Consider the following 139,711-nt stretch of genomic DNA (forward strand, 5'->3'; position numbering starts at 1 on the left):
CTCAGGGCATCTGGAGGGGGATGTGGTGGGAAAATGGGGCAGGAGAGGGTGGGATGGAGGGGAAGGGGATGGAGGGGAAGGGGATGGAGGGGAAGGGGGTGGAGGGGAAGGGGGTGGAGGGGAAGGGGGTGGAGGGAAAGGGGGTGGAGGGGAAGGGGGTGGAGGGAAAGGGGATGGAGGGGAAGGGGGTGGAGGGGAAGGGGATGGAGGGGAAGGGGATGGAGGGGAAGGGGGTGGAGGGAAAGGGGATGGAGGGAAAGGGGATGGAGGGGAAGGGGATGGAGGGGAAGGGGATGGAGGGGAAGGGGATGGAGGGGAAGGGGATGGAGGGAAAGGGGGTGGAGGGAAAGGGGATGGAGGGGAAGGGGGTGGAGGGGAAGGGGATGGAGGGGAAGGGGATGGAGGGGAAGGGGGTGGAGGGGAAGGGGACGGAGGGGAAGGGGGTGGAGGGGAAGGGGATGGAGGAACCCCAACAACCTTCTCTGCCTTGGCAAAATCTCTGCTCCAAGGAGTGGGTTGAAGGCTGGGAGCGAGGTTGGAAGGTCCTTCCAGCACTGCCACACCTCACACCTTGCCTGGGAGAAAATAAACCACAGATAAATAAATCCAGGAGATTCCTGCCAGCAGCAGTTGGTCTCTGCTCCAGCTGATGGCAGGAGGGACTCACCAAAGCCCCAAGTGGCTCTGCACAGTCCCCCCCATTGCCCCCAGCCCCTTCCATCCCAGCAGGGCTCCTGCTCTGCAAAACACCCTGAACACAGCCCCAGCACCCCGGGGTGCCTGACTTCAGCCACAGATTTTATTGTTTAGTAAGGAGCTGACCACACCAGCAAGGCAGGAGAGGGGGCAGTGGGACATGAATACAGATCTGCAGGAGTTACACAGACTGAGATTTGTACAACCTTTGTACAGAGGAAGAAATAAAATGAATCAAATAACAAAATAGACATTAGCAGTCAAACCTTTTTTTTTTTTTTGTCTTTTTTTTGTTTTTTTTATATCATACTAACAAAATCTGATAGCCAAAAAATGACTAAGCTACAAAATTGTAATACATACTGTACGGGTAAAAGGTTATCAGCCATTTATACATCTAGGATCATCTTTACTCTGGTAACTTACATGAGGCCTACAGGATCTTAGTGTATTAATAATTCCCTACAAGATAGTGCTGAGCTGCTAAAGCTGCCAGAGAACGGAGCAGTGGGTTGGTTTTTTTTTTTTTTATTAAGACTTTTACAGTGTTATTTGCATCATTTTGTTTTCATGAAACCCTCATGCATCTCTACTGCAAGCCAGAGGAAGGGCTGGTGGTGGCTGGGGGAGGCAAAGAGCTGGGAAAGCCTTGGCTGGCAGCTTTGGCACCCGGGGGTCCCTGTGCTGCCTGCCCCTTCCTCCAGATCTCTGGGTGCTTAGGAGGATAAGCTGAAGTCACCAAGCAAGACAGGTTTGTTTCCCTTTGGTCTAGAGGGTTAGAGAAGAAAGCACTAAACCATGGAGCTGAATCCACTTCAAAGACTTTCATTCCCCTGCTGCCTCCTGCTCCCCCCTCCCCAGCTCCTGGGGCTCCTGGGGAGGATGCTCGGGAGGTGGCTCTGGATGCAGAACCACAGAGGGGGGGGAGAGGGGCAGGGGAGGACACAGCCCCCCCGTGGCAGCTCTCGGGCTGGAGAGAAGAGCGAGGCTGAAGCCAAAAGGGGAGTGAAGGCACGAACAGGACCCAAGCCCTGACTGAGAGCAGGAGGTGGGTGCACCAGTGCTCCAACACCCTGGAAAATCTCCCTTACAGAGCCAAGCCAGTGAGAGCAAAGATCAGGAAGGACTTTATACACCACCAAAAATAGCACTTACACTTACAAATAAATAGAGGGGCTGGGGAAAATCTCCTCCTTGTCTCTTCCAAGTTTGTCCCTACCTCCGAGGGGCAGCCATAGGGAAGCCTGAGCCAATTTGGGAGAGGGAGGACAGGGCTGGTGTCCAAACCTCTTCTGGCCCCTTAGAGAGTTGAGCTGAAACCCCAAGACATATGTGATAACCCTGTGGACACCATCAGACCTTTTGGGGAGCAGCTTCTGTGGACCTGCACCCCAAGGGTGAAGGGGACACAGGGGACCTGGTTTCAGGTCACTGCCTATTTCAGTACAGCCCTGCAACACCAAGATCACAAAGTTCTGCAGAAAGCCAAGAAGTGCCACCATATCCTGGCTGATCCTCAGGCACCAGCACAGCTATAGACAGCCAGAGAAGCCCAGCAGCACCAACTTCACCTCTGCTCAGACCCATCCCATCTGCTGCTGCTCTGCAGTCACCTGGGACCACTGGGGAGAGCAAAGGTCTGAGCTGCTCACAGGGGATGGTCCCTGGCAGGGAAAAGAAGCCAGAAGAAAGAACAGAAGCCAGGGAACAGAACTCCTCCAGCCTGAAGCATTCCCACCCTGACAACTTTGGATCTCATTAATGGAACCAAATACACAGTCACTACAACCACTCCTGGGGGGATCCTGCAGAGCTCAAGGTACATCACAGGAGACAGCAAATGCAGGAGGGTTTTCCCTCTGTAGGTGAAGGCAGATTTGGGTCACAAATCACTAGAAGACCTATCAGGGAAAATAAGGTACAAACCAGAGTGGACTCCTGAACCTGCAGGTGTCCACAAAGCCCTGGGTTCAGAGCCAGGAATGCAGGCAGCTCCGTGTCAGTCCCACTCAAGCCCAGCAGGAGCTGCAAACTCCAGAAACCACCCAGCCCACAGCAGCACCTTGGGAAACACCTGCTCTAAATTCCTGAAACCAGCAGCTCCAAGGGAGGTATTCACCACTGCAGGCTCTGACAACAAACACTCCCCCTAGGACTTTCCCAAATCCCTCAGGAGATAAAAACACCAACCAGGAAGATTTTGGAGATCAGCCTTGGAGAGCATCCCTTGGGAAAGCCCCAGGGAGAGGCAGAGATGTGGTGCCAGTAAGAGCTGATGAAACATCTCTCCAAGGCAGGATGGGATCCCACTTGGAATTCTGGATCCCAAGCTCTGCCTCCCTTTGCAACGTGTGAGATTTCAGCTGTGGTTTCTGACCTGCTTTATCCCCTGAGGTCACCTTCCTCCCTTCAAATGGGGGGAGATCACCTCTCCTGCAGCAAGTGAGGGGAGGGGAGGTAATATTTTATCATAAGCCCAGATGCAGCAACACCCTCCTCATGGCAGAACTTCAGCCAAGAAGCCCAAGTCTTTCCCAGGTTGCTTCTGGCTGCTCATCCCTCGAGGAAGTGTGGCAACCCACTAAGAAAAAAAAAACAACTTTATAGAATATCAGGGCAAAACACAGTGGAGCTGAGATGCTGGGATGCTCATCTGCCTGTGGTCTGGCTCTGGCCTCCTCTCTCAGAGGTCTTCTGTCTTCTTCTCTTCCCCAGATGCCCCAGCATAACACACAAGAGCTTCTGAAGGCTCTTCTGGAGGAGGTGGGCACTAACTAGAGGTTAAAGCCTGGAAAATATTGCTGTGATTTTTCCCTGGGGTATTGAAAGTGAATCTGGAGTCTCACACCTTCAAGAGCACATTGTCCCCTTTCTCCACCTTGATGTCCCTTGGGAGCTTTGGTGCAAAGTTAGAGAAAAAGCCTTCAGAAGAAGGAACAAGACCTTTGCCTGGGCCTGCACTGCTGGGTGGACACAAGAGCTGGGTGGGTTCTGCTCCAAATGCTTGGCTTGAGGTCATGTCCAGAGCATTGCTGAACCCATCACGGCCAGCCAGCCTCTGCTCCAGGGATGCTCACATTCCCTTAGCCTCCTCCCTTCCTGGTTATAGAGCTTGGGCAGCAGACTGAAGAGCCAAGAACAGCTCTGGAGAAACACCAGACAATCCTCAATTAGCTGTTAAATTAAACAGAACCATCTCTTCCAGGCATCTGTCCCACACTGCCTGCAGCCAGGCTGGAGCCCTCAGGATGCTGAGGATGCTGAGATTCAGCCACCTGTGGAGCCTGTGCTCCAAAAAGACCCAGGAAAACCCCTATGAGTGAGGGGACCCAGGCTGGGGCTGCTGTTTTTCCTGCAGGAAGAAAGGCCAACCCCATCTAAGCAAGGTTTGCCTGTCCCCAAACTCAGAGCCAGCACAGCTCCCTTCCCAAAGAGCAGTGGGTAAGAAAGGAAATAAATATCCCTCTGAAATCTGATCATTTCCCATGACATGATACAAGTACTCAGTGCTCAAGAACAGCAAAGTCTCCTCCAAGGCAAGGAGGGCAGCACATCCCCACACCCCATCCTTCCTCAGCCCAGCAGGTTTCACTTGCTCGTGCAGGTCCTCAGGACACCAGGGTGGGTGGATGAGAAGGGAAAGACCATGTGGACAGTGTCCAGCCTCTGGTCACAAGCTTTGGAGTTGAACACCACAAGGAAATCCCTCTGCAGCTCCTGTGGGGTTATTGGGACTCACTGACACTTCAGCCCTGCCCACACCAGCTGGTGGGACAAGGGCAGCTCAAGCAATACAAGGTCCACAGGCAAAACCAACACAAGTAAGATACCAAACCCAGAGAAGTCTTTCTGCTCCCTCCTGGAATGATGGCTGTCTTGGAAAACTGGGCTCCAGGATTGTCCTGATGACAACAGTTAATATATTATAAATATTGTCCTGCTTTAAAGTGAAAATACTGTGTCTGGTCTTTTGGAGGTGCTAAAGCCAGATGTGGTATTGTTTTTCCTGACTGTGCACAGGAGCTGATACTGGCATGAAATGATCCTCTTCACCTCTTCTCTATCAGAGTTTCTCCTGGAAGAGAAGAGATCTTGTTAGGAAAACGAGGGCAAGCACAGAGGGCATTTCACAGAAGAGGAAACTGAGGCACAGAGCAGGATGCCACCATGCCCTGACCCTACTGCTCTGCCCAGTAAGCCACACTGCCTCCTCCTCCTCAGGCCAACCACCTTATCTTTAGGGAAATAAATGTCTGGGGCTAGTCTGGAGCTAAAAATTTTGGAGACCTGAACACCATGTCCCATGAATGTCACCCATGTAAAGGGGGTAGCAGAGATCTGAGACTCAGCAGGTCCCAGCTGGGGCTGCCAGGCATGGACATGGGCACTGACCCAGGAGACTGAGGGAAACTCCTTCCCCACTGTGTCCCCCAGAGCAACCAATCATTGCACCTTCCTGAGGACTTCCAAGTGGGTTTTCATGGCAAAGGGAACTTCCCAGCATGCCTGGGAACTGGAGCTGTGCAAAACCCCTTGGCTTTCACTGTGGGAAACACAGTCAGGCTCTGCTGGCAGAGCTGCCTCCATCCCAGAGCTCTCCCTGGCACAGCAGGCAAGAAACCACATGCAGCAGGCACTGTTTTAAACAACCTTTTGCTTTGGACTTACCTCTTGCTTGTGGGATTTATCCTGCTGGTGAATCCCATTAGCTGACCCAGAATTTCCAACAGTCTGCAAGGGAAAAAGGGACAATGAAGAGGGACACAGAGCTTGGTGGGTTGGTCTCCAAGCACCAAGACCTGGCAAGCCCCACAAGAAAAGGAGAATGCAGAAACCACCCCTCACTTTTGGCAAGAAGCTTCCTGCCCTCTGCAGCCTGGCCCAGTCCCCATGGGATGGCTTCTATCCTTCCCTCCCTCCCCCAAGTTTAATGACACAGACCTGGCTCTTAAATCCTGATAAAGAAACCTGCAGAACAGAGCCCCAGGAGCATCCCAGCAGTGAAAAGGACATTTGCCATTCCCCATTTCCCTCCCTGGGGACAAGGCAGGCAGGCAGGACAGGCTGTTCTATCTTTAGAGAGCATAAAGAACTTTTAAACATTTATGATGCTTCTTGAGCAGGGGAAAACGTGGAGCCCTTCAGCTTCAAAATGACAGAAGAGGCACAAACAAGAGCAGAAAGCTGCAGCCAGAGGTCCCAATGTGCCAGATGTCAATTCCTGGGGTCGTGGCAATCAGATTCACAGTTGCTGGCGAATTGCTGATGACAGCAAAACAAGACATTAAAGGAAGACAAGACCACAAGGTTTGAACCCCATCATTAGAGGAGTCCCAGCTACTCAGCTTCCACTCTCACCATGCCCAGGGAGGTGGATAATCAACCCCAGGGGATGGAGGTTTAGCTTGGGCAGGAAAACCAGGCAGAGATGCAAACTGAGCTCTGCTTGGAGAGCCTCACTGTTTGCCAGGCAGTGAAATTCTGCTGGGATGGAGGGAGGGTGAGGATGGAGCTGCTGTAGTGACTCAGCCTTGGGGGTCTGCACCTACTCCCACGTGGCCTCACACAAGGCAACACATCCTACCCTGCCAGCAGCACACCCGAGCACTGAGCAGCCACTGGACACTGGAATTTAGGTCTGAAATTTGGTCTCAGTACAGGGTCACAATAATGAGCTGAGTGGTACAAATGTGCTTGAAATGAGACACAAAAGCTCCCAGAGCAATCACTGTAAAATCTCCAAGAAAAGGCCCGAGTGGCAAATCCTCGTCATTTCCTGCAGAGATCAAGGTCTCCCCAAGACACAGAGAAGGCAAAGATCCTCTTCCTCTATTACAGGACAAAGAATTTGCAGCTGCAGGCATGGAAACAGCAAGGCAACAATTACTCAGCAAGGAAAGGAAGACTCAGTGCCTCCTCCTGCACCTCCTTGCCTGGCAGCAAGGCCAGCCCTGCACATCAAGGGCTGCAGAGCATGGAGACTGATGGAGCCCACAGAGGGAGAGCAGCAGCTGGTGGTAATTAGAGATTTCCTTCTGGAGCAGGCTGTAAAGTGAAGGCTTTGCAGAGAAAAAGAGAGCCATGCCAAGGCAGATCCTCTCTGCCATCAGAAAGGAGAGAGGAGGTGGTCAGGAGGCAGTGCAGAATGAGTTAGAGCAGAAATGTGGCTTCTGGGGAAGAAGCATCAATTCCCTGTTGCACCAGAATCTCTTTAGGTCAGCATCATCCTCAGGTTTAGGCTGAAAGCCCTTGGTTAACAACTCCCCTTTCACAAGGGGAAGGATGAGCAGCTATCACACTGAAACCAGGGAGCTTTGATCCAGACTTCCTCCCAACCAGGCACTTCAAACCCCTGACTTCAATAGCAGTTTGAAGCCTGGCTTCCCACAATAATCCTCTGCCTGTCTCTCAGCACCACGGTTTGGAGCTGCAGACATGATGCTATCTTGTTATCTCTAAGGTTTCTAAAGCATGAAAGCATCAGTGTAATACCAGGGATAGATTAGCTGCCCTCCCAAGGCCCAGCCCCACTCCCTGTGTGTAAAATGAGTTATTTTCTACAGCTGGGAAAGAAATAATGACCACCTGGAGACAGGAAGGCAGAAAGGAAGACTTCCTTTCCTCAAGGGTCTCAGCATCCAATGAACCAGGGAATAATTCCCCCCACCCTTCCCATAGCTGCCAGCAGATGAGCTTTTGTCAGGATGCTTTTTCATTCGAGAGGCAGCACTGGCAGCAGAAGCTGAAGCCACTCTGGAGGTACCAACAAGATGAGAGCACATCTTGGACTGCCACAAACTTGTCATCACCACTCCAGCTGTCCTGTCTGCTGCTGGTACTGCAGGATATCAAGAGGCTGCTCTGCAACACACAGATGCTCATCTGAGCCAGCAGAGCTTTCAAGGGCTGCAGCTGTTTTTAGCAAGCCCTGCTGCAGCACAAGCAGCTGCTCAGTGCATCTACAGACTGTGCAGAAGGCAGTGTCATGGGAGGAGAAGGCTTGGTGCCCACAGGTTACCTACCACAACAACACCTCTGCTCTGGAGCCAGACTGAGAGGGTTGGGGCTGTTGAGCCTGGAGAAGAGAAAGCTCCAGGGAGACCTTAGAGCACCTTCAAGTGCCTGAAGGGGCTCCTGGAAAGCTGGGGAGGGACTTTTCATCCAAGAGGATAGTGATAGGACAAGGGTGATGGTTTTCAACTGGAAGAGGCAGTGAGCTCTCTCAGCTTGGCTTTGTAGGAGACGTGTCCCAGGCCCCTGATCATTTCTGTGGCCCTCCTCTGGACCTGCTCCATCAGATCCGGGTCCTTCCTGTACTGAGGGCTTGACAAGGCTCTGAGCAACCTGATCTGGTTGAGGGTGTCCCTGCTTAATGCAGGGGGGTTGGACTGGATGACCTTGAGAGGTCCCTTCCAACCCAAATTATTCTGTGATTCTATACAGCAAACACTCTTACAGAGCACAAAAGGATCCATATGTGTGACTGAGCCAGCAATGTGCCCAGGTGGCCAAGAAGGCCAGTGGCATCCTGGCCAGTGTGGCCAGCAGGTCCAGGGAAGGGATTCTGCCCCTGTGCTCAGCCCTGGTGAGGCCACAGCTTGAGTCCTGTGTCCAGTTCTGGGCCCCTCAGCTCAGGAAGGAGATTGAGGTGCTGGAGCAGGTCCAGAGAAGAGCAAGGAGGCTGTGAAGGGATCCAGCAGAATTCCTGTGAGGAAGGGCTGAGGGAGCTGGGGGTGTTGAGGCTGGAGAAGAGGAGGCTCAGGGGAGACCTCATCACTCTCTCCAACTCCCTGAAAGGAGGTTGGAGCCAGGGGGGGTTCAGGCTCTGCTCCATCAGTCAGAAAAGAGGGCATGGGCTTCAGCTCTGCCAGGGGAGGGTTAGGTTGGATATTTGGAAAAAATTCTTTCCAGAGAGGGTGATCAGGCATTGGAATGGGCTGCCCAGGGAGGGGGCGGATTCTCCATCCCTGGAGGTTTTTAAGAAGAGCCTGGATGTGGCACTGAGTGCCATGGGCTGGGAACCACAGGGAGAGTGGATCAAGGGTTGGACTTGATGATCTCAGAGCTCCTTTCCAACCCAGATGATTCTGTGATTCTATATTTACTGAGGAAGAAGGCTTTTTCTAAGTTTTAAGCTGCACCTAACAGAACAAAGTTTCCAGAGGTAGAAAGGGACCCAGGTGGCTGCATCACCCCCCCCTCACCCAGCACAGAGATTGCTCAAAGACAGAGAGACTGCTGTGGGCTGAACCACTCGGGAAACACCTGTGGGTGCCCTACCTGTGTTTTCTCCGAGGAGAGCCTCATGGCTTCCATGAGCTTCTCCATCTGGTGTCCCTGCTCCAGGGCATTCCTCAGCACGTCCTCGGTGCTGAGCAGGCGGTGCTGCAGCCGGATCAGCTCTGACTCTGAGGAGGGGTCGATCAGGGAGTAACGTCGCTGGTCTGGGATGGATTTTTCCTTGTCCTTATCCAGCAAAGGGAAAAGAGCAACGTGTTAGAATTAGAACCAGCAACCACAGAAACTCAGCAAAACAGAACTCTACAGCTAACCCACATCACCATGTTTTTTTTGTTGTTTTAACAGTAGAGGGGGTCAGAGCACAACTCTGCAGGCATTAGCATCAAGGGCAGGCAGCAGTAGTTCCAGTTCAAATAAATTATTCACATTTCAACCCCATTATTCACATTTCAACCACTGGAGGACACTGAAGTACAGGGGAATTAGAGGACATTGCTGGTTCCTAGAGCAGACAGTGTGTAAAACAATGTGGGGGAGCTGCCCAACCTTGTGGCTTTGCCACAATCTTCAGTCCTATCTAGCCTTGGACCTAAAACCCATGGGAAGAGAGAAAAAAAAACACTGGAAAAGGACAGAAGGACATTTTTTGCTGCTTATTGAGGTGCAATTGAGCTAGGCCACAGCTCACAGGCTTCTCAGGGAAGTTCCCATCAGCTGCTTCATCAGCAAACGGGAAGACTTGGAGCAAGGTTGAAGGGTAAGAAGAGCCCAGAGCCCTCCAGCCCCCAGACTGCTTTCAGTTTTCCAAGCCCAGAAGGGTTTTGGTGCTCTCACCAGCACAACCAGTTTCTCTCTGAGCCCCTTGATGTCATCTTTGAGCTTCTGTTCCTTCAGCCTCCACTCAGCTTTGTGCACTTCCCGGCTCAGGTCCCGCTCTGGCCCCGGTGAGTGCCGGTTTGCTTCCAGTAACAAAGCCCTCAGCTCATTCAGACTCCTGGAAACAGCAGTAAGAAAAGGTGAAGACATTTCCAGAACCCACACACCACTGGAATTCAGCTGTGCCCCCCACCCATCTTTGCTACAGATCCAGAAAATAGCCAAGAACAAAGCTCACCCAATTCCCACCTCTCCAGGGAACTCTGCTCTCCTGTCCCCCCCACACCAGCTCCAAGGGGGATGGGACCTGCCCAGGGCACTGTTCCAGAGCAGGGCAGCAGCCAACCAAGCTGGCTTGTACTTGGTTTCATCTACATGGGGGCTGAGCTGCCCTGACCCTCCTGGCGAGCAGTGGAAGGGCAATCCCTTTGCTAACACACAGTCCCCAGTTTGAACCAAATTCCCCCAGGAGCATCTTTAAAGAATGGGAAAGCTGGGGGCTGGATTTCAGCAACTCAACTTCTAGATTTCTTTTGGTGGCAAATTACAGCAGCCTGAATGGACACCAACACAGAGTCCCTGTCTCCAAACTCAGGCCTTCAGATCTCCAGACTGACCTTTCCTTCTTGAGCAGCTCCTGGCTAATCAGGACCAGTTGCCCTGAAGCATCATGTGTTTTCTTAGTCAAGGACTCCAGTTCACCTTCCAGCCTCTTCTTTTCTTTTAATACTGAGTCAGCCTTCTTTTCTGCTGTTTTGCATTTCGTTTCCAAAGCTACAAGAAGGATAAAGGGAAAAGAAAGGTCACTTAAGTGCTTTAACTTACACATCTATGCTTTTTGCCTTTTTTCCCTAATTTCCACTCTTAATACTGCAGCACTGGATCTAGCCCTGTGTAAGGGGAGACCTTGGGCACAACACACTCAGCTCCATTTATTTCTGCTGACAATATCAGCTTTTGACATTCCATGAGCCACCAAACCCCCTTTCCCATAGGATCCAAATGTCTGCTGCAATTTTTGTATTCACCTCCTGAAAAGAGACCACAACTCCTGAGCAATTTGTCACCAGCAACAGCCACTACCAGACAGACAGCACCATGTTTGCTACCTGGCCCTTTCACCACCTGGACTCTTGTCCAACACCAGGAGAGGGGATGAGCAGGCAAAACACCACGTTCCCACCAGCACTGGATTAGGGAAACTTACCACTTACTTGGGCCCTTAGAGTTTCAGCCTGGGACACCAGCAATGACACCTCCTTGTCTCTTTTACTCAGCTTGTCTTGAAGGTCTGGGGGAGAATGACAAGAGAAAAACGAAGATGCTTGGCAAGTGCTTTGTGCAAATCAGGAAGGCATCAAGTGTAGAGCAGGGACTGGAACAGGGGCATGGTGGTGGCACCCTGGTGCCCTCCATCAGCAGGAGACAGACAATGGGTGCTTGTCACTGCTTCTCACCACCACCCAGGCATTAGCAGGCAGGAAACACAGCTGGGAAGTCACATCAAGTTTAAGAAAGCAGCCACAAAGGGAAGAAAATCTTAATAAAAACCACAGAAAGGAACTTTTAGCATGTATCTTTGTGCTGCCTTGTAGAATGAAAGGCAGAGAGAGTTTTAAAAGACATTTTCTGGAACTGATGCATTTCCACACTCAGCCAGAGCTGTAGAATAGAATTGGCTGGGTTGGAAGGGACCTCAGAGATCATCAAGTCCAACCCTTGATCCACTCCCCCCGTGGTTCCCAGCCCATGGCACTCAGTGCCACATCCAGGCTCTTTGGAAATATCTCCAGACACGGAGAATCCACTACTTCCCTGGGCAGCCCATTCCAATGCCTGATCACCCTCTCCAGAAAGAAATTCTTTCTCATCTCCAACCTAAACCTCCCCTGGCCACAGCTTGAGACCCTGCCCTCTTGTCTGCTGAGAGTTGCCTGGGAAAAGGAGCCCAACCCCCCCCTGGCTCCAACCTCCTTTCAGGGAGTTGTAGAGAGTGATGAGGTCTCCCCTGAGCCTCCTCTTCTCCAGCCTCAACACCCCCAGCTCCCTCAGCCTCTCCTCACAGGATCTGTGCTCCAGTCCCTTCCACAGCCCAGTTGCCTCCTTTGGACCTGCTCCAGCACCTCAATCTCCTTCCTGAGCTGAGGGGCCCAGAACTGGACACAGGACTCAAGCTGTGGCCTCCCCAGAGCTGAGCACAGGGGCAGAATCCCTTCCCTGGACCTGCTGGCCACGCTGTTCCTGATCCAGCCCAGGATGCCATTGGCCTTCTTGGCCACCTGGGCACACTGCTGGCTCCTCTTCAGCTTCCTGGCAATCCAGACTCCCAGGTCCCTTTCTGCCACTCTGTGCCCAGCCTGGAGCTCCCCATGGGGTTGTTGTGGCCAAAGTGCAGGACCCGGCACTTGGCCGTGTTAAACCTCATCCCCTTGGGATCATCCCAACTCTCCAGTCTGTCCAGGTCCCTCTGCAGAGCCCTCCTGCCTTCCAGCTGATCCACATTCCCCCCCAGCTTGGTGTCATCTCTGAATTTGCTGATGATGGACTCAATCCCCTCATCTAAATTGAAGTAGATTTGAAGTATGATGCTTTGTGGCTCAAACTGGTTGGTTGGGTATATCTACAGATGGCTCAGTCAGTGGGGACAACAAGCAGGTGCTCTGAGAGGGCGTTTTGAGAGCAATGGCTCCTGGACCTACATATGCTCTGTCCTCACAGGCAACTCCCTGTCAATCAGCAAACAATTTGGTATAAAATGTATGTGACCCTGCCCCTGGAAAGACAGCACTGAGGGACAGTGGGAAGAAGGAAAACCACCTCTGCCTGGACCCACAGACACCTGGAAGGGCAGTCACACTAAGTGAAGTTACTATTAATTGAAGTTTTAGTGAGTCAGATTCCACAGTAATCCCTGTTCAGGTTGCTACACCCTCAGCAGGACAAGGGCTGTACAGAAAACAGATGCTTTAGAGGAAAATAACTGAGACAAGGCCAGGCCACCACAAACCACATGGCACTGGAGGAGTGACAAGTTAGTTCTTGTCACCTCTGTCATCTATACCAACGTTTTCTGCCCAAGAAACTCCCAGACAACACTATGGGAGAATGAAGAAACATGAATCTCCTGGGAATGAGGAAGGGAAAAAGTGATCTGGAAGCAACTTGTGTGTCTTGGAACAGCTCTGAATCCTTCAGAGCCACCCAAAGTGTGTGACACCCAGTGAGGTGGTGGGACCAACACTGACCATCTGGGCCACCAAGCTGTGATCTGGCCAGGCTGACTGGGGTTTTACCCTCTTCATGAGGGAGGCTGAGAGCAATTCCATGTCAAAGCTACTTTAGACAACTTTTCTGAGTAGCTAAATTCTACATTTTGTTAAAAGAATGGATTTGGTTTATAGCAGGGTTTAATTAAATGAGTAACTCCCATGACTTTAAGCCAGTCACATTAATATACACAATAATATACACATTAATAATGCCATTAGCAGTCCTCTCCTATGAATAAATTACATTTAATGGCCAGATTTTACCTGCTGTAACACTCAGTGAAAGGATGGAAGGAAATGAACTCATTTGCCCAGATGTCTCCAACCTGCACCATCTGTGCAGTGTGTGTGGAACACAAGAAAAAACATCCACGTCCAACCCTGCAAATGCTCAGCTGGATTAGAAAATAATAATAATAATAAAAAGGCAGACAACAACTGCCACCCAGCAAAAGCTGAGAGATGAAATGGCTTCCTAAGCCCCTTCCACACAGCCATCCCTGCAAGGGCAGAAAGTTAAGAGAAAAAGAAGGCACAAGAACAGGGGAAAAAACAAATTTTATACCTTCCATGGTCTGCTTCATCTTTATCTTTTCTTCTGAAATATCATTAGTTTCAATCATCTGAAATAAATGGAAAATAGGAGATGTAAAGCAGCCCAAAGATTCCAAGCAAAGTTCACAGCCACAAAGCCCTGCCCAAAGGAGAAGTTCATCTGGTACCCAAGGGAGAATTTTACACACCCCTGAGAGGGAAACTCAGGCTTTAGAGGAGCCACTCCTACACCTGGAGGCTCCAAGGTACCATCTGAGAGTGCCCACAGCCACCAGCAAGATTCATCCAGGAGGGAAAAGAGATCAGGCTCTGGTTCCACCTTTCTTAAACCCAAAGCTTGTGCAGAGTGATGGAGGAGCAGCTCTGCTTCAGACCAATCCCCTGGGGTTAATTATGGCAAATAATTGCAAATTCTCTCTAGCATTCAGTGTGAGACCTATCAGACAAGTTCCTCAACTTCTGAAGAATCTCACTGTGCCCACAGTTATAAAACCAGTAACAAAGCAGGGCTAAAACAATAACCAGAGGATGAACTCATGAACAAAAAATAAAGTAAAAATAGATAGAAATAAAATATATATAAATAAATAAAACAAAAATAAATAAAATAAAAATTTAAATAAATATATTAAAAATATATATATATATGAGCCAATGCTGGTTCCTATAGAGGAGTCTGCCTCTTCCCCACCCTTTTTTGTCCATCCTGCAATGAAAGGCCACAGAGTTCAGAGCTCACAGCCAAGCAGAGGCCACAATTCAGCCCTTGAAGCCTCTTCCCCTCCAGTTTGTGGGACCTCAAGAGATGCCCCAGCTCAAGCAGCTGCTGTGACCACCACTTTGGGGATGAAAGAAATTTGTTTGTTTAAAATATCTGGACAGTTAACACTGCAGTCATATTAAATCAGCCAAGACACCTAAAAATAAATTTGCCCTGTGATATTCCAGGGCTTTCACCCATGCACTTCTTCCTGTTTGCCTGATTTTTATCAGCATGTAGTTAAAACATGAACAATTTCAAGACTCCCTGGTTCCAATCCAACATCAGTGTCCCTCAGAGCCCTCTGATTTATCTAAAGGGCTCTAAAACAAGACTCCAACTTCTTTCTACATCCAGTGCTGTTGGAATATTGGCTATAACGTGTGATATGTTCATAGAATCATAGAATTTTTGGCATTAAAAAGGACCTTAAAGCTCATCCAGTCCCACCCCCCCTGCCATGCTCAGGGACACCTCCCACTGCCCAGGGTGCTCCAAGCCCCATCCAACCTTCAACACTGCCAGGGATGGGGCAGCAGCAGCTTCTCTGGGAAACCTGGGACAGGGGATCCCCATCAAATTAAAGAATTTCCTCCTAATGTCTGACCTAAATCTCCCCTCCTCAAGTCTGAAATCATTTCCCCTTGTCCTCTGACTACACACCTGTGTGAAGAGCCCTCCCCAGCTTTCTTGTAAGCCCCCTTCAGATACCAGAAGGTTGCTATGTGTAATAACAACCTGCTTTTCCCAGGCTTGTCCTCATTCTTTACAACTCTCTTCACTAGCTGAAACATCCTGAGCAACCCTTGAAGCACCATTCATGCTGTAAATCCCCCCTTGAGCTTTTCCCTCTCCTGCCCAGTTTGTGTCTTTTTGCAGGCACAAAGCTCTGACTTGGTCACCAGTGATCCATGGGCTGCACTTTGGTGCCCAGAAGTGCAACAGCTTTCAGTGGGGCTGTTCCCAATGGCAAATTAAACACAGAGACTGTGTTCCCTTCCTTGGCATCTCAGTCTGGGGAACAAGGGACTACAGCACCAGTGATAAATTTCAAGCAAGTATTCTAAAAAAGTGCATATTTCATGGTTTCTTTTCATTTCCTGCCTGCCCCCCCAAAGGGAGAAGTTGGAAATTGGGTTTGTGCTAATTTCTCCTGCAAAACTCAGACACAAAGAGGTCCAGCCTAGAGCTGTGAGCAGTGGATTTCCCCTCCTCACTCTGCTGCAAAGCCACCCATGTGTCCCTGTGCCATGCCTGAAGATGGCATCCTCTGCCAAACAAAAAGAAATCAATGAGCAGGACATAAAAAGACACAAAGGCCACAGAAAATAGACCCTGCCACATTATTACTGCTCTTATTCCAGCCTTCCCTGGTGGGGTCAGGGCTCTATTCAACCAGCAATTGTATTTCCTCAGCCTGCTGCCATCCCAGCCCCTCCTAGCAGCTCTTCCCCCACAATCCCCAAAGTCAGCATTTCCCCTGGGTTTCCTAAATATTCTACCAAGCCTCCCTGCTGCATTGCTGGCACTCACCTCCCCCCCAGTCCCCACCAGCTGGCCCCAAAATGGGGCTCTCAAACCATGCTCTGTGTGCTGAGCAAGCTACAGGCTCCACCTCAGCATGGGCAAGGATTCTCCTTCCACCCTGTCTTCCACCCACCCCAAATGGCCCTGGCTCAACAATACCCTGAGGCTGCTGCAGCTCCTTGGAGGACAAGACTTGTATTGCAGAAATGATGCTTTGGAGCCCAGAGTGCTGCTTGCCCTATTCTGCTGGAGCCCTATTTGGAACTTGCCCTATTTGGAGCCCTATTCTGCTGCCACTCCTGGGGCTTCAAGCCCAGATGTGGCCCACTTGCTTCTCTTGGCTCTGATTTCTGCTCACTGTGCAGCTGGACTGGCTTCCAAGAGTGGGAAGGCACCTTCAGCATGGAGATACCATGCAGAAAAAGCAGCACCCATGGAAGGTACATCCAGAAACTTCAAGGCATAGAAACCTCAGACAACTGGCCAAGGCAGCAGCTGAGGGCTGCTCCTAGGGAGGGCTACAAACAGTGATGATAAACAAGCAAAATGACCCAGAAGTCATACATTTGCATGCTGAGAAGGGTGCAGGGCCTCCATGGACTGCAGCTTGTTCTCTAAGACAAGCACTTTTTCCTGCAATCTCTGGATCTCCTGTTTGCTCTGGGCTTCTGTTTTCTGTAACACTTCATAGTCCAACATCTTCTTCTCAGCCAAAGAAATCTGCTCTTTCAAGAAAGCTATGGCTTGTGTCTGATCTTTATATTCACCATGAAGTTTCTCCAGTTCATGCATCCTCAGCTCAGCATCTCGACACTTGTCCTTCACATCCTGGAGCTCAAGAAGGTGCTGATTGCTTTTGGTTTCCAGCTGCATTTTCCAGTCACTGTTGCTTTTCTCCACTTCATCCACAGCCTCCTGCAGCTTCAGTTTGAGACTCTCTTTCTCCTTTATATGCACAGCTGTCTCAATGTCATGCTTTGCTTTCAGGTTCTCCAGCTCAAGCTGGTGTTCCATCTTTATACTCTCCACCACTGCCTTCAGTTCCACGATCTCCTTGTGCTGGGTGTCAGAGCCTGTGTTCAGCGTGGCTTTGAGATCCTCCAGAGACTTCTGGTGGTCAGAAGCCAACGTGTCCAACTTGGATTTCCAGTTGTCCATAAGCCCCATGTTCTCATTAGTAGCTTGCTGAACTTTATGCTTCAAGTCGACGATTTCCTGCGCGTACTTCTCGTTGAGAGCCTTCAGCTTTTCCATCTCCTGCTGATACTTCTTCAGTGTCTTCTCATACTTCTCCTTGAGCTGGCTGCTCTCCTTCTGATGCTCCTTGGTGGCAGACAGCAGCTGATCTCGCAGACGAAGAGCCTCTGACTGGAAGCCAAGGTTCTGCTCGGGGGGCTCTGCTTGGTGGGAGCTCCGGAGGCACTGCCGAAGTTCATCCACCTCGCTGCACCTCAGGCTCAGCTCCTCCTCCAGCTCCAGGATTCTGGACTTCTCAGCTACTGTGGTTAACTGCAAGATGACAGAGAAGACAAAGTCAGTACCCACCTGGCATCCTGCCTTTTAGGAAGTGTTTTCCAGTGGAAGTAAATCCAAAGGATGTTTATTCAGCAGAGTGCAGATAACCAGGGAAAAGAATAACCCAGCACCCTCCAGTCTGAGTACAGTTTTGCACCAGGGTAACTATCACTGGTAACTCTGTGCCAATTGCAATTTGGTTTTTCTGGAGAAGCAACACACACCTTTGAACCAAGCCTTGACGTTTCGTAGGAAGCAAACCAGTGGCTTAAGAAAAATAATGTCCTGAAAGGGCATTACATTCCCAGCTGAGGCACCTTGCCAGCTGATGCACAGAGGGAACGTGACTGCACATGCAGGAACACCACAAGCACCAAAACCAGCAGTAAGCACATCGTGTTTCCTTTACTTTTCAGCAATCCTCAGCCTACAGACCTCCCTCTCTCCTGCATTGTCATTTGTTTACCCTGGTGTAAAAAGGAAAGGGGATTTTTACACGTGAGTACTTGTTAGAGTTTAATAGCAAAGTAAAAACAAGGTGGGAGGCTAGAGGATGCAAGACAATAAATCTGGAGATGGTTAACATTGAGCATAAGGGCTATGGGTCAATGTCTGACAGTCTGGATGCAACCTACCAGGGCTGAACTACCTGTGAGCCACAGAGAGTTCAGGGGACTGCAGCTCTGGATGGAGAAGAGGAGATTGGACTAGAGGAAATAACAGAAAAAGGCAGAAGAAACAAGGAAACCAAGAGAATCTTCCAGTGCCAAAACACAAGGGATCAATTCCATTTCATGTCAGTCATCTCCCCACTACCCATCAGCCCAGGCCTGGGTATTTTTTTTATTTTAGATGGGAGTAGGAGCAATCCAAACCATTTAGTCCTTTTGGAGAACATCACATTTGTGCATTCTACAGCTCTAACAAATCCCACGGTGAGGAGCAAGCTCACAGGAGGCAAGTTGGCCACTTCCCACACCCCACATCAGCACAAAAAAAGCCCTTTCCACATCTTTCATGCTTTCAGCTTGGGGTGTGATGCTCAGCCTGCTGCAGGCACGGCCAAGGAGCAGAGCTGGTCCCCCTGCACTCACCAGCATCTTCTCTTTCAGGTGGAGGGAGGACAAAGGGAATGCTGAGTGCAATGTTCTTTTCCATTCCAGGCTGGGGGGAGCCTCCAGGCAGAATGGATTGTGCAGGTATTAGTTGGACATGTTAACTGAGAGATGAGTTGTGAAGAGCCCAGGGGTCAAATGGTGGCATGGGGCAGAGAAGCAAAACTCAATCTGAGAAACAAGTCCCCCATACAAGAAGCAAAGCTGGAAATTATAAGGTTCTACCATTTCCAGGAGAGCAAGGAGAAAACAAACCCAAACAACAGAACAAAACTCAGGGAAGCCTAAATTCAAGCCAAACCCCATCAACCCCACAAACAAACCAACCAAAAAAAACCCCAAAGCAAGGCATCATGAGCATCAAGGGAGGGGGCAAGCAGGCTGTTCTGCAGGCAGGGCAAGTGGGGGTCCATTACCCTGGTGTCCTCTAATTCTCTGAGGAGTTTTTCAGCCTGTGCCTTCTCAAACAGCAGGCTCTGCTCGAGCTCCCGTATTCGGGCATGCTCCAACTGCGTCTGAGTCTGGTCACACAGAGGGAAAAAAGAGAGTGGAGATGGGAAAAGGGGAAGGGAGAGAGAGAAAAAGAGAGGGAAAGAGAAGGCTGCAACATCATCTGCAGTGTACAAGACAAGGAAAGGCAGTTAACAGAAGGAGAACAAAGATCCAACCAAGTAGGAAAAAACCAAACCGAACAGAAAGTGGTCACTGGGGGATTTTACATGGTACTCCTGGTGGCTATTCCCCAAAAAGTGGAATTAGGATGGGAAAACATCCCTCTGCATTAGAAACCTGCTTCAGCCTTTTCCTGCATTGAGACTTGAAGACACTTCCTAAAAAACCCCAAAGCTCCCCACTGCTGCAGATCACCAGGACAGGACCTGTGCACTGCACCAGAGGATGCAAAGACCACGCACTGATCCTCTGCATCTTTCCACAGGAGGAATCACAAAATAGATTAAAAAAAAAAAATAAAATTGGAAGTTCCCATCCTCTTTTTTGCTCTGGAGGCAGCTTGAGCCCTGCTTGAACCCTTGAACCCTGTTGGGGGGAAAAAAGAAAAATCCAAGCAGGCCATAGTGGAGGCAGCATGTTGCTAAACATAGAACTACACTGAGAGCAAAGCAAGTTTAGATACCAAATGGCAGGATTTTTATTTATTTCATTTTAAACTGATGAGGAAGACGAGGAAACTAAGGCCAAGGAGTTTGTGCAACCTGCCAAATCCAGGAGCTTCACTGCCCTTCCCTTTTCCAGCAGGGAAGCTTTCAGCTGCACTTGGCAAACCTCAGGACTTTGCAACAACCACTGTAATATCATGTAAAATCTCCCATAAATAAAAGAGTAGAGGAGACATGGGAACATGCATGCAGACTCTGGCCTTATTTTATTTTTTTTTAGCTTACAAAAATCAACATTCTCCTTTGAATTCAACTGGGCTGACCAAAAACCCAAACCAAACTGATCAGAACCACTTTTTTTTTTTTTTTTTTTTTAAAACCTATTTTCTGCCCTTCATTTTCCATAGAATTATTTGTTCCTCCTTTTTCCACTGGAAAAAATTTTAGGGATATTCTGCCCTTTACTACAACAAAGGAACTTTTGATTAGGATGGAAACAGAAGCTTGTACAAATCCATGATCTCTCCTATGGCTCAAAAGATATCATTAAAAATATGTTCATAGATGATCAAGATCTCAATTACCAGACATCTTCAGACTGCTCCCATTTTTAACCTAGTCTCTTTGACCCCACAAAGAGGAAAAAAAGCCATGGTCTCAAAAATCCAAACATTACCAACATCCCCAAATGATATTATTGAAGTGCAAAGGTTGGCTGAACACATCCTAATAGGAAAGAAAATTTAATTTTGTACTGAGTGGTTTCTCCCACTCCCTGCAAAGCTCAAAGATCCCCATCACAAGATGAAGCTCCCCATCTTATTGATGAGGATAATTATTCCACTGCTACTACTGAGATTTCCTCACTTTACCTTAAAATGCCCAAATGAAACCTCAGCAACACAGACTTCTGAAATTCTCTTAACTGGTGACAGCACATCAGACACTGGCTGCCTGAAGATGCTGACCTATTCCAAAACTCAAGTTGTGAATCTCCTAAAAATCTCCCTTCAGACTCCTGATGCTGACACTCAAGTTCCCAGCCAAGCTTGCTCAGTATTTACCAATCCTGGTATTTTTCTGGTCTGGAAAAACACAGGAAAAAACAAGAGGAAAATTACCAGAGAAGAGAGAGAGATCAACTGGTTTACAGTCCTTAAATACAGCTTCAGGCAAGATCCACATCCTGCATTATTTTCTGCAGACTGGGTTTGCCCAGTTCTTATGACTCAAAGCCAAAAACCTGAAGTTTTCCTGCACTTTGAGAAAGCTGAGATCTGTTTTTTCAACTTGTTTCTTGCTATTACCCTTAATTTACTCCTCACAAATTACAAACTGACTTCTAGGTGCCAGGAGATATTTCCTTGAAGAGTTCAGCATTTCCTAAAATGTAGTATTTCTACCTTTTCTTAAAAGGTTTTGTTTTCCTCCAATTGCTTTTCACCTCCCAGAGCACTACAGCACCAGCACTGCCAATCAGACTCCAAAATGGGCTGAATTCACACCAACATTAAGACCAAGTCTCCAGGTTCCCCTTTTTTATATCAGAGGTCCCAAAACTGGACCTGTACGTCCAGGCACATGGGTTTCTTTGGTCCAAAACCTACAAGATATGATGAGAAACATCAGGGGATCTAGCTGAGCCTGAGACAACCTTTTCTTACCATCCTGGCTGTGAAATGCAAGATGAACCTTTTCCTGCAGGTGCTCAGAAATGGGGCTAAGGGGACTTCAAGGCCAGAGGAGGGGACACAGCTGTCACAAAGGAGCACTTATCCCCCTGATTTCCAAGGAGGGCTTTTTTTTTTTCTCCACAAAAACTCAGGAAGGTGAGAATTAACTCCAGTGAGTCAACCATTCAGTCTGAGCATCCAAATCAGACAGGACAGCAAAACCCTGGCAGTGTTTGTGCTGTCACTGGTGTTGCACCCCAGGGAAATAAAGCTGCTCCATCACTCTTCTCCAAGAAGATATTTGTTTTTCTGGATAGATAAAGTGAGGACAGGACCCTGGCAGCCTGCATGAAGCTTGGCCACATCCAATTCCTTCCCAGCCCAAATGGAAATTGCATCTATCCTCAGTTTGGGACCTGCAGTTATGCACCCATGTCCCAGCAGCTTGCTAAAGCATGGTGGTCTTTCAAAAATAAATATATTTGCAGCTAACCCTGGTCCCATTGCCACTCCTCAGAGCCAGGCTTGAAGACCTAAAGCTTACAGAGGGAGAATTCACTGCTCCCAGAGGGAGTGATGGAGCAGCTGGGGAACCCCATCCTCCTCGAAGCTCAGGGATGAACAGAAACCTGAGTTTGCACCAACACACTGGGTAGAAACTGCACTTTTTGTCCTTTAGCACAGGGCTGCTTGCAGTGCACTACTGATTTACACCCTGCCAAACACATTACTCTGCTTCAGCTTCTGGAGAAAGAGAAGAGGTTTATTCCAAGAGGGTCAAAGCCATAGTTACATACTCCATTGACTGTTTTTCCCATTTTTCTGGGCTTTAATTGACGTGATCAAAAGGGAAGCACAGAAGCAAGACCCTTGGCCCTTCTGTTATCAACCTTAACACTCAGACCAAAGATAAGGAAAACTCCCCATCTCCACACATAGAGCAGAGCCTTACTTTCAGAGAAATATCTTTTTCCTTCCCAAAGGAAGGAAATACCTTCCTTTCTAACCCCAAAGAAAAGCCTCCCACTGAAGGGCAAGCTCCCAACACCACTGTAGTGCAAACAATCCCCTGTGGCAGCATTGCTCTGAGCAACAGCCCCTCCAGACAGAAGGGTTTCCCAGGGTCAAACCCCACACAGGTGGGCAGAGGACTCTCAAGGAGGGTTCTGCAGGCCACAGGAGACACAGAATTTAGGCTGGAACAGAAGAGCATCCAGCTGGGAGAAGGGATGTGCAAAAAGCAGGACACTGCAGGGAGAGGGACTGAGCAGTCATTTCTACAGTGGAGAAATGTTCCTCCTGAAATGCATTTGGATCCAGTCAGGTTTTGAGCTGGCTTGGCAGCTCCCAGGAATGCTTAAAGCCAGGCTGGCTGCATGGGATTAATTCCAGGCAGCTCCCAGCATCACCAGTCCCTGGCCAACACACCAGAGAACAATCCTCACACTTTATACCAAGGTGTCTGCAGCAGGTCCAAAGCCACCAAGAAACAGCAAATATTGTTTATTGCTGAGCACAGTGTCAGGAATTGCTCAGGGGAGGCCCCCACATGCAGTTTGAGGTTTTAAGCCCCCATTTGGGGAAGGGGATGGGGAATTACCTCCAGATCTCCCTTTGTGATGGATTCTTCCTCCACACGGAACTGCAAGTCCTCCACTTTCCTGGGAAGGGGGAGAGACACAAATAGCAATGAGTAACCCCCAGCTCAGCATCCCATCTCTGAGCAGCCATTGCAGATGGGCCCCTTCTGCACAACCAAAGTCTGAGAGGGGTCCAAAAAAGCTTTGGAGGCAGAGTTCAGCAGGAGGCAAACACCAAGGCACGTGGAGGAAGACAGTCAAGAAACAAGCTCTCCACAGAGCTGATGTTGGCCTGCATGCAAGGAACATGCTCCCAGGATGCTGTTCCTACTGCTCTGCCTCTCAGCAAGCACAGCTGCTGGGTACCAGCACTGGGATCCTGAAAACACAAAAGTCACAACTGGTTTTTCACTGGTTTTTTGGGTGAGCAGCTGAGCACTGGACAGTTCTTGTGTCACAGGATCCACACCAAATATTTCATGGGAATCAGAGCCTCTGCCTTCTGGGGAGAGAGTGGGAAGTGTCTGCTGTTTCCATAGCATGGAAATGGGGAGCTACCCTGGCAAAAACACCTTCAGAGGTTGTATAGGCCAGTCATGCCTAAATGCAGACAGAAAACCACATGCACAAATGCCTGAGACTCCTTTGCAAAGTCTGAAGAGAAAAATCCAGTAATAATGAACAGTAATTTTTCTGCTAAACTCTGTCCTCTTCGTTCTCTTAACCAGTTTTAAAAAAAAAGCAATAATGAGGATGTTGAGCTGGTAGGCAGATGTAAGGACCCTGATTTTGTTCCAAACAAAAATAGCTGTAAGTATAGCTAGCTAACTTCAGCAACAAGCCTCTTTGTCTAAACCTCCTCTAATTAAAGGAGGCATCTGTTGATATTTAGGGAAGAACTCAGCTGCCTTGGGTTAAAGGGCCTCCTGGAGCTGGGAAAGCGAGCTGCCTACCAGAACAGGGAGACTTATGCAGAAAAGAACAATTCATCCTCAAGAGGGGCATCACTCAATGGAAATCAGCACTGGTTTCAGTTACTTAATACACAGAAACGTCTTTTTATTCCCATTGTAGAGTTTAATTATATATATATGGAGCAGTTGGACTCAGAGAATGACAAGCAGATCTTCACTCTCATCCAGAGAGGAAATGTGCATCATCAGGAAATGCATGGATGGAGCCTCTGGGATGTGTGGAGATGATGAACCACACTACAGTAAAGCTGTCCTCCAGACTGACTTCCCTTCCTCAGAAGGAACAGCCTTGTGATCATCACATCCCAAAAAAAAAAAAAAAAGGGGGGGAAAGAATAAGTGTTGAGCAAAGCCAGGTCTAGGATGGCCCAGCCTGCACTGTGCTCCTTGTTATGCAGTGCTATTTTATACTGTACCCTCAAGCCAAAACCATCTGAGGGCAAAGCTTTGTCCCCATTCACACCCATGCCATGACTTAATCCCACTTTTACTGAGTAATTCCATTTTACACAGGGCCATGGTTGAGTTTGGTGAGGGTTTGGTGAGGGTATCAGATCACAGCAACATGTATCACTGGAGCCCTTTTTTCCTTTGGGCAAATAACACTGCTTCTCCCTGCTTGTTCAGGCACTGAACAATAGGGAAAGCAGCTGAAAACCCTAAAAAAACTCACTGCCCCAGAAGACCAAGGATATTTGGGTCTTCTCCTGGCAGTGGTAGGTCAAGTGTTGGTATTGTTGGAGCAATGTTTGCCATGGCCAAATGCTCTTGGACATACAAGCAGCCTGTCAAATATTTATCAGGGTCATCACAGAAGTGCTAGAGCCCGGATTCCTCATCAGGAATGAAAGCTGGTGGGGTCTTGTTTTCTTCAAAAGTGCTGCAGGTATTTGGCAGGAAGTTTGGCACAGCATGAAACAACCCAGAGCTGTCCCTGTCCCAGTGAGGAGCTGCCCTGGGTGACTGGGTGTCTGTTTCCCAGTGGTATTGCAACAGCAGGGGAGGTTCAGCTGAGCATATTCAAACATCCTGAAGCTGCTCACATCACAGAATCAGCTCACTGCAACCCCACACAGCATCAAGTCTCCTCTAAGAGCTCTTGAGCCATATTAAGACTAATAAATATTTGACTGCTCAGCTGTGCTCAGCAGCAGTCTGTCAGCAAACAGGGGCACTCACAGCACTGAATGCCCAGACCTAGACAAGAATCACATCAGATTCTTGCAAAATCCAGGTAAGATTCCCATTGCCTGAGTGGGAATCAGAGCCCTTCTCTATGTGCAGAAGACCACAGTGGCCAGGAGAGTGAACCACAGCATAGCTGAAGTCATAGAAAACAGCCAAAAATGACTTTCCCAGGCACTTTCTTCTCCTTAGATCCAGTGAACAATGTTCTCAGGTAAAAGCTTCATCTCCTCCAAACCCATCTGTTCCTGCTTTACCTCTTCTCCTCTTCCAGCTGGTTCAGCAGCTCAATCTTCTCCTTCTGCATCCCATCCACCAGGGCTCGTGCTCGCTGGAGGTTTCCTTCTGCCTCTGTGACATACTGCATGGAAAAAAGAAAAACAAACAACTAAAAGAGAGCCTGAACCACACAAGTTAAATGTGTGAAGCACAGAGCTGTTTCAAAAAGGATCAGAACAAGGGAACAGAAGGTTTTGATGGTTTCTCTCAGAGGATGCTGTGGTAAGACAGTAGATTTTCCAAAGAGCCCAGTATGTAAGGTGTCAAAAAGGAGAAATTCTGCTCAGTCTCCAGCAGCTGTAAATTTCATCCATGCTTCAGTTCCTCTTTGACTTAAACCCTCTGAAGAATCCACCTCTCATGAAGAGTTAACAACTTGAAGGCTAAACAGTTTTAAAAATCTGGTCTGAGGTTACCAGGTAAAATTCAGGCCTGGTCATGAAGGAGACATTTCAGACTTGTGTTAATTCATTTGGTACTGGAAAATACCCTACACAAGGCAGATGTCAGCTTGCAGTTATTTGCCACCTGCATTTTGAGAGGCAGATGTGTCCCACCACACCAAGATGTCCAGTGCCATCTCTGCTCCCTAGGAGCTGCCTGGGATTTATAAACATGAACAAGAAATTCAAAATATCATTTGTACAAGTGCTTAGGAAAAGGAGAAGGAGAAGAAAAAAAGCTACAGGGATCATCCTGTTTTGCTTAGAGATCTCTTGGCTTCATTAATGTGACAAACACCCTCTCTGGCAGGAAAGCAGTGACACAGGACCTGAGCTGATGTTCTCAGCAGGGTCTGATAGTATCAAACCCCACTGCAATGCAGTCACAGCCCAGGCCAGATTGGGTGGCTAAGGCTGAGTTTGTGCTCCACTTGCATTTCAGCATTCAGATGTATTGATCCACCAGACACAAACTCTCAGCTGTCTTATTTCTGGCACTGCCCTTTTCCTGCTCCTGGCTTGGGACAGGAGTGAAAAAAGACCCTGAGCTTAACCCACTATGCAGAAAGCTGTCTCCAGATAAAAAGCAGGAATTCAGAGCCCAGGCTTCCCACCAGGAAGCTACAGAGGAGTAATGATCTCAAACTTTCAAAGGATGCCAAACATCTGAGTGCCAGTGACAAAGCCCCAGCACCTCCTACCTGCTCATGTTGTGCCTTCATGATGGCAATCTCCTTCTCCACCTCACAGATGTGGCTGGTGGCTTTGGCAACCTCAGCCCTCTCCAGATCCCTCTCTGCCAGGAGCTGCTCAATGTGCTGCTGCTTCTCCTTCAGTGCCTCCTGGAGAGCTGTGGTGCCAGAGATTTTTCGGGCATAGCGAGAAGAAGTCTCAGTCAGCTATAAAAAGAGTTAGAGAGAGGGGTAAAGTTGTGTCCCAGCCTAGAATATCTTGAAGTCTGTTAAATCTGGAACGCAGTTCGCTGACTGATCATTTATTAGGTTGTACAGAGCTGCAGTTCCAGCTCTGGACCCTACAGGTGGGGTTAATATGTCTGCAAAACATCTGGACACTGCTCACAAGCTCTCCTGCACTGCCATGGAAGGACCATTTCCCTAAGGACAGGACATGGGGTGGGAACTGGCTCAGGCAAGATTATCATGTAGTGTATCATCTGCCTTTCTTAACTAGATTTTATTGATGACCTGCACTGGTGCAGTCCCCAGCAGTGAGCTCAGCTGGAAGGACTGAGCTCAGCTGGAAGCTGGCATGGGCTGCCTGGAACCACTGCCAGGAATGGATACAGCACCCCAGGTCCCAGCCAGGATGACTGCAGGTGCTATGCAGCACACACTACAGCAGAGATTTTATCAATACTGCTGCCTGCTCCAGCATCTGCCTTCTTGAGTACCTGCCAAAGGACACAGCATGGGAGTGACCCAGGACACTGTCACCCCTCACAGCAAAGCTCAGTCACTGAAGGAGCCCTGGTGTGGCTGTTCAGCACAGCAGCAAACTGTGACACAGTCAGGCACGACAAGAGATGCTTATTTTTTTGTCATGAATCCAATATAAAACCTGCTCTTGACAGAGGAGTTGAGATTCACCCCACTGCAAAGACACCTCCCACCAGCTCAGGATGCTCAGAGCCCCATCCAGCCTGGCCTTAAAAACTTCCAGGGATGGATGGGGCTTCCACCACCTCTCTGGGCAACCTGTGCCAGGGCCTCACCATCCTCATGGGGAAGAACTTCTTCCTAACTTCCAACCTAAATCTCCCCTCCTCTAGTTTGAATCCATCCCCCCATGTCCCTAACATCCTAAAAAGTCCCTCCCCAGCTTTCTTGTAGCCCCTTCAGATCCTGTAAGGCCAAAATAAGGTCTCCTTGGAGCCTTCTCCTCTCCCCAACAACCCCAACTCTCTCAGTAAGACACAGGGGAGCTGCTCCAGCCCCCTGAGCATCCTCATGGCCCTTCTCTGGACACTCTCCAGCACCTCCATATCAAAGTTCAGGCTTTTTAATGGTCCCAAACAGCTTTTGCATCCATAGAGGATGTCAGATTTGCGAGGTGGGTAACAGTATCCCAGACCCCACTGCCCTCACCTCACTGACCCCATCCCTCCCAGCTCGGCAGAGCTGCCTCTCAGAAGTGGATGGAGGCTGCAGGGCTTGCAGAAAGAGCCACTCACCAAGCCACTGCGGCTGGGCCTGCCCCCAACAGATGATGCCACTGAGCTGACAGAGCTGATGGAGGAGCTGCTGGGGCTGTGGGTTAAGGCAGAGACCCCCATGGCCATTCTTTTGCTCTTCTTTGCCTTGGCAGGGCTGGTGGATGGGAACCCGATGCGGATCACCTTGTGGATGGGAGCAAAGAGGCCAAACTTGGGAGGGCATTGAAAGTACCTGTCAAGAAAACACCAATTAAAAAAAAAAAATAAATACAGGAGACACACCAAAGCAGAAGGGGCAGAGCACCCATCTCACCCAAGCTGAGCAATAAACAATCCCAGCCCCCAGCTCATCTCTTGCTGCTTTGCCCTGATGTTGTTTTCCTGTGTGGAAGTGGTTGGATTGCTCCCCTTCCCTACACTTCAGAGCAGTGGCAATCTCCATGTTTTCACTTGTGGTGCTTAAGCAGGGAAATCCAAGATAATTGCCACGTGCTACTTGCTGAGCACTTTGATGAGAAGCCAGGAAAGCCTCGTATGGTAGCCTGGACAACACAAAGAACCCAGTACATAAACACAGTGAGAGCACAAGCTCCTTTCCCTACAAACCAACCCCTTCCCTACAAACCAACCTGACCCAAAACTCACAATTGTTCTCTACCCTGCTTTTCAAAGGTGTTTCAGAGTGAAGTGCATCACAAGATCCCCATCAAATAGTTCCATAGAAATGTTCTAGAACATAAAAATCTTTCCTCCCAAAAGAGAAGGGGAAGCTGGTAATTCTCTGAAGCTAAAAACCCCTCTCCAGCCAACTCCAGAGTGTGCCACCTCCTCTGAGTGGCAAAGAAGGAGAAATTGGTTCCCAGGCAAACAAACTTAAAGAGAAGCAAACATTAGAAAGGGAGGATCAGATAAACTCTTCCCACAATTGCAGTGAGCCCTATGATTGTCTCTCTGGAGCCCTCTTTCAGAACACAAATGAGCCAAAATCCACCTTGGGAACCACTCCAGAGCTTGGGCTGAGCAGCTCAAGCCAAGGTTTATCTGCTGCACTGCAATCAAACCAGGTCCCCTCCAGGCATCACATCCTCTTGCTTCAAGGGAGCAGCCAGCAGAGAAAACTTTCTCCTTCTGGACCTCTCACAGGCTTCATAGCAAGGCCAGGACTAAATACTTGGGCCATATAATAGTCTGTCCTATGTTAACATTAAAACATAAGGGTCCTAATGAATAAATCCCATTCCACACAAATCCAGCTTCTCTAATACAAGTCCTCTCCCTCCAGATGTGAGCAGCTGTTTCCCTTATTCCTTTTTTAAGTGTTGGAAGTCCCAGGGCTGTGGACCTCTGTGTGCTTGGGAGGCCAGAGAAGAGCCTGATCTCCAGCCAGATGGGAAAGTCATTTTCAAACATCTGCTCAAGCCCCATTTTTTTCTTTAGCAATCTTAAAAAAACCCAACAACCCTCTACAACTCTAAATCACTCAGTCCCTGTGCTTGCTGCCAACACAAGCCTTTGGGTTTGGAAAACCAGTCATACCACAGGCTGACCTTGCTGCAGAACAGGGATGGGAGGAAGAAAAAAAAAAAAAATCTGCCTGACCTCTTGCAAAGCAGCCAAAGCCCTGCTCAGCATCATATTCTGAACCTGCAGCAGCCACGGGCAGCCTGACACAGCCCCTTCCACAGCTCTCCTCCTCTAACCACGGTCTGGCACTTGTGGCTGTACAGCAATGCCAAAGCCTAAGTGCCTCAAAAGCCCCCTGACAGCTCTTAGCAAGTCCAAACTTGCATCACTGTGTCTGTACACTTTCTTCTAGTCTGGACTGGAAGTAGTTGCAATTAACTTTTATAGTTCAGAAGCAGGAATTGGGTCCAGAGCACTTGGCAGGAAAAAAACCAAATAAAAATCCTTGAAATACAAGAGCTGCTCTCACCAAGTGCTAAGGAGCTCTGTGCTTAGGGAAGAGGGAAGAAAAGTGGTGTTGGGATGGCAATGCAGCTGCAGGTGGGAAACAGCACAGGAAATTCTGAAAGAGATAAAAAATTTTCCAGTGTCCAAGGCTGACATGTTTCAGGCTATGTAAAAGAAAGAGATGAGTTTAGAGGGCAAAGATTCCCATAGGAGCAGATACAGAAAAGGAAAAGCAGTAAAATAAGCAAGTAAAGGTTAATACATTAGAGGTGAGTCAGTGGAACGTGGCTTTGTGAATAAGGAAAAAACCAACCCAGCACTTCTCTCTCCTGTGCAGACAGGAAAGCAGCTGCAGCAAACCTCAGAGTCCCAGCAGCACCCATCTGATGTGCAGAGAGGAGATTCCTGCTCTCTCAGCCACTGCTACTGAACCACAGCCCAGAGGCAGCTTTCACCAGGTAGGAAAAGCTGCCTGGGGAACCTTCAGCCTTCCCTTGATGCATAGCCAGACCTGAAAGCTTTTCTAAACCTGCAGGAAAATCAGAATGACCACAAACTTCAGCCAATTCCCCACCAACTCCTCAGGAGTTGCCCATGGCAGCAAAGATGGGAGCAGTGTCCTTTGCTTGCTCATTTGCCCACAAATTGACTCTCCCACTTCCACCAGACCCCACTGTCTCAGGCTCAGCTCCTGGGACAAGCAGCCAAGCCAAGGATTCTCACTACGTGGCATCAACCCCCGAAACAGAGACTCCAGAGAGTCCTGGACAGTCTCTGCCCAGGCTGATTTTGGCAGGAGGAGCTCAGGAAGCATCAGAAATCCCATGTGGAAGATTGTCTGAGGGGTGTCTGCATGGACCAAAGGAGTCAGGAAAACTATGCTGGCTTCTTCTGGAACAAATTGCTTCTGTTGGAAGTGCCACGTGCTATACAGAACAAGTCAAAAGGCTGGATGAAGGCTAGAACAAGGGCAATGCTGCAACCCTTCAGCTGGAGAGTCAGGTAGTGTCAATTATTGCTAGAAAATCTGTAAAGTCAGCCTGGATGCAAGGGGGATGTCTTACAGACTTCCCTCAATCTCCCCTGTTTAACCCAAACCTCCTGATTCACTCCTGTTCCCCAAACCCTGCTGTAGGAGCTCTGTTTTTCCTGCTCTTGACAAAGTGTGAAAGAAAGGAGAAACCTTGAAGAAAAGGCACATAGCAAAACAAGAGCAAAGATGGAGCAGTTGCAGAAAACAGATGACTTCCAAAAGTTGTTTTTTCAAACCAAGAGAGGTGTGAGGAGGAGAGGCAGAGAGCACCCCCTTCCCCTCACATCTGCCTCCCACATGCAGAGACAATAAATCATTTCTGAGCACCCTGAAGATCAAGCTCAGAGCTAATTTGTAGTGGGTGAAAAAGAAAGACGGGACTTGGATTCACTCCATGACTTATTCCTTGCCATGCTGGTTCTTGGCTTTGGAGAATAGGCTGGAACTCAGCCATCTCCTGCCAGTCACTGACTGATTCCTTGTCCTGACATTGAACAAGGCAACATTTTTTTTTTTACCTTAAATGAAAGCACGTGGCTGCTGGACAGGACAAGGCTGACCCAACACAAGAAACCTTTCTTACAGAATTGAGATCTAACAAGGGAGGAACTCTCAGCTCCTCAGTTTGAAAGTTAAATCTCACCTTTAATGGAAGATTCCCTTAAAAAGCTCCAAGAAATCAAGTAGTTCCCACTAAAAGAACCTGTGAAGGACAAGGACTCAGTTCCAACTGGATTTGAAACAGGGTCAAAGTGCTGCTGTATAATTCAGACTTTAATATCACCAAGGTCAAGATCTGAAGCTTGGGGTCTTTTTTTTTTTTAAAGAGTGGAGGTGCCAGTGAAGTCAGAGGTGGTAAGATCAATCAGCAGACAGCTGTCACACTGTAGAAGGACAGACAACCAGAAGATGTTTTTCAGATCTCTGGAAATGTGGCTCCAGAAAGAAGAGAACAAACAGCATGAAGCTGAAGGAAAAAGAGTAAAATCTTCTATAGTTCTGGCAGTTTGACTTATAGAGTGCAAGCAGAAAGTTTGAGAAGGGACTGAGTGGTAGAAAGCAGAGCTAATACAGCCACAGAATCAATTTCTAGCAAAAACTAAATCCCACTATAAATTATCTTCCCTCCCTGCTCTCTCCTATTTCCTGAAGCCACTTGGGTTACTTCTTCACAGATATTATCCTGCATTTAAATGCTCCAGTGATGAGGTTTCTATTGATCTCCCTGCAAAGCTATCCCAAAGCCTAAAAGCCTCAAACCCCACAACATCAGACATACACATCTCTAACTCTCCCTCCCGAGGCCAAACAGAACTTGGTCCCAAGCTACCCAGAGGGGTGTGCAGAGCCCACCACGGCCCAGAGGCTGGGTTTGAGAGCACACAGTACCTTGTCCCAGCTACTGCCCCATCGTTCTTGCCCAGGGGTTCATCCAGCTCCACACCACACCACTCTCCTTTGGCAAAATCTGTCTCTCCCACGTAGCGCACGACTCCCGTCTTGGTCCCACCAACCTGTGTGAGAGAGGATCCTGAGGGTTAGAAACAGCACAGCCACCAGGGACTGAAGCTGGGACAGTTCTGGAGAGAGGAAAGGGGAGGAAAAAAAAACCCAAAGACATCAGTATTTTCGAGTTCAGATCTAAGGAAGCCAGAGCAGCTTTCGTACCGACTTCTCCCCTAGCTCTAAAGATGTCTCTCCAAAACCTGTTATCAAACTGACAAACTCCCACTTCTGGACTTGCCTGCCTGGAAAATGTCAGAACCAACATAATGATAACATATTTTAAGGTGTCGATTAATTGCATGGAGCTGCTTGTGAGGCCATGAAGGATTTTAAGCCCTCCAAGCACAGCTTATACCCACCATCCATAAAGAACCAAGATCTGGGGTTCCAGCCCTGTTCAAAGGGACAAGCTGAGTCAGGAGAACAGTCATCACTCTTCAGCTTGTCCCCACCCAGGGCCTGTTAGGATGTATTATAGAATCACAGAATTGGCTGGGTTGGAAGGGACCTCAGAGCTCATCAAGTCCAACCCTTGATCCACTCCCCCCGTGGTTCCCAGCCCATGGCACTCAGTGCCACATCCAGGCTCTTTGGAAATATCTCCAGACACGGAGAATCCACTACTTCCCTGGGCAGCCCATTCCAATGCCTGATCACCCTCTCCAGAAAGAAATTCTTTCTCATCTCCAACCTAAACCTCCCCTGGCACAACTTGAGACCCTGCCCTCTTGTCTTGCTGAGAGTTGCCTGGGAAAAGAGCCCAACCCCCCCTGGCTCCAACCTCCTTTCAGGGAGTTGCAGAGAGTGATGAGGTCTCCCCTGAGCCTCCTCTTCTCCAGCCTCAACACCCCCAGCTCCCTCAGCCTCTCCTCATAGGATCTGTGCTCGAGTCCCTTCACCAGCCTGGTTGCCCTGCTTTGGACCTGCTCCAGCACCTCAATCTCCTTTCTGAGCTGAGGGGCCCAGAACTGGACACAGGACTCAAGCTGTGGCCTCACCAGTGCTGAGTACAGGGGCAGAATCCCTTCCCTGGACCTGCTGGCCACGCTGTTCCTGAGCCAGCCCAGGATGCCATTGGCCTTCTTGGCCACCTGGGCACACTGCTGCCTCCTGTTCAGCTTCCTGGCAATCCAGACTCCCAGGTCCCTTTCTGCCACTCTGTGCCCAGCCTGGAGCTCCCCATGGGGTTGTTGTGGCCAAAGTGAGGACCCGGCACTTGGCCGTGTTGAACCTCATCCCATTGGGATCATCCCAACTCTCCAGTCTCTCCAGGTCCCTCTGCAGAGCCCTCCTGCCTTCCAGCTGATCCACACTCCCCCCAGCTTAGTGTCATCTGGGAATTTGCTGATGACGGACTCAATCCCCTCATCTAAATCATCAATGAAGATATTGAACAGAACTGGGCCCAACACTGATCCCTGGGGGACACCTCAGGTGACCGGCTGCCAACTGGATGCAGCCCCGTTCAGCACCACTCTCTGGGCCCGGTCCTCCAGCCAGTTCTTAACCCAGCACAGGGTGCAGAGGACAACAGTCCCAGAAAACCTGTTAAAATAGGTGTCTTGTACAGAAAAAATCCTCTGCTTTTACCTACACCAATTCACAGCACAAGTGGCTGCATGGGAGAGGGGCTCATCTCACTGCTCAGCTTCCAGCAGGCTTTTTTTTTCCCTTCCATGGAGAAAGAAGGATAAATGACACTTTTTGCTCCTCTATGAACACTTAAAAGCTTTCAGCATGCTGGGTAGACTCTAGGAGAACAAAAGTCAGGGATGTGTGGAGCTGTGTTCTGATCACTGCACATCTCACTGAGCAGCAGCTGCCTCTGGACTAGAAGCTCCTACACTTAAGATACCTGTGCTGAGAAAAGAAAGATGGAAAGTTAGGAGGGTGGTTTTCAAGGTTTGTACTTCAAGTAAATAAATTATTTCAACCCTTTTTTAGCCTTATCCTGCTAAAGCAGTTCAAGGAAGTAAGATTACAAAACATTAAGTTTAAAAGAACTTTATCTTGGCACCAGCTGCTGTTATGATTTCTTTTAATATTAAGTTTTACATAAATGGGTCCCAACAGTTACATTCTCCTACAAAAAACCAGTGATAGCTGAATCTGGAAATCTCCAAGTTGTTGTATTCTGGGATAGGGATGTTACAGATTTACCTATTTGAAATCCTGAAAAAAAAATCCTGAAAATTGCTTGTGCAAAGGAAAAAAAGAATTTTGCCAGCCTCAAAATAACTGCACCTGACTAGAGAACACAGCTCTGAAGTGTGGGTCCTTGATTTCATGTAATTTCTCTCACTAAGGATTCAAAGTGCTCCTTATGAAAAAACTTTTGGTGCTGTTCTCTCTGCTGTGGGAAGGAGGGAAATACTTGACAGCAGGAAAAGTATCACAAAAAAAAACCAAAACAACTTTCTGGGCCTTCACTGCACCCAGGAGTAAAAAGATGAATCCATTTCAGGACTTGGTGAGTTACAGATCTGAGGAGTTGCAGTGAAGTTCTTTGCCAATCAATCACAGGCAAATGACAAATCCCCTCTGTGATGTATTTGAGTTTACACAGATTTAGCCTCCTAATATTAATGAAATTATGCAATGCCATTCTTTAGCTGCAAGTTGAACTCAATATAGGTGTAGTTCACCTTAATGGCTGTCCTGGTTTGGGCCAGGATAAAGGTGATTTTCTGTTTTGTACTTTTACTTTTAGCTAAGTCTCTTGTAAGTAGTTGCACTTCCTGAAATTAACAGCAAGTTTCTCAGTCAGTGTGTGCATCTAGGACTGATAACACTTGATGTTTATAGTTACTGCTAGAGACTGGTGTGCAGAGCCAAGGACACTGCTCAGCTCTGAGGAACATTTTACTGTCCAGGAAGATAAAGAGGTCCCACCTGAGCCCTCCTTTGGGGAGGAACAGACAAGAGAGATGCCAGAATTGACCAAACAGAGGATTCCATCCCATATACGTCACACTCAGTATAAATTTGAGGTATCACGAGGGCCGAGCCAGATCTTAGCCGGATTTCCAGATTTCCAGACTTCTGGATTTCCTGATTTCCCTTCCTCCCTTCCTTCACCCAGCATCCTGGAAGGATCCTGTCCATTCGTCTGCCTGTGGTCCTGATCCATGCCAGCCCATATCTGTGTGTTCCTGCCTCTGGTTCCCGACTGCTGCCGACTCCAGGAGTCCAGTCTGGACTTTCCCAGGGCTGCCCTGCAGCCTCGGTGGTGACGTGAGAGTTACTGGGGGAAAGGAGGGAGGAATGTGGTTTCCATTTTCCTGTATATTTGTATAGATTTAGTAACTTTTCCTATTTATCATTACTGTTTCATTAAAGTTGTGTAGTTTAGTTTCCAACCCATCAGTCTCTCTCCCTTATTCTCTCTCCTTTCTTTATCAAGGAGAGAGAGATTAATAGAGAGTGTCTGTTATTGGGTTTAATTGCCGGGCCAGTGTTAAACCGTGACAATGGCATTTATAACTGCTGTTAAGCACTGTTTTATGTATATTAAGTTATAATTACAGATCTTAAACCATACTTCCTTTATCAAGCCACAAGATCCCACGTAAACACCTTAAAAACCTCCTGTAAACACCTTCAAAACCTGATGAGCTCCCTCCATCACTGTGACTCTTGTTATTCTGGCCACACTCCTCCATCCACACAAACACCAGAACCCCTCAGTTATGCCTCCAGAGGTATTAACTATTCTGAGAAAGCTGTTTCCCAGCCAGCTTGCTGCCTGAATACCCAATCTCACTATGCCAACAGCAAAACTGGGCAAGAAGAGAGCAGATTCCTACCCAAAACCCACCCAGCAGTGCAGATGCTGAGTGCAGACCATCTCTAACACTCCCCAAACAGCAATGGGATTCTCTGATTCTTTTCTTTTCTCTTCCAGGCATTAATTATTCTGCCATCTTTTCCATAAATACACCTTCCCTATACAGCAGTACCTACTCCCCCAAGCCAGAATGGACACATCTGCTCCCCAGCAGCCTGGGCAGAAGCCAAAATCAGGGCTGTCCCATTCACATGCCAGCACCCGACCTCCTTGCTGAGTTTCCCATCTTTTGGCAGGCCCACAGGGACTCTCATGGATGGAGAGCCTAGAAAATTAATCCAACTCAGACATGCAGATTTATTCAGCTCTGATAATCTGTTAATGCTGCTGAAATAAATGATGCTTTTTGGGAAAAGCCAGCTGGCAGGGCATCTCAGGGTACAAACAGAGCCATGTTTCTACAAGACCCTTCAATAAATCACAAGCATCACCTTGGAAGGAGGAGAAAAGGCAGTTTGGGAGAGCCAGGGAGGTTGGCAATGCACAGCACAGCTCCTGCTACCTTCCAGCTGCCCTTCTGCCCAGGTTCTGGTTCCATGCTCCAAACTCTTGGGGTGAGAGACTGCTACAGCCCAGCAGTTCAGACCTGCCACAGCTTTTAGAGCTGACAAGTTGCATTCAAAAATAAAAAACCCATGATTCCCAAAGCTTTTCTGGGAAGCCTTGACTAGTTACCTCACTAAAACTATTACTGAGATATCCCCTTCTCTTGGACATGAATAAAAAGTGTTATTGGTTTTAGTTAGAGCTGTTGCTGAAAAAAAAACAACCAAACAAAGCAAACAGAAAGCTTCTGTTTTGAAGCTCAAAAAACCAGACCAAATATTCACAGGTGTCCTGGTTTGGGCCAGGATAAAGGTGATTTTCTGTTTTGTACTTTTATTTTTAGCTCAGTCTCTTTAAGTAGTTGCACTTGCTGAAATTAACAGCAAGTTTCTCAGTGTCTGCTTCTAGGACTGATAACACTTGATGTTTATAGTTCCAGCCAGAGCCTGGTGTGCAGAGCCAAGGACACTGCTCAGCTCTGAGGAACATTTTACCCTCCAGAAGGAATAAAGAGGTCCCACCTGCAGCCTCCTTTGGGGAGGAAGGGACAAGAGAGATGCCAGAACTGACCAAACAGAGGATTCCATCCCATACACCTCATACTCAGGATAAATTTGAGGGATCATGAGGGCCAAGCCAGATTTCCTGATTTCCTGCTTCCCTTCCTTCACCCGGAATCCTGGAAGGATCCCATCCCTTCCTCTGCCTGTGCTCCTGATCCATCCCAGCCCATATCTGTGTGTTCCTGCCTCCAGTTCCCAACTGCTGCTGACCCCAGGATTCCAGCCTGGACTTTCCCAGGGCTGCCCTGCAGCATTGGTGGTGACATGAGAGTTATTGGGGGAAAAGAGGGGGGAGGAACCTGGTACCAATTTTCCTGTATATTTGTATATATTTAGTATTTTTTCCTATTTATCATTACTGTTTCATTAAAGTTGTGTAGTTTAGTTTCCAACCCATCAGTCTCTCTCCCTTATTCTCTCTCCTTTCTTTATCAAGGAGGAGAGAGACATTAATAGAGAGCGTTTGGTATTCGGTTTAATCGCCGGGCCAGTGTTAAACCCTGACAGGATTATTTGGTTTGTAGGGGATTTTGACCAGCAACAACATTCTGAGTTTCTCTTCTCCAGGTAAAACAACTTTTGATGAACAAACTCCTGGTGGTTCCCCCTCTCCAGCTGGATTTAGGCAGCCTCAGAGCCACGTTCTGATCCCTTGGGAAGTTCATCTCCAGGCTGAAGTTCTCCTCTTCTCTGATGAGCTCTTTTTTCACCCCTTTGACTCAAGGCTGTCTTCTCGACTTGGCCTTTCCTCAACAAAATATCTTCAGTAGTCTCAAGAGACATCCTTGGGCTCAACCTTCACAAGATGAAGATGTTTAACAGGGCTGTGTCCTAACTGGGGATCTGAAAAGCCCCGAGCACTCCTGCATGGACACCCACACACCTAACTGCAGCACCACTGGCACCATGGTTTATACTACAGCTGTCCCATCACAATGACAAATTGGATCCAGACCAGTATCCCAGGGCTGAGAAGGCAATGCTGCTAATCCCTCCAGCCACTGTCTTCATCAGAGTTTACCAAATGAGCACCAGGCCATAGCTCAATCTGGCTGCTCCAAGCCCAGCTCCCTTCATCCTGGACTTGCTCTTTTCCCCTTCCATCCTCCCTGCTCACCCCACAGCAGTTTCTTGCTCTCAGCAACCACTTCTTACCAGCTGAACTCAACCCCAGGGCCTGTGGGCTATGCAAAGCCTGCAACACCCTCCAATGCTGCCCAGAGAGAAAAGAAAAACTGAATTTGAAGTGTTGGTCAGGACCATGCATGGTACAGGGGTTAGTGATGGCTATGGACACCTGCCTTGAAAACCATGGGGTGATCAGGTTTGTCTGAAATACAACTTAATTCAGGTGGCATCTGTCCATCAGCAGTCCTCCCTCTGGGAAGGTACAGGAATTTTTATAGTTTCTTTTCATCTGGCCATTTTGTGCCTTCCCATCCCCACAGCACACTCAGCCTTGCACAGGGATGAGTCTGAGAGCATTGCTGATGCAAGACATTTATCTTCCAGGCACCAGTGAGAAAGTAGTGTCCTAAGGATGTGGTATAGGGGAAAAGCCTCGAATTACAGCATCCCCTCCTGAGAATGTCTCTGGCAGAAAGTCCAAAAGAGTTTTCTCTGCCCCAGCCCACTTCCAACTCCTATTTAATGACTGATACTGCACACAGCAGATGAGGACTGGCCAACGCATCAGCCCAAATGAAGGGTTAGGAGGGTGTGTGAGTGCACAGAAACCCTCAAGGGTTCACGTGGCAGGAGGGCAGAGTGGTTGCTTTGGGCTGTTTCCTCTTGGTTTCACTGCAGTGCCAGGGAGCCCTTTGCTCCTGTGACAGCAGCAGTCCTGCTCCACTTCACACCATCCTTACACAGTGAGGAAAGAACTGGGACTGGGAGATGTAGATGTTTTCCTGCCTCTTGAATCCTAGGAGACTGCACTTCCCATCACAAACCAACCCAGGGACAGGGATCCACCATGCCCAGGCTGGGGGTGAGGTGCTGCCATGCCACAGCAATTCCTGGCTCTTTATGGACCCAGCTGAGAGCAGGCAATGAAAGGTTAAAAATACCTTCCCTGAGAATACTGCCTTGGTAGAACTACAGAACAAGATCCTTCCTCCTTTACTGCCTGGTTTGCAATAAGGAAATAAAGCCTTAAAGCCCATCCAGGAGCACTGCTGCGTGTCTAAGTCCCCAGCAAGCTGAGAGAGCTCCAAGGGTTAGCCAGGAAAAGAAAAAAACCAAAATCTTTCCTTTGTAACACCTGGTGTGCTTTTGCAGAAGCAAAGCTCCAGTCTCAGGCACTGAAATAGCTCCAGGGGCAGCAGCAGAGCAAGGAGTTGTCTCTGCTCAAAGGAGAAGGGCTCAGGCTGCAACGCTCCTCACCAGGGAGATTCTAATGGAAATGATTTCTCACTCAGGTGGCTAAAGGCTTTCTGCAGCTCCAGGCTGGCAAGGGGGATGCTAAGGAAAAGGATGCCATTAGTTTATTCATAAAAATTCTCTGTCCTTTGCCAGTAGCCCAGAGGCTGCAACACACTGCAGGGAAAAACTCTGCAGTGTGGGGAGGAGACAACGATTAAAATCCCATCCTCAGGGGAAGCCCTGAGCTATTTCCACCAAACAGTTCCCTCTGCCTGTCTGTCAGCCAAGCTCCAATCTCCCTGCTAGTGCTGCTTCTGCTATGCCAGCAGCTCTTCTGCTTTGGGCCACCTTACAAGTTCCAGCAAACTCACAAACCTGGAAGCTGCCCATGGGTACCTGGGGCTACACCTGGAGGCCACCAGGTACTGGAACAGAACCCAGCCCTCAGCCTTCTTTATTGCTGCATTTCAGTACAATCCCAGTTAGTAGACAGAAGAGTGGCTAAAGGACAGAACAACATCTCTCTGAAGAGGATTTTGTTCTTTTTTAAAGCTACGTTTTAATTTAGACTGACACAGAGAGAAAACAGCCACCTCCTTCCCACTCCTAAAAAAGCAGCTACTTCTGGGGTGGAATGAGTTCAGCTGCTGAGAAAGCCTCCTCCCCAACACATGTAAAATCCATTTTCTTAGGAAAAAACCACAGCAGAGATTCCTCCTGGGCAGAAATCACTCCATTGCTCTGCTTCCATCCCTTCTTTCCCAAGAGAAGGGCAACGAGCCAGCAGCACTCCAGCAGTTACTGTCCCTTGGGAAGCTCCATTCTTACAAAAGCACAGGTTAATTGTTCCACATTCACTTGCCAGGCTTCAAGAGATGAGTTCTACAATATGAGGGTGGGTTTTTCATCTCTTTAATGTAATTTTTGAGAGAACATATCTGAGTTAGAAAGTGCCAAAGGCAAATATTATCTAATTCTTCTAATGGAAAGCTCCAAGTCACTTTTCACAACTGCTACAGAGTCAGAAAGGGAAGAAGTCATTGGAAAGCAAAAATGCCTTCAAGCTATAAAGGACTTTAATGAAGTTAAAGAAAACCACTAGCAGGAAAGGAGCAGAATGCATCACACACCTGTAAGGAACCTTCAACCTTGTGCTCCATGCACTGAACAATTACAGACAACACATATCCTTGAAAAGCCTCTGGTGGGTCCCATCTGCCTCCAGGCCATTCTCAAATAATCTTTTAGGAAAGCACAGACTAAAAGTAAAGCCAGCTAAAACTGCACCAACACAAGCAAAGATTTCCTCAGGGAATCTGAGGCAACTTGGGTCCACCCAGAATTATTGCTGATGTATTAAAACACCAAACATTATTACTGACATCTCCATTACTAGAAAAAAAAACCACATCTGCCAAGCCAGGCACATGCTACCCAACCATAAAAGCAAATTGTTTCTTCTTTGTTATCACTATTCTCTTCCTGGACCTCTGCTACTTCAAGCAAACAACCCCTGATGTTTCTGTGAGCTGACCTAGAGCCAGGGAGATGCTGTGCTCATTCCAAACCTGCTCTTATGGAGCTACTTATTTCACTGCAAAAAAGTGAAAGCAAAGCAAAGCAAAAAAAAAAAATTTATAATATCTGGGGTGGATAAATTAGCAGGAGGGCCTTTAAGGAGTCATCTTCAATAAAATAAAGAAAAAGGCACTCAAATAACTCAACAGAGAGATGCCACCAGTTTGTACAGCATGGGTATCCTGACATTTCCACCTGTGTGGGCATCACTGAGATGGGCAGAGTCTTAGGAGGACAAACCCTGCCTTGGTGAGCTTACAGTCAGGAGAAGAGAAGGCTTCAAGAACTATGTCTGGAGAAAGCTATTTCCCTGCTTGGCTGGTTCAGAAAGAGCCAGATTTGGTGCAGATTTTATATTTTAGGGTTTACCTTCCAGAGCTGCAGCTCCTAACATGGGAAGTTCTCACTTGAGCACTCTCCTCATTCCCTGCAACAGGTAAGGGAGAAAATGGGAGCAAACAAATCAACTGATAAAAGAGGACAGATTCCCCAGGTTCATTTTGCCCCATATGTGACAACTTTAACACACTAACACAAAGCCTGAGCCCATCAGAATGTCTCTGTCCCCTCTCCCTGTCCCTGGGACCAGGAGGGACAGCAGCTTTGCTGACAGTGGGGATGGAGAGGGAGGGGAGACAGACTCTAGTCAGGAAAGTCAGGAGAATGACATTCAAGTGACAAATGCTTGATCAGCTGTCAGTCCCTGCTAGGATCCAGAATGCAACAAGCATTTGGGGGGGAAATCTGAGAATCCAAAAAGTTTTCTCACCTCTAGAGCTAGGTCTAAAAGCCCATGTGTTCACACAAGATTTATAAAGTGTAATATCCAATGGGTGCAAGCAGAAGTCATCTTCACCTGTCCTCTGAAAATGAACCAACTTTATACTTCATACTATACTCCATGTTTATACTTTAAGTAAAATTGGACAGTTCAAGTGTTTTGGGGCATTTTTGAAGGTGGATTTGTAATGCCAGAGATGCCTGCCAGTTGGGTCCTGAAATCCTCATTGCAGACTGTGTATTTTTGACTCAGAAGACACACAGGGGCCTTTCACAGCCACCCAGAGCTGCTGTAACATGGTCCAGCTGCCCAGGGTCCCTGTGGGGCTGCAGAGAGCAAAGGAATCAACTCCATCAGCCCAGGGCTGCTGCTGTCACCAGCAGAAAAAACAAACCCTGCTCCTTGTGATCTCGAGGGACATCTGATTCTGATTCTGCCTCTGACACCCTCCTGATTTACATCAGCTGTGGAGCCAACTTCTACCAGACCCCTGTAATTATCCAGATGGAAAGTACCACTTCTCTGCTACCACTATTGGTATGGGAACCAGGTGCCTCCAAAAGGCAACATTCCATAGCTAACTTGAAATGGGAGCCAGATTGTTCAGGATGCCCCAAGACTGACCCTCTGCAACCTGTCCTTGCTGTCAGGCACTCACCTTCAGCTTTTAGATCCAGGGACATTACTGGGGATACAATCCCTAAAAGATTTGCCCTCAAAAGCTTGGCTCTTCCAGTACTTGATATCAGGATGTAGCATAGAAACAAACCAAAATTAAACTCTCTTTTACAGAACTGAAGAAAAAAAATCAGTCTTTCTGTGCTTTGATACCTTTCTGTTCCTTCCTCACATAAAGCACTGCTCCTTTGCTAGGACACCAATGGTGAGAAGCTTGATGGCAAACTTCCAGTGAGCCATTCTTAGTGGCATCTGGGCTTCAAGTCAGTAGGTGTTCTGTTCTGGATAGTGAAAACAGCAACAGAAGTCAGGTGTGGAGAGCCACCCATCAGTCTAGTGGTCTCTCCCAAAGTCCTGCCCTTCTCTAAAAATGACTGCAAGTTCCTTTCTGTACAGAAAAGGAGTTAGTGTCATATCCAGCACTGAGGCACCAAAAGGGGAGTGAGCAGTGATTCCTTCAAATACCTGCAGAGTATGTACAACCTCATGCAACAACTCCTGCAAGCTCCTTGAAGATTGCAACACACAACTCTAAGTAGAGAATTGGTAGATCAGAAGATAATGACCAGTGAGCCAGGAGGACAGAGTCAAGCTTTTCTCAGGGGTAACCAACAACAGGACAAGGGGCAATGGTTATAAACTGGAGCATAAATATCAGGAATATTTATATATTCCCAGGGGGGTCATGAAATCTCCTTCCCTAGAGACATTCAAAGCCCACCTGGACATGTTCCTGTGTTACCTGCTGTATGTGACCTTGCTCTGGCAGGGGGGTTGGACTAGAAGATCTTTTGAGGTCCTTTCCAACCCTTAACTTTGTGATTCTCTTTCATGTTTGAGTTGCTCTCTCTGACCTCATTGTACTGCTCAGGACTTGTCCAGTACAAGAAACACCCTGGAATACCTTGTCTCACATCAATATGAAAAAGAGAAGAGACATCTCCAGAGGACACAGCACCCCAGAGAACAGGGAAGGCACAAATCTGATGCCTGTTTGGTCCAGACATCCTCTCCCAAGTCCCACAGCTCACTGCCAACTTTGTCCTCACCAGGACCACTTAGGGAGGGGAGAAATTCTTGGTCCTTTGCCTTTTCTCGGGGGACCCCCACAACCAACTCACCAGCACTCGGTCTCCAAGCCGCAAATCCTTCTCCCCTTTTTTGACGGAGCCGCTGTCCGAGAGGTTGGATCCCGACTCGTTGCCTGTCTTCATGGCACTGTTGAGGACGCTCTCCCTGAGGGGGATGATGCGGGTGGAGAGAGGTGGGGTGGCTGTCCCCGAGTGCAGTGACAAGTTCTGAGCTGTCAGGGAGTCCACAGAGGGAGCGTCGCTCCCCGAGCCCTCGGCCACCGGCTGCCGCGTCAGCTTGGACGGTCGGGTAAAAATCCCCTGCAGGGGTTGGCACTCAAAGTAACGAACTCCTCCGACAGAGCCATCGTTCTTGCCCACAGGGTCATCCAGAACGACCCCTGCCCACTGGCCAGGAGCAAACTGGGTCTCCCCGAGGTACTGGATCACACCTGGTTTCACTCCGTTTACCCAGACGCGTTCGCCCACCACGAAGTCTCCCAGGAAATCATCGCCCACCTCGGCAACCTTCGAACACGACTTCTCGGTGCTGGAGGTGGAGGTGGGACCCTGCTTGTGTAAAGGTGAGCCTGTGAATCAAGGGGAGAGAGGTTTGGGTATGTGGAGAAATCCTAAAAGGCAAGTGAAACACGAGGCAAGGGCATTTGCAGAAAGGAAACATCTGGGACCACAGCTTAGGTTGCAGGTTTAGAGCAGGGAAAGGTTAAACCACCAGTGACCCCATTACTGCAACCAGCACAGAACTCCCTGCAAGCTGCTCAGTTTCCACAGGTCTCACACACACACCAAAGAGCCAATCCTACATCTCCATCCCCCTTTGGAACACCCACTTACCCTCATCCCATCATAGCACCAAGGGGTATTTTGTATGGCAGCACTAGTGTGAATAAGCTTCAGAAAGACAGAAATAGGGGTAAGTGCTTATGGACCACAAAAGACCAAAGGGCTGGTGCTCTGAAGTAAGATGCCAAAGTCATCATTTCACCCAAAAATAAAACAAGATACAATAAAGAAAGAAATGAGTACTGATGTCTTAGTACCTGGTGCTATGAGAACACCCCATGTCTGCATCCAGGCAAACAGACCAAGCACCAAGAGTCCCACCAAGGCTCCCATGGGACCATGCAGCTGCCTCTGCAAATTCCTCAGTTTCCCCAGCTGCTGCTGTGCCCTTTTGATGGGGCAGAACCCAGCAGCCACCTGGAATATGTTCCATCTAAACAGCAGACCTATAAACAGGAAGCATTCCCAAAGTCCTGCACGCACAGGGCTGCCCCGCTGTGTGCTGAACTCAATAAAATCTGCAATAAAAAAATGCTCTGATTCTGGGCTCAGCCCATCAAGCCAAAGCCAGACCTCCAGCAAAGCTTCACTGGGAGAAGGAACACTGCAGGTGATGTTGGAAATTCAGTGTCCTGCTGGCTCTCTCCAGCATTCCCTGCTGGAATTCTCCAGGACTGGCCCGATGTGTCTGAAGGGGAAACCAAGGCAACCTGAGCAAATGAGTTTGCAGTGATCCTCTTCCTGCTGACCTCAGTGGCAAAATCCATCCCAAACTCTGGGCTTTCAGCCTAGGCCCCATGGGAATGAAGGAAAAAGGCATATGGACTCGATTAAAACACTCTGAGGGTTAGAGGGGGAGGGTGAGTAAAGCCCTAAAAGAAAGCACACGAGACTTTAAGGAAATAAGTTTGCAAAATAAGACCCAGCAAGTCATATGCCATGGACCATCAGTCCCCCTCAGCTCTTGGTATCGCTGAGGCCCCGGCACTGGAGGAGGAGGGGGTGTGAGACCTGGTCCCAGAACAACCTGCATCCAGTGGATGCTCTTCAGTGAAGCTTTAAGCTGAAATTCCTGGGTGCCACTAAGCAGAAAAGCCTAAAGCACACCCAGAAAGACATTTTTATTTGCTACCAGACAAGGCTGACAGAGCAAGTCTCAGCAGAATTGAACCTGAGTGCTTCCCTGAAATGAACTGTGAAACTTGTTCAGCCTCAGCCATCACTATGGCTCAGCCTGCACCATTTCCACAGCTCTTTCAGGAGTAATGGGCCTGACAGATCAGGCTCAGCTCTCAGAAAGCCTGAAGAACACAAAAGCTCTCAAACCAATCTAATGCAGAGCTTTGCTGAAGGTCTAATGCCAGGAGAAAGAAAAGAGCATCAGTGCTTCAGTGCTAGTAGCAAGACCCCCCAGTTTCTGCTAAACCAGCTGTGGATTAATATTGACTCTTTGGTCCTCATTAAAGCCCAGAGTCAACTCTTGCCAAATGTCCAAGGCACAGCTGCAGCAGTTTGGTTGGGGCTGGTGGAAGAGAGGAGAACCTGAGCCAGGACAGAGGAGTCCAGGCATGATGACAGGAGCTCCTCTCATGATCAGAATGGCCCCCAACCTGCTCTCTAAGCTTGCTGGGATGGAGCTGCATCCAGTCTTGAGGGATTTAGCTCAACATGGCACGGTCAGGGGGTTCATCCTGTGATGGGCACAGAAAGAAAGGGAAGCAACATAAATGCTGCTCCCAGGTGAAAAAATCAGCAGCCACCAAGCCTGCAATGCTCCCAGCCAGCTCCCTGGGAGAAAGGGATGTGCCAGGGACCCTGAGCTGCCTTGGGTCCTGTCCTGAAGCCTTCCTCAACCTCACATGTTCTTTCTCAATAGATGTTTTAATTATTTTGGCAAATATTTTCAAGCTTGTGTTACTCACAATCTTGTAAAAGAGAGTAGCTCAAAAGGAGCTCCATTAGGGGTATGACATTACATCCAAGAACCAGTTTCACCTTAATAGCTAAAAAAAAAAAAAAAAAAAGACCATTATTCCCATTATTCTATACTTTGAGCTTTTGATCTTTACAGAGGACTTCAAATAAAAAAGGAGAGGAGGAAACAGGGCTCCATCCATGTGACTCAAAGACAACCATAAGCAGAAAATCAAGCCAGTGTTTTCATTTTAGTGCTTTATAGCTTATTATTAGAACAGTTCCCAATCTAAAACTCAGAAACCAACAAGTTACATTTTAAAAAGAAACCTTCAGTTTAATAACCAGAGCTGGCTCCAGGGCTCTATCACAAACAAGGGCTGTGATTTGGATCTCCCTCCTTTCGTGGGCATGAGAAGAAATCCAATTAGCAACACACCTTACATCCTGCTCCAACACACAGATCCTGTGCTGCTGACATGGTTGTGACAGATCCGTGCAAAGTGCCAAGCACAAGAGCCAAATTCAACTCGACTGTACAGGGCTGGAAGGACAAAAACTGAAGTGGGCTCTGCATCTGAAAGATCAAAGTTGTTTTTCTAGTCCTACTGGAGCCTGAGTTTCAGCACACTGTATTAGGGCTGTTTGATCAAGATACAGGTTCCATCAGCTCTCACAAACACCCCTGCAGCATGGCTGGGGTAAGCAAACCCTTTAGTAGTGAGGCTCAAGCAAAAGAAAGGCAGGAAAGCTGCCCAAGGCTGAACAAACAATGCAGGAGTATTTCAAACCCTGTCCAGACTCACCCCATTTCACTGCAAGAGCAAAGACCCAAAGCTGACTTGGATTGGAAAAAAACAAACAATATAAAACCAAAAAACAACCCCCCCAAAGCATCAAAAAACCCAGAAAACAAAACCAACAACAACCCACAGAAACCAAAACCAGTTCACTGAACTCTCAGTTTAACTCTGGGTACCCCATGAAGCCAAAATTTTGGTGGGATTTTATACATTCTGTTCATTTTTGGTGCCCAACTCCAGTAATTACACTCTCAGGGAACAGTCTAATTACAGGCTCCTGAGCAGAGCAGTGCAGTCAGAAGCATTATTAGCCTTTAGCATGAAGAGAATGACTCAAAATAACAGGATTTAAGTGAGGAGCTGCCAGAAGGTTCACCTTCTTCATTATGGCCACGTGGTAGAAACCTGGTATTTTACATAACCTTCATTATCTGCATGTGAAATAACTCAGCCACCCAGTTTCCCCACCATGCAGCTAACAAGGCTTTTGTCCACCAGGTGTTCAGAAAAGCCAAGAAGCACTATCAGCAAACTAAACCCATTCTGCTTGACTTCAGGTCTGATGGATCCATTACTGAAATGGCCAGACACATTGCAGACTAGACAGACTGAGCCTCCCTGAGCCTCCCCAGCAGGTATCTACTCACCAGAAGGCAAAAAGCAGCAATGAGCAACTTGTCTTCAATCTCATGGATATTTGGGAAGTCCAAACCAGATATCAGCTGACAGCACAGCTCTCCAAGACCTGACATATGGGGTTCCCCACTCTCCAGCATCTCTCACAGCTTATGGAAAAGCCACCTAAGAGCTCAGAATTCCTGAGATTTCTTCAGGCACGTAAAGAGCTGCTCTATCCCTGTGTCACTTGGCTTTGCTGTTTCTGGAGAAGAAAAGTCATCTTCTTGGAGTCACACTCCCCAATTAAAACATCAGAAGTTCCAAGCAGCTCACCAGCAGCAAAGCAAAGGTACAGATCTCAGGTACAAAGGTGAAAACAGAATTACCCAGGAGAAACAAACCCAATGAAACACAGGCTGAGTATTCCCTGTTCCACTCCTGCCAGTATCTGATGATAAAAAGCCAAAAGAACTCTTTCAGTGTCACTATGAGGCATCTAAGCCAGCAGCTCACCTGGAAGGCAGAGATGGGGGATGCTCTTTCCTCCTTGGTCCAGGAGGATCTCTGCCCAACACAAACCTCACTTCTGCTCAGCACTGGGGCAGCAGCTCCTCCCTCCCTCCCTCTGGCTGGGACCAGGCTCCAAGACACAACCAGCTCTGTACCACTCAAACTTTTCCAACTTTACAAGCCCATTGTGTTCATTAGCCAGCTCATTCTTTTCAGTTTAAATGGTCTTCCTGTTGGTCACAGCTTTCAGGGCTGAACAACAACTTATAAATCAAAGTTGGACATGGCATCCGCTAAACTCACATCTTATCCAACTCCCCATCCCTATTTTCCCCTCCTCCATCCCTATTTTCCCCTCCTCCATCCCTATTTTCCCCTCCTCCATCCCTATTTCCCCTCCTCCATCCCTATTTTCCCCTCCTCCATCCCTATTTCCCCTCCTCCATCCCTATTTCCCCTCCTCCATCCCTATTTTCCCCTCCTCCATCCCTCATTTTCCCTTCAGCTTTCAGAAAGCCCACACAGGATGCATTTAATAACCCCCAGGGCAGAGTTGGTGCTTAGGGTCCTTTTGGCAAACTTTATGGGGCCCAGAGTGACAGGGGGGACCCCACAATGCCAGGGCACCAGGACTACAGGAGCCAAACAAAAATTCCTACCAGGCAGGAGCTGGAGAGGGTAAAGTTTTTAAGTGGTATTTCAGCCTCTTCACATGGCTCTTGTTACTGTGTCAATGAAAGCCATGTGTCCCAAATCCCTGGGGACAGACTCTGCTGGGGAAAGGGGTGAAGAGACAACTTTGTACAGTACAGGAGCAAAAAATCCCACTTCAAGTGGGCTCTGAAAGTTGGAGCAGGAGGAGCAGAGCACTGCTCTGCAGCAGCAGCAATAGGAAGAACTTTCTTTGCAGGATTCCTGATGTGATGCTCAGCTTTTTGCTGTGCCATCCACCTCCAGCAAATCCATGCAGCCCCTCACTCCCTCCACAGCTTTTGGCCTCCCACAGCACTTCAGTTGCTCATTTCTTATCACCAGGCAATTGAAACAAAGGGGAAAGGAAACTCATTTCTAAAAGGGAGGAGGAGAGAATGAGAAAAATAGTTTAGCATGAGAAGTGGGGCATAATGAGCATTGCCCATGTATTTCCTACTCCCTGCAGAACCCTTTTGTAATCTTACTGCTCCCAAGACACTTGCCAGGCACCTCAACTGCCAAAGGAATCAGAAATGCAACAGCCTGTTGTGTTGCCATGGGAATCAGGAGACAGGCAGCTAATTGATAAAATGGAAGCACATTCGAGTTAAAAGAAAAAAACAAAAAGAAAATAAAAAGATCCCTATCAGAGTAGCATCTCAAGACAGGAAGGGAGGAAGAAATAAGGAAACACATGGTAGTTACAAAAGATCTTTACATTATCCCTAGGAGAGGTGTTTTTCCTTCTCCATTTTAATTTTCAGAGGTTTTTACCTTGCATCTCATCCACTCGCCAGCAAGAAAAGCTGTACCAGCCTGGCAGAAGTGCCACTGTCACAGACCCAAACACTAAACCATGCTACAGATGTCACTAACCCATGAGAGGGCAGCACTCCTCGCAGCCTGTGAGCATCTCTCAATGTGCAGCTCTGTGACCAAACAAATGAGCCAGAAAACCTCTGGTAACAGTTCTGCCCCTTCCCAGCCTGGGCTGGGCTTCAGGACAGTCCTGTCACCCAGACTGCAATGGCCATAAAAGCCAAGACAGATTCTGCCAGCTGGAAAACCCCACTGATGGGGTATCAGCTAAAAGGAATAATGTGTTTTTACTGCCATAAGGATCAGGCAAGAGCCTCAGGGGCATTAGAGCAGCCCAGCTCAGCCGAGGACCTAGGGATGTGGTCTCAGCTGGGATGTCAGACACAGCCCCTGTTCAAGCTGCAGCCTGTACAGCAAACATTTGGGATGGACGGTGCCTTCCCATTCACCAAACCACCCTGCACTACAAGCTGGAGCAGATGAGCAGCATGGTGTCTTTCCTGCCAAGTACCTATCAGCTCCTGGTCTTCTTTACCCACTGCTTTAGCTTGCAGTCACTGTGGGGCTGTAAGGCCATTTAATCTCCAAGCATAACCCTACAGAAACTAACTGCTGGAGAGCAGAGCTGATCAGAGCTTCCCCTGTAGAGAAGGGGATGAAGAAGAATAGTCCAGAGCATCAGTTGTCAAAGACAGCTCCTCAGTCCCTGTCAACTACAGCAGCAGATCTACCAGGCAAGAGACAAGGGATGAGGTTCAACAATCCAAGTGCTGGGTCCTGCACTTTGGCCACAACAACCCCATGGGGAGCTCCAGGCTGGGCACAAAATGGCAGAAAGGGACCTGGGAGTCTGGATTGCCAGGAAGCTGAACAGGAGCCAGCAGTGTGCCCAGGTGGCCAAGAAGGCCAATGGCATCCCGGGCTGGCTCAGGAACAGCGTGGCCAGCAGGTCCAGGGAAGGGATTCTGCCCCTGTGCTCAGCTCTGGTGAGGCCACAGCTTGAGTCCTGTGTCCAGTTCTGGGCCCCTCAGCTCAGGAAGGAGATTGAGGTGCTGGAGCAGGTCCAAAGGAGGCAACCAGGCTGGTGAAGGGACTTCAGCACAGACCCTATGAGGAGAGGCTGAGGGAGCTGGGGGTGTTGAGGCTGGAGAAGAGGAGGCTCAGGGGAGACCTCATCACTCTCTCCAACTCCCTGAAAGGAGGTTGGAGCCAGGGGGGGGTCAGGCTCTGCTCCATCAGACAAGAGGCCATGGGCTTCAGCTCTGCCAGGGGAGGGTTAGGTTGGATGTTAGGAAAAAATTCTTTCCAGAGAGGGTGCTCAGGCATTGGAGTGGGCTGCCCAGGGAGGGGGTGATGCCCTGGAGGTTAAGAAGAGACTGATGTGGCACTGAGTGCCATGGGCTGGGAACCATGGTGGTAGTGGATCAAGGGTTGGACTTGATGATCTCAGAGGTCCTTTCCAACCCGGATTATTCCGTATTTCTGGGAACCTCCTGCACCTCCAGGAGCTGCCACCAGCACAGGCCAGCAGACAGAGCTTTGCTCAGCAGCAATGGCCAAGCAGGATGCTGGGGTCTCCTGTGGGAGAAGGGATGGCTGCCTGCTGCCTCCACAGCACTTGGGGATGGTGAGGCCCCACCAAATGCTATCTGGAGGTTCCCAGACAGGGACCGGAGCTGCTCAAAGAAGCTTGGATTACATAAAGATGACGTTGTTGGCAACTGAGTGAAAGCCAGCCCACTCTGCTGTACCCAAATTCAGATTATCTAGCACAGCAACGAAGCAGCTGTTTTCTGTAAGATTTACTGTGGCCCTTTCAAGCTGCAGGATAAGGCAGAAATAGAGAGGGAAGAGGTGGCTGTGAGAAAAAGCAATGCTTTGCAGGCAAGGGCTGAGTGCCTGGCAGCACATTGTGGGAGGAAGCAGCCCGAGAGATTTATGGCTGACTTGGAAACAAGGACTGAAAGCTCTGCAAGTTCAAAGCTGAAAAGTTGGGGCTGTAATCTGGCACGGAGGCGAGGTCTGCATCTGGCACTCTGGAAATCAATTGCCCCTGCTGTTCCCCATGGCATGGGTGTTAAGATCTGATACAACTTCAGCTTCGCTGGATTTAGCTTCTTTGGAGAGAGGGGACATAACCAGAAGGAAACCTGTGATGAGGAGGAAGGAAAAGAGGGCAATAAGAAACTGGATGAGAATTATGAATGAGCAAAATGTAATGAGACCCACTTGCACTGAATGCAAGGAGGTGCCCATTGAGGCTGATATTTGTCTTCACCAGGGCAGCTGGGAAGGGCACTGAACCTCAAACAGCCGTGCTGAACAAAGGCTTTCTTATAAAGGTCTCATTCAAGAGGCTGACTGGTAGGAAATCTGCTCTGCCACGGGCGAGCCGAGAATTCTTGGAGCCTGCTGGAGACAGGAGGAGATGGAAGGCTCTGGGGTTTACCAGATATGCTACAGCAGATCCATTATAATCCTTAGAAGAAACAAGCAGCAAAGAGATATCGTTGCTAAGTGTGAGGATGTTGTTTTTCTCAAATAAACAATGGTATTGAACACAATATGCAAAGCAGACAGGTTTTGGCAACACGGGGCATTAGGGAGGTGACTTGTAGAAAAAAAAATCACAACATTTCTTTCACTGAGGGATAATTAACTGCAGCATATGGATGGGTCTATTCATCTTGAGACTACAGTCTCAATTTTTACATAATTACCATTTTTAAATCTGTAAGCATATTCTTTTAAACATCCATGTTGCAATATACTATTCAACATTTTCCAGTCTGAAAGCAGGGCCCATCTATTGCACCTCTGAAGCAGCACCTTGTTCTCTTAAACAATGAAAGCAAAAATCCCCTCATTTTAAGGGCATTTCAAGGTGTGACAAAAAGAATAGAGTGCCCATGCCTTCCTCCCCAGCTTTTGCCATCCCCCACATCTAGAAATAAGCCACAGACACATTTGAGAAAACAGACCTATGCTAAAATAACCCCTGGTGTAGTACAGAGTAATCTTCATTCTTCTGTAAATAAATGCTAAAATCACTTCAACTTGAGAATATTCTACTTGGAAGCATTATTCACTTTATTCCCCAGAGCTGCTTCTAACCAGAGGACAGCTTTCCATTTAAACAACCCCTTAGCTGTAAAGGTCCATAAAATCCTGTTCCCCCAGATCCAAACTGAGTTACCTTGCTCGGATCCCTTGCAACCACCACGAGCCTGAACGAAAGCAGCCCAGGGTAGCTCAGCATGGTGATATCTCCTGAGACAACCCTGAAAGCCAGAACATGAAGTGGGGGAGAAACAAAACACTCACAGGGATGGCTCCTGCCTGCACACTCAGCTCCTTCCAGCAGCCCAAGCGATGCCCGGTGCAGCACAACCTCCCCTTGACTCTCCCGTCTGTGCTCAGGCTGTTCCCCAGCTCTCCTGTTGCATGGCTCAAGTCACAGCCCACGTTCAGCTGCTTTATAACTCCAGCACAAAGCTAACTCCTGGAGGGTCCTTTCTTCCCAAAGAAGCGGGGGCAAAGCTCAAAGCTCGGGGATGAGCTCAGTCCCTGCCCGCAACGCGCGCAGTTGTCGGCGGTTTTCTCCGGAGGCACAAGGGTGGTTTGGGGGCTGCTGTTGCAGAAGTGAAGACAGCTGCTCCCAGGGAGCTGATCCGATGACAAAAAAAGAAAGAAAGAAAAGGAGGCAGCCACAGGTCTTTAATGAGAGATTTATAAACCGTTTCCCAGGCAAAGCCCTGGCACCAGCACAGAGAGAGGAGCGATCTCGGGACGCTCGAGTACCAAACCCTGTAAAGAGTGGCCAAGCAAAGCATGGGTGCTTTCTCTCCACCAGCAAAGCAATTGGGCAGCAGGGTTTTGACACTTCACAGCCTTTTTGAGTGTAGGACTTTTGATTCCCACATAAAAGGCACTGGGATGGAGGCTGGTGCTATTCCTACCCAGGGCCAGCAGTACTGAAGGGGATGAGCAGCCAAGCACTACCCTGCTCGAGCAGGTACCTGTGGAAAGGCCATGGACTTATTGACTCAGAAATGATGGAATTCACTCGTTACCAACAAAATGTAGAAGATTCCAAACCACAGCCTGGCTTGGTCCATCAAGAGATGATCATTACTTTATGATCAGACTGGAGGCAGACCAGGGCTATCAGCAGCTCCAAGAGGAACAGAAGCTGCAGTGTGTGCATAACTCAGGAAAGGGACTCACGGGACAAAATCTGAGCAGCCATGTACAAGCAGGGTGGCTGTACCTCTGACAATCCAGGGGAAAAGAAAGCTAAATGACCAAGAGAGAGCCCTAGTTCTACTCTGGCATAGATTGCCTCCAGGCATATTACTCTAGGTATATATCAAGCATTCCAGCCCTCTCTTACACCATTCAGATGATGTGTTGCCCCATTCAAGTCAGATCAGCTCCCCTGAGACTCAGCATTTTGCCTGCCATGAGAGCTGCTTGGCCATGCTGCTCACACCTCTGCTCCTGCTGCACTCTCAGCTGGGAATCAGCAGCATTTTGGAGGCCCAGGTGCCCCCAGCTCAAGCTTTAAGCATCCTGTAACTCAAACTGGAGCTGCATTGGCACAGCTGGAAGTTGCAGGCTCAGGCAGTCAGTGCTCTCCTGGCACCTGGGAGCCCTGCCCCAAGTGAGGACCAAATGTGCAGCCACAGACCCTATCAGCAAGATCCTTCCTCTTCTTATCTATTGACTGATAACTTCTCATTTCTACCTACTGAACCTCAGAAACACTTCCTAGGTACAAACTCAAGATTTTTTCCCTGAGTTTCTGATATTACTTTGCTCTGTTTCCCTCTGGCAGGAGTTGGGCTGATCTTCACAGTGCTCGCCCTTTGCAAGAGCTGCAGCCATTAAAGGTGTTTTTTCATGCCCTGTCTGCAGGTAGTCTGGAGGCAAAAAGTACAAAAATTTAACACCTGACATGCAATAACAAAGGAGGATGCATGGTTAGCTCCTCACTAGCATAATGAGAGGGTTGTTTTCTCTCTAACCACCTCTCCTGGAAGGCAGCAGAGAGTGAAGCCACTGGTGACTGAAGCACTAGGATGGCACCATGCTTTCTGTCTTGTATGCAGGGGTTTTTTTTCACCTTCTCAGCAGAATTCTACAGTCACACCATCCATCTGAATTCCCCATCCAACTGGTCTGAAAGAGACATGGCTATAGGAGCCACCTGCAGCATCCCCAGGAACCCAGAGGAAAGGTAAAGACCAACACCTCTTCATCACCACACAAACTGATTCCAACGGGATGAGGTTCAACAAGGCCAAGTGCCGGGTCCTGCACTTTGGCCACAACAACCCCATGGGGAGCTCCAGGCTGGGCACAGAGTGGCAGAAAGGGACCTGGGAGTCTGGATTGCCAGGAAGCTGAACAGGAGCCAGCAGTGTGCCCAGGTGGCCAAGAAGGCCAATGGCATCCTGGCCTGTATCCGGAACAGCGTGGCCAGCAGGTCCAGGGAAGGGATTCTGCCCCTGTGCTCAGCTCTGGTGAGGCCACAGCTTGAGTCCTGTGTCCAGTTCTGGGCCCCTCAGCTCAGGAAGGAGATTGAGGTGCTGGAGCAGGTCCAAAGGAGGGCAACCAGGCTGGTGAAGGGATCCAGCACAGACCCTATGAGGAGTATGAGGGAGCTGGGGGTGTTGAGGCTGGAGAAGAGGAGGCTCAGGGGAGACCTCATCACTCTCTACAACTCCCTGAAAGGAGGTTGGAGCCAGGGGGGGGTTGGGCTCTTTTCCCAGGCAACTCTCAGCAAGACAAGAGGGCAGGGTCTCAAGTTGTGCCAGGGGAGGTTTAGGTTGGAGATGAGAAAGAATTTCTTTCTGGAGAGGGTGATCAGGCATTGGAATGGGCTGCCCAGGGAAGTAGTGGATTCTCCGTGTCTGGAGATCTTTCCAAAGAGCCTGGATGTGGCACTGAGTGCCATGGGCTGGGAACCACGGGGGGAGTGGATCAAGGGTTGGACTTGATGAGCTCTGAGGTCCCTTCCAACCCAGCCAATTCTATGATTCTATGATTCTAAACCTGTGCCCAGAGCTGTGCTGAAACACAGCTTTGCTTCATTACTCCATCAGGCATTTATTTTTCCAGCCATACATCCCTGCACAGGTCCTGCAGACCACACATCTCCCACAAAGGTCACACAATAGACTCATTGTACACAAATCAACTTCATGCAGAATGCAGAGTGTGTTGAGCTCATTTGGTTTTTGCCTAATCTAATAAAAAGGTATTTGAGAGCAGATTAACACTGAGCCATCTACTTTATCCCAAAAAATCTGGCTTAAACAGCTAAGTATCCAATTCAAAAGACAATGAGCTGTACATGAACAGGCACTACTTGCAGAAAAGCCAAATCACCTTTTTGCATGCCTGATCTTTTCCTTTGAGATGAAACATGACCATGATCCAGATTTGACCCTAAAAAATATCTGATCTATGACTTGAACATAGAAACCCACAGCAGGTATCTCAAACCCAACAGCTCAAAGTCTCAGTGATCACCAGAGTTAATGCTTTATACCCTTCCAGAGGTGCTGGTGGGCAAAGTAAGAAGCAGTAGGGGAAAAAAAAATAATAATTCCATGATATGAAGTGAGAGACTGTGGACCAAGCTATGGGAGCTGAGCTGTACAAACATAGCACAGTCCCACCAAGCACCCTGAGCACACTGCATGCTCCCAGTCCCAGTTTAGCATCCTGGTTTGAAAGACTCAGGTGTGAACTGTCCCTGTCTCTTAAGCTGCTTCTTCAGGACTTCATCAGATGATCAGTTTTATGCTTTTGTCCTCAGAACAGACCTGGCCAGGGCAGCAGCCAGTCAGTGAGGATGAAGTCTTCAAACTCATCTTTGGAATCAGAATTTTCTCAGCATCATAGAATCATAGAATGGGCTGGGTTGGAAGGGACCTCAGAGCTCATCAAGTCCAACCCTTGATCCACTCCCCCCGTGGTTCCCAGCCCATGGCACTCAGTGCCACATCCAGGCTCTTTGGAAATCTCTCCAGACACGGAGAATCCACTACTTCCCTGGGCAGCCCATTCCAATGCCTGATCACCCTCTCCAGAAAGAAATTCTTTCTCATCTCCAACCTAAACCTCCCCTGGCACAACTTGAGACCCTGCCCTCTTGTCTTGCTGAGAGTTGCCTGGGAAAAGAGCCCAACACCCCCCTGGCTCCAACCTCCTTTCAGGGAGTTGGAGAGAGTGATGAGGTCTCCCCTGAGCCTCCTCTTCTCCAGCCTCAACACCCCCAGCTCCCTCATACTCCTCATAGGGTCTGTGCTGGATCCCTTCACCAGCCTGGTTGCCCTCCTTTGGACCTGCTCCAGCACCTCAATCTCCTTCCTGAGCTGAGGGGCCCAGAACTGGACACAGGACTCAAGCTGTGGCCTCCCCAGAGCTGAGCACAGGGGCAGAATCCCTTCCCTGGACCTGCTGGCCACGCTGTTCCTGAGCCAGCCCATCATCCCACTGTTATCTGAAATTTTGTGTTCAAGATCTGCATTCTAACTTCTAGCAGTTTGTTTTGGTTTGTGGGGTTTTTTTTTGGTTTATTTCATTTGTTTTTTGTTGTTTTTTTTACAAAATACTTTCAAATCTAATATTCTCCAACATGCAACTGTGTGAAATGAACTCCACAGCAATGCAGAAGGCTGCTGTCATCTTCAGAGAATGCAAATTCAAAACAACTGTACATGTTTATATGTGAAATACTACAAACCCAGCCTAAGAACAGAACTGAGACAACGTAGTACCCATGGCCAAGTTACAAATGCACTGAAGTTTATAGAGTTTTAGTCAATGAAAAGGACTCTGGGAAGCAGCATCAGAGGGAAGCTGCTGCTCCTGGTGCCAGGATAACTGTTCTGCTTCCACCTCTGACTCACAGGATGACATAGGGCAAGTCTTGAGTTCTCTAAGTCATCTTCTATGTGCAATATGGAAAATCCTGTCCTATCTCAGAGTCCTAGGCTTCACAGGGTGAGCTGAAGCCTAAAGTGAGAGGTTTTGTGTGTGCAAAGCAGGCTTATAATTACAGAAAGTGAGAACAACTTACAGCCTGTGCTTGGTTGGAATTCATGCATAAACCAGCTTGGGAATACTCCTGGAACAGCATTTAGCTTCTGCCCTGAAAATGACAGCACTGGCAGTGCCCTAGCTCACACAATTCCTGAATTCTTGGTCTGCTTTCCCTTTTTTTTTTTTTTGGGAGGGGAGTTGTTTATTTGTTTGTTAAGAGATACTCACAGCCAAGTTCATCACTGCCTTCTTCTGCACCCATTTAAAATCCCCAGGCACAAATATTACCCTTCTCACAAAGAATTCTGCAAAGAAGCTTGTATGAGCAAAGCACTCTGTGCCATCCAGCCCCCCAACACAGCACACAGGGGACACATCAACTGTGCTGGAAAACAGCATTGCCAGAACAGCCACATCTGGTAGTAGAGAGACCATCAACTGTACTCTGAATGGAGGCACTTAAGTCCCAAACAGCCCAGTTTTGACAGATCTTACTGGTTTTTAGTGAGTATTTTGATATGTGGAGTCTTCTTAGACCTCACTACTGCATAGCTTTATTTCTGTTAAGGGGAAATTGTTTTCTAGCATGCTTATTAAAAATGTAAGTAAATACCCTACTGAACCCAAACCAGAAAACTGTCTGTACAATGAATTCATTTTTTCCAAGGCTTTTGTGAAAACCAATTCACCCATTTAACTGCTTGCCAGGAGGATGCTCACATGTAGGGTCAGCGTGTGATGGTTAAATCCAATCCATAGCCAGTAAGACGTAGCAGCAGTCCCGTGCCACCGTAATCCTATGGCTCCTCATCCCAAATCCACCTATGCTGGAGTGAATCTTTCCTTGGATTTCAATAAACACTGGCTCAGGCCTCTAAAGATTAATCTGCTCTTGCAGGATTAGTTTAGTTGTTTGAGGCAGCCTGTGCAGGAGCAGATTCTGACCTGAAGCTGCACCCTTACTCCCATGGGTACCAATGCTCCTGCAGACCTGCACCAGCCCTGAGGACCAGGATTTGGTTGATTATATTCAAACCACCACAAGCTGAACATCTGTGGGAAGCAGATTTTGTTTCCCTGCTTCTGACAGAGAGCAGGAGGGGGTCTGACCTCCATCCATCCACCTTCAGTGGCTGCTCCTGTCTCCTGCTACAAGGAGTGTGCTGAATGCTAAGGATTAACTGTATCAAATCCTTCTAAGAGCATCTAATTATTAAGACAATTAAAACCAGGCTCCTGGTTTTCTCTGGATGGCACCTGGAAAGCTGATTAAATCAAGATTAATTCAATGCCCTTTTATATTGCTTGCAATGCAGCAAACCTCTTCTCCTTGGGGAAGGGATGCTGCCAAAGGTCCACGAGGGGAACCATCACCTCCAAAAACCTCCTAGAAAACACAAAACCTATTTCAGCCAGCAGGATGGCAGACAGAGGGGCTCATGAAAGGGATGTGTGAGCTGAATACAAGCCCTACACACACGCAGTCAAAGTGTTGGGCCCCAACTGTGCCAGAAAACATTTGGCTTCTGGATCTGCAGTGGGGATTAGAAGCAAACATGCAGGGTCTCAGGATTGAGTGGATTTGGAGGGTTACGTGGGCACTTCAGCCACCCCAGAGGAATGATGAAAGAGGATCTCAGGCTCTAGTGATCACTCAAAGCTACTCAGGTGGTTGGTTGCCCTCCCAACCCCACCTCTCCCCATGAGCTTTCTCCATCAGTCCCAGACCAGCAGCTCTCACTTGCAGTTTTTCCTGTGCCAAGCCCTTGAAAACACCTCCCTGTTTTCTTTCAGGTATCTGATAACTTCTTGAACAGGTAACTCCCTGTGTGCAAGTGGATACTTTGCCTCTAGCTACTAATGGACAGATAATCCACTGATCCTGTGGGATTCCCAGGCATCTGATCTTAAAACTTTGCACCTCAGCCTCCCAGTTCCCCAGGGAGCTGTGGATGCTGTGTACATGGATCTGTTAAAGGGAGATATAACCAAACTTCATGGACACCACTGCTGCATTTCCAGCCCCAATCACAGATCTGACCCTGCTCAGGCTTCCAGCATGGATTTCATTGAGGACACTGCTCAGAGGGGAGCTGACAATACCTCCAGCAGGCCTGGAGCAAACCAGCAGAAACCCAAATGTTTACTAGAAATAATAACAGCCTCTGGCCCCAAGATGTGGGGGCTTTTCACTCAATTCACCACTGCACAACACCCCAAGTTAATATTAATCAAGAGCCACAAAGCCTTTGAATAGCCAAGAATTAGCTCCCTATGTCTGTGACAGTCAATCAGCTGCTGCAGACACTGCAATCCCATTCCTTTTGTTTCAGACAAAACAGTAGTTCAGTGCCTTTCATATTTATTTGGGAACAAGAATTAATAGATGGATACAAAGCCAGACAGCTTCAGCACTTTCTTGCATTTTTACAAAAGAAAACCTGTGTTGAGACACTGCCAAACCATCAATGATCACCTGAAAATAACCTGCCCAAGCTCTCCTTCCCAAGGCATGAATTTCTCCCCAAGGACACCTTTCCTCCCTCTGTTTTACTGCAAAATAACCCTAGAGGCAACAGAAATGACTTCTTGTTACTACACATCTAGCCAATTAATGCCAACAAAATAATGAGAAACTTGAGGGGCAAACACCTGATTTTCAAGGTAATTTATCAAGACTTTGCTGTTAACCCTGTTGCAGATAACTAAAAAGGAATAAAGATCTCCCACTGAGGAAGGGAAGAGCAAGGAATAACCCTACAGAGTTTAAGGTGGAGATGAGATTTAGACTCCTCCAGCAGAATTCAGCCAGGTACAGCTCCTTAATGATGGAGACTGGATGTGTGCAAGGTTAACTTGGTATCCATACAGAACCCTTTCTGAGAGCAGAAGCAGCCCTCAGAAGAAAGCAGCATTTCTAGAAAACAAAGTTAACTCCTTCCTTGCCCCAAAAACCAGATTCAAGCCTGATAAAAAGATTATGCCACACAATTTCCAAAGGAAACCTCCTTCAGTTGTGAAGAGAGACTTGGGATGTAAGTCCAGTCCCTCTGTTGGCCTCTTCTCATTCCCTGATGTGATGGATCAGACTCAGGAGCTCTGATCCCAAATCCCACCTAAGGCAAACTCAATGCCTGCACCCAGCAAACTCATCCAGGAGTTTCCAAGGTTGGAGCTCATTCCCCTTGGCCCAGCAGGAACCATTCCCTGGGATGTCACCAGCAACCAAAACCCAAGCTACTAACTACCCCAACAACTAGCACAGCTCAGGCTCCTCAAACCCTCCTTACAGTACACTTAGTTTAATTACCTCCTGATCTTAAAGGTCTTTTCCAACCAAAAAAATTCTGTCATTCTATATTCTGTATTCTTCTAGGGCTCTTTCCTGGCCCTGTGAGCATTCCAGTCTGCTTTGCTTTTAGTTTTAGAGAACAAAAGCATCACAGAGCATTTGCAAAGGCAGCCAATATCCCAGCAAATATTAATAGTCCTGGGCATTTATTTTTATGAAAATGTACCTTCCAGGTTACCTTACACCTAGAGGTAAATAAGACATTCACAGGCTCCTGACAATGCAGTGTAGTTTAGTTATCACAGTACAGTTTTTGGCAATAAAGCCAGGCACCTGCTGGAAAAGTTTTGACTCTCACCGTGCCTAAATATGACTTTCAGGGCACAGAAACGTGCAAAAAGACAGGATCCATCTGTAAAATTCCACATCTAGGCTGGATGTGTTTATATCTCATAGGAAATAACAGGTTTGGGCTTTTTTGCTCCAGGACTGAAGTCCCAGCTCCATCAGCAAACATTAACAGCCCTTTATTTCCTTGCATTTTTGCCAGAATTCCCTAATTGAAGAATAGTTTTAAGACCCATAAAAAGTCCCATAGATGAAGGCCAGAGCCAGCTGACAGCAAAATGCAGTATGAAAGGCAAGAATTTCTTCTCTAACCAATTTACTCTAAGGCTGCTCTGGGCAGACAAAGAACTCTGCAATGTGACCACTTCCCAGTGTTCACCTGTTCCACCAGCTGGGAGGGCTGTGGGGACCCATTCATCACAGCTCCCATTCTCCTCCCATCTTGTAAAGCCATGAAAAAGCAGACTTTTTCAGGAGGAGGGGGGAAAAAGAAACCAAGACACATGAGCTCTGTAAGGAACAAGAAATCCAAACATGATATTGAGCCCTCGACCAACACTTTCTGTGCAGAAACCTCTCTTGCACGTGGGACTGAGAGCAGCAACTTCTTTGCTTCAAGCATGGGAAATAAGCCAAGGCATTTGGGGAAAATCCTCTCCTGAGACAGCTAGAGATGGATTTTCAGTCTGGTTTTAAGGATAATATTTAGCACAAAGCAGCAGAACTGATTTTTTTCCATTGTTCCAGCTTCATGGCAGAGAAGGGAGGGGGACAGTCAGCAGGGACATCACTCACCAAAGCTCATGTTTTCCAAGAATCCACCAGGTGCCAGTTCCCCACTGACTTCCAGGGGAAATGGACATTTAATCTCTCCTTCACAGAAAACAAAAGCCCTCACCTAACCCAGAATACCACCACAAAGAGCACTAATAACTCATGGAACTTTTCAGAGTGCCAGCTCAGGTTGGAGATGCCCTGAGTCTCCACCCCAGGGAAGTTTAAAGAGGAAACTCCACAATCTGATAAGAAACAGAGACTGAATAATTTTTCATGACAAATAACTTGAATATACTGAACATTGTGACAACAGCACATTTGATCTCTACAGAACCTAAAGCCATTAACTGTGAACTTATATTTCCATCCATGTGCAGCACCTTTATGTCTCCATCAACCCTTTATTCTGTTATCCAAGATGTGAATTGCCAAGAGTAGATAGAAATGTTGAACAGGGTACAGCTCCTCTGCCCAGGAAAGCAAGAGATGAGAGATGGATGAGACTCTTACCTTTCTACAAATGAATATGAACAGAGTGCTAGGGAAGAGAGAGAGAAAAAAATAATCAAAGCATCTTGTGGTGCTGAATGGGGCTGCTTCCAGTTGGCAGTCGGTCACTAGTGGTGTCCCCCAGGGATCAGTGTTGGGCCCAGTCATGTTCAATATCTTTATTGATGATCTAGATGAGGGGATTGAGTCCATCATCAGCAAATTTGCAGATGACACTAAGCTGGGGGGAGTGTGGATCAGCTGGAAGGCAGGAGGGCTCTGCAGAGGGACCTGGACAGACTGGAGAGTTGGGATGATTCCAACGGGATGAGGTTCAACACGGCCAAGTGCCGGGTCCTGCACTTTGGCCACAACAACCCCATGGGGAGCTCCAGGCTGGGCACAGAGTGGCAGAAAGGGACCTGGGAGTCTAGATTGCCAGGAAGCTGAAGAGGAGCCAGCAGTGTGCCCAGGTGGCCAAGAAGGCCAATGGCATCCTGGGCTGGCTCAGGAACAGCGTGGCCAGCAGGTCCAGGGAAGGGATTCTGCCCCTGTGCTCAGCTCTGGGGAGGCCACAGCTTGAGTCCTGTGTCCAGTTCTGGGCCCCTCAGCTCAGAAAGGAGATTGAGGTGCTGGAGCAGGTCCAAAGAAGGGCAACCAGGCTGGTGAAGGGACTGGAGCACAGACCCTATGAGGAGAGGCTGAGGGAGCTGGGGGTGTTGAGGCTGGAGAAGAGGAGGCTCAGGGGAGACCTCATCACTCTCTCCAACTCCCTGAAAGGAGGTTGGAGCCAGGGGGGGGTTGGGCTCTTTTCCCAGGCAACTCTCAGCAAGACAAGAGGGCAGGGTCTCAAGTTGTGCCAGGGGAGGTTTAGGTTGGAGATGAGAAAGAATTTCTTTCTGGAGAGGGTGATCAGGCATTGGAATGGGCTGCCCAGGGAAGTAGTGGATTCTCCGTGTCTGGAGATCTTTCCAAAGAGCCTGGATGTGGCACTGAGTGCCATGGGCTGGGAACCACGGGGGGAGTGGATCAAGGGTTGGACTTGATGATCTCTGAGCTCCCTTCCAACCCAGCCAGTTCTATGATTCTATGATTCTATGATTCTATGAGCTTTGTGTATTCCAGACCAAGGATAAAGGAAAATAGATCTACTTGCACTTTTGCAGACAAGACTGATCAGTTTCTAGGAAGAGGAAGGAAGTGTGGAGCTTTCCAAAATTCATTTGCATCTCCTACCTCTCTGACAACTCTCAGGCACAACTAGACAACAAACATCTTCTTTCAACACCCAGTCTGGCCAATATAACCCAGATGCAGGGTCTTTTGGAGCCAGGCCCAGGCTACCAGAGCCAAAAGACAGCTCAAAGCCAAGAGATGTCCACTGATACAGTTGAAATCTGAGCTTTACTATATCTATAGTTTTCTTTTGCAACTGTATTTCAAGTTCTTGAGAATTCTGCCTTCCCCCAAGGCAGCAAAGTCAAAGAGAGCAAATGTTTCAGCTCTGTATTCTGTAATCCAAACCACTCTGGTTTGATTTCATCAGGCTGGAGTCAGGTGTTCCACCAAATGCCTCAGAAAATGGAGAAGTCCCTTTGGCCTTTCTGGCAAGTGGCAGATAAGTAGGAAGGCAACACATAAACTGAGAGAAATCCAGTTCCCTCTAGAGTCAGTAAAACCCTGAGAGTCCCCCAGAACTCTCTCAGAGCACAGAGCTCAGGCAAAAATTCAAACCCAGCCCAGAGCAGAGCTCATGGTTTCTGCAGGGCTTCTCAGATGCCTCCCATACAGCCTCCTCCACACATCTTTTTTAGGGCTTGGTACCTTCAAAGGAGCCTTGCACCCCAGCAGGCACCTGAGGACACTTGGCTGGACAGTGACAGAAGAGAGAAGAAAAGCAGAAAAAGCCCTTTGCAAGATTCACATTAAACACACACACAAAATCATTTTCAGCCTCTCAGTCTCTGCCATTGTCCCTCCATCCATTAGAAAGGCCCCAACACTCACCTGGGGCAACCACTGGGTGAACACCACCAGCTCTGACCAGGCTGGACACACAGACACCTCCTGAGAGCTGGGTTATTATTAACCCTGCCACTCACATCCTCAGTGGCAAGAGGATGAGGGATGCAGGGCAGCAAGACAAAAAGGGAGAATGAGGCAAAGCTCCATCATCAAAGCTCCATGCAGCGCTACAGGCTGGGCACAGAGTGGCTGGAGAGCAGCCAGGCAGAAAGGGACCTGGGAGTCTGGATTGCCAGGAAGCTGAACAGGAGCCAGCAGTGTGCCCAGGTGGCCAAGAAGGCCAATGGCATCCTGGGCTGGCTCAGGAACAGCGTGGCCAGCAGGTCCAGGGAAGGGATTCTGCCCCTGTGCTCAGCTCTGGGGAGGCCACAGCTTGAGTCCTGTGTCCAGTTCTGGGCCCCTCAGTTTAAGAAGGATGTAGAGGTCCTGGAACAGGTCCAAAGGAGGGCAACCAGGCTGGTGAAGGGATTCGAGCACAGGCCCTATGAGGAGAGGCTGAGAGAGCTGGGGCTGTTCAGCCTGAAGAAGAGGAGGCTCAGGGGAGACCTCATTGCTGTCTACAACTACCTGAAAGGAGGCTGTAGCGAGGTGGGAACTGGACTCTTTTCACAGACGACTTTCAACAAGACAAGAGGACACAGTCTTAAGTTGTGCCAGGGGAGGTTTAGGTTAGATATTAGAAAGAATTTCTTCACGGAGAGGGTGATTAGGCTATGGAATGGACTGCCCGGTGAGGTGGTAGATTCTCCGTCCCTGGAGACATTTAAAAAAAGACTGGATGTGGCACTCAGTGCCATGGTCTAGCAACTGCTCCGGTGGGTCAAGGGTTGGACTAGATGATCTCTGAGGTCCCTTCCAACCCGGCTAATTCTATGATTCTATGATTCTATGATTCATCCCCTAACGTCCCAGACTTGATTAATCCCCAGAAAGGTAAGGAAATCCATCTTCTGGGGGCATCTGCCACCAGGTCCTTTGGCTGCAGGTATCCCCAGAGCTTACACCAGTGCCTGGTGTGGTGAGGATGTGCCTGGTGTGGACACGTGGCTCTCAAAGAGAAACTGCTTTGGTAGAGAAAAAGAAGACTTTCTCTTGGAATTTTTCCCCACCAAGGCTGAATCCCATGACTACCCGTGGGGGGTTAGGCCCCCCAGCCAGCACATGTGCTGCTGCTCTCCAAGAGAGGCATCCAGGCAAGTTGACAGGATTTTGGGATGCACACTTTGCTCACCACTTGGGATTATCATGGGAAAGGAATGGAGCAGAAAGCCAGCTCAAGGCTGGCGAGGCATCTGAAGAGATCTGCAGGAGGCAGAACAGGCACAGACACAGCACAAGCTCTTGCACAGGGGACAGTGAGATGATGATGCTAGGGATGACATCAAAGATGATGCTACAAGCCCTGTGACAGCCATGCACTGAGAATATGCTGGATAAACAGCCCCAGTAAGCTCTGTTCTCACCTTCATAGAATCACAGAATTGGCTGGGTTGGAAGGGACCTCAGAGATCATCAAGTCCAACCCTTGATCCACTCCCCCCGCGGTTCCCAGCCCATGGCACTCAGTGCCACATCCAGGCTCTTTGGAAAGATCTCCAGACACGGAGAATCCACTACTTCCCTGGGCAGCCCATTCCAATGCCTGATCACCCTCTCCAGAAAGAAATTCTTTCTCATCTCCAACCTAAACCTCCCCTGGCACAACTTGAGACCCTGCCCTCTTGTCTTGCTGAGAGTTGCCTGGGAAAAGAGCCCAACCCCCCCCTGGCTCCAACCTCCTTTCAGGGAGTTGGAGAGAGTGATGAGGTCTCCCCTGAGCCTCCTCTTCTCCAGCCTCAACACCCCCAGCTCCCTCAGTTCCCTCATACATCTCCTCAACCAGCCCAGTTGCCTCCTTTGGACCTGCTCCAGCAATCTCCTTCTCAATCTCCTTCCAGCTAGGAACAGCTCTGGCAGCCCCACAACTCCTGGAAAGCCTCCTGCATCATCCTGAGGGGCAGAGAAGCTGCAGCACCATGGCTGCACAGGACCAACCATCCCCAGACTGCTCCCCTTCTCCACCCTCCACCCACCCCCCTTTTTTTTTGCAGGATCAAAAATAATTTCAGAACTTCTCAGGCAAAGATCAAACCCTGCTGGGTGCAGGTTCTGCCTGTGCTCAGCTTGGCTTTGCTGCACATGTGTCACAGGGCAGGATGGCTGCAGCTGAACAAGGCACAAAGAAGCTCCAGCAAACAAGCCCTGCATTCAGGAAGGCTGCATCAGCCCTGGCCAGGGCTGCTGACAAATCCTTTCATGCTGCAGAACACTGGGGTTGCTGAGATGTCTCTGTGCAAAGCCTCTGAGGGCAAGACAGAACCAGGCTCTTTGCCTCATTTTGTTGTTTTTGGGGTTTTTTAAGTGATAGAAATCAACTGAAAATGATTCTGTGCCACACTGCAATTAGAAATCCAGCATGAAGAACCTTGAGAGATTCTCAGCTGGGAGCTAAATAGTCACTTCAGTGGAGTCCTGCAAGTTAATTTCTCAACCACAGCCAGATACCAGGAGAAACAAGGGGGAAATATAGAAAATGGGTCTGGGAAATAACTTCCAAACTCTCAGCTTCATCCTAAAAAATTTCCTTTGTCAATCTGTGCTTCCCTCCAGCCACCAGCTATAAGGAGCCTTTCAGTATCTTTGATTTGGACAGTGAATTAAGAAATTAATATTAAACACCCACTCAAATGCAGAAAGAAGGGTTCAATCCAAAGTTTCTTCTCTATACTTAGGGCTGAGTGCTCAGCTGGGGAGAAGCAGTGCCACTCCACTCCCTACAAAGCTGCATTGCACTGAAAGATCTGGAACTTGGCCCATGATCTCATCCAGTGACTGGTCCCTCAAACAAGAGTTTGCAGATGTGCAAAAGAAAGCAAATTAAATCTGTGGCTTTTACCACAGTGCTCAAGGAAAGAATTTAGATGGCAAGAGAGACGACACATACATTAGCAGTAACTGAAAAAAACCTCAGCTTATTAAATCTGTGAGAAAAGCAGAGCCCTGATATGGAACAACAGAGCAGAGCAGCAGCAAGGGGAGGGCTTTGTGTGGCATCCCTGTGCCTGGGATGGAACCACCTTCCTCCAGGAGGATATTCCTGGGAAAAGGGCACTTCACAGAGAGGGGTTTTTCTGTTTGTTTAACTAAGCAACACTTCTGCATTACTCTCACAAGAGACAGCAGTCTGGTGACCCTCGTTTTTCCAGTATCATCATCACAGATTCATTTGTCACAGCATGCTAAAGCAAATTTTGTCCAGTTTTATCCCCTGCATTTCTCACAGCTACAAGACTTTTTTGCTTCTGCCAGAAGGTTCTGTATTTTGGGGACTGAAACGTACAGCAAAGTAACCAGGCACATGGGCATCAGCTTGAATAATTATGAATTATTACATGCAAAAGTTTACACCCCGAGTATTTACTAAGATTTATAAATAAAAAATGTATAAATAAAAAACCAGCAGTCAGAAAAAAATTCCTAAGCAAAACACACCACAAACTCGTTTGAAGTGTTAATTATACTGCATAATAGAAGCCTGTATAGCTTATGCATACACTGGATAGAGATCAAGGGAGAGTAAATCCTGGGTATGTGTGTGTAGGTAAATCAGTATTCACATCTCAGGGCTTCAAATTAATCTGTTCAAACAAAGGCACTAATTTGAGGCAATCAGCACAGGACAAATCATCCTAAGTGCCAGGTTCTTACTCTTGCATTATCAGAGATGAGAAGCAATAGCTACAGGACACTGTTTAAGAAGGTCATGGGTGAGGTTCCCATCTGCCTAATTATTAGCAGCTCTTCAAATGTTAAATCTCTGTAGAGTTATCCACACACAAACAAACAAGGCAGGAGGTGGCACCTCTCACTGTCAGCCTTAAATGCCAGGGGATCTTTGTGCCTGGTTTCATCATTACCTGGGAGAAAGAGACCATTTACTCACCAGCTTACACTTGTTTTGATCCCTGCTCACAACCAATCTACAGAGAGCTGGGGAATTCCCCATCCTACTGAACATTGGCACCACAAGGCATTTGTCTTTAAGGCAAGTGACAACCTGAATCCAGCCCTTACCTTCTTTTGAGCTGGTGGTGACAGCAGCTGCAGTGGTCCCTGATGTTCTTCCCACGGGGCTGGAATGCTTCCCAGCCCTGCCTGGGATTTTAAGTCCACTTGGCTTCAACATGTTTGCTGTCTCCTGTATCTCAGTATTGCCTCCAAGAGCTGTCCTGGTATCACCATTCAGGCTTCTCCATGGTGGATCTCTTCTTCCATCCTTACAGAGCTGGGGGAGAAGAGCACAAAGAGATCAGACAGAGAATGGGTGGCAGGGAACCAAACAGGCTTCAAGAAAGCAATGCCCAGAGCTCCTTCCCCTCACATCCAGACCAGGGTCAGGATCTTTCATTTCTTTTCCTGTAAAACAAGGGTGATCATTGCCTCCATCTCACATCTTAATGCTACATCCTTAACACTGGAGCCCTGGGCCAAAGCTGAAGCATCACAGAATCACCAGACAAGGATTTCAATTCAGTTTGAAATTCCGTTTCAATTCAGTGACTAAAATTCTTGACAGCTCTTAAATTCTGAAGTCTCAGCTCCCATGCCAGCCAAACCCCAATTCTGCTGCTCTGAGCACTGACAAAGCCCTTACCAAATGCACACATGCTCAGCACCAGAGCTTTGGTGTGTGGTCCCCATTCTCACCAGATTTCAGGGCAGCCTCTCCAAACTCACAAGAGGAGTCCAAGCTGCAGCTTTTTCAGCTCCTGCACTAAGAACAAATCCAAAACCTTGTCCAGAAAAAGGATCTGACCCCATGGATTTGCAGATACTCCTTAGTGAAGGCACCTAAGTCTTCCCTATGCCATTCCCTTTCCCAAGTGGAATAAAACCTCCCAGCTCCTTGCAAGCACGTTGCATGAGCAAAGACACAACTCCTCTAAGTTTTATGGGAAGAAAAACTAAGGAAATGACTAAGTTGCTTTAAAAAAAAATGCAAAAACATCCCTCATGGATCAAGAAAAACAAATCAAAACGTTGGGACCATCAGGCAAAGGAAGCCAAGGCTGACTGAGCAGGGGGAAGAAGGTGGCAGCAGAGAGAGCCAGGGCCAAGACCAAGAGAACAGCAAAGGAATTGCAAGGAGAGGCAAAGCAAGGCCCAGCCAGGGGACACCCAGACCTGCTTCAGGGGCTAAGGAAGGAGAATGAACCCAGCAAAGATTTACAGATGCTGCAAGGAGGTAATTGCAATAGCAGGGCCAGGAAGTGATTAAGGCATGAGTAAGGGTTTCAAGACATGCTGGGTCAGGGAGAGGGAAAGGCTGGCAGGGCTCCAGGGAAAGCTGCAGGCAGACACAGAGGAGAAAAAACAAAACAAAACACAAGGAGAATTCCAAAACTGTATTCCTGAGGACTTGGAAATATCCAAGACACAAGAGTGGTTCAGCAACTGGAGTCAGACATCCCCCCCCAGCTCAAGACAAAGAAAGAAGGGATGAGGAGGGAGCTGTGAATGGAGCCTGGGTGAAAAGCCAAGGGTTCGAGTCCAACTCTTCCTCATCCTTTCCACAAAGGATGCTCAAAGCTTGGGGTGGTTTCAGGCACATGCAGACAGCACCAGCTGGGGAATATTTCAGTTACATGGAAGTCAGAGCTGCTGATGGAAATCAGGGTGCTTGGATCACAGCACCAGCAGCAGAAACAACAGCAAAGTGCAAGAAGTTCTTTCTTCCTTAACAAGAAAAGAACCTTCTTGAGACAGAGCCAGCAAGGAGCAGGTGCTGGACAGGAGGCTGCACTTTCCAGCTCTGTTTAGCATAAAATAAGACACGAGTACCAGAGCCAGGAGGCAAACAGCACCCACCAGCTTGTTCCTTCTATCTACCAAGCCCTCAGCCAGGGCTCTCCCACCCACTCCATCTCATGCAACACATTTTGCCCAGGGCTAGCTTTGATTTTACAGAGCAACTCAACTTCCTAGCACTTCTGCTGGCAGGTGATGTGCTCCTCACCCCACCTCCATCACCTCCAACCTGAAGGTTTGCCCTCTCCACAAGATGCATTTGACTCTTTTACCTCTCATTGTCTGGTCCTGCCTCCTGGTTACAAGGTTTGATGCTGTACTTGCAGGTTAAGCAAGCTGGGGGTGCTTGATAAAACAGGATGGTTTGTATGTACCAACCAGGAATGTGGATGGGGGAAGGCTAAAAAGACACAAGGGAAGGATAAAACAGCAGTGGAAAAGAGATTCAGCAGGAGAGAGCTCAAGAAAAATAAAAATATTTTGCAGTTTTTCAGGCCTCTGCTCGAGGGGCTCTCTGGATCCCCAACTTTGCAGCCAGATCCATATAAACTTTAGAAAGTGAGTTTAGTCTGTTCCTCTTTTTTGCTGCTCATCTATGAAGAGACAGGAAGCTTTGGTTCATTCTACCTCCACTCCTCATCCCTGAAGAGCACAGTATCTGGTGACTTGTGTACCCAGCTCATCTTCTGCTTCTTCTTAGAATGGATTTTATTTTTATGCAGGAGGAGATAAATAAAGAGGAAGCACATTCCCACTCTGGAAAGAGCCCTGCCAGAAGCCTTTATGCAAACACATTTGCTTTCAACTAACCCCCAAAAAACCAATGAACTCCATGGGCTGCTAATGAAGCTGTCCTCTGAACAGATAGCTTCTCTTATCCAGAAATCCAATCACCACCTCCAGCTCATGGCCTCAATCCATGGGAGGCACAGGAGATTCAAAAGACTCTGAAGTGCCACCCTGCACCCCAGGGACCTCCTGGACCTGAACTTCATTCTCATCTCCAAGAGCTGCAGGATGACCAAAGCCAGGAATCAGGGATGATTGCTTTATTGGAGACCTGAAAACCTTGTCAGACAGAGGAATGAGGATGAGCTTGAAAGAATTTTTCTCTAAATACAGTTTGTTAGAAGTACATAGATAAAAATAAATGTCCAAGGTATTTTTAAACACATTTACACCTGCTGCTAGGGACAGATACTTCTCTGTTACTAGTTTATCCCCCACTTCAACAGTAAAACATACAAGTAGAATTTCAGGAAGCTCTGAAGGCCAAGCATGGACCTCTTCTGCAGTCATCTTCATCACCCAGAGCAGTCTGTCCCAAGCCAGGTCCCACGTTATTGTCCAGCCAAGTGATGGACTTTTAGCACTGCAGAAATATCCTCAGCCTGGGACAGAGCCCAACACCTCCACAGGGCACTGCCCTGCTCCATTAGAGATAACAACTTGCCCTCAGCTCCTCTATCATACCCTCAGCACCCCAGCAGAACCTTTCTGAAAAATCTGTTCCCAGCAGCAGGCACTGAACAGGCAAATATGATGCCATGGGACACCAGAAAGAGGAACCATTTCTCTTTCCTACTCACTATTTTACTTGCACAAGCTGTGAGCTTTGCCTTCTTCTCCAGCTTCAGGGAAATGAGGCTTTCCTCAGATATACTGTTGAAGCCTCTGTGGATACTGCTGGGCCATCAGTTGTGTTTATTTTGTTTTCATTCCTTTTCCAAAAGGAGACATTTTACAAGGATTTTCTAGATCTCAGCTAGATTCTTCCTGCAATCTCTTCACACTGGGATGAATGGTTCTGTCTGTTCCCACAACCAAGGAAAGCATCCCAGGAATGCACAAAATGAAAGCCTGCTTCAAATGACCAAAACATTTTGTTCTCCAGCTTTCCACTGGAAAAAGAGGACAGCTGGATCTGAGTCACCTGGGCTCTGATTCAAAAAGAGGAGCAGTTCTCAACTAAGTACAGATGTACCTCCAAAAAAAAATCTCTGAGACCTGGAGCAATAAATCTGGATATTCAAGTATCCTCAGTGCTGGCCAGGGAGCAGAACAGCACACATGGCAAGGAGAAAAACAACTGGAGGTGCTGAGACTTCAGGTATTCCCCAAATGTGGGAGAGGAACAACACAAAACAAGGTTTGGGAAGCAAAAGCCTTTTTGTCAGCCTCAACCACGTTACTTATCCCCAAGTTTTTTTGCTCCATCCATGACTCCTGCCCTCAGCAAGGCCCATCAGTACTTGCTTGCCATGGGGAACATCATTCCATTCCATCCCATCCCATTCCAGATGGACATAAGGAACAAGGCAAAGTCAGGTTCAGAACTACCCAGGAGAAAGCCCTTGTGGGGCTGTGGCCAACCTAAGGATTTGCTCATCCTGACACCAGCAGTGAAACCACTACAAGACACAGGAACACACTCCAGACACCAGATGGAGTTGGCCCAAATCCCACTCTGTGCCAGGAGCTTCCTTCTGGATGGATCTCCCTGCAGGAAGGGTTCACCCAAGACCAAACCCCAGGGGAACTTCATTTGGAATGCAGACCCAATGGGAGTTTAGGTCAGATGTATCTGAACACTGCTGGAACAGTAGAGGATAAAGTGTTTTGTGGGGAAAGTGTTTTGGCTGGAAGGCTGGGCCCAGAGAGTGGTACTGAATGGGGCTGCTTCCAGTTGGCAGCCAGTCACTAGTGGTGTCCCCCAGGGATCAGTGCTGGGCCCAGTCCTGTTCAATATCTTCATTGATGACTTGGATGAGGGGATTGAGTCCATCATCAGCAAGTTTGCCGATGACACCAAGCTGGGGAGAAGTGTTGATCAGCTGGAAGGCAGGAGGGCTCTGCAGAGGGACCTGGACAGACTGGAGAGATGGGCTGACTCCAATGGGATAAGCTTTAACACGGCCAAGTGCCGGGTCCTCCACTTTGGCCACAACAACCCCATGGGGAGCTCCAGGCTGGGGACAGAGTGGCTGGAGAGCAGCCAGACAGAAAGGGACCTGGGAGTCTGGATTGCCAGGAGGCTGAACATGAGCCAGCAGTGTGCCCAGGTGGCCAAGAAGGCCAATGGCATCCTGGCCTGTATCAGAAACAGCATCACCAGCAGGTCCAAGGAGGTGATTCTGCCCCTGTACTCAGCCCTGGTGAGGCCACACCTTGAGTACTGTGTCCAGTTCTGGGCCCCTCAGTTCAAGAAGGAGATTGAGGTGCTGGAGCAGGTCCAAAGGAGGGCAACCAAGCTGGTGAAGGGACTCGAGCACAGATCCTGTGAGGAGAGGCTGAGGGAGCTGGGGCTGTTCAGCCTAAAGAAGAGGAGGCTCAGGGGAGACCTCATCACTCTCTCCAACTCCCTGAAAGGAGGTTGGAGCCAGGGGGGGGTTGGGCTCTTTTCCCAGGCAACTCTCAGCAAGACAAGAGGGCAGGGTCTCAAGTTGTGCCAGGGGAGGTTTAGGTTGGACATTAGAAAGAATTTCTTTCTGGAGAGGGTGATCAGGCATTGGAACGGGCTGCCTGGGGAGGTGGTGGACCCTTCATCTCTGGAGACATTTAAAAAGTGACTCGATGTGGCACTCAGTGCCATGGTCTAGTGACTGTGGCGGTAGTTGATCAAGGGTTGGACTCGATGATCTCTGAGGTCCCTTCCAACCCAGCCTATTCTGTGATTCTATGAAATAACTCCTTATTTCTTAAGATTAAATATCTAGCAAAAAAAATAGCTACTACCAAAACATTAGGGTTTTCAATTTGGAACTCCACACCTAAGGAATGAAATTTGAAGTTTGCAGTCAGTCATGTGCATTGCTTTTCAGGACAAAGGTCCAGAAAAAAAAAAAGAAAAAAAAAGCAAAGATAAAAAGATAAAAAAAAGATAAAAAAGCTGTCAGCCTGAAGGAAATCAAGGTTGTCAAGTTGTATGGAAGGTTAATAAGAAAGAAAACAGAGAAGCAACAAAACAGTGGGTTTAAAAAAAAAAATCTGGACTCGTGCAAATAATCAGTGACTTCACAGATAATTATTTAAATGAGGAAATGTTTGCATAATTAAATGTACCAGTTTTTACCTACTTGCATCTGAGACAATCTTTTGAGAAGCAGTTTTCTGGGCCACTATTTAGAACACTACACCAGCTCTTCCTGTGGTCATACTGAGGATGGGGGATGCAAGGAAAGCTTCAGGTGTTTTCAGAGCTCCCACAAAATGTGGTGGGGGGCTGAATCTGCAGCATCAGAGCTGGAGCTTGGAAAACAAGCTCCAAGACCCAGTTTGGAAAGAGGAGGAATTGGCAGCAACTTCTCTGACCATGCAACAACAGCCACCCCAACACTGAGCAGGGGAAGTTTTACTCTTGGAAGGTAAATCCTCATCCTCTACAGGAAAGAAAACCAACCCCACACTGCCTGGAAAGGTCCACCAGCACTTTGGTTTCAACACAGCTTTTACATGTGTGTTTTAGGACATTAACATTAAACATAAAATTAAACATAATTAATTAAACATAAAAGCAGGAACTTAATTTTCTACCCATCTTCTGGCTTTGTATTTCAAAAGGAGCACAGAGCCTCCAGCAGGTTTCTGGGTTTGGATACCCCAGGAACCACTGGAGAAGAATAAATCAACATTTGCACAGCCTGAAACAACCCCTGCTCCCCACAAGAGCCAGGATTGCCTTTCCCAGTAATTCCTTCTACTGTAAATGCTGGAAACAACCCCTGAAGATCAGGATCTCCTGCAAAACAAAATGCTAGGGAATAATTTGGCCCAGTGTTTGCTGAAGGAGTTCTGCACTTGCTTCAACAATAAGCACACAGAATAATGGCAAAAAGCTTTTTAGAGCAATTACATTTATCAGTCCTCACATAAAATCCTTGCTGGCCCAAAGTTACTGTGGTGGTATTTTTTTTTAATTTTATTTTTGTTCTTGTTTCTGAGCATTTGGCTGCACGCATTTCATATTTTCAACCTTTTCTGCACCTTTCCTTGAAAATGGAATTTTCAAGCCGTAAAACTCCATCTCCTAGAGGTCCAGAGACCAGGATGGGCAAAGATTTGGTGTCCCAGGCTCCTGTGTCTGCATTGTGGGTCAGGCTGCAGAGACAGGGTAGGGAACTGGAGTTGGAATTTCTTTATTTGAATGTTGAATTGCCTTGAAATTAAAATCCAAAGGTCAGTCTGCAAAAGGGACAGGAAATTAATCTGATCAGCACAGAGAGGGGATCTGCTAACACCAAACTCTCTTTGCTAACAGACAAGGATTATGGAGAGAAGAACAGGCAATTTTATCTTTTAATTCCTTAAGATGATCCATCCAATCCAAGGGAATGATACCATTGCCTGCTCACTTCTCCCATTAGTTATCCCTTCCCACAAGCAATCAGAAACTCATTGCTGAAGCACGTGGGTGGCAGATCTGGATTAAATCCTTCCACTTAATTGAAGTACAGAGGAAATAAGAGAAGTTCATTCTTAATTAAGGGCAGACTCCTCTCCCAAGAAAACCTTCCCTTCTCCCATAGAGGGAATGGAGGGGGAATATTTCAGGGATGAAAGAAAAGAGGGCACTGGCTTCAGCTCTACCCAGGGAAAAAAACAGGGGATGCCAAGATCCTCCATCAGCCCTCAGGTGTTGGGTTTTTGCAGCATTCACCTGGGTTCTCCAGCCATAAAGCTCTTCCTGCTCCTCCATATTCCCCCCTCACCTCTGAAAGATTAACAGCTTCAAAAGTTTTCTTTTTCACTCAAGATTTGTAATAATTAACACAGAATGCAAAGGGAAAGCCTAGAGGCCTTTTATTTAAAAACTTAGGTGTTTTTGGAATCACTTCTAATGACTCTGCCAGACTAATCACCCTGTGATGCAGTGATAAAACAACAGCTATTAAAGGGAGAATGGGCACAACCAGCCCAGTGCACTCTAACTAAAAACCACAATGCAAAACCTGAGGCAAAGGGAGGGTAAAAACCCACAAAGGACATTCAAGGAAGTCATCATAACACAAACCAGGGAATTATTATGGGCTGGCTGATGAGCTCAGCTCCTGAGGACTGACACCTTTGTTGCTATCTAGCAACAACTCTGCACTAATTGCAGACCAAAACTCTTTAATTAGTGGAGAAAATCCCAAGGATGGTCTTGGATTTCCAAGAGTTGCTGCTCCCTGGAGTTGAGCCCTGGGAGAGGGGACAGTGTCCCTACAGGAATGTCCAGGGGAATGACACCAAAACTGCATGGCTGACCTGGGAAGGACACAAAACCCAGAGATTTCAGAACTGCTGTCCTCCAGGTCAGCTCTGACTTGACCCAAGGGCTGCTCCATTCCAGGAAAGGTTTCTTTTCAATTCTCTGACAAAATCCAAGCTTCCTACCCACAGAAATTGTTACTTGTCATGAGCAGCATCTGGACAAAAACCATGAGCAGAGCAGGCAGAGACAATGGCAGAGGATAAAAGTATTACCAGGGCTTGGGATTTTGCTACTGGAGGAACATTTTCTTTATTTAAATGTGAGCTACACAATAACTCAGCCATGCCACACACCCTGTGCACAACTGCACAAGGATCTGAACGCTTGGAACTTCCTGGCTTTGGACTGCTTGATTTAATGTGACATTAAAGCTCACCCTGGTACTTCATCTATTCCTCACTGGAGCTCAGGTTATTGTATAGATTTTGATTTGTGTGCTTCTGTAACCTAAAGTCTGCCCTGAACTTGGATTATGAAACCAAAACAGAACCCAAGTCCCTCCCCTCCCTGATTTTTCCCCAACCAGCACCTGCAATGAAGGTGCAGGCCAGCCTTGGTTTGCAGACTGGAACTGAAAGGCTGGAGATAAAAAGAGCTGAAAATAGGAAATAACTCATCTTGCAAGCTTCTTCCCTTTCTCCTCGCACATTTCAGTTTGTTTGAAAGGAGGAATTTTGTTTTGATGTTGAGTGCAGTGTTATGACAGCCTGTCTGATGGCAGTGCAGTCCTCCCAGTTTAAACTTGCAGATGATACCAATAAAAGCAATGCAAATAAGAGTGAAAACCAACATGTTTCTGGGGCATCAGAAAATACTTTGGGACACACTGGGCTTGCCACTGAAACCCCCACTCTGCTCCAGCAGTTTACTCAGATTTATTCAAAGCAATCTTCTGTCCACATAGGGACACATAAGGACAACCTTGGGGGTATCATTTGAAACCCTCTCCTTTGAGAGGTCTTGAGTATTGGTCTCACCATTTCCTGGTTTATCTCAGGATATCTCTAAACCTCAATCCCTTGAATTCAGTCTGTTTCAGATACATGCAACCCAAGGTGGTTTTTTTTCCTCTTTTTCTCTCCTTGGAAGCAGTAATCTCTAACTTCCCCTGGTATGATGTACTAGGTAGTCATCCCCTAGTGCTGGTGTGGCACAACCCAGAGCTGGGTTCTGCTTCTCTACATCTGGTACAACCCAAAGGAACAGGTCTGGCTGGCTGGATTGGGGCCAAAATGAGATTTCACATTCTGGATCTCTTGAGAGATCAGAGCCATGCAGATGGGGTGAGGATGGCAAGGACACAGGTAGGCAGGAGAGATAGAATCAGAATTGGCTGGGTTGGAAGGGACCTCAGAGCTCATCAAGTCCAACCCTTGATCCACTCCCCCCGTGGTTCCCAGCCCATGGCACTCAGTGCCACATCCAGGCTCTTTGGAAAGATCTCCAGACACGGAGAATCCACTACTTCCCTGGGCAGCCCATTCCAATGCCTGATCACCCTCTCCAGAAAGAAATTCTTTCTCATCTCCAACCTAAACCTCCCCTGGCACAACTTGAGACCCTGCCCTCTTGTCTTGCTGAGAGTTGCCTGGGAAAAGAGCCCAACCCCCCCTGGCTCCAACCTCCTTTCAGGGAGTTGCAGAGAGTGATGAGGTCTCCCCTGAGCCTCCTCTTCTCCAGCCTCAACACCCCCAGCTCCCTCAGCCCTTCCTCACAGCAATTCTGCTGGATCACTTCACAGCCTCCTTGCTCTTCTCTGGACCTGCTCCAGCACCTCAATCTCCTTCCTGAGCTGAGGGGCCCAGAACTGGACACAGGACTCAAGCTGTGGCCTCACCAGGGCTGAGCACAGGGGCAGAATCCCTTCCCTGGACCTGCTGGCCACGCTGTTCCTGATCCAGCCCAGGATGCCACTGGCCTTCTTGGCCACCTGGGCACACTGCTGGCTCCTGTTCAGCTTCCTGGCAATCCATGGATGAACCCACCATCCCTGGAGTCCCACAGCATTCCATGTCCTAGCCAGAGCTTTACACCACTTTACAGCCATGTCCCTGGCTCTGCTCCTTCACTGCTTAAAGGGGTTGTTTTGATATCCCAAGTGTCATCAATCTCTCCTCTAATGCAGGCAACACCATGAACAAAATTTTGTACAGAGATGAAGACAGAATCTCCTCCAGCCAAGCAGTTCCAGCAGCAGCCTGAACACAGCATGACACAGAAACTCTCTTAACACAGCCTGGTCCTGTTTCAACTATAAAAGAGCAAAAATCAAGTTATCAATTTTCCTAACAATATCAATCAATGTTTCCAGCAGCCTAAGGCAGAGTATATCATACCACGCCATAAACCTGAACCATCTCACCACCCAAAAGCCCCATTTGACCTTGACATTCTCATGGCACTGGGCTGGAGTGCTCCCACACCTTCCTACCCTTTAGCTTCAGAGACAAAAAGTGAAAAAGTGCTTGCAGATGCTTCAGAGACATCAAGATGAAGCTTGCAGGAGGCACTGCTTATTGACAGTATCATTTACTAGAAATATTTATCCATATATTTTAGAATATATATATATTCTACATATATATAATAATATATATACACATAGATATATTTACTATAAATGTTTTATACATATAAACTTTTATTTTGCCTATGGAAGAGATTTATCAAGCTCAAAAAGCTACTTTACAGTAGATTCTGATTGAACACGAGAGGAAAATATTTCACTCTGAGGACAGGCAGAGATTGGAATGGTCTCCCAGGGGAAAGTGGTGGATTCCCCCACTATGAAAATGGTTTATCTCAGGTTGATGGGGTGCTGAGACATCTCATATGAACAATAGTATTAGAAGGGTTGGACCAGATGATCCTTTAGGGCCCTTCCAATCTGACGTTCTGTGATTCTCTGACCCCAATCAAAGCCTAGAGAAATGGATGTGCAAAATACAAACTGGGTAAATAAACCAAAACTGCTTTATTTGAGCTTCCCCTGCTCAGCAGCACATTTCACACAATTCTGTCTTTCTGTGCCACGTTGTCCACCACCAAAGCTCCATCAGGAGTGGTGATTGGTCACCACCCACATCATCCCAAACTTCCCAGCTGGGAAACAGAAGTCCAGAGGGGAAAAAAAAAACAAAACCCAAACCCAACACTTATTCAAGGTTGCAGAGTGACCTACTCCAGTTTGCACAGCAAGGATTCTCAGTTATAAAACACTAAATATAGCTAAGGAGCAGCCTGCCATCACCACCAGCACAGGCTTCACGTGGAAGGCTGGTGAGAGCCCCTGAGGTGCTATAAAACCCAATATATGACAGCCTAACAAGAGGCTAAAAAGCCCATTAAAATCACAGAAGTGCCTCTCCATGTCTTCCAGCCTCTTTTTTTCTAGGGAGGTTTGTTCCCCAGGCAGGGACACCCAGGGGATGTGCTCACAGGTCACAAATGGGAATGTTTGCAAAGGATATGGGAAAAGGATGGGAAAGTGCTGCTTGTTTCAAGAGGCAGCTGCTCTGGGGGCCTGTCAGGCTTGCTGAAAAGTTCCCAGCACTAATTGGCAGACACAGAAGTTTTCAGAGCATGATGAAAGATAAAGGGGAGGGGGGAAGAAAATGTCAAAGAAAAAAAAAAAAAAGAACAGAGCAGCCAGAGAAAGCCTTTGTGAGTGACTATGCCAGAAGTTGGTGCTTTGGTTTGGAAGGCTTCCTCTGCTCCTCCACAAGCTGTGCAGCAGAAGTTTAGGCTGTGAAAGAAATTGTGCTGGTTTTGCCAGTGAAATACCTTTGTAGAATAAGAGGAAGACACCTAAAATAACAAAGACAACCACTAGAACAGAGGAGAAGACACAGACTGATGAAATTCAACAAGGGGAAGTGTAGAGTTTTGCATTTGGGGAAGAACAACACAATGTCCCAGTATAGGTTGGGGGCTGACCTGCTGGAGAGCAGTGTAGGTGAAAGAGACCTGGGGGTCCTGGTTGACAAGAGGATGACCATGAGCCAGCAATGTGCCCTTGTGGCCAAGAAGGCCAATGGCATCCTGGGGTGCATTAGAAAGGGTGTGGTTAGTAGGTCAAGAGAGGTTCTCCTCCCCCTCTATTCTGCATTGGTGAGGCCGCACCTGGAGTATTGTGTCCAGTTCTGGGCCCCTCAGTTCAAGGACAGGGAAGTGCTTGAAAGAGTCCAGCGCAGAGCTACTAAGATGATTAAGGGAGTGGAACATCTCCCTTATGAGGAAAGGCTGAGGGAGCTGGGTCTCTTTAGTTTGGAGAAAAGGAGACTGAGGGGTGACCTCATCAATGTTTTCAAATATGTAAGGGGTGAGTGTCAGGGAGATGGAGTTAGGCTCTTCTCAGTGATGACCAGTGATAGGACAAGGGGTAATGGGTGTAAATTGGAGCACAGGAGGTTCAAGTTGAATATCCAGAAAACTCTTTTTCCTGTAAGGGTGACAGAGCCCTGGAACAGGCTGCCCAGGGGGGTCGTGGAGTCTCCTTCACTGGAGACATTCAAAACCCGCCTGGACACGTTCCTATGCGAGGTACTCTAGGTGGCCCTGCTCTGGCAGGGGGGGTTGGACTAGATGATCTTTCGAGGTCCCTTCTAACCCCTAGGATTCTATGATTCTATGACTCCCCAGTTCTAACTACATTATCTCACACTGGGCTTGACTGTCTGGAGAGGCTGTAGAAACTTTAAAAAATAAAACAAAATATTCAACACTTTGCCTTAAATGACTGAGGGCAGTCAGATGGATGAGATGACCTCCTGACATCCCTGATATTTGTGAGGTCCTGTCAGGGTAACCAATATCCACATAGCCTAAACTACACCCTGCCTACTACACCTTGAGCAAGATACAACAGGATCAGTTCTGACCAAGAGCTCTCACACAAACAATACCATTTTATTTGCATGATCTTTTTAAAGGAACTCTGGTGGGGAGCACAGGGTTAAAAAAAAAAACAAAACACCAAAAAGTGATTAGAGTTCCAAAATCCAAATATCCAACATCCACAGAGCATTTCATTCACAGATCCCAAAGGAGGTCAGAACCCCCTCACCCTTTCTGCACCTGAGAAAAAATGACAGAGGTGGAAAAGATTGCTCAAGATTACTCAAAAACCAGCAATACAGATGCAAAGTTGCCTGAATCCATTAGACATCAGTCTCTCTTTGAATACCAACACATCAAAGGGTTTGAAAAGTCCTTCTGTAGTGCTTACTTTATAGGCACAGAGTATAAATATTTTTCAAAACGAATCATTTGGCTTTCTGCAGAGTTATCAAGAGAGTCAGAGTTCAGAACATTAACCCTCAAAATAAACCAAACAAACTTCAGATTCCCTCTGTGCTTCAGGACAGACAGGGATAAGGAAATGGGATACCAGAGTTCACAGCAGGGCATTTGACCAGCTTGTGCCACCCTTCTTCACAACTATCCAGGTAGATAATCATCAGAATAATAAAAATAGTACCACCTAATTCAGTATCATATTTTTTTCCATAATACTGAGGTAAAAAAACCCAAAACAAAACCAAAGCTAAACTGTGACAACAAAATATAATAATGTTTTTACCTCTTCACACACCTTTCTTTGTTCATGCTGCATCTGAAACAACCCTTGTTATTTTATAGACACAATTTCACTTATTTGGGAGATCATTCCTGGGCAGTGGCATAGTTTTGAATTCCAAAAAGTCTGATGCAAAAATACTGTGGATTTGGTTTTGGGGGGGTTTGGTTTTTTTTGCTGTTTTTGGTTTGTTTGTTTGTTTTGCTTTATTTTATTTGTTTGTTTGGCTTTGTTTGTTTTCTGTTTGGTTGGTTTTAATTGGGTTTCTTTGACTTTTTTTTGAGGAATAGCAGTAACTCTTCAGTTTAAGGTGCCAGCCTCAGAGTCTGAGGCAATGAAGTCATTTTTCCCCTAGCAGCTACGAGCCAGAGCTAATGCACAAGAAGAAAAGAGCAAGACATTAAACCCAGCTAGGAGGAAAGGGAATTTGTTTTGTCCTGCACTGCAGTTCCACAAAGTCCAAGAGAGACAAACAGAGCACACAGGGTTCTCTCAGCAAACAGGGAAATGCTCCAAGGGGACAGAAAGAGACTTTGTACGAGGATGCACTGAGCAGCTTCCCTGTCAGGATCTGGCACAGAGATGGGAGCTTTCCTGTGGGATGGGAAGGGCAAACACAGAGAATGCAGGGTTAGAGGAAGACTTGGGGAGATCAAGCCCAATTCTTTTCTCAAACCTGAGCTTCTAGAGAGACCTTGGACAGTCTGTCCTCTTCATTAAGCATCTAATTTAGTTGTTACCAAAAAAAAATGACTAGGAAAACAAGGTCCCAGTCTTGCTGGGGTTTGACATCCCCAGTACTATCAGGCAATGTGCTCTCCCAGCTGAACAGGACCTGAAACTCTGCTGTAAATATCACAGAACAGCAATGAAAGAACAACAGCAAGAGATTGCTGGCTGGCTTGAACTCAGCAACAGAGCAGCTTTCTCACCCCATATCAGCAACTTCCTTGGTCATTCTTGTACAAGAACCCTCGGGAGGTGGAAGGGAGGGAAATGAGTCCCAAGGTATTTATAAATATTTACCAAAAAACAGAACTACCTCCAGATACTTCTAAAAATAAGTGAACAAGTGTCCAGTGTATGTTTGCAACAAGTCATTTTCAGCTCCTGCTACATATACTTGGACTTCCCTAGAGCTTTAAAAACACCTAAACCTTGCCATGTGCTGTATACACCCTGCAAAGTGGTACTGATACCATCTACCTGAGGGATAGAAATTGCTTTCTAGATTGCCTTGTCCTCACCACTTATGTCTCTCCCACCACTTTAGTAATTTCTCTGAGTTTCATGCTGATAAACAAACCCCACAACTTCGGTCAGAAGGAAGAACTGTGCCCTTACCCATTTTAACTACCTAGAAACGTAAAGGGAAGAAGAACTGGCACAGAAACCTTACACTAAGCAACTTAGCAACTGCTCCGGTGGGTCAAGGGTTGGACTAGATGATCTCTGAGGTCCCTTCCAACCCGGCTAATTCTATGATTCTATGATTCTAAGACACTGGAAAATTCCCCTTCGGGTTCTTCCTTGTTTCTTCTGCCAAAGCAAAAGCACCAGTGGGTACCTGCCAGGCTAATCATGGCAATGTCCAAAGCCAGAGGTGGCACATACCAAGCCTTGGCCTCAGCAGATGACACACTCCATGTTTCTGACAAGAGCCTCTCCTGAAACACACAGGTTTTTCTCTTAGCTCAAGGCACCCCCCCCCAGCAATGCTCCTGAGATGCCAGACTGGTTCCAGCACAGCTTCTCTCTGATGTGCCTGTGATGGCTGGTGCTAAGGTTTTAATCTGTGGCTTGTCTCAGAGCTGAGCCTTTGAAGTTCTGTACTCTCCCTGATTTCTGGCAGGCACAGTGACACTTTTTTTTTTTTTTTTTTTGGTGAGAACACAGCTGTTTGATGCAGGTTCTCTCCTCCTTCCTAACCCTGGCAGGCTGTAACAGCAGGCAGGTATTTCATTCACCTGCCAAAATCCAGACCCAAGTTTAAGAACAAGCAGTAGCACCACATCTAAACCATCACCTGCCCAGCTATGGAGGGACAGGACCTGTGCTGATGAAAGGGGCTCTGTGGGAGCACTGCTGGGTCAAGGACACTGCAGGGCAGAGGCCAAGCCCAGCAAGCCTGGCCAGGCACCCCAAATATCTCTCTGTTCAAACACCTCCTCATTTTTCTCAAACTGCAAGTCACCCTCAAGGAAACACATCCAGCAAGGAACGGGCTGGTGAAACCTGACATCCATTGCAGCAGGATGAGTTCCTGAGACAAGGCTCGCAGGCCTCGGAGACTGATGCTCAACAGAGCAGCAAATAAAGAGTCGGTGCTGACACAGGGCTTTGTCTCCCACCACCTCCCAAACGCGGCTGCAGCCTGCCCGGGTACCCTGGAGATAACAACGCCTGCATCCCTGGGGGCCCCAATCCCTGCATCCCCGAACAGACCCTTTGCTGCTTTTTCTCGGGAGATACAAGGGGCAGGGATGTGCTCGGTCCATCCCACATCCCCAGAGCCATCGGTACCCGAACCACTCGGGCTTTCTTCAAGCAGCTCCTTGCTACAGACAACCCCCCCCCCCCACCCCATCATCAAACGTGTGCTTAACGTCGACATCCGGATCATTAAAGAACAAAAAATGCAGAGAGCAGACCCAGCTCAAGCTTCCGAGAGACAAAAGAGAATTTCCCTCCCGTTCCCAACCCGAAACCTCGCTCGGCACCGCGGAACCGCAGCTGCCACCCGCACCCATCCCCGGGCCCTGCTTCCCCAGCCCCCTCGCTCTCTGTCACCCGTGGGTGCCCCCTCCAGAGCCCCGCTGTGTCCCGCAGGTGGGTGTCAGCCCCGCACAACCCCCGGCCCGGGGCTGCCCCGGCTCCCGCCCACCCCCCGCAAGCAGCGGGGCTCAGCCCGCCCCGGGCAGGGACAAAGCTGCTGCCCCGACCCCCGCACTGACAGCGCCTGACACCCGCATCACCACCGGGCTTCTCCCGCACGACCTCCACTCCCCCATCCCCCTTCTCCTTTGTTGCCGGGATGGGGTGGGCTCCCCCCAGGGCTGTCCCGCTCCCCTCCCCGCTATTCCCCCCCCTTACCCTCTCATAGCCCCGCGGGGGTGCGGAGCGGGATCCTCCGCAGGCTGCAGCCCCTGGCAGGCGGCCGCACGGCCACTCCCTGCGCGGCCGCGGCAGGGCCGAGTCGGGAAGGAGGCGGGAGGGAAGGAGGGAGGGATGAGGGAGGGATGGAGCGAGGGAAGGAGGCGGGAGCTCGGCGGCTCTGCCGGTACCGGGGCCGTGGGTTCGGTCCCGGTTTCACGACCGCCGCCCGCACGGGCACGGGGGGGCCCGCACGAACAAAGGGGCAGCCCCGCGCTGAAATCCTCCTGGTTGCCGGACCCCGGCGCCGCCGGAAGCCGGGTGGGAGGGTGGAAAGACAGCGAGCTCTTGGCAACCCTTAAAAAAAAAAGAAAAAGGAAAAAAAAGCGTAATTGCTCGGCAGAGCTGATTTCCTCCTCGCAGTCCGGTCTCGGGAAAGGAGGAGCTCTAAGCACACCTGGATTTACGTGGTAGCGAATTTGATTGATTGGAGAAAGGTAGGAAGGATTGGAGGTGCCTACTGGAAAAAAAAAAAGGAAAGAGCCCTGATCAGCAGGGCTTGGGTGCAACAAAGAGAAAGCACCTGCAGCCTTGGAAAGTCGTCCATTCAAAGCCAGGAAGGGTGCACTCTCAGTGCATCATTGATCATCATTACTGGTGCCTAAAACCTCAGCTGGTGACTCCCAGAGCCTCTGGGCTGACATGAGGTGGAGACATAACCTTGCAGGGTCACCTCTAGTGCCTGTCCCCTGGGACTTATACATCTTTAATTCAGGTGGAAGTGCTGCTTGCAAGGGTTACAACTCCATCTGATGCAGTCTCCCAGCTCTAAGGACACCCCAGACCAACCTCAAGGGTTTTCATTTTGCACATCAGCCACTATGGTGGAAGACCCCAGGCCATATGGAAGAGAAGAGGGTCCCACCTGGCAAGAGACCCAAAATTTGGTGCTGTGATTCTGTGTGGGGCCAGGAAAGCCCAGCAGAGATTCAAACAGCAAAGCAGAGAAGAACAGAGCTGAGGTTGACTGGGCACCACCCAGAATATGAGATCTGACAGCCCTGGCCTCAGTAAGACACTCCAGCCCCAAGAGGCTGCCACAAGCATCCTCATTTCCAGCTCACAGGAAGGAAGCCCAAGTGAAGCAAAATGGCTGAAATGAGTCCAAAATAGAACCTGAAGCACCTGACTCTGATCAGCTGTTAGTTCACTGTCTTTCCTTGATACCTTCCCTACATCCAGGCTCAAGCCATTGCTCTGTGGTTCTGGATACAGGAATTTTTGTCTCCTCCCTCCTCTGTAGTTGCCCAGGAGACAGTGTGGCACCAGAGGAAAAGCTGCCTACTGACTCAGGCTCTGGACTCCAGGGGAGGTGTTGCTTCTCCACCCAGTTTCACCCCCCAGTTGCCAGCTCTGCCAGTTTGCATCCTTAGGGCTGAGCTTTGTTGCTTATCAGACTGGTGCTGGGGTGATGCTGGTGGGTGACCTCCCTTGGTGACCTCCAGAGAGCCTAACAAGAAGCATCTGTGTACTTAGTGAGAAGGAGGAGTGTAAATTTAAAGCAGTTTAGGGGAAAAAAAATCCTCTTTAATGTTTCCATGATCTTCAGGGTAGGATTTGAAGTGTGTTGTTTGAAACATATTGTTAAACCTTCTCATTTTTGATCAATTCTCATTACAAAACCTTCCATATAATGTTTACAACTCTGTGTATACATTACAAAAAACGTCAGCAGGTCTGGAATGATCTTTTGCTTCCCAGTAGCCTGGGGTATGCTGGGTCTCATCTCCAGTCTCAAACTGGTGCAGGCCAGGGGGCCCAGGACTGATGCTACATCAGGAGCTGGCACCTTCCCCACTGCTTCTCCATTCCAAGAAGTCTTGAATTTTGCAATTTTTGAATTTTACAGTTTATTTTCTTCTTTAGAACTCAGCCATCCTGAGGGCTCCATGTGCAAATAGTCATAAACTGGAATGACTTTTATTTGATACAGCAGAGGCAGATCTACACGTGGGGGCATCGAGCCTCCTGCTTTCAAGAAGATGAAGCTGGGAAAATCTCACAGCTCTTAAGTCATTTCCTTGAATCATTTTAACAAACCCACCACACTCTGACTAAACTTTCTCCAGGGAATTTTCCAGGAAGGGAAGGAAAGATCATCCATGGCCAGAGCACTCCTGGGGATGTGGCTTAAGCACCCATAGACCTGAAGTTGGGTTTTTGCCATCAGGGGCTGTCCCACAAAGCCACCCCTCAGCTTGTGTTGTACCAGTTCTCACAAACCAAGCTTCTGAATGAAAATAAAGTCAAAATCCCATCCTTCTGCAGAAGGGCTCTGCTCCTAACCAGTAACCACTGGGCAAACAACCCTGCACTGATCACCCCAGAAGTGAAGACACTTCAGTTTCAGCCTCATATAAGAGGATGTGATAATTTTACAGAGTCCCAGCTTTTAATTAAACTGAGAAAAGCTGATATGCAGTCTCTGGCATTTCTGAGCACCCACATTTGCCTGATAAACATCTTGCTCCACACTCCCCTCTGCTTTCACAGGTGGGAAATACAGTTTATTTTGAAAAGGGGCTTTTCCCAGACAGTGAAAACTGTCTGCACTTGACTGATTCATTATTCTGATTTGGGGAGCATTTGTTTTAGCTGTTGGGAACACTGAAAAGCTTCACAGCTGTTTTAAATGATCCTGACAAACTGAAGCATTACACAAAGTAATGGAAAAAACCAAAGCAATACTTGCAGACGAACCAATGAAACCAAAAGAGCAAATGCTTTGTGTTTTGCTGTCATCTCTATTGTTTTAATAAGGGCAGCAGATAAGGAATGGCCAGAATATTCAGGTATCTTGCCTTTATTAGCCAGCAGCAGGAGATGAAGCACCTCTCAGCAAAGAGCTGCTACATCTGAAGGCTTCAGAGAGCCACATAAAGTGGAGGCAGCAGGACCCCAAAGTTAACAAAAGCTTCAGAGTTTCATCTTTCAGCCTTTTTCCAACCACATGCCTAGAAACCCCTGTGTCCTGGTTTGGGCCAGGATAAAGGTGATTTTCTGTCTTGTACTTTTTGCTTTCAGCTCAGTCTCTTGTAAGTAGTTGCACTTGCTGAAATTAACAGCAAGTTTCTCAGTCAGTGTCTGCTTCTAGGACTGATAACACTTGATGTTTATAGTTACTGCTAGAGCCTGGTGTGCAGAGCCAAGGACACTGCTCAGCTCTGAGGAAAACATTTTACTGTCCAGGAGGATAAAGAGGTCCCACCTGCAGCCTCCTTTGGGGAGGAACAGACAAGAGAGATGCCAGAACTGACCAAACAGAGGATTCCATCCCATATACATCACACTCAGTATAAATTTGAGGCATCAGGAGGGCTGAGCCAGATCTTTCCGGATTTCCAGATTTCCAGACTTCTGGATTTCCTGATTTCCTGCTTCCCTTCCTTCACCCGGCATCCTGGAAGGATCCCATCTGTTCATCTGCCTGTGCTCCTGATCCATCCCAGCCCATATCTGTGTGTTCCTGCCTCCAGCTCCCAACTGCTGCTGACCCCAGGATTCCAGCCTGGACTTTCCCAGGGCTGCCCTGCAGCCTCGGTGGTGAGGTGAGAGTTATTGGGGGAGAGGGGGGAGGAATGTGGTATCCATTTTCCTGTATATTTGTATAGATTTAGTATTTTTTCCTATTTATCATTACTGTTTCATTAAGGCTGTGCAGTTTAGTTTCCAACCCATCAGTCTCTCTCCCTTATTCTCTCTCCTTTCTTTATCAAGGAGGAGAGAGACATTAATAGAGAGCTTCTGGTATTCAGTTTAATTGCCAGGCCAGTGTTAAACCCTGACACCCTGCCAGATATATCCCTTCATCCTCCCAGCATACTGCAGGAACTGAGGGGGGCAGAAACAAGAGCTGAAAACCATTGTGCAACTCCCTCAGTGATGGGATTTCCATCAGCTCAGAGATACAACCACAACAAGAGCCAATTCCTTACTATTAATACTATAAACACCTCCCTTACCCTCACATGGAACCCTACCCACAGCACCACCACCAACTGGGCTATGGGTTTGCTTTAGTACCAAAACCCAAAGGTTGAGCCCCTCAGCAGCTCTCTCATTCTTTCATATTCCAGCTTTTAAAGTCAAATTTTTTACACTTGATTTTCCAACACAATTAAAGAAAGGTCTGGATTCATATAACCTTGTCATAACATCATTAGCAGCTCTTCAAGAACACTTAACCACTGGGAATATTCATAAAGTAATCCACTCACCTGCTCTTTGCAATATTTTATTTTGCTGCCATCATCAGTTTTAGAACCTGGAAGATGAAGAATTTGGACACAACTCATACAGAAGCCACTGATTCACTCCCAGAGCAGACTCAGCCCTTAAATCCAAGTGGAGCCTTATATGCAATTTTCCTGCCTCTTTCCCCCAGTCCCCTGGAAAAACCCCTCCTCTCCCTGACTGTCCCCACCTGGGATGAAGGAGCCTCACCTGAGGCTCATCTGAGAACATCACACCCCAACCCTAAACCCTCCCCCTGTCCTTCACCACTCCCCGTGCCCCCAGCTGCAGTTTTACCCCTGGGGCTGCAAAAAGACTCAGCACACAGAGATAAAAAGCACATTAAAAAAAGCTAAAAAAGCTAAAAAAAAGCTCCCTAAAACACATAAAAAATTTCCAGCAGATTTCCAGAAAAATTTCCAGAACCTTGTCCAGATGGGGACAAGGTGCAGAGCAGAATAATAGGGATTTATTAAGGCTGAATCTAAGATCACCTGCACCAAAATCAGAATGGTGCAAATCTGATGGGGTGTCACACCTCCCCTGGGATGCCTGTTCCAGTCCCAAAGTCCCTGGAAATGTAAGATTTATAAGGTAGGAGCATCCTCACCCACTGCTGTGCCTTCCTTTGGTGATCATGGCTTCAGGTACCTTATTTCTGAAAAATAACTGGAACCAGGGGTGGGGAAAGGCTGGGGAGCAAGGTTGGGAATTGCAGGGAGGGGTTTGAAAGGCAGTGTGGGACTTGGTTGGATCCCAACATGATGGGGCAGGGAAGCTCCAGCATTTCTGTGGGGTCTGAAGTAGTTTCTGTTGTCTTAGAGCTTTCTCAGGCCTTGATGTCTTCTTTGAACAAGTTGAGGAGCCATCCCCAGGCTCTGAAACCCCTTTACTCATCACCTCAGGGTCATGCAGTGGTAACTTCTCTTGAGGAACAAATTGCCAACGTGGATCATTCCCATTCCTGGAGGTTTCCTGAAGGCTTCCTGCTGCCATGTGCTTCCTGACTGCATCAGCATCTCTGATCAGTGATTTAATTAGCCTGGGACTTCTTTCCTTTATCATAGAATCACAGAACTGGCTGGGTTGGAAGGGACCTCAGAGATCATCAAGTCCAACCCTTGATCCACTCCCCCCGTGGTTCCCAGCCCATGGCACTCAGTGCCACATCCAGGCTCTTTGGAAAGATCTCCAGACACGGAGAATCCACTCCTTCCCTGGGCAGCCCATTCCAATGCCTGATCACCCTCTCCAGAAAGAAATTCTTTCGAATCTCCAACCTAAACCTCCCCTGGCACAACTTGAGACCCTGCCCTCTTGTCTTGCTGAGAGTTGCCTGGGAAAGGAGCCCAACCCCCCCTGGCACCTTCAGCATAAGGTTTCAAAATTAACCCAAAACCCAGGGGACATGACTCCAGCAGCACAGCTCAGTGGCACTGGTCACCAAGAAAAGCTGATTCACAGCCTCAGGGCCTCCTGTCTCATCAGCTCCTATCAAAAGGGACAAGAAACTTCCATGCACAGAGCAGACTTCAGTCCTCACCCTTGTTCCACAGCAGACTGGCACTCGGGATTTAACAGCTGGAACAAGCAGGAACATTTAACAGGCAGAACAAGTGTTCACCTGGAGAAGAGGAGGCTCAGGGGAGACCTCATCACTCTCTACAACTCATACCTGGGTTTTGGCATGGGGCTTGGTAGGTGGGGATGCAGCAGACACCAGCCATGTCCTTTGAACCTCCTTCCCAGGTCCTGCCTGGGCTTCAGGTGTGCCATCTTTTCCTGGCACTACAAGGGGAGGCCAGTATGTGTCACCCAAGGGTTAATGGCTTTGAACTGTGCTGCTAAAGCCATCTTCTGGTTTCAATTTAACTTTGCATTTGCGTGTGGACTAGACTCAAGGATGTTCATATGTAGAGAAACAAGATAAACCAGGTGCCTCGAGTTGCCAAAGAGTGTGTGTGAGTCCACCTGTGCCTGGTTAGGGCAGGCCCCCTATTACCAGAGGGCCAATAAAGGTGGGACACACACCCACAGAGAGAAACTCAGCTCATTCTGATGTGAGGCAATGGAGAAGCCAGCAGCTCGTTGAGCCTCAGGAGCAAGAAAGGCTCTTCCTGCTACATTCATATTCATTTAATAATCTCCCCACTTAGGCACTGAAGACTCAGTTGCCAGAGCCAGGAGAGGAAAGGGAACATTTAACACATGTCTCCCTGAAAGGTGACCCCGCTGTCCCAGGCCCCAGCAAGCAAGAAGAGCCTGGCTGGGAGGCTGAAATGATCGAGGTCCTGGAGCAGGTCCAAAGGAGGCAACTGGGCTGGGGAAGGGACTCGAGCACAGATCCTATGAGGAGAGGCTGAGGGAGCTGGGGGTGTTGAGGCTGGAGAAGAGGAGGCTCAGGGGAGACCTCATCACTCTCTCCAACTCCCTGAAAGGAGGTTGGAGCCAGGGGGGGGTTGGGCTCTTTTCCCAGGCAACTCTCAGCAAGACAAGAGGGCAGGGTCTCAAGTTGTGCCAGGGGAGGTTTAGGTTGGAGATGAGAAAGAATTTCTTTCTGGAGAGGGTGATCAGGCATTGGAATGGGCTGCCCAGGGAAGTAGTGGATTCTCCGTGTCTGGAGATCTTTCCAAAGAGCCTGGATGTGGCACTGAGTGCCATGGGCTGGGAACCACGGGGGGAGTGGATCAAGGGTTGGACTTGATGATCTCTGAGGTCCCTTCCAACCCAGCCCATTCTGTGATGATTCAGCATCCCCTCCAAAGCAAAGGCAGCAGATGAGAAAATTCAGAAGAGCATCTGTGCTCAGACAGAAACTGTCCCTCAGGTCAGAGAGGACACTTCAGAGCCACAGGAACCTGACTGACAGAGATATTTGTACTGTTGCAGCAAGTAACTTGTGCATTTGACATCCAGGCCTCTCACCACTCCAGCAGAGCACTGAGGAAGCAGGGAATTGTTCCAAACATGCATCAGGAAATAGGGCAGGCAGCAAAAACCCTGTCACTGCCTGGGTAAGAAACCAAACCCCACTGACTTCAGCCATGCTCACCCCAGCACAATGTGCCTGAGAGGCTGAAAGCAGGAAGCATTTTCTTGTTGGGCCTTTTTCTCATAAACCAGACTATGATACCTGGCTTTCCTGGTTTATACTGCACTTGGATCATGGCCTTATACTGTTAAGTGAAAACTTAATGCCTTATTTCTCATAAAACTGCTGGATGACCCCACCTCCCTTCCCTGGCCCCAAAGCAGCTCCCAGGGCTTGCTGCTCCAGCACAAGCAGGTCCCTTTTTGTCCTTTTGTCCCTTTTTTTGGTCTTTTTATCCCTTTTTTTTTTTGTCCTTTTGTCCTCCAGTGGTGAGCAGAGAGAAGGAGGAGGCGTCCCAGCACAGGGACACAAGGAGAAAGGAGAATCCTTCCTCCTTCCAAAGAGAAGCCAAAAGTTTCATCCACCCTCCTCCTGCAAACTGCAGAGCACAAGTCCCTGCAGGCTCAGGGACAAGAGCTCTCCCCCAGAAGCCTGCCTGTCCCCCCAGGGCAGTTTGTGACAACTATTTTACCCTTTTCCCTCTCCCTGAGGTGAGGACCAGAGGTCCCCATCTCTCCTGGGAACCTCCTCAGCACAAAGCCTTCTGCCCAGCAATGTCACCTCGGCTCAAACTGCTGAGGAGATGCTCAAGAGTTGGGGAAAAGCCGTGGGAAGTCCACACCTCAGAGTGTAATTACAGAAAAGGGGGTGGAGAGCAGCTCAAGGCTTCATGAGGAAATCACCAGCGTGGAATGAAGCCCAGCAGGGAAGCACCCAGCAGATGGCACCACAGAACATCCTAAATGCATCCCAGAGCCAGCAACAAGCAGGGGCAGCTCACTGAGGCTTCCCCCAGAATCCATTTAGGTTTAGATCCTTTGTTGTGTGCTAATCAAACCAGTTTCCCCACCCCAGCCAACAGCTTCTTGCAGCAATAAACTCTCCCAGGACTCCAAAAAGCCAAGATCAGTATTCACAGAAAAAGAATCCTTCAAGGATCACCCAATGTGAAAATACCTCCCAAGAAGTTTCTAACTTCTGCCCCTACAAAGGCTGCAGAAATGTCTGAACCCTTCCCATGCTGTGACAGTGACAGGACAGGGGGACAGAGCAGCCACCCCTCTGTCACTGACACCTGAGCCACAGAACAGCTCCTATAAAATCACCCTCAGCACCCAAAGATGCTTCAGGGTTTTCGGGAGAAGTAGAAGAAGAACAGAGCCATCACATTCCCAGGAAATGCTTTTATCTCCTGTTTCTAAGGTACCAACCTCCTCTACTAAATAATCACCTGGATTTCAGCCTCATAGAATCACAGAATCATAGAATAGGCTGGGTTGGAAGGGAGCTCAGAGCTCATCAAGTCCAACCCTTGATCCACTCCCCCCGTGGTTCCCAGCCCATGGCACTCAGTGCCACATCCAGGCTCTTTGGAAAGATCTCCAGACACGGAGAATCCACTACTTCCCTGGGCAGCCCCATTCCAATGCCTGATCACCCTCTCCAGAAAGAATTCTTTCCAGTCTCCAACCTAAACCTCCCCTGGCACAACTTGAGACCCTGCCCTCTTGTCTTGCTGAGAGTTGCCTGGGAAAAGAGCCCAACCCCCCCCTGGCTCCAACCTCCTTTCAGGGAGTTGCAGAGAGTGATGAGGTCTCCCCTGAGCCTCCTCTTCTCCAGCCTCAACACCCCCAGCTCCCTCAGCCCTTCCTCACAGGACTTGTGCTGGATCCCTTCACAGCCTCCTTGCTCTTCTCTGGACCTGCTCCAGCACCTCAATCTCCTTCCTGAGCTGAGGGGCCCAGACTGGACACAGGACTCAAGCTGTGGCCTCCCCAGAGCTGAGCACAGGGGCAGAATCCCTTCCCTGGACCTGCTGGCCACGCTGTTCCTGAGCCAGCCCAGGATGCCATTGGCCTTCTTGGCCACCTGGGCACACTGCTGGCTCCTGTTCAGCTTCCTGGCAATCCAGACTCCCAGGTCCCTTTCTGCCTGGCTGCTCTCAGCCACTCTGTCCCCAGCCTGTAGTGCTGCATGGGGTTGTTGTGGCCAAAAGATCTTCTCCAAAGCTCTCCCAGTCTTTTCTTGCTCCTGTGTACACCAGAGCAGGGCAAAAGCAGCAGTGCAGCACCACTGTGCTCTTCATTTCCCCAAACACAAAACATTATTTGCTCCTTGTCTTCTCCTCCACCTTCAGGCCATGAGAATACCTGCAGCTGGGACATTCTCAGTTGTTGACTGATGCTGGATCTTAGATTTGATGATGTTGCTGCTGAAGGGTGGGATTCTTGGCTACCTGAGACTTTGTCAGCTCCCTACTCAAGCCAGCATTCCTGCTAAGAGGAGGGATGAACACTTTTCCTTCCCCTTGCAGCACCTTTGGAGTTTGTGCTGGTTTCTTGGCACCCAGGGAGGAAGGGAAGCCCTTCAGCTGATCCTGGGGGCACCACAGGAGGAAATCATCCCCCACATGGGGATGAAGACAGAATCCCTGTTGGTCTTATCAGCTGGTTGAGCATGGATAGTTTCAGTGGATACAGGGATGGGGTTGGACTGAAGCCCCCTGCATGTGGTGCTACCCTGGGAAGGGGTCCTGGCTACCTCCAGCTGCATCTAGAGCCACTTGTCATCCCTGGCAGCCCCCTGCAGCTGCTGCAGCCACCAACACGGCTTCTGCTGCTTGACTGGTGACAGATCACGGCCTGGAGCTTCTGCTGGGCCACCTGGATGGGTGCTGAGAGGTGGCTGGGTGGGAGGCACCCTCCAGAGAAAGGATTCCTGCCAGGAAAACTGCCCCCAAGGTAAAACCAGGGAGGCTGGGATGATGTACTCAGCACTGGGGAGGCCACAGCTTGAGTCCTGTGTCCAGTTCTGGGCCCCTCAGCTCAGGAAGGAGATTGAGGTGCTGGAGCAGGTCCAGAGAAGAGCAAGGAGGCTGTGAAGGGATCCAGCAGAATTCCTGTGAGGAAGGGCTGAGGGAGCTGGGGGTGTTGAGGCTGGAGAAGAGGAGGCTCAGGGGAGACCTCATCACTCTCTGCAACTCCCTGAAAGGAGGTTGGAGCCGGGGGGGGTTGGGCTCTTTTCCCAGGCAACTCTCAGCAAGACAAGAGGGCAGGGTCTCAAGTTGTGCCAGGGGAGGTTTAGGTTGGAGATGAGAAAGAATTTCTTTCTGGAGAGGGTGATCAGGCATTGGAATGGGCTGCCCAGGGAAGTAGTGGATTCTCCGTGTCTGGAGATATTTCCAAAGAGCCTGGATGTGGCACTGAGTGCCATGGGCTGGGAACCACGGGGGGAGTGGATCAAGGGTTGGACTTGATGATCTCTGACGTCCCTTCCAACCCAGCCCATTCTGTGATTCTGTGATGCTCTGGGATGCCATCCCTGCCTGACAGGGAGATCTTTGTGCTGGGGGCTGGTTGGGGTGAGGCAGGGGTGGGAATCAGTTGATGAGATGTACTGCAGCCCTGGGGCTTGGTGTCAATAAAATCAATGCCTGCCCCAGACACAGATTCTGGTGGTGGCACCACCCTGGCCCTGCAGGAGGCCCAGGCAAAGGCAGGGCCAGCAGGTCCATCTTCATGGGCTCAGAACCAGGTCAGAACTTTGGGACATGCAGTGGGGGACAGAGACAGCAGGAGGGAGAGGCAGGGTGGGACATCCAGGAGCTCTGCTGGGGCAAAGGATCTGCTTGGGGAGCTGAGGGGGACCTGCAGGGATGCTGCAAAGGGACCTGTGGGACCACAGGTGAGCACCCTGTGACTCACCCCACCAGCCGTATGGGGCTGCTCTGCTGCTGGGACCAGGTCCCTGTGCTGGGCACTCTTATTCTGTGTGATCAGAACCCTGGTACTGAGCAAGCAGCCCATGCCCACTGCACCATGAAATCATCTCCAACTTCTATGCCAAAGCAACACCCAAGCCCTTCTGCACTCCACAAGCCTTGGAGCTGGTGAGCTTGATGCTCTGAGGGCAGAAGAGGGGCAGAGAGGACATTATTGCCCCTAGCCTGGGGATACCCACATCCTACTGCTGTCCTGGAAAGGAGCAGTGGAGGAGCTGGTTCTGCAGGGCCAGTGTCAGGCAGAGGGACAGCAGCTGGGACCTGACAGCACCTTCTGGACAGTGCCCAGGGCATGGATGTCATCCTGCAATGCCCGAGGCAGGCTGGGGAGCAGCTCTCCATTCCTGCAGGAATTTCCTCACAGGACTGCAGGAGAAGCTTCCTCCCTCATCACAGAATTGGCTGGGTTGGAAGGGACCTCAGAGATCATCAAGTCCAACCCTTGATCCACTCCCGCTGCAGTTCCCAGCCCATGGCACTCAGTGTCACATCCAGGCTCTTTGGAAAGATCTCCAGACACGGAGAATCCACTACTTCCCTGGGCAGCCCATTCCAATGCCTGATCACCCTCTCCAGAAAGAAATTCTTTCTCATCTCCAACCTAAACCTCCCCTGGCACAACTTGAGACCCTGCCCTCTTGTCTTGCTGAGAGGATCCAAAGGCTCTGTTGGCACTGTACAGCTCTATGAGAGCCCAACACCCACCCCAGGCTGTCCCTGTGGGGCACAAGGGGCAGAATCTGGCAGGGTGATGACAGAGTGCAGCTCCTGGCTCTGCAGGCTGCAGCCTTCTGGCTCCATTCAGTGCTGGTGCTCCTGACAAGGCCATCCAGCTCCACTGCATGCACTGTAGCCACGAGCTGGCCACCAGGCTGCAGCCACCACCAGGAGTGAGCTCTCAGAGTCTGGGTAGCTGTTACCTCCACATCTCCTGCTCAGCCCCTGCCTCCCACTCAGCCATCACCACCCACAGCTCTTTCCTTTCCACTTCTGCATAACTCAGGAGCAATCCTTGATCTCTCTGAGGCAGCAGAAGGCAGAGCATCAGCTGGGATCCCACTTTCATCTCCCATCACCACAGCTCTGGACTTGGAAACCACCCCCAGGCCCCACCAGAAGCAGAGCAAAGGCAGTTTCAGGGTACACCTACACCCCAACACACCATGGCTTGCCTGGAAGCTGCCATTCCATAATGCAGAGGAATCCATTGCCACCTGGACAGGTCCTTCAGAAACTGGAGTTCATTTGTCAGGGAACAGCTATGCAGGGAGTCAGGGTCCTGTTGAAACCAGCAAGAACAAACCAGCTCCCAGTACTGATCTTCCCTTTGATGCTTACCAAACCTTCTCACTGATCTGCAGCTATGACAAGAAATGCAAACACTTATTGGTTGATAAATAAAATCAAGGTCCCTCTACCAGAAAAAAATCCTTAATGTTTGCAGAAAGAGACTTTATAAGGAAATTGCCTTCCTAGAGCACAAGGTTGTAAATCAGCTAAGATTAAGTTTCTGTAAATCAGGGTCTTTAACCTGCAGCCCTCCTGCTGTGCTGTAGGTGTTGAAGTTGGAAAAAAAAAAGAAATGATCAGACTGTGACATCAAGTATTACCAACACAATGCATCTGGGACTCTTACCCAGCATCTGATTTGCAGTGCACATCAGTGCTGGTTGCCAGTCACAAGCTAAAGATCAACACAACCTCTTGAGTCCTTCACAAAGTATGGAGGGAGAGATGGGTGCTCAAAAAACAGCAATTATGGGTTCACACACACAGGGAGTTTTGCCACCCTGCCCATGCATACAGAGATCTCCCAAGCCAGGCTGCATCCACATGGCAATCACAGTCATTATTATGGCACTGAATGTACCTAGGCAGCATTTAAACATTACAGATGAGCTTTGGGGGAGAAAGCATCTCAAAATGGGTACAATGGTTCAAGAATCTGTTTCACTGCCCCTCAGCAAAACTCAGACTCAAGAGTGGCAAATCCTTACAAAATATTACCAAAGAAACATGAATCCAGCCTTGGACAAGCTCATGTCCCTGGAGCACAGCAGAAACTGGATCTGCCCAAGGATCCTCTGTACATCCTCTGTACCCAACATGTTGATGCTCTCTTCCTCCAGCTGACTTCCAATCTCCCTTCTTAAATTCCAGAGAACTCACAACATACAAATGGTGCAAAGCAAAGGCTCATGTCAGCCCAGAGCTCTGTTTAATTGCCCTACAGAAGGAATTAACACATTCTAAAAGCAAAGAGCAAGCAGTGACCAAATCTCACAGTTCAACAGGGAGAGAGCTCAAGGCCTGGTCTGCCATGCAGCTCCTGATGTGCTGCATCCCATCAGCATGGGGACAGGGACTCCTTAAATTCCTGCTTTTGGACACCCAAGGATGCCCCTGCCTGGTGGTTTGTATTATTACTATCTCCTTCTCCAGTCCTCATCCTCTCTTCCCCTCAGTGTTTATTCTCAAAAGCATTTCACACAGCTGAAACAAGATTTAACAGAATTACCAACACTGTGTCCCAGCAGCTGGCTGGAAACTCAGGGCAGGAATCAGAGAGCAGCACAAACAGACAGGAGAGCAGCTGCCAGAATTATTCCCTGCCACACCAGAAAGGAAAGAGCCACATGCCCAGAGTCCCTGCTGGGCAAATCCAGCCTAACAGAAGCCTCTCCAGCTCCAAAGCCAGAGGCCACCACTGCCTGCTCAACATTTATTTTACCAGGTGAGAACAGCTCAGAGAGAGAGGCTGTTCCCTCAGCCTACAAACAGCACTGTCACAGACAGAGCCACCTCCTACACCAGTAACAAAAATAATTATTTTCATTTCTTTCTATGTCTAGAATATATAAATGATAGATTCTTTTTATTAATGTAGTGAAATACATTTTACAAATAAGTTATCTGGAGAGCATTTTCTCTAAATCAACAAGTGCTGTAGTATGCAGTGAAGCAAATCTTCAAGAAGGGGCTTTTATAGTAGTCTAATTATCAAGCAGCTAATTATGGAAGTCTCACTCAGTTTGCTTGCTGCCAAGAGATTAGGTTAGACATAATCTGCACCTGTTTAAAAGTGAAAATGCAGCTCCCTTTGCTTCACATTCCTCTCCTCCCCTACAAACCCCACCTCTCAGTGACCTGCACAACATTCCACTCAGTACTGAAAACTTCAAGCAAAGCTGATGGGCACCACTCCAATCAAACACCAACCCTTTAGGGGCACCACTGACTGCCAGGCAAAGTCTCAACTCAACCCTCATTAGTGCAACTCTGACACTAAATGTTCCTACAGGTAAACCAAGCAATTGTAAAATGATTAAAAATAAAACACCACATGGAAAAATCCCAAAGGATTCAGTGTCAGAAAATATTTGGCAGCAAGAGACTGAAAAAACCCATGAAGGTCTAACAGCAGAGAGCAGCTAACACCAAGTATCTTGTAGGATGCTGTCAAAGCAGAACTGCTCCAGGATGGTTTCTGTTATTCCAGCTTTTCATCTCCTTCCTCCACATCTTTCAGGCTGAGCACTTCCAGTGTTCCCTTCCCTTTGGTCTGACTCCGGATCAGCTCATCAATCTCCCTGAAGCACCCTGGGTCAATGAGGCACACCTGAAATAATTCACATTTCATCAGTCAAGCATCAATGTTCAATTTTTTTTTAGCCCCTTCTCATGACTGCAGTGTTAACTCAATGATCTTAAAGGTCTTCTCCAACCTAAATGGATCTGTGACTCAAAACAATAATTTTCATTTTAACAAATGACAGACCCTATGAGGAGAGGCTGAGGGAGCTGGGGGTGTTGAGGCTGGGGAAGAGGAGGCTCAGGGGAGACCTCATCACTCTCTACAACTCCCTGAAAGGAGGCTGGAGCCAGGGGGGGGTTGGGCTCTTTTCCCAGGCAACTCTCAGCAAGACAAGAGGGCAGGGTCTCAAGTTGTGCCAGGGGAGGTTTAGGTTGGAGATGAGAAAGAATTTCTTTCTGGAGAGGGTGATCAGGCATTGGAATGGGCTGCCCAGGGAAGTAGTGGATTCTCCGTGTCTGGAGATCTTTCCAAAGAGCCTGGATGTGGCACTGAGTGCCATGGGCTGGGAACCACGGGGGGAGTGGATCAAGGGTTGGACTTGATGAGCTCTGAGGTCCCTTCCAGCCCAGCCAATTCTGTGATTCTATGAAATTCCTGCTGAGTTCCTGAGGACTTTGCAGAGCTGGTAAGTGATTTCTGTCACAGAATCTTCTCACAGAAGCTCTGCAGTTCCCCTTGCCCACAATGGATGTGGCTTTTGAGAGCTGCATTGCTGAATTCTTACCAGTTCTCAGAAAGAGCTCTACCTACACCAACTTCTGCTCTACCACAGACTTTTAAAAACCAAAACAAACCAAAAAAAACCCTGCTCACTGTCGAAATACAGACCTGACTCCCAACTAACAGTAACATCTCATATATGCAGAGAAACTGCTCAGTGTTGCAGGAGTGTCACTGCTCAGAGAAGTGATGCTGTGCTCTCCTCAGCCTGAAGCAGCCATCTCCATGGGATAAACACAGCTTTCAAGCTTCCATCACTAGGGCTGTGAAATTAAAATCTACAAACTACACCTGATTTAGAATCTCTGGTAAACTTGCAGCTTATCAGAACAAGTTAATTCAGCTTCTAGTAAGCTGCACAGCTGCTGCCAAACCAATTAGGAAACCCAAAGACTGCTTTGTTGCTTACAATTTCCAACTGCTCATGGAATTCTTCATTCTCAATAACTTTAATCAAAGGCTTGAGCTTCTCTTTCAGCTTCTTTCCCTCCTTTGCTGGGAGAATAAATCGTAGCCTCATGTGAGCACGTTCAATTTGCATGGTCTCCTTTAACTGCCTGATGACTTCCAGTGCCTGCACAGACATGAAGCAGAGAGCACCTCTGTAAGAGCTGTTTAAAAACCACTGCACAGAAACAAAACCCCAAATCCTCCCCGTTTGCTTCAGACACATTTCTCAGCACTGATCCCTGCCACTCTGCTGCAGGAAGTTTGCTGTTACACAATGGAGAAGGAAAGGCAAAGTTCTTGCTGTTCCTCATCATTTCAAATGCTTAAAAACCTCTCTGGGATTCTGTCAAGCAGCAGCTGGGCTGCAGAACACCAGGAACCCCTGCAAAGCCCAATTTCCCACCTCAATTTAAATAAATGATCAAAGCTTTTCCCCTGTTCCAGGCATATCACTCTTGGTGCTTTAATCATTTTCTTCCTATATCCTTTCCCTGAATGTTCACAGAACAAACTGGCCCAAGCAGTTGGCAGCCAGTCACTAGTGGTGTCCCCCAGGGATCAGTGTTGGGCCCAGTGCTGTTCAATATCTTCATTGATGATTTAGATGAGGGGATTGAGTCCATCATCAGCAAATTTGCAGATGACACTAAGCTGGGGGGAGTGTGGATCAGCTGGAAGGCAGGAGGGCTCTGCAGAGGGACCTGGAGAGACTGGAGAGTTGGGATGATTCCAATGGGATGAGGTTCAACATTCCAAGTGCCGGGTCCTGCACTTTGGCCACAACAACCCCATGGGGAGCTCCAGGCTGGGCACAGAGTGGCAGAAAGGGACCTGGGAGTCTGGATTGCCAGGAAGCTGAACAGGAGCCAGCAGTGTGCCCAGGTGGCCAAGAAGGCCAATGGCATCCTGGGCTGGCTCAGGAACAGCGTGGCCAGCAGGTCCAGGGAAGGGATTCTGCCCCTGTGCTCAGCTCTGGGGAGGCCACAGCTTGAGTCCTGTGTCCAGTTCTGGGCCCCTCAGCTCAGGAAGGAGATTGAGGTCCTGGAGCAGGTCCAAAGGAGGCAACCAGGCTGGTGAAGGGACTTCAGCACAGACCCTATGAGGAGAGGCTGAGGGAGCTGGGGGTGTTGAGGCTGGAGAAGAGGAGGCTCAGGGGAGACCTCATCACTCTCTCCAACTCCCTGAAAGGAGGTTGGAGCCAGGGGGGGGTTGGGCTCTTTTCCCAGGCAACTCTCAGCCAGACAAGAGGGCAGGGTCTCAAGTTGTGCCAGGGGAGGTTTAGGTTGGAGATGAGAAAGAATTTCTTTCTGGAGAGGGTGATCAGGCATTGGAATGGGCTGCCCAGGGAAGTAGTGGATTCTCCGTGTCTGGAGATCTTTCCAAAGAGCCTGGATGTGGCACTGAGTGCCATGGGCTGGGAACCACGGGGGGAGTGGATCAAGGGTTGGACTTGATGAGCTCTGAGGTCCCTTCCAACTCAGCCCATTCTAGGATTCTATGATTCTAAGCTTCAGGAGCTGCTTGTACCCAGCTCCCAGCAGCTGAGTGCCCACTCTGGGGGCTTTGGAGCTTTGGGGTTTTGCTGACCCCCCCTGGTGGCTGCTGACAGAGAAATCCCTCTTGAAGGGAACACCTCTGAGCAGAGGGTGATTTTGTGAGGAAACCAACCTGCTGCTTGGTGCTCTTGTGGGGTTTGACAGAGTAGTGAATGTCCCTCATGGCTCTTTCTATGAGGATGACAGTGTAGGGACGTTTTGTCTCAGGGTTGACACATTTGTCAGCCACAACAGTTGCAATATCTCTGAACATCTGCTCCAGCTGTGTGTGCCTCTCCTTGTCTGACACCTGCAGCTCCCCTTTGGATAAAATCTGAGCAGGAAATAATAAAAAAAAATAAATCCCAGTTAGAGAACATCACAAACTAAAGAGTAAAACCCCCAGCAACTGTGTGAAAGTGGCTTGGATGGTTTGGCTGGGCTGCAGTGCAGAGGAAGATAAATGCAGCACAATGTGCAGCCTGAGCAGAGACACGGGGAGGAGTGCAGAGAGAAAACCTGCCCTGGAAACACCAAACTACAAAAAAAGAGACACAGCTGGGCTGGAACTCTCATCACCCACTGCAAGACCACAGCTCATACCCTGGGGTGGGAGGGTGGGGATGAGGGGGAGTGGGGTGGGAAGGGAGTGGGGAAGGGGAGTGGGAAGGGGAGTGGGAAGGGGAGTGGGAAGGGGAGTGGGAAGGGGAGTGGGAAGGGGAGTGGGAAGGGGAGTGGGAGTGGGGACTGGGAGTGGGGACTGGGAGTGGGGAGGGGAGCGGAGTGGGAGTGGGGGGAGGGAGTGGGAGTGGGGGGAGGGAGTGGGAGTGGGGGGGATGTGGGGATGGGGAGGATGGGGTTAAGAAGGACAAAGGAATGAGATCTGCTCTTGAACATTTCACTGGAGCAGCCCAAGTCACCATCCCCTTCCCTTCCCTGCAGCCTCAGGAATGAATCTGAGGTGAGAAACTCCTGAGGACTGGTAACACTGCCTTCTGCACTGTCTGCAAAAGCCACGTGTTCCACACAACACTCCAAAGTGCCCTTTTTACATAAACCTTCAGGTTACTCCCCAGAGCTGCCACTCTTCCTTTCCACCCACTTCTTAACAACCAAACAACCCTTCTGCCTCCACCAGCACTGCATCCCCCAAACCCACACACCACAGCTGCCTGACCCCCACAGAAAACACCCTCAGTGTCTCCTTTAGGTGGCTGCAATCTGGTTGAAACCCACCATCTTACAGATTTCTGTTTGGTCATCTGTCCCAAAGGCTTGCACCAGATCTTCTTTCTTTGCCACCTGCCCTTTGGACACACTGACAAACACCGTGTGTGTCTGCAGGACCTCGTCCAGATCCTTCTCCCTGGAGATGAGGGCAGGGACAGGAAACTCATCACGCTGCTGCCCTGAGCCCACACGAGTTTTTAGCAAGAAAAAACCCGATTCTTGTTGCCAGAAAGAACCAGCAGAGCCTGGAAACCTCTGCTACCGAACCACCGCTCCCCAGGGAGCAGCCAGGGCACCGCACACGCCCCGAACCCACCCACACACGGACCCCTCCGCCCCCCTGGGCTCCACAGCTCCACCCCACGCCTCACAGACACGTTCCGTGCCATTTCCCCGCCTCACAACCGGGCCCTCCCCACGGGTCTCCTTCCCACTCACCTCACACCTGAGTCCCCCACGGGCCTCATCCCCGCCTCACGACCGGGCCCCCCACGGGACTCCCCCCACGAGCCTCCTCCCCCCACACTCCACGGCCGGGTCCCCCACGGGCCCCATCCCCCACACCTCACATTTGGGTCCCCCACGGGCCTCCCCCCTACCCTCCACCCAGGCCCCCCACGGGCCTCATCCCAGCCTCACAGCCGGGTCCCTCCCACGGGCCTCCCCCCACCCACCTCACAGCCACGCCCTCCCCACGGGCCTCCCCCCTGCTCCACAGCCGGCCCCTCCCCGGGCTTTCCCCCCTTCCCGCCTCACAGCTGAGCCCCCCACGGGCCTCCCCCCCACCCCACAGCGGGGCCCTCCCCACAGGCCTACCCCCTGCCCCACAGCCGGGTCCCTCCCACGAGCCTCATCCCTGCCTCACAACCGGGTCCCCCACGGGGCTCCCCCCGCTCCACAGCCGGGTCCCCCACGGGCCTTCCCCGCCTCACAGCCGGGACCCCACGGGCCTCTCCCTCCCGCCTCCCAGCCGGGCACTCACGCTCCACTCCGCCACCCCATGACCTTGTTGCGGTAACAGGCGATCTCGAAGCGCTTCCCGCAGCGCCGCGCCCGCACCACGGCCACGTTGGTGAGGCGGATCTGGTTGGTGGGGGTGAAGATGGACATGGCGGCGGCCGAACAACACCCGACCGGCCGGAAGGGAATCAGAGCAGCACAGCCCCACGGCGCCTCCCCATTGGTCACCGAGGCGCATGCCCCGCCCCCGGTGGCTTCGGCAAAAGCATTCCGGAGGGAAACGGGGGGAGAGGGCGGAACGGGAGAGCGGCGGAGGCGGAGGGGGCGGAGAGGGGGAGGGCGGGGATGGGATGGGATGGGATGGGATGGGGTGGGATGGGATGGGATGGGATGGGATGGGGTGGGATGGGATGGGGTGGGATGGGTTGGGATGGGATGGGATGGGATGGGATGGGGTGGGATGGGATGGGATGGGATGGGATGGGGTGGGATGGGATGGGATGGGATGGGATGGGGTGGGATGGGATGGGATGGGATGGGATGGGTGGGATGGGATGGGATGGGATGGATGGGATGGGATGGGTTGGATGGGGTGGGATGGGATGGGATGGATGGGATGGGGTGGGATGGGTTGGATGGGGTGAGATGGGATGGGGTGGGATGGATGGGATGGGGTGGGATGGGATGGGATGGGATGGGATGGGATGGATGGGGTGGGTTGGAGGGGGTGGGATGGGATGATGGGATGGGGTGGGATGGGATGGGATGGGGTGGGATGGGATGGATGGGATGGGGTGGGATGGGATGGGTGGGATGGATGGGGTGGGGTGGGATGGGGTGGAGTGGGATAAGGTGGGATGCGATGGGGTGGGGCGGGGCGGGTTGGGATGGGGTGGGATGGGGTGGGTTGGGGTGGGATGGGGTGGGGTGGATGAGATGGGGTGGGTGGGGATGGAGTGGGGTGGGGATGGGATGTAGTGAGGTTAATAACCACCTGCTGAGGCTCAGCGCCTGCCTTAGCAGCACTGCAGTGGGTAAACATCTGCAGGTTAATCAGAAACTTCACTAGAAGTCATTGTGCAAAGTGGAAAACCAGTGAATGATTTTTAACATAATTTTTTAAAAATTGTTTCCCCTGTTTAACTGGGGAGTGCAGCAGAATCCTGTATCAGGAATTTATTAGGAAGTTTCCTCTTGCAGTATATTCTTCTTTCACTAGCAGGTCTTCTTAGGGTAGTGCTGTTGGGTGTGCTGTCTGAAAATCAGTTTAGTGACTGTCTGTAAACATAAAATCATTACTCACTAAAGTTCAGGTAGCTCTCTTCTTGCTGTCAGTGCACTTTTTGGCTTTTTGGGCTTTGGTTTGTCCATCTGGGGGATTTCAGGTCTAGTGCCCAGTTCTGTGTCTGCTGGGGGAGATTTTGGGAGTGGGCATAGCAGGGCCATGCTTGGCCTGTGCTGTGTTGGGTTGAAGGAACCTGACAATCCTTGAGTCTGCAATAACCTTCCAGATTTCCTTTTTCAGAGATTTGGGAGCAGTCACTTCCCAGGATTTGCCTGGGGAAGTTGTTAGCCTTGGAGAGCAGCCAGGCAGAAAGGGACCTGGGAGTCTGGATTGCCAGGAAGCTGAACAGGAGCCAGCAGTGTGCCCAGGTGGCCAAGAAGGCCAATGGCATCCTGGGCTGGCTCAGGAACAGCGTGGCCAGCAGGTCCAGGGAAGGGATTCTGCCCCTGTGCTCAGCCCTGGGGAGGCCACAGCCTGAGTCCTGTGTCCAGTTCTGGGCCCCTCAGCTCAGGAAGGAGATTGAGGTGCTGGAGCAGGTCCAGAGAAGAGCAAGGAGGCTGTGAAGGGATCCAGCAGAATTCCTGTGAGGAAGGGCTGAGGGAGCTGGGGGTGTTGAGGCTGGAGAAGAGGAGGCTCAGGGGAGACCTCATCACTCTCTCCAACTCCCTGAAAGGAGGTTGGAGCCAGGGGGGGGTTGGGCTCTTTTCCCAGGCAACTCTCAGCAAGACAAGAGGGCAGGGTCTCAAGTTGTGCCAGGGGAGGTTTAGGTTGGAGATGAGAAAGAATTTCTTTCTGGAGAGGGTGATCAGGCATTGGAATGGGCTGCCCAGGGAAGTAGTGGATTCTCCGTGTCTGGAGATCTTTCCAAAGAGCCTGGATGTGGCACTGAGTGCCATGGGCTGGGAACCACGGGGGGAGTGGATCAAGGGTTGGACTTGATGAGCTCTGAGGTCCCTTCCAGCCCAACCAGTTCTATGATTCTATGATCTTCGTGTCCTGAGGCATTTCAGCTTTTGCCAGGGGAGCAGGAGCCAGCAGCAAGAGGCCCCCAGGTCAGCCCCCAGGTGTGGGTGCACTGCTGCTGCTAGGGAACGTGGGTGCCCACCACCCACACAGAAGTGCCTTGGGGTTGCAGACAAGCCAGTTAAGCCATATTTATTAGAGAACAGTTGTGGAGGGATAAAAATATTTCCACTAGCTCTATAAATTTATAAACCTAAGCCCTGCTCAGCCTTTAATAAATGCCTCTGTGACCATCATGCAAAGCTTGGTACTTCTGTAAGAAAATAGCAAGATTAAAAAAAAGGAAAGCACTAATACAGCTTGCAGGGCCCTGCCCACGGGGGCTGAGGGACCCTCCATGGCCCAGGGGCAGGTGGATATCTCAGGTACCCAGCACACCCCAGCACTCACAGTCTTGGACGGACACGGCCCCATTGGCCCCAGCTGGATGCAGCCCCTGGCTTGAGTGGCCTTGTTGGGGAGGGGACACATCCCTTTGCCAGCAAGCTCCCAGCAAGCCCACTGCTCCCAGTTCTACCTCTGCCCTGCAGCCTCACCATCCCTCCTCAGCTTTTCCCATGCCCAGGAGGGAGCAGGGAGCTGGGGGCAGGTCTGGGGCCATCTCCCCAGGGATGCTCTGCAGCCACTGGCCAGGACACAGGCTCGCTCCAGGAACATGCAGTTGGGAAGGAACACAGATGGGGATATCTCAGGGAGAAGAGCCACAGGGGCATGACACAGGGGTCCACAGGGCAGCGACAGGGATGGGGACATCCCAGGGGGAAACAGGGACACTACACAGTACTCTGCAGGAAAGCAGTATGGGGACAGGCTGCAGCATTCTGCAGGGCAGCAGCACCCGTGAGGACATCAGTGAGAGACACTGGGACACACAGCAGAGCTTTGCTTGGAAGCCACATGGATGGGAACATCCTTGAGGGTCACACAGTGCTGCTCTGCAGGAAGCAGTAGGAACAGGGACATTCTGGGGACACACAGGGATAAGGGACACCAGGGGCCCAATACAGGACAACGCTATTGCTGTGGGCTGGGAAGCACCAGGGGTGCTTCATTATTGCTCTACAGGGCCAAGAGCAAGGAGGACCCAGCCTGGGGACCCAGCCTCTGATTTGGGGTTCAAGAGACTTTCTCTAGGGCCTGGGGTTCCCCAGGGCTCTCCATGTCCTGGCTCTCTCCACTGCCTGGGGCCATGGGGTGGACACAAGGGGCAACGCTGGCTGGGGACAAGGTCTCAGCTGAGAACAGGACTGGACAGTACAGGGACCATCTCCTTCCTTCCCCTCCTTTCCTCACGCGAGGGCCAAGCTGAGTGTAAAGGCTGTAAGTACACAGCCTGGGGTGACACGGGGACAGGGGACACAATGCTGGGAGCAGGCTGTCTGGGGACCCTCCATAGAGCTGCGGGGGAAAAGCCAAAGCTCAGGGTGGGCAAAGCTGTCTACATGCTGGTGTGGGAGCAGGGCAGCAGTCTGGCTGGCACAGGGACCCCCAGGCTCAGTGCCCTGTGTGTCCCCTCACTGTCCCCGTGGGCTGGGCACTGGCCAGTGGGATAAGGCAATCCTGCAGCAGGTTAAGGTGTCAGGTGTGGTGTGGGTACCAAGTCTTGCAGTGGGGCCAGGATGGAGCGTGATGTAAACATTACTGATCTGAGGGAGGGAGGGAGGGAGAGGAGGAGAAAGGGATGGAGAGGAAGGGGGTTAGTGTGAGTCCTTCATCTGCTTCTGAATCTTCTGGAGCATCTCCTGCATCCGGCGCAGCTGGAAGGGAGCAGAGCAGATGTCATGGGAGGGTGCTGCCCCCCCACCCCAGCCATGCCAAGCCCTTTGCAAACATATTTGGGATAAGCATCCCAAGCAGGACGAGGGAACCCTACAGCTATAGAGGGAACCCTCTGCTGCCCCTCCAGGACCTCCTCACTCTGGCCTGAGCAGCAGTAGGGTGGGTGACCCCTCACACCCACGTCACCGATGGGTCTGGGGACATGCAAGGAGGGATGAGGGAGAGCTCAGGCCTCTCCCCACTCACCTCCTCATCCTTCTCCCGAATGAGCTTCTCTGTCTCCGCATCTGGCACCGGGGGGATGACAGGGATGGGGAAATCTGTCCCACTCTCTCGGGTAAGCTTGCTGTGGGCAGAGACAGGAGGTGAGGATGCTGCCTCAGCCCCACCCTAGCCCTCAGGCAACATCTCCCCCCCAAGAGGGCTGCAGATAAACCCTGCAGATACCCAGCACAGCCCCTCAGCCCCCCCTGGCCAGCATCACCCTAGGCCTTTTTTCATGCAGGGAGGATACAAGCAGCTCCAGGCATTCCCCCAAACTCCAGCAACCCCCTGACCTGCCATACCAGACTGAGAAGGACCCAGGGATCAAGGTGTGCCAGGGCCTCCCCAGGACACAGAAACCTTCCTGCCTTTCTCCCCAACCTGGGAACCTTCCTGCTCAGTGCTTTCAGCTGGGGCCGTGCTTTCCTCACCAATATTTTCTCTGCTGCATTTGACAACTCCTTCCCCTCCCAGAGCCACAACCCCACTTCAGGACGGGCTCCCCAGCTCTTCCACTGCCCAGCCAGCCCCAGAGATGCTCTGCACCCCTTTTCCCATCCACCAGCTACTGCTTGAGCCCACCCCTGTGGTAAGGAGCCCACCCTGGAGCCACCCCATCATGCAGTACCCTGCCAGCACAATCGATGGCTTCTCCCAGCCCTACAGCAACAGGGAGGGACCAGCTGTGTCCCTGTGGGTGCCATGTGCCACTCCAGCTGTCACGGGTCACACATACAGCCACGTGCCACTGCCACGTGCCACTGCCACGTGCCACTGCAGCCCCTCCATACAACAAGGGGTGAGGTGGATGTTGTGTGGTGGGATGCACCCTCCCCTCACCCTGCAGGGTCCCATCGTGCTCGGGGGACTGTGCCAGCATGTCCTGGCAGGGATGGGTTTTGGCCAGGTTTGGAGCTGCTTTGGAAGACACTGCCCGTTGTCATGGCTCCTTGCCATGGAGGGACCCTGGGGAAGTGCACACTGAACCCCTTCCATCTCTGGCAGCAAGACAGGGCTTGAGGGAGGCGATGGGGCAAGCAGCATCACCAGTCTGGGGGGGACTGTCTGCTGCTGCCTCCTGCACCCCAAAACCCCATCCCCAGGGGAGGGCAGTGTGATAGGGTTGCCAAACCTGTGGCCCTGCTCTTGGGCAGCCTGTGTCTGGGATAAGGTGGGTGCTACCAAACAGTTACACATCCCCCCCAACCCCACCTCACCAGGGTGAGCAGGAAGATGCTGCTGGCACCCAGTGTCCTCCTGGCACCCTGAAGGCAATTCGTGAGGGCAATAGGTGAATGGCCACAGTGCTGGCTCCCCAGAGAGCCTCTGCCTGGCCCTTGCATGGGCACAGAAGGACTGAGACAGGGTTGGATAGCAGCAAGTATTTTATATAGGCAGGGGGGTGGGCATGGGGGGGAGGATGGTGGGAGCCAAGTATGGCCCCAGCCAGGCCCTGGCTCAGTCAGCGCAGCAGTCGGAGCAGCAGAGCCTCAGAGTGGAGGAGGGATCCCTCCTGCTCCAGCAGGATGGAGAGACCAGCTTAGAGCCACCTAGAGCCACCAACAGCCCCACCTGACAGTCCCCCGGAGCCACTCCTGCACCAGTCCAGACCCCACCAGGGATTTGATGGGGGTGAAGGGCTCCCCCCAAGCACCTTGGGCAGCTAAATGGGGTACTAGTGGAGTGAATCCAGCTGATACTGGCAGGAAAGTCCTAGCCCCAGCTGTTTGCTTGGCTCTGCTCTGTCCCCAGAGCCTGCAGGGACGCGGGGTCCCCCTCACTCACCTGGGACACATCCAGGCCTGGGAGGACACGGGGTCCTCTCTGCTGCTGAAGCATCCCCCCCCAGCTAGTCCCAGCCCGGTGGCACAGGAAGGACCCCCCCATCACACTGGGGCTCCCTGGCACCTTGCAGAGCCTGCTTTGCCCAGCCCCCCCATGGTGCCCAGCACACCCCTGCACACAGTTACCACCCCCCCGCCCCGAGATCATTGCACCAGCAGACACCCCTACCCCTACCCCCCTCCCCGGCCCAGCAGTCCCCTCCCAGCTCCGTACTTGCGGTTCCTCTCTTTCACCACCATGCGTGTCATGCTCTGGATGCACTGGGTGCGGTAGTTCTCGTAGTGGGTTTCCCGTGTCACGTCCTTGAGGTCCTGCATGTGGGTCCTGACCAGCATCGTCCGCAGCTTCACGAAGTCGCAGTGGGACGGGTTCTCCACTGCGGGGAAGCCTGAGGTCAGGGGGTCGTAGCCAGCCTCCCACGTCCCCCAAAACCACCTGGGGCTGAGCACCACGGAGATGGGGCACAGCAAAGGCCAGGAGGAGCCCAGTGTTACCTTCCACGATGCCCCAGGGGTAGAGGCGCCCGCGGATGCGTCTGCCTTTGGCCTCCACGATGGTGTTGCTGCCGATCACAGCGAAGGGGATGCTCTCCTGAAGAGGATGGGGGGGTTAGCATGGCTTGGGCCTGTCCATCGTGGCCCTTATCCATCATCTTGGCTGTATACAGCTCCCCTTTGCCAAGGTTATCCCTGTGCCTGAGCTACGGAGAGCCCCAGGTGGTATGGCAAGAGCCATGGTTTGGGTTCCTCCACCCCAGCCCCATCCCACCAAGCTGCAGGTGGCATCTGTGGGGCTTTGGTGGCGTGGTACCCCGGCATTCTGGAGTTGCCATAGCCTTGAATAACCCCAAGAGTCATAAGGATGACTTGTCCTCCTGGCTATGGGGCTCTGCCCCCAAAGGATGGAGCTGGAGGAGCCAGACCCACCTTCATTGCCTGGTCCTGCAGCTTGAACTCTTCATCCTCATCTGAGTCACACTCAGGGAACTGGTAGATGCGGATACTGTACTGGTTGATCTCCTCCCGGATCTGGAGACAAACAGCTGCACTGAGGGCAGGACTCTGCTCCTCAATAAGGGGGTGGGAAGCACCATACAGTGTCAGTGTTCCTCAAGGACTTACAAAAGCCTGTCCCTCCCAGACTAAGGTAGTGGACTGGACACCACCTTCCTTTCTCCCTCCCTAGACCTTTCCAGCCCCTAGCTGAGGCTCAGGGAGATGTGTATTTGGTGGCCATGTGGGCAACATGATCCTTTACAGTCCTCTGAACACGGAAGATGCTCCATAGCAAAGTCCAGGCAGGGGATGGAGAGACGCCCCCCCAGCCAAGAATCAACCCAATTCCCCCAAGGCAACCCCAGCCCCAGGGACCTGCTGGGACTGCTCCAGGCTTGGCTGATCTCCCTGTACCTTGTTCTTCATCCTCTCCACCTCAGCAGGGGTCAGGGTGTCAGCCTTGGCCAGCACAGGCACAATGTTCACCCGCTGGTGCAGGGCTCTCATAAACTCCACATCCAGGGGCCGGAGCCTGTGGGGAGAGCCCAGGGAGCACCATCCCACTGAGCCTCTTCCCCAGCATCCCCTATCCCAGCAGCACAGGCAGGAGCTGCTCATACCCGTGGCCGAAGGGTGAGATGAAGTAGATGCAGCAGTGGACACGGTTGTCCTGGATATTTTTCCGGTTGAGGCCGCTTTCATCACGGAAATACTGCTCAAACTGTTGGTCAATGTAGTCAGCCACTGGCTTCCAGCTGTGGGGACAGGGAGGTGACATAAGTGTTCCCTGCAGGACCCCCAGTCTTTCCCTGGATACCCTCCTCAGCACCTCCCAGGGCTCAGCATCCCACTACGAGGAGCCACTGGCATCCCCACCCTTGGAGCCCCACCCGTGGTGGCATTGCCAGGCCCTGGGAGGCCTCACTGCCACCCTTCCATGTGACACACCACTCGGTGTTGTTGACAGCATCACCAAAGCCTGGGGTGTCCACGATGGTCAGGCGCAGCTTGACACCCTTCTCCTCGATGTCCACCACATGCTTGGTGATCTCCACGGTCTGTGTGATGCGTTCTGCAGAGACACAGAGACAGCCCCGGGCAAGGGACAGTGGGACTGACGTGTGGCTGGAGCCCCTAGCTGTCACCCTCCACCTTAGGGGACTGGGGTGACTTTGCAGAAAGCACCAGCACCAAGACAGGATGCTCCATCCCACAGCCTCCCACATCCCACCATGGATGTGTTCCCTTCCCTTGGTGGCTCGCTGACACCCTGTGACAGCCCAGCTCCTGCTGGGGCCAGGCAGGAGCATCTGTGGCTCCCTGTACCCCCCCTCTGACCTCACAGCTCTGGGATTGCACATTCCCCTCCACCCCCAGGATCCTTCCCTGTGTCCCTGAGGATGCTGTCACTGCACCACGTGCTTTGGCTTTTGCTCTGTGCTACAGAAACAAACCAAGGAACTGCCACAAAACAAATCAATCAACTGCCTCTAACTCCTGGAGATTTGGGCAGGTTTGGGCAACTTTAATTCCAAAACTCTCTGCAGCTGACCCAGAGCTGTGCCTTGGACCCCCACTGTCAACATCCTCCCGGATTTGCTGCGGCTTCAGCCAGTCCCCAGCAAGCTGGGGCAGGAACAAAGCCCCTGTGGGATGTCCCCTTGCCAGGCAGGGGGTTCCCTGCTGCCTTGAAGCAGTCCCCAGCACAGGCAGGCAGCTGGCATGGCAACGTGGAGCTTTGGATACCCACAGGAGCCTGGCTGGGCAGGGAGAGGGGGCTGCAAGTCTCTGGGAGGGGGGCACAGGGCTCTGCCACCCCTCACTTCCCCGGGGACACCCAGGGACTCAGCGTGGGTGACATCTGGGACTGTCCTCCCTCACCTTCAGCATTCAGCAGCTTGCGGTCTCGGTACATGTCTGTCAGGAAGAGGCTGTTGACCAGGGTGGATTTGCCCAGCCCAGATTCCCCTAGGACAGGGAGGACAAGGGTGAGGGGAGGCACTGAGTACCCCACCCCGCTCCGTGGCTTTGGGGATCCCGGGCAGGGTCAGCAGCCCCCCAGTACCTGCCACCATGAGGGTGAAGTCAAAGCCTTTCTTCACTGACTTCCGATGGACCTGGTTGGGCAGCGTTGCAAAGCCAACATACTCCTTGTCATCCTACAGGAAGAAGGGAGGTGGTACAGGGGACATCACAATCCCACACCCACCCCCCATCCTGCCAGGCTACTTCCTTCCCTCTTCCCCCCCCCCCTCCAGTGCAGGAGTGATGTGGAACATGGCCCAGGCTGCCCAAGATCCTTCTGTCGGGAGGGTTGGGACAACCCCCACCCCAACTCCTGCAGCCCCGTGCCCCACATCCCCTCCCAACAAACCCCAATGGCACCTCGGAGGAGTCATAGGGGTCCAGCTGCCCCCAGGGGCTCCGTGGGCGGTTGGGGCTGGGGGGTGGGGGGGCAGCGATGTGCTGCTGGAAATCCGAGGGCCGAGACTGGGAGAAGATCCTGGTGTCCCTCTCGTTTGCGGGTTCATCGAGGGGGACCCTGCCCAAGCCACAGGAGGGGTGGCTGGGATCCCTCCTGCTCTCCGGAGGTTCCGCCTTCCTGGAGCTGTCAGCCGATGGGCAGTCCCGCAGGAATTGTGTCAGCTCAGCCTCCTCTGAGTCCTCCTTCAGGAAACGCTTTATCTGGGGATCAAAGGAAGAGGTGACACCAATGGCAGCGATTCCAGCCTCAGGTGACATCACCCGACTTGGCCTCCTGAGTCCCCAGGACACAGCAACCAGACACATGCAGCCCAAGGATGGCAGAGATGGGAGGAGAACGGGGACGTGGCCATCCCAGGGTAAGACCCCCTGCCCTGGGGACAGCAATGGGGACAGGCAAGGACATGGCAATGGGGTTAGCCATGGCCCCATGCACCCAGGATGCTTACAGCTTGTGGCACAGGGATGACAGCTGGCTCCTGGCACACTGGGGGACAGGAACCTTCCCCCTGGGCACCCCTCTGCTCCTCGGGGTCTTCTGGGGTAGCCAGGACCCCTACACACCCCATGGCCTTCCAGGAGGATGCGGAGGAGACACCAAAGGGGGAGGAAAGACAGCAAGAAGAGATGAACTGCAGTGGCAGGGGAGCTGGCAGGGGAGACAGAGCTGGGGAGTGGCAGGCACTGGCCTGTGACCTCCTGCTTGCCCACTCACAGGGTCTCAGCACGGGTGACAAGAATTTACCATCCCTGCAGTCCCAGTGGACAGCCCAGGCAGGGGACCTGACACCACACCATCAACAATCTATGTGCAAAGGGTCTGGGGGGACAGGGACACCCATCATCCAAAGGGGCTACAGACCCCCCCCCCCCCAGCTATGCTCAGGCTGTGTCCATTCCTGCACCGGGTCCCTGACACCCCCTTGCCCTGGCTCTGCCCATCCCGGGGCTGCTGCAGGCAGCACCTTTGGATGGCACCCAGGAAGGGGCTGGGGGTTGTGTGGAGAAGCTCCCATGCTGCTGACCCCATGGGGACGCCAGGACTGGGACAGCTCCACATCCTGTTTACAAGCACCAGCAGGAGATGTATTCCCAAGGACATATCCAGCAGTGGCTTGGTGGGACCCAGCCTGGCGTCCCCAATACGCTGACAGAACAACTGCCAGTCCCACGGACATTGAGACCCCCAAATGGGGGCACACAGGGCCTTAGGAGAACCCCCAACCCTGCAGGCTCGCACCTGGGGGTCAGTCACCCCACAGGGCTTCAAGACAAGAGATGTCCCTGGGAAAGTGTGTGTCCCCAGCCCGTGTCCCTGCTCTCTCTGTGCAGGGCACTCACGCCGGCGGCAAGGAGAGATGTGCTGAGTTAGTGGGCTGGAAACAAGGTCACTCCTCTGTGGGGCTGTCATCTCGCATGTCTGCTCCCTGGCACCCCCATGGCCAGGCTGAGGGGCAGCAGGTGCCCCCATGGCAGGGGTTGCAGGTGTCCCCCCCTTTCCCCCTCCCCTAGTGCATCCGTAGTGCTCAGCAGGTCAATGAGACCACAGCATCCTTCTCCTCACCAACCCTGACCTGAGGGAAGCTCAGCACCAGCCCCCACCACAGCCCAGCCAGGGGTCACACTAGGCTGGGACATGATGCTGCCACCACCAAGCACGCCCAGCCCCCACCCCACAGTGCTCCAGGCTCCCGAGGCTCCCCCTCATCCCCTCGCCCCCCACCCCAGAGAAGCAGACAGCCCTGGAGATGCTATGGGATGGGGAGGGTTGCACTGCATCTTTGGTGGGTGCAGTGAGTGCATCCCCCAGCAAGGCTGTCCCAGGGACACAGCATCAGCTGTGGCACATCCCCCAAGTCCCCAACCCCCAGCTGTCCCCTCCCTGGCCCTGCCAAGGGAGACGCTGCCCCTGTACCTCCATTCCAGGTGGTAGCTCAGGGCAGGTGGCCATGGCAGAGCTGGTGTCACCGTGGCTGGGAGTGGATGCTGAGTGACACCGGGTGTGCTGAGGGGTGAGGAGCTAGAGAGCAGCATTAGCATAACCCCACCCTGGGCAGCCAGCCCACAGCACCCAGCAGCCAGGCACAGCCCCCACAGGTGCTGGGAGACAGGACCAGAGGTGGGGGGGATGGGCTGAGGAGAGAGAGCTCTGAGGTTGTTGAGATCCCAGTGACCAGCAAAGCATTCTTGCCCCAGGAGGTGTCAAGGAAGGTCCTGAGGGGCTGCGTGATGACTTCCCTTAACCACCAGCTCCTCTGAGTTGAGCACATAGCTTGGCTACAGCCCGGGAGGATATTCAGCCTTTTGAAACACCTTCATCCCAGGGCAAAAACTTCCATCCCATGACAAAACAAACAAACAAACAACAAAAAAAACCACCTCCACCCTGGTGCACACCCAGTTCTCACTCACTTCTCCCTTTGGAGTACCTGTAGGTGCCCCAGCAGGTCCCTGCTGCCTCTTTGAGGGGAGAACACAAACTTTCCAAGAAAGACTGTCAGAAAGCTCAACCCTTTTGCACCTGGAAGTTAAAATTTCCCCACACAGCTCCAAGTCATGGCTCTGACTGGCTAAGACCCAACCCAGGGCTAGGAGAAGCAGAGATGATGCCCAGCAGGAGGATCCCTGGCAGAAGCTCCAATGACTTTGACTTCCCCAGCTCATTGTTGGGGAGGCAAAGGGTTAATGGCACCATGGCTGGCATTGAGGTACCCAAGCTGTCACAGCTGCAGATCACCAGGAACAGCAATTCACCTTGATGCATGTCGAGATGCATCAGAGAAGCTTGGGTGCAGAGCCAGGGCTGCACAGCTGAGGAAGGGCTCTTCTCACCAGGAAAGCACTAAAGAGCCCTGAAGCATCAGCTGATGCAGGGACAGGTGCAGTGAACTGTGATCCTGCAGGTACAGACAGGTCTGGATGCCTCTGTGCCAGTCCCAAACATCCCTGGATCCCAATCACACTCTTCACCCCAGTGCCACATTTCCCCACACCCAGCTTCGAGGCCACCCAGTGCCAGTGGCAAAGACCTCCCTGTCCCCAGCCAGCCTCAGCTGTCCCTGCTTTAGCCCTGTCTTAGGGGAACAGTGCCACCACCCCTGGCTCACACTGCACCTCCTCAGGAGCTTCACAGCCCCTTCCCCACCTGTGGGTGGCTGCAGAACCCCCCCCCCACCCTGGGCCAGCCCCTCACCCTTCAGATCCCTCCTGCCTGATGCCAGCACAGTTCTCCCGTAACATGCATCACTTCCCAACCATCCCACCCCACACTCCAGCAGGAGCAGGGATTTACTCCAGGGAGAGCCTGGGGCAGTGCCAGTGCCCCTGTAAGCAGATTACACGCCTGAGCCAGCACTCAGCACTGGGACTGTCACTGGCCTGGCAGCTCCAGTGAGGTGGGACATGCTAGGACACATCCCCCCCTGTCACACAGTATCACACCTTCCTCACACGGTGACAACCACAGGACCATGGCAGAGCAGGGCACGAGGGCAGCAGGCAAAGCCTGAGCTGGGGAAAACTCTGCCTACTGGCATCTTTCTGCAGGGTGCCACGTTCCCATGGGATGTTTTGCAAGCCCATTTCTATAGGGAAAGGAAGGGAAGCTGACATGACAGGAAGCTGAAGAGGAGCCAGCAGTGTGCCCAGGTGGCCAAGAAGGCCAATGGCATCCTGGGCTGGCTCAGGAACAGCGTGGCCAGCAAGTCCAGGGAAGGGATTCTGTCCCTGTGCTCAGCCCCGGTGAGGCCACAGCTTGAGTCCTGTGTCCAGTTCTGGGCCCCTCAGCTCAGGAAGGAGGTTGAGGTGCTGGAGCAGGTCCAGAGAAGAGCAAGGAGGCTGTGAAGGGATCCAGCACAGATCCTATGAGGAGAGGCTGAGGGAGCTGGGGATGTTGAGGCTGGAGAAGAGGAGGCTCAGGGGAGACCTCATCACTCTCTACAACACCCTGAAAGGAGGTTGGAGCCAGGGGGGGGTTGGTCTCTTTTCCCAGACAACTCTCAGCAACACAAGAGGGCAGGGTCTCAAGTTGTGCCAGGGGAGGTTTAGGTTGGAGATGAGAAAGAATTTCTTTCTGGAGAGGGTGATCAGGCATTGGAATGGGCTGCCCAGGGAAGGAGTGGATTCTCCGTGTCTGGAGATCTTTCCAAAGAGCCTGGATGTGGCACTGAGTGCCATGGGCTGGGAACCACGGGGGGAGTGGATCAAGGGTTGGACTTGATGATCTCAGAGGTCCCTTCCAACCCAGCCAATTCTATGATTCTATGATTCTAGGAGTGTACCAGTGAGGTGCTGTCCCCACAGCCAGACTGGCTGAGGCATCCCCAGCCCACCCAAAGGTGACATCCAGGTGTGCCACCCATGGCCCAGCACACACCACTACACTACAGCATGACAGCTGAGCACCTCGAGCACAACCAACCTGTCCCAAAGGCACAAACTTCACACAGGACATTGGCACTGTGGTCCCCACCAAAGCTCAGCTCTGCCAGGACCAGGAAGGCTCTTCCCTGGGGCAGCTGGAGCCTGGGCTGCACCTGCTCCAACCTGTCTCCAGATTCAGAGGATGCTCTGTAAACAGAGTTTCTTACCCCTATCTTCCCCTTCCCACCCCATTGGCAGCATCCAGTTGGGAAACTGAGCCCACCATCAGCTTTAACAGGAGCAGGATGCTGAGCACCCCACGGGTGCAGGGGCAGGTGGCAGCATGGGTGGGCTCTGGGCAGGGTGTCAGCATCAGGTGGGCAGGTACACAAGAGCCTTTCTGAAACATCTCTGGGTTCCCCAGCTCCAGCTGCAAGGAATCCTGCAGTTTGAAGGAGCTGAGTGTTCCCACAGAGACCCCAGGATGGAACCACATGTGGGGGTTCTCAAGTGGGGCTTGTCTAGGCTGGAAATAAGGTGGTGACAGCACATGGCAACAGGCAAGATCCAGCCCACTACGAACTGGTAGCAGATGTCAAAGGAGAGCATCACCCATCCCACTTCTCCAGGTCAGCTGGGGAGCACTCTGGGGACAGAGGGATGTGGGACCAATGTCAGCAGAACTGGCTCCACCTCCGTGTGTTCTTCTGGATGTGTCCACACCCCTTCCAGCTCAACCAAAGTCCACGGCCAAGGGAACCCAGCTCCTCTCTGTACCCAGCTGAGACTGTCACCCTTCCCCTGGGATGTTCCCAAGCCTGGATCTGTCCATCTCCAAAGCCATGGTTTGGAGCCTTGCAGGAAGATACTGGCCAGAGCCAGTTGTGACACCCTCCACCACTCCCCCTCCTATCTGATTTCCTTGTGTCCTGCTCCGGAGGAATACGATGGTCCCGTTCCCACGGCAGCTGCCAGGGGAGGATGGCCACGACGGTCCCCACCAAGGGCAGCTGTCCCTGGTGCCACGTGAGCCGTGGCTACGACTCTCCATCTCCACCCCCACGCCGGGTACACGGTGTGTCTCTCGGTCCCCACGGGGCCGTGGCCCCCGTGAGCGGCTCCTGGGGACCTGCCACTAGGAAATAGGGACAGGACAGGAGAGGCTGAGCCGGGAGGGCCGCTGACAGCTCCGAACCCTGTTGGTAACTGCGGCGGTGGCTCCGGAGCAGCGATGGGTTCCGCCAGGGCGCCACGGCACCCGAGGGAGGCCCGGCCAGGCTGGCAGCCACCCGCACCCTGCTCGGGGGGACCAGCCAAAGTGACCGATGTTCGGCTGGGAGCCTCACCGAGAACAAGGCCCGCAGGGACACCGCAGGGGTGCCTCGGGGACATGCAGGTGCCGCTCGGAGGCAGCGTTGCCGTTCCGGATGCGCCCGCCCCGATGCCGCGGTGAGGGGAGGCAGACGGGCGGTCCCCCCGTCCCCATCTCCCCCAGGGCCAGAACCAGGCAGGTGCTACCTGGCTGTACCCGTACCTCCCTCACTACCACCGTATCCCCCCCGACCCCTGCCCCGCTGCGGCACCGCTGACCCGGCCCGCTCCGCCTCCGCCGCACCGTCACCTTCACAGAGGGCACCGGGATGCGGGAGCGGGCCCGCACCCTGCGGGGCGATGCAGCCCGGCCCGGCCCGGCCCGGCCTCCCCCGCCTCCGGCCTTACCATGGCTGCGGCGCCCAGCGCCGTCTGGGAGCGGCGGCTGCCGATCAGCACGGCCGGGCCCGCCGCCGGGAATTAGCAGAAATAGCAGCGGCGGGGGCGGGGGGGGCCCAGGGCGGGGCGGCAGGCGGGGCGGGGACTGCCCATCGGAACCGCCGGCACCGGGACCGGGCACTGAACACCGAGCATCACACGAGCCGGTCCCTGGGAGCAGGCGCTGTACACCGGGCAGCGGCACAAGGCAGCAGGAGCAGGGTTGGTGTCCCAGGACCTGGGGACAGGGTGCTGGGGACAGAACCGGGGACGGGGCATTGGTCCTGGCGACCAGGGAGAGGGCAGCAGCTCGGTGCCCGGACAGCAGGGGCAGGGTCCCCGCGCAGTGTGTAAAACCCCCAGCATCAGACTCTGTACGGGTGAGAGGGAACAGCCCCAGCCGCAGGCACCAGCACCGGTGCTGTCTGGTACCAGTCCCTGGGTACTGGGAGCACCGGGTATCTGTTAGTGGGTGTTTGGTAATGGGAACCATGCTCCGGGTACTGAGCACCAGGTAAATATCCTGACAAAACACATCCAGCACCAGGCACTAGGCACTGGGGACTGCATTGGGCATGGAGCACTTAATCCTACTCTTTCCCAGTGCTCCCCCTGCAAAATCCCAGCCTGCTTTCCCCTTCCTGGGGACTTTCCCAGGGCTGACACTGGGCAGTCCTGTTCACAACCCTACCTCGGTTCAGATGGTACTGGTAGGTGGGCTGGGACCAGTGACCCTGTGGTTCACAGCCATGCTCCCATTCCCAGCCGATCCAGGGATTGACCCTTCCCAGGATGCCAATAGCCCCAGGCTGTGCTCCCAGTGGCACGTGAGTCTGTCCCCCATCCCCACCGAGGGCAGGGGAGGACACTGGCACGGCCAGGGTGACCTGGAGTGCTTGTGTCCCAGTGGTGAAAGGGGTTGGGGAGCCTTGGCTGGTGGTGGCTGCTCCCCACAGTGAGCAGCTGGCAGAGGCTCAGTGTCCCAGTCCAGCAACCACCCCTGCTGTGCTCATCTCCCACAAACGCATCCCGTGCTGGGGGTGGCAAGGTTACACGTGTCCCCAGAGCATGCCTCTTCCCTTCCTCAGTTTCCCTACCCATAAAATGAATCTGGTGGTAATTTCTCAGCAGGAAAAGCCAGACCAAATCCCACCCAGAGACTCCCACTGAGACTCGGGACTACAGGGACCAATGTCTGCAACATTGACACTGTCCAGGATCCTGTTTCCCCCACTCCTGTGTTACAGGGACAGGCTGCTTCCAGGTGGCTCTGTGTTCCCTTTATTCCTTTAAATAAGGAATATTTAAATATTTAGGCTCAACACAGTGTGGTGGAGCCCCAGCAGCCACCTGGACCCCATACATCTGGGGAGGCTGGGCAGCTCTTTCTTGCTCAGTTTCAGCCAGGGGGCTGCAGGCAGCACCCACCACAAGCAGGGGCAGGGGCAGGTAGGCCAGGGCCATCTCTAATCCCCTCATGGAGTGCTTTCCTCTAAGATTACTATGGATTATCGGCTTGAGGGCTCCAGAAGCTCAGCCTTGTCTCTCCCTGTCCTTCAAGAAGCAGTGTTGAGAGCTGCAAGAGCGTGGGAGGGCAAGGCAGGCACTGCTGTGATGAGCTGGGGGTTCTCAGCTGTGCTGGTGGGCATAGCCTGGAGCAGATGCTGGCTTGCCAGGGCCTGACTCTGGGAGCCTGGTGACCATTGAGATTTGCAAGCTGCAGCTGGGATTTAAATAGGGCATTAAAAGCTGAAGGGATCAGCCACAAGCAGGAGGGGGGATGCAAGGGATGGCATTTTTCTTGCCCAGGGGATGATGCAAGGGGACCTGTGGTGATGCTGAGGGAGACTGGTGCCGCTGAGAGGTCCCCGAGGAACCCCAGTCCCCCTCACCCCAGCTGGCAGCAGCATTACCAGGTCCTGGTACAGCACAGCAGGGCCAAGAAGCCACCACAAGCTGCTACCGGGGACCAGAGCTCTGTAATTACCAGGGAAGGTCATTTGAGTTATTTTGGGAAGTGGCTCTGCTGCTGCCAAAGCTTTTATTCCTCCAAACCAAAACAAGATGGAAAGGGCCCAGCCCAGGATGCTGCATCCGGAGGCTGTGGGGAGGTTAACCCTTTGCCTGCTTGCTGCCTGCACTCCAGGGGGCTGCGTGCTCCCCCCACTGCACTGCCCCAACATCACACTGGGTCCTGGTGGCTTTGATTGCATCAGGAGGGATCAGTGGGAGGGGGGAGATTTGGGCCACACAGTGTCTGCTGGGCACGGAGGGGGGGCTAGGGGTCAGCTGCTGGCAGGTTCAGAGGCCACATGCTCGGATGCTTTTCTGCAACCACCATGAGAATCTCTATTTTCAGTTCTTTCTGTCACAACCCCCGGTTTCGGGGCCTTCCCAGCACAGAAGCTGTGCTGAGGAATGTCATCCAGAACACAGCACTTCCAAATAAAATGTCCCAGGGGACAAAGCCCTGAAGGATTCATACCGAAAGCCCTCCTGACAGGCAACAGACAAGCAGGGAGGCTGCACCTTCCCCTCTCTGAAGCAGCTGAACAACCTCCAAGCTGGGTTTACTCATTTTCCCACAATGAAGAGGATGAGCACCATGGTGAACCCCATGATAAACTCTCCCCACTCCCCCCCACTCCCTAAGAGCTGATCCATCCATCCTAAGCATAAAGCAAGACAAGAGGGCAGGGTCTCAAGTTGTGCCAGGGGAGGTTTAGGTTGGAGATGAGAAAGAATTTCTTTCTGGAGAGGGTGATCAGGCATTGGAATGGGCTGCCCAGGGAAGTAGTGGATTCTCCGTGTCTGGAGATCTTTCCAAAGAGCCTGGATGTGGCACTGAGTGCCATGGGCTGGGAACCACGGGGGGAGTGGATCAAGGGTTGGACTTGATGAGCTCTGAGGTCCCTTCCAACCCAGCCCATTCTATGATTCTATGATAGGGTGCAGATGGGCTGAGGGTCTATGCTCAGGTTGGAACCCCAAAATCCCAGGATACAATTCCTGCCTTTTGCCTTCTTTCTCTTGACCTGAGCCTGTAAGGGCTGCCTGCACCTGAGGCCCTGCTCCTGTCTGGGTCTCTCCCTCATAAAGGGCCCCCAGGTGCATGTCCTGTTACCCCCCCCACGCTATTCTAAACCTACATGCCAGGGTCCCCCATCCTTGCCCCAAGCTCCCCAGGCTCTCTCTCTCTAGGAAGCTCCAGCCTCTGGCCAGGATAGAAGGAGCTGGGGGCTGCTGGGGGCCACACTCCCCTGTCTGGCCAGTGCCAAGCACCCTGGAGAGGAACAGACTGAGCCCCATAGGGTGGTGGCACAGCAATAGGGACAGAGAGTCACAGCCATACAAGCCCAGAGTTTCCCAGCCCAAGTCCTGGACATATCTGCCTCCTGCCTGTACCCCCTCAAGCTGAGCTCTCCCACAACTCATCACACATCACCAGCCTCAGCAAAGCTCCTGCAAAGGATTCTCCAGCCAGCACTGCCCAGCTCTGGTGCCAGGCCTGTGGTCCTGGTGGCACTGAGGAATTAGGAGCACTCCTGAGGAATTAGGAGCATCCCAGTGACACCCCAGGGTCCCACCCTACACCCTATGCTTATCCTCTGAGGCAGCAGCTGGGAAGGAGTCTGCACTGGAGCTGCTGGAGGTGGCAGGGGGATCAAGGAGAAAGGAATTTCCCTGTCAGGACTGAATGAGGTTTTCCAGGGCTCCCCCTGAGCCCTGTCTCTGCTCCTACAGCTCCCTGTGTCCCCTCTGGGACCACCAGCCCCACGTGCCCCCATTGGCAGGGATGGGTGGGCAATCAGGGAAGGTAGAGATGCTGCAGAGGTGGATGGGAGAGCTGTGTTTAAAAAATCTCATGTTTCTGTAGACCCTACAAAGACAACTGGCAAGAGAAGCAGCAATGTTTGTCCCACGGGATTTTCCTGCCCAGCATTGTCACCTTTCAGGAACCAGATTGTGCTGGCATGCTCCTCATCAGCCCCATCTGGAGCAATGTCCCCTTCTTTGCATCCCCACACCCAGCACCTCAGTCCTGAGGGGAAACTCAGGCTCGGGGCCACACAGGCTGCTGGTGGGACAGTGGCACAGGGTGCTGCACACCCCTGAGGGTTGCTAGGGGGGGTGATGGCCACGGCATGGGGCCACTGGGGCTGTGCTGAGGCCACCTCCCTGCCTGGTGAGGGGGCTCCCAGCCAGTAGCTGGGAGAACTCTTTGGGAAAAGTTCCTGGTCACAGGGAGACTGAGCTGTTACTGCTTGGGCACTGTGCTGGCTGGGGACCAGCTCCTGCCTAGCACTGACCCTGCCCGGCACCAAGGGGCCTTGTGAGGTCTTCATGGTGTAGCTTGATGGCACCAGCTGGACCAGACACACCTCACCCTGCAGCTGCATCCAGCTGGGATCCTGTGGTGATGGGGGACACACACACCTGCTGCTGGGCTGGGAGTCCCCCAGGGTCCTGCTCTCTCATGGCAGCAATGAGCTGAGGACAACTGTCTGTCCCAGGGGTGGTGGCCACAATGACTGGGGGGCATGATGGTGATGGGGGCATCATCTTTATGTTCCTGGGGAGTAATGGTGTCCTGCTCCCAGAGCAAAGAACCACTGGGGGGCAATGTCACCAAGGGCATAATGATGGCAGTACGGTGCTGGCAAGGTGTTTGCCCATTCTTTCACCAGGGTGATGTGGGACAAGCAGTCAGATGAAGGAGCCACTCCCGAGGGGCACTGAGCTGCTGTCACCTCCCCAACCCTGCCAGCCCCCCCTGCACTGAAGCCAAGAGTCCCTGGAGCACTAAACCACAAGGTTTTCCAAACTGGGGGATTCCAGCCCAGATCCTGGGACCCCAGCCCAGATCCTGGGACCCCATCAGGGCTGTGGCCTTCCCATCTCAGCAAGCTGCAGCATCTCTGGGACATTGTTGGGGGACATTGCCTGCTCCCCTCCCTGTCAACCCACTAGTCCCTTGGGGCCCAGCCTTTCTCTACCCAAAGCTCCAACCCCTCTGATAATAGAGATCCCCCCACCTTGGGGACCTTAGTTTGGTTTAAGAAGCTGAGGACAACACAGCATGAGCCACCTCACTGTCCCCTGCGGCCTGTTTAACACTGAAGGCAAAGCTGCTCCATGGTGCCCATGGCCACGCAGCTCCATGACCTGCCTGTCACCATGCTGGGCAATGCCACCGTGTGGGGCACAGTGGGGCCATCCAGGCAGGGAGGGAACATGGGCTTGCTGGTCCTGGGGACACGGACGGGTGGTGCAGGTAGGGCTGGTACCAGTGCCAAGGCTGGGGGGGCACTCACAATGGGGAGGGAACAAGAAAGAGGGCAGTAGTCCTGCCACCCCAGAGATGACCAAGTCTGGGAGATGACACCAAATACGGTACCACCACACACTGCCTTGAGGGGAGAGTCCAGCCCCCTCCTGCCTCAGTTTCCCCATGAGCTCCCAGCCCCCCCGGGGGAGGCGAGCAATTCCCAAGCAGGCTGGGCAGCGAGCAGGGAAGGATTTATTGACTCACGGCTCAGGGTACATCACAGTTTTGAGCTCCCTTCCCGCCTCCCAAGAGGATGTCACCTTGGACTTCCTGGGCAAAAGTGCGTGGAGAGGCTTCACAGTTTCATCCCTTTGGGAAAGCAGAACCGAGGCAGTGACAAATGGCAAACGCTACGTTGTATGAAAAAATAATACAAACTCTTCTTTAAATATCTTACAGAAAAATGAACCTGAATAAAGAGCATGAAAAGCACCATGTGGCGCAAGCCCCCTGCAAACACCCCGGCTCAAGGGGACTGAGATGAGCTGCATCCCTCCGGATCACCTGCCACCATCTCCAGGGATGCCAAATCACAGATTAGCACAGGCAGCGGGGATGTGGGGGCAGCAGGGACTGCTCTGTGCCTGTCCCCATGCCACAGGGGTGTGCCCCCCACCAGTGTGCCCTCACTTGGCCAGGGATACCAGCAGCCCCCCGGCCCAGGGTGCCAGCAGGAGCAGTGTGAGGGGCTGGCCAAGGATGAGGGCATTGCTACAGGGCTGTCCCAGGATCTGGGCTCTCCTGGGGGCCAGGGACTGTGTAGCCCCCTCTTGAGGAACTGGGGGGTCCCTCCTGTGTTGCAGTGCAAGTTCATGGGAAGCCAAGGCACTGCCGTGAGGCTGCAGCTGTGTACCAGGGAGCTGCCAGGGCTTGGGGGTTGCAGTGGCCACGCAGCTCCCAGGTGTGCAGAGGGGAAGTGAGCTGGGGGGGAAGGAAAGGGGACACGGGGACGGTCCCTGCAGTGTGGCCAGACAGGCTTGTCCAGGGGTAACAGCTACGGCGTGTTGGGGATGCACAGGGGCCATGCAGCCCTGGGGAGAGCCAGCTCCTGGGATGGTGTGGGCAGAGATGTGGGCAGCCCGTGCAGAGGGGACAGGGTAGGGGGCTCATCCAGGGAGCCCCAGGGATCCAGCCCTGGGAGTGGTGGCAGCTGGAAGAGATGCTGGTAGCAGAGGCAGCTCCTTCTCCTGTGACTTCGGAGCTGGTGTGGGTGGGGGGACTCTACCGGGGGGGTGCGGGCAGCCCCCCCTCACCCCGCCGGTGCGTCTCCCCAAAGGCCCGGTCCAGCTGCTCCAGTTGGGAGCTCAGAGGCAGGTGGATCTCCAGGTGCATGCGGAGGCTCTCCAGCCACTGCTCCAGCTTGCTGAAGGATGGCCTAAGCAAGAAGAGGGACACATGGCAGCCCTGCTGGCCCCACGTCCCCCTGCCACTCATCCCGGCGGTCCCCCAGGGGAGGGGGTCCCCAACCACTCACCGCTTCTCAGGGTCCAGGTCACAGCAGCAGACGGCGATGGGGAAGAAGCTGGGGGGACAAGCTGGGGGGCAGTAACGGTCCAGGAAGCCCCTGATGTTGAGGCCAAAGTCAGTGGTGCGGGGCAGGTAGTCAGGGTCAGCGCTCACCCGGCCAATGATCTGGGAGAGACCAAGGGGGAGGACTGGACTCAGCACCACAGGGGGACCCCAGCCCCATGGGGAGACCCCAAATACAATGAGAAAAGAGCCCAACCACAAGGTGGGACCCCAGATGGAGACCCCCAGCCCCAAGAGTCCTTGCCTCACACAGGACAATCCCGAAGGAGAAGATGTCCACCTTCTCATCGTAGCTCCTCCCTGTAAGGAGAAATGGGTCAGGACATGCAGCATATCCCAGCAAGTGTCCCCTGCTTGGGGACAGAGGACTGGCTGACCTTGTCCCCCCCTTCTGGGACCACTGCCAGGCTCACCATTGATCATCTCGGGAGCCATCCAGTACGGGTTCCCCACCACCGTGTATCTTTTCTTGCGGTCTGGTTTCTTCAGGTTCTTGAGATGTTCAGGCTGGTTCTTCTCGTCCACCATCAGCCGTGCCAGTCCAAAATCAGCTACCACCACGCTCTTGTTCTGGGTGAATGGAGAGGGGTGAGGCATGGGAGCAGCCATGCAGAGAGCTGACACCTCTAACCAGGGCCATGGAAGGAAGGATCCCACTGGGGTGGGACTCACCTCCCGCACGAGGCAGTTGTGAGAGTTGAGGTCACGGTGGATGATGTTCATGGAGTGGAGGTAGGCCTGGGGCAAGGATGGGATGAGAGTGGGGGGTTGGCACCCCCACCTCATAGTCCCCCACCCATCAGCATCCCATCCCACCCATCCATTCCCTGGTGATACCCACCATGCCAGCAGCAATGTCCTTGGCGAAGCTGACCCGCTGGCTCCAGGGATAGTGGCTGTCCTGGGGGCAGGAGGGAGGATTTGCCAGAGCAAGGATGGGAGAGAGAAGGAAGAGAAGGGAGAGAAGGGAGAGAAGGGAGAGAAGAGAGAGAGGAGAGAGAAAAAAGAGAGAAGGGAGGAGAGAAAGGAGAGAAAAGAGTGAAAGGAGAGGGACAAGAGAGAAGAGAGAGAAGGGAGGAGAGAAAGGAGAGAAAGGAGAGAGAGAAGAGAGAGAAGAGAGAGGAGAGAAGGGAGAAGAGAAAGGAGAGAAAAGAGAGAAAGGAGAGAGAGAAGAGAGAGGAGTCCCCCAGTCCCACCAGGGCTGTGTGGTGGTGGTGGGGCTGATCTGCCTCCCCGAGTGCTCACCATGGTCTTGATGAGGCCTCTCAAGGTGCCCCCCTTGATGTACTCTGTGATGAAGTTGAGCCTCTTCTCCTTGTACAGCACCCCAATGAACTTCAGCACGTTGGGGTGCTCCAGGCAGCGCATCACTTTCACCTGCAGGACCCCCCATACCTGTAACACCTTGAGGAACTGGACACCCACTGCACAGACCCTGCAGCTCCTGTGCTCTCCATTAGATGGGCAGAGAGCTACCTGTACACCCCATAGTGCCCAGCCATGCCCATTCCAGGTGCCATGCCTCACATCCCATGTCAGGGTTGGTGGACAGGACCAAGACAGCTCTATGCCTCTTGTGTATCCCCACAAACCACGGGGGACTAAAGGGAACACCCACCTCTTTCAGGAAGGTCCTCTGCGTCTCCTCATCAAAGCGGATCAGCTCCTTCATAACCATCACCTCACCTGTCTCCCGATGTGTCACCTGGCAGGAAGCACAGGGGTGGAGACATCCTGAGAGAGACCCCAGCCCAGGGAGCTGAAACCTTCCCGCTCACGACACTCATAGAATCATAGAATTGGCTGGGTTGGAAGGGACCTCAGAGATCATCAAGTCCAACCCTTGATCCACTCCCCCCATGGTTCCCAGCCCATGGCACTCAGTGCCACATCCAGGCTCTTTGGAAATATCTCCAGACACGGAGAATCCACTACTTCCCTGGGCAGCCCATTCCAATGCCTGATCACCCTCTCCAGAAAGAAATTCTTTCTAATCTCCAACCTAAACCTCCCCTGGCACAACTTGAGACCGTGCCCAGACTTGTGGCTGCCCAGCCCCACCTTGATGGCCTGGCCAAAGCAGCCCTTGCCGAGCACCTCGCCGTGAATCAGGTCCGAGGGACGGAAGATGCGATGGGTGCGGGATACGACGCGCAGCGACTCGGAGCGCCCGATGTCCTTGCGCAGGGACACGGGTGAGCCCACCGAGCCCGGGCCCGGGGACTTGTCTGTGCTGCAGCTCCTCCTGGGGGATGGACAACATGGACAGGGTCAACCCCCTCCCCCCCAGAGGGACACCTATGGAAGAGGTGGTGGAGCTGGTGGCCTTACATAACAGTCCGCTGGCGCATGGTGCTGGGGTCCCCGCAGGGTTGGGCGGTCGGAGAGCACAAAGGGCTGTGTGGGGTGGGCAGGGGGCTGCAGGCAGGACCTGGCTCGTGGGCGAGGGGCTCATGGGGGTCGTGCTCAATAGTCAGCTGGAGCAGGCGGCTGGTCTCCTGGATCAGGAGATCGATCTGGAGACAGGAAAGGAGGGTAAGAGTGGTTAGGATAGAGTGGTGCCAGCTGGGGGACACCCCAGGGGGAGTGTACCTCATCTAGGGGGACGTGGCTGATGGGGGTGCCATTGATCTCCAGGATGCGGTCGCCCACGTGGATGGAGTTCTTCATGTCAGGGCTGATGCAGTCTGGATCCACCCTGCAGGACCGAAAGACAGCAAGATGCAGCCCCTTGAACACCTCCCCGGGTGAGGACACTACCCCCAGCCACCCTGGCCTGTCACATCTCCAGAGAGTCACCTCCATGAGATGGGGACATACTGTCATGGTACCCATGAATCACCCAAGATGAGGATGTGGAGCAGAGCTGCCCACGAACCACCTCTGCTAGACAAGAACACGCAGGCCCAGTGCCCAGAAGTCACCCTTGCTTGATGAGGACATGTCATCATGGTACCCATGAGTCATCCCTCTGGGATGGAGACATGCAGTTAAAGTACCCACACGTTAACCTTGCTGGTGGGGACATGCTGGCACAGTGCCCACGAGCGATCCCAAGTGTACAGGAACACTCCAGCCCAGTGCCAGTCTACCCTGGCAGATAGGACAGTACCAACCTGTCAAACCCCAAACCACCCTGATGGCCATCGTGGATCCCTCTGGCAACCCCCAGCTGATGCCAGACCCATCCCTCCCCCTCCCACCCTAAGGGCCTCTGTGGGGAGGATCCCAGCAGCAGAGGGGTGGGGGGCACCCCCAGCCTCAGGGAGGGGAGGGGACACAGACGCACTCTCGGACACGAACGGTGCAGGGGTGCTCGGTGCCACAGCCCTGGTCGATGGAGACAGAGAAGCCACGTTTGCCATCAGAGCAGGCAGGGATGGAGACGAGGGTGACGGTGTGAGGGATGCGGGCAGCTGGCGAGTCTGGCAGGATCTGCTCGATGACCGGTGTCACCACCATCTGGTAATAGCAGTGCCCACTGTGGGGCCGGAAGGAGGCAGGTGGGTGCTGGGGGGTGCACATGTCCCGTGCCAGCCCCCACCCATGCAAGCTGGGACATACCAGTAGAGCTTGGAGCGTTCCACCAGCGCGTAGGTGTCTCCATCCCCGATGAATGTGTGGCAGTTGAGACAGATGAAGCACTCGGGGTGGTACTTCTGCTCTCCAGCCACCTATGGCAGATGCCATCAGCCCTGGGGACCCAGGTGTCTGGGGGACCCAGTGCAGGGTGTGCCAGGCTTGGATAGTGCTAGAACCAACCATACGTGCACCAGGGCCAAAGAAAGGGCGTTCTGAGCCATGGTGTTGGGGGGACAGCCATGCCACGGGGGTGGGGACAGCCACAGGGACATCTCCCCACCACCCTGAACCTCCCCAAACTACAGAGAACACCCCTGCCAGCCACAGAGCCCAACAAGTGCTGGAGGTCTGCACTCCCTCCCCACCTCATCCCCTTTCCAGTAATCTCAGTGGTGCAACAAGTCCCCCCCTGGACCTCCCAGCACTCACCATGACCAGCCCCTTGGTGATGTGCTCAGAGCAGCCGTGACAGAGCTCTCCAAAATGTGCCCAGTAATCCTTCTTGCAGTACAGGCGCCCATCCTTCTCATAGTATTGGTGGGATAGGGAGGCCCCGCACTCACAGCACCTGAGGGATGGGGACCCTCTTGTCACCGTGTCCCCAGTGTCACTCTGCCCTCAACACCACCTCAGGGGGCAGGCACTGCCTGTCCACCCCCCCAGCTCTCTGGATAAACTTCTTCCCGTTTGCTGCCCTGCTGCAGGACCACTGCATCCCTGTCAGTGTCCCTGTCTCCAGGGTGGCAGCAGGTGACTCTGGGGGTGGCAGTGCAGGGTGGTGGTGTGGGAACACCAGGGTGGTGTTCCCTGGCACACGGGCCAGGGACAGGCACATGGAGGGATCTACATGGATAGGGCAGCCTGGTCATGGATGCGCAGAGGGATGTGCCACCCTGGTCACAGATGTGCCAGCTTGGCAGAGACACAAAGGGACACGTCAGCCTGGTTGGGGACACAGGGACAAACCACCCAGGCCGCAAATGTGCCAGTCTTGGGGGGGGTAAAAAGCCCTGAGTGCTGAAAACGTGGTGGAGGGGGCAGGGATGCTCTGGGGGTGCTGCAGGGGTTTGCTGCAGCGGGTGGAGGCTGCTGTAGGAGGGTGCTGCAGAGGTGCGGGGGTTGCCCGGGGGGTGCAGTGGTACTGCCGCAGTCCCCCCCCCGCTTCCCCCCCTCTTCTCTTCGCAGCCGGGGGCGGGCGCCGCGCAGGTGGACTATCAAGCAGGCGTGACGTCACGGCGCGGAGTTTCCCCACCCCATGACGTCACCGCGAGAAGACTTTTCCGCCCGATCGCGCATCCCGAATCCTCCCGTGGCCGGCGGAGGGGGTGCGGGCGGTGGCCAATGAGGGGCGGCCGAAGGGACCCGCCCCTTCCATTCCCCCCGCCCCATGGCGCCAACGGGGAGGAAGTGGCGGGTGGGGGGGGTGATGGGGGGGGGAAAGGAGGGTAAGGAGCTGGGGGGATGGCTTTAGAAGCAGCAAGTCCAGGGATGCCGGGGTCAGATCCAGCTGCAGTCCCCACAGCGGGTTCGCTGGGGATGATGGCGTTCTGGGTATGGGGGTATTGGGTGACAGGCACAGCACCCCGGAGGTCTGGGGGGTGTGGTGTGGCCCGACCCCCCCTCCACTCACTTGGCTCCGGCGCTCAGGACGCGGCTCTTCCTCAGCACTGCCGCCAGCATCCTCCGGGTGATTGCAGAGGCAGCGCCCTGGCACCCCCAGCCCCACAGGGACCCCCGCCAGGCTCCAGTCACCCCTTGTGCCCCCCAACCCAACACCTTCCTTCTCCCGCTCCCCGAGGCTCCCAGCCCGAGCTGCCGGGAGGGCAGGAGTGAAAGAGGAAATGGAAGGAGGGGGCCGGGTGACATCAGAGCTGCACACCCTGTCACCGAGCAGGAAGGGCAGGGGGGGACAGGATCAGGGGGCAAGCAGCGGGGCCCTCTGGTAGACTCGGGACCCCCACGGTGCACCCTGTCTGCCCCCCGCTGCCCGCACAGCCAGGAGCGATGGCCTGGCCCGAGCAGGGGCCGCACAGCCCCCCGGAGCACCCTGCTGCCTCCGAGGCTTCTCCCGGGCTCCCACCTGAAGCAGTCGGCGTGCCAGTCCGCGCTCAGAGCCTGCAGGTACTGCCCGTCGAAGATGCCCTGCCTGCAGCTCGCACACACCGGCAGGTCGGTCCCTGGATGGAGGGAGTGACAAGGAGGAGGACAGGGCCATCCCCCTGCTGCTTATCCCCATCCTCCCCGCAGATGCAGCAGGCACACACACCCCAGGATGAAGTCCCTCTGCCCAGGGTGACAAATGCCTCTCTGGCCCACACCCATCCATCCCTTATCGGGGACAAGGTCTTGGAGCTGATGTTCCCAGGGCTGGGGACAGGGCAGGGGGCTCAGTGTGCTAGTGCCAGCCCTGTGTCAGGCCACCCCCAGACACTGCTGTGACTGTGGGTGCTCATGTCTCTGGGGGGGGCTGGGTGGGTAGATGGTTCAGATGTGGAGAGGGCAGGGGGCAGCGCAGGGGGCGCAGCGAGTCCCATAGGGGTGCTGGAGGGGATGCAGGGGTGATGGGGAGGCTGGGGGCACAGCAGGGTACTGAGGGGCAGGACAGATCCTTGGGGGCACTGAGACAGTGGGATGGAGGGGTGCCAGGGTACACACGAGGACTGGGATGGGGCTCACCAACTGGTGGGGGAGGATGAAGGGGTACAGGATAGGGGCAGAGCATGCAGGGGGCTGAAGGGATATGCGTAGGGGATACAGAAGGAATAGAAGGATTTGGGATGGGGCAGAGGGTGCCAGGAGGGGATGAAGGGGTACAGGATGGGTGTCGGGGGAGATGAAGGGGTGCAGGTTGAAAGGAGTGTAAAAGAGGGATACAGTGGGACATAAAGTGCATGGAGGGACACAGAGGGGTAAAGAAGGGGTGCAAAGGGACCCAGGAGCAAGATGGGTGATGGGGGATGCTGAGGGATGCAGCATGGATGATGGGGGATGCAGTGTGCACAGAGGGGCACAGAAGAGTGTAGGATGAGAGAACTGCAGGATGGAAAGGGGTACAGAGGCACATGGGGTGCAGCAGGAGGCTACAGGAGTGCAAAGAGGGATAGGAGACACAGTAGGGATACAGGGGTGCATGGAAGAAGGCAGGAGGGATGTGTGTGTGGGGACTATGGGTGTGCAGAGGAGCTGTTTGTGGGGTGCAGGCTGGAGAGGGATGTGGGAGTGCAGCAGAGCTGCAGGGGCTGAAGGGGATGCAGTACAGATACGAGGGTGCACAGGTGATGTATGATGGGGGTGCAGGGGGGGATGTGGGGGTACAGGACAGAGAGGGCATATAGGCAGAAATTTAGGGGTGCAGGAGGAATGCAGGCTGGACGGTAGTGCAGGCGGATGCAGGGGGGATGTAGACTGAACAGGGGGTGTAGGGGGAGATTTGGGGGTGCAAAGGCGCTGCAGGCTAGCTGGGGGTGCAAGGGAGGCTGCTGAGTGTGATGTGGGGTGCAGGGTCGGATTTAGAGGGATGTAAGTTGGATGAGGGATGAAGGGAAGGATATAGAATTGCAGGGGGATGTAAGGGTTGAGGAGGGGATGTGGGGGTGCAGGAGAAATGTAAGGGTGAAGGGGGGGATGTGACGGTGCAGGGAGGAATGCGAAAGGGATGCTAACTGGCGGGGTAGGTGCGGGCGAGCCGCGGGGGGTTTCGCGGGGCCCCAGTGGCGGCGGAAGCGCTGAGTCAGGCCGGGGGGAGGCTGTGGGGGGGCGGGGGGTCACGCACCTTCGTCCTCTCCCATAGGCTCGTCCCTCCAGGTGCAGCACAGCAGCATCAACCTCATGCAGCCTTGCTGCCTGGCGCCGCGCCAGGCCCTGCCCTCGCTCCGGCCCCGGCCCGGCCCGGCCCCGGCCCGGTCCCGGTTCCGGCCCCGGCCCTGGCCCTGCCGCTGCGGCTCCGGCGGGCGGGGATGGCCGGGCCCGGCACGGCGCCGGCGCGGCCGCGGGGTGGTGGGGGAGGAGGAGGGGGGTCCGGGGGGGCGGGGAACAGGGGCGGGTCCAGGGGAATGGGGGGAGGCGGGGGCTCGGGGTATCACCGCGGGCAGGGTGCGAGTGTCACCGACGACCCCCGGTGCTCCGAGCACCATGAGCTGTCGCCACGGGCGGGATGTGGGTGTCGCCGTCCATCCCAGACTGTCACCGTGGGACAGCACAAAGATGTAGCCCGCGTGCTGTCACTAAAGGCAGGGCACGGACACTCCCCGTGGCTCTCAGGCTATCACCGTGAGTCAGGCATAGACACTTCCCTGCACCCCCTTGAGCCCCCTAGGAGACAGGGCACAGACCCCCCCCCCCCCCCCGTCACTGTTGGACAGGGCATGGACACCTCCGTCATCCCCTGCTCTGTCACCATGGGGCAGCAGATGGATGTCCTCCTCATTCCCGAGGCTGTCACTGCGGGACAGGGCATGGTCATCGCTCTGGTTCCCCAGGCTGTCTCCTCACCCACCCCGTGTCCCAGAGCTGTAACCATGTAAATGGGCAAATGGCATCCCTGCACCAAGGATGCAGCATGTCCCAGGCTTGGGCAGAGCCATAGGCACAGGACAACGGAAGAATGCCACTTGTCACCGCTGCCAGGGGGAAGGGGACAGGGACAGAGGCAGAGTCCTTTAAAAACTTGTCCTTTATTAGTCTGTCAGAAGCGAGTCCCTCTGTATGGGGTGTCCCATCAGTTATAGCAAAGTGAGTAACATGAAGGGACCAAGATGCTCCTGTCTGTGCCCACCCTGGGCCGGGGCGGGCACAGGGACCGGGTGGAGCCCCAAGGTGATAGGGAGATCCCCTCACACAGCCCCCGCCACCAGGATCCCCTTCCCTCCTTCCAATGGGGGATGCCCCTCATGCTGTCCCTCCCCCCCCTCCCTCCTCCCCCCCATGGGGTCAGCTCTGGGGCTGAGGGGGGCTGACACCCCAAGCCCCCCCCCCTAAATCCCGCAGGGAGCGATAGCACCAAGGGGGACGGCTGCTCCCCACAGTTCATTCTGCACTCCCTGCCGGGCCAGAGGGGCTGGGGGGGGGGGTCGGATGCTGCCGGAGCCGCGGGGTCCCTCCCGGGAACGTGGGACCAGGAATGGCCCTGGCACTGTGGGGTCTCCGGGGCTTTGGGGAGGGGGGGCTGTCTCATCTTTGCTTGTTTTTTTTTTTTACATTCTGGACCATGCAGTAGCACCAAAGTTCATGAGGTCATCAGTGATGTCGGGCGGTTACTTCCGCTTCCTGCCGCAGTACTTCCCTTGTGCGCAGCCCACGCCGCCTGCGGGTGGAAATGCGGAGTCTGAGCCCCTGACAGTGCCCTGGGGCTGGGAGAAGGGCAGGGGGGCTGGAGCCAGCCGCAGCGGGGTGGGGGGGCACTGGCCACAGAGCTCACCTCTAAAGCCCAGGGCACCGAGGGCTCCTCCAAAGGGCTTGGGGGGTTTCCCTGTGGGGGAAGGCAGATCAGGGTGAGTGGGACCCCCACCCCACTTGGCTTCTGGGTGTGGGTGAGATACGCGCCCCCTCCCCCCCTCTCCCCCTCTGCACGGGGATGGGCACTCACCAGGGAATCCCAGCTGTCCAGCAACCCCACCTGAAAGCAGAGCGAGGCACTCAGCACTCACCAGACACCCACCCTGCCCTGCCCTTCACCCCAGCCTGAGCACCGACAGGGTCAACCCCATCGCCTTGTTTGCCCCGTGACCCCAGACTGTGACTGTGTGTCCGTGCACAGTGGGCTGTGTGTGTCCCCATGAGCCAGCTGGGAACTGAGGTGTTCCTTAGGTGGGTGCAAGGTGCTGAGATGGGGACAGTACCTGGAAATATCGGTGACACACCAAAGCCAGGAACTCCAGCCCCTGGGGAAAAAGCAACAGCCAGTGACAGTCAGTGACAATAGTGCCACTCCAGCTCTGCCTGGCTGGGGACATCTTGCCTCATTGCAAGGATAGGAGCTGCTGCAAGAGCCCCTGCACCCTGTTTTGGGCAGTAATATGCCCAGTGGGGAACAGCAGCAGTGCCAGCAAGCAGGGACAAGTATGATGCAGTAGGGGACGCATCCCCATCCCAGCCCCAAACTGCAGCACTCACCTGGCTGCAGCCCCCCAACACCAAAACCTGCAGGGTGGGAGAGCCCTGGTGAGGGTGGGGATCATGGGGACAGGAAAGGGGTTTCCTCTCCAGCCCTCTGGCCAGAGCACATCCTATTCCTTACCTGGCTTGGGAGGCTTCCCAGCAGCTCCTGGATACAAGATGCCTGTGCCAGAGAGGGGCATCAGTGCAGCCCCCACTGGGGCTCCCTGCCCCAGGGACTGCAGCTAGACACTGCTGTGAGACCAGAGGGTCCCCAGGCAGGAACCTCTGGTACATTACCATCCCCTGTCCCCATGGCATGGGCAACTCTGCTGCTATGGCCCTTGGTACCTGCTTGGCGATGCTGTTCCTTTCCGATAATATCCCAGGAGCAGAGCAGGTGGCAGGCACAAGATGTGCCATAGCATGGTGACAGTGTGGGGCGGGACCAAGGGGACAAAGTGACTGTGCCTCCCCTGCACCCCATAGAGCCCCTTTCTGGCACTCATTCCTGGAATGCATTTCCACTTGGCTCCCTAAGCCCCAGCCTGGGGCAGCCCCAACCCCAGGGCCAGCATCACTCACCAGCACCAAGCCCGCCAACTCCAAGGCCACCGACTCCAAGGCCACCTATGAGAGGGACCTCAGGTAAATGCCAGCAGGTAAGCAGTGCAGCATCTGATCTGCTCCTTGCCCAGCCCCACTCCCCCTGTGCCTCTGGGAAGCGTCCCTCTGCCCACACCCCTCTGGGGAGCATCCCTCTGCCTGCACATCCCCTCTGCTGGGTTCAGCTCTTGCCAGCACCTACCTGGGATGCCACCAACCCCTGGGACTCCAACACCAGGAACGCCTGCCAGAGAGAGACCATTAATCCCCATCATACCCACCCTGGAATCCCCCACTCAGGGCACCCTCAGCCAGTGCTCGACCCATTGGGGTGTCCCTAACACCCATCCTAGGTGCCCTTAGCACCCACTTCACAGCACCCAGAGCAAGAAGCCCTGGAGGGGGCTCACTCCCTGCATGACACATTGCTTCTGGCAATGCGGAGCAGGAGAAAACTGTCCCCTGTGAGTCCCAGGGAGGTGGCACAGCTGGGACTTTGCACCCATAAGTGTCATCATGCCACCTCCTGTGCCTGGGCCACTGTCCACTGGGGCACCCAGAGGCACACAGGCAAGGCCAGCACCCTGATGGCCAGACAAGAAGGGTGCCCAGGGAGGGTCTGAGGTGGACCAGGAGCAGCAGAGGTACATACCGAATTTGGGAGGTTTAGCACCAGGCTGCACCCCTATTTGGGGGATGCCTGTGAAACAAGAAGGACACCATGGTTAGGATGGTGCACCCTGCTGCACCCCTTCAGTGTGCCAATGTCCTCTGTCCCGCCTGCATTGCCATCTGCCATCCCACTGCATGGCTTGGTGGCTTTTAGCATCCCCAGACACCACTGTCCCCAAGCAGGTCCTCAGCTGTGGTGTGATGAAACACATACCTGCCCCAGGGACACCCACACCCGGTGCCACTCCAGGCACAACACCAACACCGGGTGCCACTCCTGGTACTCCAGCAATGCCAGGCACCCCACCGGGCACCCCTCCAACCCCAGCACCTGCAGAGAGAGAGAGGGTGAGGCAGCACAGGTTGATCCTGTGTCATCCCCACACTCCAGTGGGATGATGTGCCCGGTGTGGGGTGCCCATCCCCAAGGCCTCCAAGATTCCCACTGCCTGGGTAGGGCCAAGATGCCAGTGATGGGGTTTGCCAACCAACTCACCAAATTTGGCTGCCTTGGCTGCTGCCTTGGCTGCTGCAGCTGGACCTCCGACCCCTGAAGGGATACAGCAAGAAGAGGGGGTCAGTGCCTCTGGGAGCCCCCTTTCCAGCAATGCTCTGCAAAACCCACCCCTCCTGCCTTGTCTGCATCCCCCAAGGGATTTCCAGGAGTGGATAAAGACCACCGAG

General features: G+C 51.7%; 4 protein-coding genes across 6 annotated transcripts; all 4 read right to left on the reverse strand.

The window, feature by feature from the left end:
* Positions 1-1,000: 1,000 nt before the first annotated feature.
* Positions 1,001-86,076, reverse strand: CLIP2 (CAP-Gly domain containing linker protein 2). Its single transcript, XM_030462446.1, has 16 exons — positions 85,775-86,076; positions 69,117-69,327; positions 43,908-44,446; positions 32,313-32,437; positions 27,998-28,211; positions 26,508-26,705; positions 25,342-25,445; positions 22,946-23,006; positions 16,489-17,433; positions 13,648-13,705; positions 11,021-11,104; positions 10,431-10,587; positions 9,772-9,931; positions 8,977-9,162; positions 5,365-5,427; positions 1,001-4,771 (listed from the first exon to the last, which is right to left on the reverse strand). The coding sequence occupies exons 2-16, from the start codon at positions 69,226-69,228 to the stop codon at positions 4,760-4,762; spliced, it is 3,018 nt and encodes a 1,005-aa protein (XP_030318306.1). The 5' UTR covers positions 69,229-69,327; positions 85,775-86,076; the 3' UTR covers positions 1,001-4,759.
* Positions 86,077-98,561: 12,485 nt separating this feature from the next.
* On the reverse strand, positions 98,562-105,629 carry SBDS (SBDS ribosome maturation factor). The gene is made up of 5 exons (XM_030462751.1): positions 105,452-105,629; positions 104,476-104,605; positions 103,373-103,573; positions 101,664-101,828; positions 98,562-100,558 (listed from the first exon to the last, which is right to left on the reverse strand). The coding sequence occupies exons 1-5, from the start codon at positions 105,577-105,579 to the stop codon at positions 100,430-100,432; spliced, it is 753 nt and encodes a 250-aa protein (XP_030318611.1). The 5' UTR covers positions 105,580-105,629; the 3' UTR covers positions 98,562-100,429.
* Positions 105,630-107,853: 2,224 nt separating this feature from the next.
* Positions 107,854-121,290, reverse strand: SEPTIN4 (septin 4). Of its 2 annotated transcripts, XM_030462740.1 has the most exons (12): positions 121,186-121,290; positions 115,006-115,305; positions 114,686-114,779; positions 114,502-114,588; positions 113,569-113,692; positions 113,241-113,375; positions 113,035-113,152; positions 112,552-112,653; positions 112,120-112,216; positions 111,839-112,001; positions 109,763-109,862; positions 107,854-109,494 (listed from the first exon to the last, which is right to left on the reverse strand). In XM_030462740.1, exons 1-12 carry the CDS (start codon positions 121,186-121,188, stop codon positions 109,435-109,437), a joined length of 1,383 nt encoding a protein of 460 aa, XP_030318600.1. In that variant the 5' UTR covers positions 121,189-121,290; the 3' UTR covers positions 107,854-109,434. The 2 variants fall into 2 exon arrangements, with proteins under 2 accessions (XP_030318600.1, XP_030318601.1); XM_030462741.1 differs by lacking the exons at positions 107,854-109,494; positions 109,763-109,862 and adding an exon at positions 111,193-111,293 and having other exon boundaries at positions 121,186-121,283.
* A 6,385-nt stretch (positions 121,291-127,675) lies between these two features.
* LIMK1 (LIM domain kinase 1) lies at positions 127,676-135,527 on the reverse strand. Of its 2 annotated transcripts, XM_030462730.1 has the most exons (16): positions 135,429-135,527; positions 133,737-133,833; positions 132,086-132,224; positions 131,639-131,748; positions 131,364-131,555; positions 130,667-130,772; positions 130,406-130,590; positions 130,136-130,319; positions 129,693-129,779; positions 129,320-129,451; positions 128,916-128,975; positions 128,747-128,812; positions 128,488-128,644; positions 128,319-128,374; positions 128,019-128,176; positions 127,676-127,919 (listed from the first exon to the last, which is right to left on the reverse strand). In XM_030462730.1, the coding sequence occupies exons 1-16, from the start codon at positions 135,484-135,486 to the stop codon at positions 127,766-127,768; spliced, it is 1,941 nt and encodes a 646-aa protein (XP_030318590.1). In that variant the 5' UTR covers positions 135,487-135,527; the 3' UTR covers positions 127,676-127,765. The 2 variants fall into 2 exon arrangements, with proteins under 2 accessions (XP_030318590.1, XP_030318591.1); XM_030462731.1 differs by lacking the exons at positions 133,737-133,833; positions 135,429-135,527 and adding an exon at positions 133,287-133,383.
* Positions 135,528-139,711: the final 4,184 nt, after the last annotated feature.

Source organism: Calypte anna, chromosome 19 (assembly GCF_003957555.1).
Source record: "Calypte anna isolate BGI_N300 chromosome 19, bCalAnn1_v1.p, whole genome shotgun sequence".
NCBI classification, from domain to species: domain Eukaryota; kingdom Metazoa; phylum Chordata; class Aves; order Apodiformes; family Trochilidae; genus Calypte; species Calypte anna.

Excerpts from the sequence above, each read along its gene's own strand:
- CLIP2 (XM_030462446.1), bottom strand. The coding sequence starts at position 69,228 with ATGTTGAAGCCAAGTGGACTTAAAATCCCAGGCAGGGCTGGGAAGCAT. Across the intron at positions 32,438-43,907 it reads GGCTTGGAGACCGAGTGCTG|GTTGGTGGGACCAAGACGGG; the intron begins GTGAGTTGGTTG and ends TCTCTCACACAG. Across the intron at positions 9,932-10,430 it reads GAGCTGCTCAAGAAGGAAAG|GAGTCTGAATGAGCTGAGGG; the intron begins GTCAGTCTGGAG and ends TGCTGTTTCCAG.
- SBDS (XM_030462751.1), bottom strand. The coding sequence starts at position 105,579 with ATGTCCATCTTCACCCCCACCAACCAGATCCGCCTCACCAACGTGGCC. Across the intron at positions 104,606-105,451 it reads ATGGGGTGGCGGAGTGGAGC|GGAGAAGGATCTGGACGAGG; the intron begins GTGAGTGCCCGG and ends CCTCATCTCCAG. Across the intron at positions 103,574-104,475 it reads AAACAGAAATCTGTAAGATG|ATTTTATCCAAAGGGGAGCT; the intron begins GTGGGTTTCAAC and ends TTTCCTGCTCAG.
- SEPTIN4 (XM_030462740.1), bottom strand. Across the intron at positions 113,693-114,501 it reads CAAGCTGCTGAATGCTGAAG|AACGCATCACACAGACCGTG; the intron begins GTGAGGGAGGAC and ends GTGTCTCTGCAG. Across the intron at positions 113,376-113,568 it reads GCTGTCAACAACACCGAGTG|CTGGAAGCCAGTGGCTGACT; the intron begins GTGTGTCACATG and ends CTGTCCCCACAG.
- LIMK1 (XM_030462730.1), bottom strand. The coding sequence starts at position 135,486 with ATGAGGTTGATGCTGCTGTGCTGCACCTGGAGGGACGAGCCTATGGGA. Across the intron at positions 131,749-132,085 it reads TCACCAAGGGGCTGGTCATG|GTGGCTGGAGAGCAGAAGTA; the intron begins GTGAGTGCTGGG and ends CATCTGCCATAG. Across the intron at positions 127,920-128,018 it reads GACCTGGACCCTGAGAAGCG|GCCATCCTTCAGCAAGCTGG; the intron begins GTGAGTGGTTGG and ends CTTCTTGCTTAG.